This window comes from Ovis canadensis, chromosome 18 (assembly GCF_042477335.2).
Source record: "Ovis canadensis isolate MfBH-ARS-UI-01 breed Bighorn chromosome 18, ARS-UI_OviCan_v2, whole genome shotgun sequence".
Lineage (NCBI taxonomy): Eukaryota > Metazoa > Chordata > Mammalia > Artiodactyla > Bovidae > Ovis > Ovis canadensis.
Window position 1 is genome coordinate 82779761 of NC_091262.1, and position 136868 is coordinate 82916628.

Sequence of the window (136868 nt, forward strand, 5' to 3'; positions counted from 1 at the left end):
TCACTCAGTCGTGCCCGACTTTTTGTGACCCCATGGACACTGCACACCAGGCCTCCCTGTCTATCTCCAGCTCCTGGAACTTGCTCAGAGACATTTCCATCGAGTCAGTGATGCCATCCAACCATCTCGCCACGCCCTTCTCCTCCAGCCGTCAATCTTTCCCAGGATCAGGTCCTTTTCCAGTGAGCTGGCTCTTGGCATCAAGGGGCCAAAGTACTGGAGCTTCAGCTTCAGCATCAGTCCTTCCAATGAACATTCAGGACTGATTTCCATTAGATGGGCTGGTTTGATCCTTTTGCAGTCCAGGGGACACTCAAGAGTCTTCTCCAGGACCACAGTGCCAAAGCATCAGTTCTTTGGAGCTCAGCCTTCTTTGTGGTCCAACTCTCACATGACTACTAGAAATTAGTAAATGTAAGGAAACATCCCCCTCAGCTTCGTGAGCCAATCCACAAATTATTGACCCTGAAGAGAGCATCATGGGGCCCCTGACATAGAAGGCTCGGATTCAGAAGCGCCGGTGTCAAGCTGGACTTGCACTTGGTACACGGGGGATGGGGCTGTCTTGCAAGCTGAGCCCTCAACCTGTGGGATCGGTGCCATTTTGGGCAGACAGTATCGGGACCGAGTTGAATGGTAGGACACCCAGAGGGAGACCGCCGAGGCCCGGAGAGGACGCCTGGGGTCTGGAGTACTGAGAGAAGACCTGAGTCTCCCTAAAGTGGCTTCTCCACTCTCCTTCCTGAGGGCAGGAGCCCATCACTCCTGCGCGGTGTCTGCCTGAGCTCAGGAACCGGAGGAGTGACCGCGACCCACTGGCCTCACCCTGAAATGGACTCGGGCCAGACTCTTCCGTCACTTGAGCTCCCAAAGCCTCCCCTCTGACACGGCGGCACGTGGAGGCCCAAGGGGCCAGCACGTGGCCACCCCCAGGGAACGTGTCTGTTCTTCCCCGGCTCACATGGTTGGTGGCCCTGGTCCTCTGGGACAGGCCTGGGCAAAGGTCTGTGGTGGACACGTGAGGCCCCACAGCAGCAGCCTTCCTCGGGGGGACCCAGACCCTCCTCATCACGGAGCTTGGGGGTCTATGGCCTGACTCAGAGCCGGCAGCTGCGTGAAGCTCTGAAATCCCCAGCCTGGTTCTGCTTCGGCCAACAGCCAGCCAGCCGTCAAGGCTTCCCCTCGCGACTCGGCCTCAAGGGCCGACCCCAGCCCTGCCTGCGCGCACCCACCAGGGGGCACCCAGCTCACATCCTCACATCACCAGCCTCACATCCCGCCCTCCGCGGCCCCATCCCCTGGGTCTCTTCCTTCCACAGACAGACTGATTCCTGCCCGTGTCAGCAGGTGAGCTCTGGCGACTGGTTACAGGATCAGTCGGGAAGCCGTGTTCTTCCCAGGCATTCTGGATACAGACTCTTTACCAAAGGCACTATTTACGGAGAGGTGGAGCCGCCTTGGGGAGCAGAGGGGAGATGGAGGGGCACTGGAGGCTCGCGAACAGGACAGCCACTGTCTTTTGAGCTCGAAGGTCGAGGGTAGCAGCTAATGTTTCTGGAACCCACGAGGAGCTGGGCCCGCGGAGCAGGACTCCCCAGTGGCCGAGGTCACGGAGGGGCGTGGCCGCTGCCAGAGGCTGGGCACTAAAGCTGGGCGGGAGCTCAGAAAGATGACCTAAACCACCAGGGAGCCCCCTGCCCTGGGCACTTGTTCGTGTCTGCCTCAGGCTGATCCAGCCGGAAACTAGCTGGTGTGGGAGCCAGCCTCCCAGGGCACAGGGCAGGGTGGAGGCCTGTGAGGGTCAGGGGAGGCTGGGGAGGAGAGCCTCGGGGGGCAGGCTGTGACTAGGGGCTGCCACCGTGGAGAAGGGCCTGCAGCCAGGGACTGCTGCTGGGGGCTCAGCGGAGGAGGGGCCCAGCTGAGGCTGACCACTGCCCCAAGACAGCCACAGACGGCCTCCACTGCTGCAGGGCATCAGACTGCAGGGAGGATAAAGCCTGGCCAGAGCCCAGGAGCAGGAACGGGCCCCCGCTGCAGTGTTCCTTGCTTCCCCACCTCAGCTTCTTGCCCCCAAAACAAGAAGGCCGAGGCCCAGGAGAAGGAGGTCAGCGATCTTCTCGAGCCAGTGCTGGAGCGAGTGAGCAGCCCCGACCCTGCCGCAGTTCAGAGCCTGGGAGTCACAGGTGTGGCCAGCAGTGGGATTCCTGAGGGAAAGCGGAGGGTGAAACTGGCTATGAGATGGACATTTCAAACTGTCCGGGATGTCCTGATGCCTGAATGTTGTGGACCCTGCCTACGCCTGAGATATAATTATGGGAGAGAAAGGGGGATTGGACAGAGCGCAGGGACTGACAGACAGCTCATTACACCCTCACAAGCTGAGATGCCTCAACACAAACGGGCGGGTGCAGGTGGACGACTGGGTGGGTGGACGATAGATGGACGAGTGGCCTGGACAGGTGTCTGGATGGCAGAATGGGTCAGAATTGGATGGGGGGGGGATGGGCGGATGGATGTTTGGGATTGATGCATGGACAGGAAGATGAGCGGAGAGAAGGGTGAATGACTGTGGGGTGGGCGACTGGACAGCAAGATGGCTGGACGGATGGCGAATCAGCAGGGGTGCTTCCTGAGAACTCTGGGAGGCTCAGAAACCTGGACCATATCCTCCAGCGGATTACTCTGCTGCTGTGTCTGCTCCCCTCTGCTGCTGCTGCTGCTGCTGCTGCTAAGTCGCTTCAGTCGTGTCCAACTCTGTGCGACCCCATAGACGGCAGCCCACCAGGCTCCTCTGTCCCTGGGATTCTCCGGGCAAGAGTCCTGGAGTGCGATGCCATCGCCTTCTCCCCTGCTCCCTCTACCTTCTGCCTATGTTAGCGAAACCCTGACTAGGCGACCTGCTGTGCGGGTTGAGAAGGCAGGGGTGGGGCAGCTTTCTCCCAGCCAGGTCGGGGTCAAGGGGCGGCACAGATCAGAAAGAGGCGCAGGTAGGCGCTGGGGTTTGGTCTGGACTCTGCCGGGGAAGCTCACCTGGGCCCTCCAGATGATTAGTTAAGCCCCAGGGCCCTTCTGGATGGCGCTCATGAGAGCGGGTGGCAGTATTCCGTGGCCCTATCAGCAAATAAGAAAGTAAATACTGCGGATGCCAGATCCGCCTGTCAGTGGGCGGGGCGGGGCTTCTGGCCGACCGGGATCTGTGAGCAGAGGCCGATCCAGGCAGAGATTGCTGGTGTGCTGGGGGCGCAGAGTGTCTGGAGAGGAGAGAGGAGAGGAGGGCGGACGGGGCGGGGGTGGGGGCACACAGGCCTGGCGGCCACTGCAGGGCTTTCGAGTTTGAGTGGATTCCACCCCGAGGGACAGGATGGGACCTGGGTTCTGGCCCCTCTCTGGCTGCTGCGTGGACAGCACACAGCGCAGGGCAGGGGGGCCAGGGGTCAGCCAAGAGGGCACTGCACTAGCGCAGAGCAGAGCAGGGGCTGCCCAAGGGCGGGCTGGGCACCGGGGCTTCAGAGGCCGAGGACGGCGCTTAGGACGCTCGGGCCGGGGTGGGCACCGCCCCTGGGGTGGGCCGCAGCTCGCCCAACCTAGGTCTGCGGAGTAAACGGAGCGCCTTGGGGTCTCCACAGGAGGGCTCCTGATCTGGGAGGCTGCGGGCACTGGGACGGTTGGGCGGCGCGTCCCGGCTGCTCCTCTCGCTCCTCGCCCGGGAGCGCCGGCCTCGAGCCGGGGTCCGCGTGGAGAGCGCCCTTTCCTCCCGCACCCGCGCGCCCCCCGCCCGCCGCGCGCTTCGTGGCGCAGCCCAGCCCGCGACCAGCGCGCCCCCTGGCGGCAGCGAGCCGTAACGGCGCCGCGTGCGCGGCTCACCGGCTTCCGCTTGACAGTCACAGCCCTGCCCCGGGAAGGGGCTTGCGCACTCACTGAAGCTCTGAGCCGCGGCGTCCGGAAAAGACACCAAGGTGGACGGGTTGTAGTGAAGAATTCTGACAAAACGTGGTCCACTGGAAGAGGAAATGGCAACCCACTCCAGAGGTCTTGCCTGGAGAAGCCCATGGGCGGTGTGAAGTCAGGAAGACGTAACCCTGGAAGGGGAGCCCCCCAGGTCGGAAGGCGTCCAGGATGCTACTGGGGAAGGGCAGAGGGCAGTTGCTAACAGCTTCAGAAAGAATGAAGAGGCTGGGAAAAGCGGAGGTCCATCAGTTGTGCATGTGACTGGTGACGGAAGTAAAGTCAGATACTGTAAGGAGCAATATTGCACAGGAACCTGGAACGTTCGGTCCACGAATCAGCGTGATTGGATGTGGTCAAGCAGGAGATGGCAAGAGTGAACACCAACATCTTAGGAATCAGTGAACTAAAGTGGACTGGAGCGAGTGGATTTAACTCAGCTAACCATCATATCTACTGCTGGCAGGAATCCCTCAGAAGAAACAGAGTAGCCATCATGGTCAACAAAAGAGTCCGAAATGCAGTACTTGGATGCAGTCTCAAAAACGACAGAATGATCTCTCTTCATTTCCAAGGCAAACCATTCAACATTACAGTAATCCAAGTCCATGCCCCAACCACTGATGCCAAAGAAGCTGAAGTTGAATGGTTCTATGATGACCTACCTTCTAGAACTAACACCAAAAAAAGATGTCCCTTTCATCATAAGGGACTGGAACACAAAAGTCGGATGTCAAGAGATACCTGGAGTAACAGGCAAGTTTGGCCTTGGCGTACAAAATGAAGCAGGGCAAAGGCTAACAGAGCTTTGTCAAGAGAACACGCTGGTCATAGTGAACATCCTTTTCCAATAACACAAGAGACGACTCTACACATGGACATCATCAGATAGTCAGTACCGAAATCAGATTATATTTTTTGCAGCTGAAGATGGAGAAGCTCTATATAGTCAGAAACTGTGTGGAAACAACACGTGGAGCTAGCTGTGGCTTAGATCATGAGCTCCTTATTGCAAAATTCAGGCTTAAACTGAGAAAGTAGGGAAAATCACTAGGTCATTCAGGTATGACCTAAATCAAATCCCTTATGACTATACAGTGGAAGTGACAAATAGATTCAAGGGATTAGATCTGGTAGACAGAGTGCCTGAAGAACTATGGATGGAGGTTCAGAACATTGTACAGGAGGTGGTGACCAAAACCATACCAAAGGAAAAAAAACGCAAGAAGGCAAAGTGGTTGTCTGAAGAAGCTTTACAAATAGCTGAGGAAAGAAGAGACATGAAAGGCAAGGGAGAAATGGAAAGATATACCCAACTGAACGCAGAGTTCCAGAGAATAGCAAGGAGAGATAAGAAGGCCTTCTTCAATGAACAGTACAAAGAAGTAGAGGAAAGCAACAGAATGGGAAAGACTAGAGATCTCTTCAAGAAAATTGGAGATATCTAGGGAACACTTCAGAGATCAAATTGCCAACATCCGCTGGATCATTGAAAAAGCATGAGAGTTCCAGAAAAACATCTATTTCTGCTTTATTGACTATGCCAAAGCCTTTGACTGTGTGGATCACAATAAACTGTGGAAAATTCTGAAAGAGATTGGAATACCAGACCACCTGACCTGCCTCTTGAGAAACCTATATGCAGGTCAGGAAGCAACAGTTAGAACTGGACATGAAACAACAGACTGGTTCCCAATATGAAAAGGAGTACGTCAAGGCTGTATATTGTCCCCCTGCTTATTTAACTTATATGCAGAGTACATCATGAGAAACGCTGGACTGGAAGAAGCACAAGCTGGAATCAAGATTGCCGGGAGAAATATCAATAACTTCACTTATGCAGATGACACCACCCTTATGGCAGAAAGTGAAGAGGAAATAAAAAGCCTCTTGATAAAAGTTAAAGAGGAGAGTGAAAAAGTTGGCTTAAAGCTCAACATTCAGAAAACAAAGATCATGGCATCCGGTCCCATCACTTCATGGGAAATAGATGGGGAAACAGTGGAAACAGTGTCAGACTTTATTTTGGGGGCTCCAAAATCACTGCCGATGGTGACTGCAGCCATGAAATTAAAAGACGCTTACTCCTTGGAAGGAAAGTTATGACCAACCTAGATAGCGTATTAAAAAGCAGAGACATTGCTTTGCCAACAAAGGTCCGTCTAGTCAAGGCTATGGTTTTCCCTGTGGTCATGTATGGATGTGAGAGTTGGACTGTGAAGAAGGCTGAGTGCTGAAGAACTGATGCTTTTTTGTGCCATAAGGGTGGTCCGAATAGCCAAAGCTATGGTTTTCCCGGTGGTCACATATGGATGTGAGAGCTGGACCATAAAGAAAGCTGAGCGCCGAAGAATTGATGCTTTTGAACTGTGGTGTTAGAGAAGACTCTTGAGAGTCCCTTGGACTGCAAGGAGATCCAACCAGTCCATCCTAAAGGAGACCAGACCAGGGTGTTCATTGGAAGGACTGATGCTGAGGCTGAAACTCCAGTACTTTGGCCACCTCATGCGAAGAGTTGACTGATTGGAAAGTACCCTGATGCTGGGAGGGATGGGGGGTAGGAGGAGAAGGGGACAGCAGAGGATGAGATGGCTGGATGGCATCACTGACTCAATGCACATGAGTTTAGGTGAACTCCGGGAGTTGGTGCTGCGATTCATGTGGTTGCAAAGAGTCGAACACGACTGAGCGACTGAACTGAACTGAACTGAGGGAACATTTCATGCAAGGGTGGGCCCAATAGTGAATAGAAATGGTCAGGCCCTAAAAGAAGCAGAACAGACTAAGAAAAGGTGGCAAGAATACACAGAAGATCTTCATCATCCAGATAACCACGGTGCTGTGATCACTCACCTAGAGCCAGACATCCTGGAGTATGAAGTCAAATGGGCCTTAGGAAGCATCACTGTGAACAAAGCTAGTGAAGATAATGGAATTCCAGCTGTGCTGTTGCAAACCCTAAAAGATGATGCTGTGAAAGTGCTGCACTCAATATGCCAGCAAATTTGGAGAACTAAGCAGTAACCACAGGACTGGAAAAGGTCAGTTTCCATTCCAGCCCCGAGGAAAGGCAGTGCCAGAGAATGCTCAAACTACCGCACAACTGCACTCATCTCACATGCGAATAAAGTGACGCTCAAAATCCTTCAAGCCAGGCTTCAGTCGTACATGAGCTGGGAACTTCCAGATGTGCAATCTGAGTTTCAAAGAGGCAGAGACTCAGACGTCAAGTTGCTAACATTTTTTGGATCATGGAGAAAGCAAGGGAAAAACACTTATACTTCACTGAGTACACTAAAGCCTTTGACTGTGGGGATCCCAACAAACTGTGGAAAGTGCTTAAAGATACTGGAATACCAGACCATCTTACCTGCCTCCTGAGAAACCTGTATGCAGGTCAGGAGGCAACAGTTAGAACCAGACATGAAACAACTAACTGTTTCAAAACTGGGAAAGGAGTATGACAAGGCTGGATATTGTCTCCCTGCTTATTTAACTTACATGCAGAGTGCATCATGAGAAATGCCAGGCTGAATGAATCACAAGCTGGAATCAGGATTGCTGGGAGAACTATCAATAACCTCGGATATGCAGATGACACCACTCTACTGGCACAAAGTGAAGAGGAACCAAAGAAGCGCTTGATGACAGTGAAAGAAGAGAGTGGAAAAGCTGGCTTAAACTCAACATTCAAAAAACAGATCATGGCATCTGGTCCCATCACTTCATGGCAAATAGATGGGGAAACCATGGAAAATAGTGACTGAATTTATTTTCTCTGGCTCCCAAATGACTGTGGATGGTGGCTGCAGCCACGAAATTAAAAGATGCTTGCTCCTTGGAAGAAAAGTTATGACAAACCTAGACATGTATTGAAAAGCAGAGATACCGCTTTGTTGACAAAGGTCTGTCTAGTCAAAGCTATGGTTTTTCCAGTAGTCATATATGGATATGAGATTTGGACCATAAAAAAAGCTGAGCGCTAAAGAATTGATGCTTTTGAATTGCGGTGCTGACAATTCTCTTGAGACAGCAAAGAGATCAAAGGAGTCGATCCTAAAGAAAATCAACCCTGAATAGTCACTGGAAGAACTGATGCTGAAGCTCCAATATTTCGGCCACCTGATGCGAAGAGCTGACTCACTGGAAAAGAGCCTGATGCTGGGAAGTTAGTTAAAGTTAAGTTAGTTAAGTTAGTCCGACTCTTTGGAACCCTATGGACGGTAGCCTGCCAGGCTCCTCAGTCCTTGAAATTTCCCAGGAAGGATACTGGAGTGGGTTACCATTTCCTTCTCCAAATGCTGGGAAAGACTGAAGCAAAAGAAGGGGTCCCAGAGGATGGGATGGTTAAATGGCATCACCCACTTAGTGGACACGAGTTTGAGCAAACTTGGGAAGATGGTGAAGGACAGAGCAGCCTGGCTACAGCCTGTAGGGCTGCAAAGAGTTGGACACAACTTACCGACTGAACAAAAACCGTGGGCTTCTCCACAGAGACCCTCAGGGCCTCCAGAGTCGCGCACTGTGGGCAAATGCAGCCCTTCGAACACACCCGGCCCCGGTGGGACCAGAATCACCACCTGCCGGTGGGCGAGGGGTCCTCGCAGGATTAGGAGACGGACGCCTGGGGTCCACCCTCGCTGGGCCGTGAGGGGTCGCGGGGGTGGGGAGTGCTCAGAGGGGCATGGAAGGGCAGAGCTCAGCTCTCCGGGAAGGGCCAGGGTGGCCGGGGCCCTGGCCACACCCGCTGAGGCCTGGCACCCTGGATGCTCAGTCCCTCCTGACCCGCGGGCAGCAGCAGCCCAGGGGTGGCAGGAGGCAGAGAGGAGCGGGGTGAACGGGGGCTTAACTGGAGGGTCCCAGGAGAAACGGGGGAGCACGCGGGACTTTGCAAGCGGGAGGGCTGCTCAGCATGCTGGGGGGTCTGAGAGCTGGGGATGGGCTGCTGCCCAGATCCCCGTGAAGAGGCAGTCTGGACACCTCCCAGGTGGTGAGGGCCTCAACGGGGGTGGCGGGAGGGAAGGGGCGGTGAGGCAGGTCCTGGGGGTGCCGCTCCCCCTGGAGTCTCTGGACCCGCTTGCACCTCCCCTGCCCCAGGCCCTGTGTCAGGCGGCCCAGGTGCTGTTGGAATCCCTCGGGGGTCCCCTCTGCCCACCGCTTCTCCGGGGGTCAGTCATGGAGCAGGCGTGGGGACCGTGCTGATCACTTCCACCTGCAGCCATGGGCGGGTGGAGTGGGCAGCGAGCTGGGGCCCGAGCGGGCGAAGCAGAGCTCGGGGACCAGGGCCTGGGCAGGTGCTGGGCCGGGCCAGCGCGCGGAAAGCTGGTGGTCTCCCCCAGGGCACCTCTGGGGTCCCAGCGCCGCGCCTCCCACTGTTTAACTGAACCCCAACCCTCCGGCCTCAGCAGCCCCCAGGACAAAGGGTGCATGGTGGTTAACAAAGTGTTCAAGCTTAGTTCCCGTGCCTGTGTTTCAAACTTACAGGAGCAGCAGTATGCTAAAAAAAATGCCGTTTCTTCATGTTACCTATTTTCACTGAGGTATCCTGTACCCTAAGTACCCGCCCACACCTTAACTGGATAGTTACCGTAATTTTTACTTGTGTAGTAGTGAAGAATCTGTCTGCAATGAAGGAGATGCAGATTCGACCTTCGGTCGGGAGGATCCCCTGGAGGAGGAAGTGGCAACCCGCTCCAGGATCACACAGACATCCCTGTAAGCACCCACGGTCTCCACGTCCCTGCTGGCACAAAGCCCTAGGCCTCCAGAAGCCCACAGCCTAGCAGGCAGAACAGACAAGAGACAAGCAGCTGTCCTGACTTCCCAGGAGCTGGGAATGCAACCATGCCCCAGCTAAAAATGAAATCTGGTCTTCGTAAGGCTTGGGAAATAGACCGCACACAGGAGGCCGTCTGATAGCTAGGTGTGCAGCGCAAGGCTTCTGGACGGAGACACTGTCTTCCCGGTCACCTGAGTCATCTCCGTGAGCTCTTCATATTTGAAACCAAATTATATCTCTCCACCATAAGTCCCATGATTTCTGTATCGAGCTTCTTCACGTGCTTTGGGAAAAAACCTGCAGGCCTTTCACTTACAGCTGATTTGTAGGTCAGATAGACTTTTTTGTGCTTTGTACAGTTGAATTTCGGATATTAGGTGTTCATGGAAAGCCCATTTACAGTAGATATTTCTGTAACATTTCTTCTTTCTTTTTAATATTGATATTTATTTATTTGGTTGTATTGAACGACCAGGGAAGCCTCAAAATTTCTTCTTCACGACAGCCATCTCGCCACTTATTCTTAATGCTTGGAGACCCTCACACCTGGGGACCCTCCAGCCTCTAGCTCACCCGCCGTGTCTGTGTACCCCTCTAGCCCAGTGTTAAGAGCTCCCCATTCAAGGAGTAATCTCTTTCCTCAAATGTTAAATCTTTCAGTTTTCTGTTTAGTCCTCATCTGTTTTCCGTTTGAGACCTGGTCTTAATCTGGATACAGATTCTGCTGCTGCTGCTGCTGCTGCTGCTGCTAAGTTGCTTCAGTCGAGTCCGATTCTGTGCGATGCCATAGACGGCAGCCCGCCAGGCTCCCCCGTCCCTGGGATTCTCCAGGCAAGAACACTGGAGTGGGTTGCCATTTCCTTCTCCAATGCATGAAAGTGAAAAGTGAAAGTGAAGTCGCTCAGTCGTGTCCAACTCCTAGTGACCCCATGGACTGTAGCCCACCAGGCTCCTCCGTCCATGGGATTCTCCAGGCAAGAACACTGGAGTGGGGTGCCACTTCCTACTCCAGGGGATCTTCCCAACCCAGCAATCAAGCCCGACTCTCCAGCATTGCAGGCGGATTCTTCACAGTCTGAGCCCCAGGGAAGCCGTAAAGGAGAACTCCACCAAACTCCATTTTTCACCCCATCTTTATTTGGTTGAAGTTCTAATTTCCAGTGTTGATTGATCACAGGTTTTATTTAAATTGTTTTTTCCTTTCCTAGGTTACTATTATTCATTGGAAGGACCGATGCTGAAGCTGAAGCTCCAGTACTTTGGCCACGTGATGAGAAAAGCTGACTCACTGGAAAAGACCCTGATGCTGGGAAGGGTTGAAGGCGGGAGGAGAAGTGGGGGACAGAGGATGAGATGGTTGGATGGCATCACCGACTCAATGGACATGTGTTTGAGCAGATTCTGGGAGATACTGAAGGACAGGAAGGCCTGGCGTGCTGCAGTCCCTGGGGTCACAAAGAGTCGGCTTCGACTGAGCGACTGAAGAACAGAGGTTACTTTAATAGTGCAATCTTCTTGCATTTTGTTAGCGACTATCCCATACGCCTTTTGTTGTTATGTTTTCCCTTTACTTTTTGTTGAGGTGTAATTCAGTATAGTTTACGAAGAATGGTAGGCGCTGATCTCTGCTGCAAATGCCTGTGGAAGAGCGGCTATAACACAATGCCTCTGGTACCTCTCTTCATCCTCTTTCTTTTTAAGAGCTTTAAACTGAGACGTAATTCACATACCACAAAATCCTGCCATTTAAACCATATCATTCTGTGGTTTTCAGTCTGTGCAGAGTTGTGTCAGCATCACCCATCAGCAAGACCTAATTTCAGAACGTTCCATCACCTCTTGTACCTATGAAGCTTTGCTCACTGGCCATTTGTGTGTCTTCACTGGGCAAATGCCGATTCAGACCCTTTGCCCCTGTTTTAGTTAGGCTTTTTCTTATTATCGCCGGGTTGCAAGAGTTCTGGTGTATTCTGGTTATTAGACTTATCAGATACAAGACTTACAAATATGTTTCTCTCATATTGTGAGTTGTCTTTTAATTTTCTTGATAGTGTCCTCTGAAGGACAAACGTCCTAAATTTTCAGAAGTTGAATTGATGTTTTCTTTTGTGGCTTGCGCTTTTGGTGGCCTATTTAAGAAAGCTGTGGCTAACCTCAGGTCACGGGTGTCTACCTCCATGTTTTCTTAGAGCCCTAGCTCGTACACTGAGGTCTCTGATGCATTTTGAGTTAATTTTTGTATATGGTGTAAGGTAAGGGTCCAGCTTCATTCATTTGCATGTAGATACCCAATCTTCCTAGCACCATTTATTGAAAAGTCGGTCCTTTCCCCAGTTAAATGGTCTGGGCAGTTTTGTCAAAAGTCACTTGACCATACACGTGAGGGTTTGTTTCTGGGCTCTCCGTGCTTGTATTCATCTGCTCCTGTGCCAGCACCAAACTGTTTTAATTACCGTAGCTTTGTGGTAAGTTTTTTTTTTTTTAATAATTTTTCAAGTCTTTATTGAATTTGTTACAGTATGGCTTCTGTTTTCTGCTTTGGTTTTTGGCTGTGAAGTATGTGGAATCTTGGTGTCCCAACCGGGGACTGAACCTCCACCCCCTGCATCGGAAGGCAAAGTCCTGGCCACTGGACCACAAGGGAAGTCCCCTGTGGTATGTTTTGAAGTCGGGGAATGTGGATCCTCCAACTTATTCTTCTGCAGGGGTGTTTTGGCTATTTGGAGCCCTTTGCAATTCCATATCAATTTGATGAGTGGCTTTTCTACTGTGGGAAAGGGCTGTTGGACTTTTCAGAGATTGTGCTGAATTTGTAGACTGCTTTGGGCACTGCTGACATCTTGCCAATGTTGAGTCTTCCTGTCTGTGAATTCGGGATGTCTTCCCGTTTATTTCTTTTTAATTCTCTTCAGCAGTGTTTTGCAGTTTCCAGCGCACAAGGCTTTCACCAAGTAGGTGAATTTATTCCTAAGTATTTAATTCTTTTAGATGTTGTTTTAGATGGAATTGTTTTCTTAATTTCCGTTTTGAATTTATTTATCAATTATTATTTCTGACTGTGCTGGGTCTTGGCTGCTAAATGTGAGCTTTTCTCCAGGTGCGGCAGGTGGGGGCACTGGCCGGCTGTGCTGCGGGGGCTCCGCGCTGCAGGGACTTAGCTTGCTGCAGGGCACGGCTCCAGGCCGAGGGCTTCAGCGGCTGTGGCTCCTGGCCTCGCAGTCGCGGCTCCCGGGCTCTGGAGCACAGGCTCAGTGGCTGCAGACCATGGGCTTAGTTGCTTCTCGGCATGCGGGATGCTTCTGATGCTTTGGAACTGTGGTGCTGGAGAAGACACTTGAGAGTCCCTTGGACTGGAAGGAAATCAAACCAGTCCATCCTAAAGGAAATCAGTCCTGCATATTCACTGGAAGGACCAATGCTGAAGCTGAAGCTCCAATTCTTCAGTTACCTGGTGCAAAGAACTGACTCATTGGAAAAGACCCTGATGCTGGGAAAGATTGGGGGCAGGAGGAGAAGGGGACGACACAGGATGAGATGGCTGGATGGCATCACCGACTCTATGGACAGCAGTTTGAGCAAACTCTGGGAGTTGGTGATGGACAGGGAAGCCTGGTGTGCTGCAGTCTACGGGGTCACAAAGAGTCGGACACAACTGAGCAGCTGAAGTGAACTGGTGTGGGATCTTCCCCAACTGGGGATCAAACCCGTCTTTCTTGCGTTGGCAGCTGGATTCTTCACCGCGAGTCATTCTTCACCAGGGAAGCCCTGAATTTCCTTTTATCGCCTAAAGTATTTGTGATCTTCCTACTTCCTGACATTTTAATATATGTGTTTTCTTGTCCTCTGTCTCCTTTACAAGATTAAACTTCCATTAGGGCTACAGCTTGGGTCTCATTGTCATGGTGTCTTAACCCTGTCAGGCATGTAGTTCAGTGCATGACTCTTGGGAGCACAGTGAAGACAGAACCATTCACCTAGAATAGCATTCGCTTCATTTTCCGTAGCTTTTTTCTTGCGCCACAACAAAGAAAACTGCACAGGCGCTGTGAACATGAATTCCCTGCAATGAAGGTTTTATCTTTATGGCAAAAATTATTCCTCAGGGAATTGACATCCAGTTGTCTTTTTCATCATATCTGCAGTTTTCAGACTGCTTTCCAAGGTGATGAGATGATTCTCCTTTCTGCCATCAGCGTACAAAGGTCCCCCGCCCCTCATGCTCGCAGGCCCGCCAGGCTCATCTGTAGTGTCAGTGCCTGGGGGTGCAGCCCTGGGACAGCGGTGCCTGAATCTGCATTTCCCTCGCGGCTTCTGATGAAACATCTTCACGTGTTTGTCGATGAGTTGCTCTTCTGTGAATTGCTTATTTATGTCCAAATGTTGTCCATTTCCAGGAGCCTCTGTTCTATTACAGACACTCATCATTCATCTGTCGTCGGCTTTACAAATACTTATTTTTCCAAATTTATTATCTTCATATTGTTTGTTTATGGCTTCTTTTTCCACAGAACATTTACTATTCCTGCAGAGTCAAATAGATCTGCCCCTCTCGTATAGCCTCGGGGTATTCGGCTTGAGCAAGCCGTTTCTGACCGTGCACTGCCTGTGTGCTGACCGCATATGTGGGTCTTGCCACTCCTTTGGTTTCTGCATTTACTTACTCGATCCGTCTGGCTCTAACACTGACACACTGTGGGCACTCTTCTTACAGACGGCTGTCCATCGCACCAGCACCGCTTAGGAACTGACCCATCCTTTCTACCTCTTCCTTCATGAATGAAATTCTCCCCCGAATGGTGACTGCTCCTAGCATTTCTGTTCTGGGGCAGGGTCTGTTTGCTTACTCCTAACTCAATAGTGTGTCTATCAGATTAGCGTTTAGAGCGTGGCCTCACGTCTGGGATGGCATACCCTCCCCTGCTCCTTCTCAGTCTTCTCTTGCCCGATATTGGGTATTTATTCTTACATATCAGATTATGACTCCTTATTGCCAAAGTCAGACTTAAATTGAAGAAAGTAGGGAAAACCAGTAGACCATTCAGGTATGACCTAAATCAAATCCCTTACGATTATACAGTGGAAGTGAGAAATAGATTCAGGGGATTAGATGTGATAGACGGAGTGCCTGAAGAACTATGGATGGAGGTTCGTGACATTGTACAGGGGACAGTGTACCATCCCCAAGAAAAAGAAATGCAAAAAGGCAAAATGGTTGTCTGAGGAGGCCTTACAAATAGCTGAGAAAAGAAGAGAAGTAAAAGGAAAAGGAGAAAGGAAAGATATCAGCATCTGAATGCAGAGTTCCAAAGAATAGCAAGGAGAGATAAGAGAGCCTTCCCCAGTGACCAGTGCAAAGAAATAGAGGAAAACAATAGAATGGGAAAGACTACAAGAAAATCAGAGATGCCAGGGGAACATTTTATGCAAAGATGGGCTCAATAAAGGACAGAAATGGTAGGGACCTAACAGAAGCAGAAGATGTTAAGAAGAGGTGGCAAGAATACACAGAAGAACTGTACAGAAAAGATCTTCACAACCCAGATAATCATGATGGTGTGATCACACACCTAGAGCCAGACATCCTGGAATGGGAAGTCAAGTGGGCCTTAGGAAGTATCTCTATGAATAAAGCTAGTGGAGGTGATGGAACTCCAGTTGAGCTATTTCAAATCCTGAAAGATGATGCTGTGAAAGTGCTGCACTCACTATGCCAGCAAATTTGGAAAACTCAGCAGTGGCCACAGGACTGGAAAAGGTCAGTTTTCATTCCAATCTCATAGAAAGGCAATGCCAAAGAATGCTCAAACTACCACACAGTTGCACTCATCTCACACGCTAGTAAAGTGATGCTCAAAGTTCTCCAAGCCAGGCTTCAGCAATACGTGAACCGTGAACTTCCTGATGGTCAAGCTAGTTTAAGAAAAGGCAAAGGAACCAGAGATCTAATTGCCAACATCCGCTGGATCATGGGAAAAGCAAGAGAGTTCCAGAAAAGCATCTACTTCTGCTTTATTGACTATGCCAAAGCCTTTAACTCTGTTGATCATAACAAACTGTGGAAAATTCTTCAAGAGATGAGAATACCAGACCACCTGACCTGCCTGATGAGAAATCTGTATGGAGGTCAAGAGGCAACAGAACTTCTTCTAGAACTGGACATGAAACAACAGACTGGATCCAAATTGGGAAGGGAGCGCGTCAAGGCTGTGTGTTGTCACCCTGCTCATTTAACTTCTATGCAGAGTACATCATGAGAAACGCTGGGCTGGATAAAGCACAAGCTGGAATCAAGATTGTCGGTGAAATATCAATAACCTCAGATATGCAGACAACACCACACTTATGGCAGAAAGCGAAGAACTAAAGAGCCTCTTGATGAAAGTGAAAGAGGAAAGTGAAAAAGTTGGCTTAAAGCTCAACATTCAGAAAACGAAGATCATGGCATCTGGTCCCATCACTTCATGGCAAATAGATGGGGAAACAATGGAAACAGTGACAGACTATTTTTTTGGGCTCCAAAATCACTGCAGATGGTGACTGCAGCCATAAAATTAAAAGACTCTCGCTCCTTGAAAGAAAAGTTATGACCAACCTAGACAGCATATTCAAAAGCAGAGACATTGCTTTGCCGACAGAGGTTTGTGTAGTCAAGGCTGTGGTTTTTCCAGTGGTCATGTATGGGTGTGAGAGTTGGACTGAAGAAAGCTGAGTGCCGAAGAACTGATGCTTTTGAACTGTGGTGTTGGAGAAGACTCTTGAGAGTCCCTTGGACTGCAAGGAGATCCAACCAGTCCATCCTAAAGGAGACCAGTCCTGGGTGTTCATTGGAAGGACTGATGCTGAGGCTGAAACTCCAATACTTTGGCCACCTCATGTGAAGAGCTGACTCACTAGAAAAGACCCTGATGCTGGGAAAGACTGAAGGCAGGAGGAGAAGGGGACGACAGAGGATGAGATGGTTGGATGGCATCACTGACTCAATGGACATGAGAGTGAACAAGCTCCGGGAGTTGGTGATGGACAGGGAGGCCTGGTGTGCTGCAGTCCATGAGGTTGCAAAGAGTCGGACACGACTGAGCGACTGACCTGAACAGATTCTTACGTATAAGTTTTAAGGTTATTTTCGCCATTGGAAGACCTTCTGGGGCTCCACCTGGTCCTCATGTCTCTTGCTCAGATCGCGCTTTCTGTGGCTCCGTAAGAGTTTACAGCTTTCCTCACACGGGTCATGTGCCTTTCTTTGTGTACTTAAATTTTTTTGTTTTGTTTTGTTTTCCGTCACTGTAGGGAATGGAATAGATTCCCCACTTCTAGAAGCTCATTAGTGAAACAGAAAAAAAATGATGGATGACTCCATATTCTCTCTTCCTGCCTGTTCACCAGATTATTTTATTCACACCAGTGGTTTTTACTAGCTTTTCATTCTTCTTTCCAGCGTTTATGCTGATCCTCTCAGTCTCGTCTGTATTCATAAGTGGGACGGCTATCTTTCTGTACCATCTGTTATCAGCTGGTGGGGGGGCGTCCCGCCTTTCCTGTGGGAGGGAACAGAGCCGCACTCAAGACTGGTCTCTAGAGGCAGGCAGAGGTCTGCTCCTCCTGCAGGCCGCCCCTCAGCCTCCCCCCTCCTCGCCCCCACCATCCACAGCCGCCTTTGCTCGCCCCTGGCCGGGCACTCTGCAGGACGAACCAGCTGCTCCCCACCAGCCACCGCTGCCCTCCCGCTCATGGGGGAGGTTTGAGGAGCAGGGGCGGCCTTTGGCTGATGGTCCCTCTCAGCCTGGGGAGTAACTGCTCTGCCCCCAACTTGTAGGTCTGGGGGCGGAGGAGAAGCCCGGTGCCCGCCCACCAAGGAGGGCAGGGGGAGCCAGGCCGCCTGCTGCTGGGTGCCGGCACCACCGTCAGGGTCCCAGGGAGTTCCCAGCAGGGCCCACCTGGAAGAGACGGCAGCATGTGATGCTCTCGGGGTGAGGCGGGGCAGGCCTCCAGGGGCCTGCACTCAGCACAGAGGCGTCCAGTCCTCCGCTTCTCCACACCTCGGCCCCAGGCCCCCGGCCTCCCCGCCACCATCCTGCAGAGCCCGGGCTCCCGCTGTCAGGGAGCTCCCACTCTGGGCACCTGCGCCCTCCCCATGGATGCCCCTGACAGCTCCTCCATCCCCTAAGGGAAAGGGGGTTGACCCAAGTGTGCCCCACCCGGCCTCCTCCGTCCTCCCCTCCCCGCCTGCCTTGGTGCGCTGCGGGGCTCCTCCTCAGGCGGGGAGTCGGGCTGGGACGGAGGGGACGCTCATGTACTTGACACGGGGGTCCTCCCAGCACGCGGGCGAGCGCAGGTCCTGGGATCGGTCCGGCAGGGACACGGCAGCCAGCAGCCCAGCATGGAGCTTCCCAAGCCGCCTCCGGGGCCCCGCCCCTGCTCCCCCTGGTGACCCCAGGGCCTCTCGGGGCGGCGGACACGGACTGTCCACCGCGGGCTGCCCAGGCCCGGCCCCTGAAGCGCAGAGCCACGTGGCTCGATTCCAGAAGCCCCTTCCCTGTGGACGCGGCCGCAGGAAAGGAGAAGCGCGTGGGCCCTGAGACGCGGGTCTCTGCCCCGGCCCGTCAGGACCAGGAGAGGGGCCGTCTCTGCGGGGCCCCTCCGCCGAAGGCGGGGCTGGGTGGGCTGCGAGCCTCGCAGTCCGGTTCCCGCCTTCTCCTGGAGCGAGGCAGAGCCCACGCTGGAAAGCTCGTCTGTCCCCTTCCAGCTCAGAGGGGGAGTGTCTGCAGGTCCCACGCGGCTTAAAGCAGGCAGGGGCTGGCCCCACAGCTCTCCCAGGGGCCTCAGACGGCTGCTTGGCCTGAGGGCCCGCACAGTCTGTCTGAGCTGGGGGCGCCACCCTCTGTGGGGCAGAGCACAGGCCAAGGAGAAGGGCTGGAGAAGCCCAGGCCCCTGCCGCCTGCTTACCCAGGGCCCAGGATCTGGGAGCCGGAGGTGAGCTGCTCTCCTTGGAATGGCTTCAAGGGAGGCTGTGAGCTTGGACCTCAGAGAAGGGGAGGCAGTGGGGGGTTCTGGAGAAAACAGGAAACGGGGGCTGCTCCTCCACGCACTCCCCCTTCCCAGGAGGCCCCCCTCCTGCCACTCAGACCCTTCAGACCCTGGGGTTCTCATCCTGACCGCGTCCACCCTACACCGTGATGCTGGGGACGCTAAAGGGCTGTAGGGTGTCCCTGAAGCAGACCCAGTGAGGACCAGAGGGCAGACTGAGAAAGGGGGTGGTGAGGGGGCTGGGGGTGGGAGCCCATCCACAGGAGTCTGGGGAGGGAGCTTCCTGGAGGGAGCAAGGCTGCTGGGGAATACGGTCGGCCCTCTCCAGCCCACGGGTGAGAGCTCCCTGATGCGTCTCCTGAAGCTACTGGGCTAGTAGACTCATCTGTCATTGTCTTAATTTCAGCTATTTTTTTTTCTTTTCCAGTTATTTTTAAAAAGATTTATTTATTTATTTATCAGCTTCCCTGATGGCTCAGTTGGTAAAAAAAATCCTCCTGCATCGCAGGAGACCCAGGTTTGATTCCTGGGTCAGAAAGATCCCCTGGAGAAGGGATAGGCGAATCACTTCTGTATTCTTGGGCTTCCCTTATGACTCAGCTGGTAAAAAATCCATCTGCAATGCGGGAGACCCGGGTTCGATCCCTGGGTTGGGAAGATCCCCTGGAGAAGGGAAAGGCTCCCCACTCCAGTGTTGTAGCCTGGAGAATTCCACGGAATGTCCACGTCCATGGGGTTGCGGAGTCGGACATGACTGCTTGACTCTCACTTCGTTTATCCTATTTTCGGCTGTGGTGGGTCTTTGCTGCAGTGTGTGGGCTTCTGCCTGTGGTGGCTTCTCTCGGCTTCTCTTTGGATCTGGTGATGCTAGGCGCTAAGGCTTCAGGAGCGTCAGCCCATGGACTTCGTTGCACCACAGCATGTAGGATCTTCCTGGACCAGGGATCGAACCGCTGTCCCTGCATTGCAAGGCAGATTCTTAACCACTGGACAACCAGGGAAGCCCTTTCAGTTATTTTCAATTCTAGAATTTCCATCTGATTTTTTTTTTTCATGGACTCCAGGCCTCTGGTAAAATTCTCCATCTTGTCATTTGTTTCTTGAATGTTCTAATAATAATTATTTAAAAAGCCAAGATGATAGCCGCAATATCTGGATCGCCTGTGACTCTGTTTCTTTTCTTTTCCAGAAGCTGTGCCAGGCCTACGTTGCTGCATGCAAACTCTAATTTCTGGCATGTGGGATCTCGTTCCCTGGCTGGGATGGAACCCAGGCCCTCTGCATTGGAGCATGGGGTCTTAGCCTCTGGACCACCAGTGAGGTCCTGTTCCTTTTTTCTCTAGATTCTTTCATCCCTTCTTCCTTCCTTCTCTCTTGTCCCTGTGCCCTGTCATGCCCTGTAATTAGGGGATGAATGTTGGACCTGTACAGGATTGAGGTGACATACGTCTCACTGGCTGGAGAGTTACTTGCAGGGCCTCAGCTGAAGGCTTGGGTGTTCCCCACGGCTCCCTCTCCTCCATGCTGGGGCTCTGGCTTGTCTCTCCAATACCACCAGCCTGCTAAACATTCCGCCTAGCCTTCTAGGCTTTTAACTGCCATTTTCCACATGGCTTCTTAGTCTTTCTTCACCCCAAACAGCACGAAGTGAAGTGAAGTTGCTCAGTCGTGTCTGACTCTTTGCAACCCCAAGGACTGTAGCCTACCAGGCTCCTCTGTCCACGGGATTCGTCAGGCAAGAATACCGGAGTGGGTTGCCATTTCCTTCTCCACGGGAATCTTCCCCACCCAGGGATCGAACGCAGGTCTCCCGCATTGCAGGCAGACGCTTTACCCTCTGAGCCACCAGGGAAGCCCCTAAACAGCATAGAAATGGGCAAATACCTCAAGGGGGCAAGAGGCTCTCAGACGGGGCTTCCCGCCGGTGTTTCTCTCCCTGGGCCTGTGAGAATGTGGAGAGCTGAGGTGCTGCGTTCTCCTTGGCCTCCAGGCACAGCATCTTCCACAAATTAACAGGCTTCCAAGGGGGAGAGTGGCTGAGAATGTGGCTCCTCTCAAGGTGATCCCCTCTGGGTAAGGGCCTCAGCCCCTCAAGTCTTGGCTGCCTCTGTTGCTCACCAACGCCTTCGGATAGCTGTGTAATTGAAAAATCTTTTGGCCATACTGTGTATCATGTGGCAATCTTAGTTCGCTGACCAGGGATCAGACCTGTGCCCCCTGCACTGGCAGTGTGCAGTCGTCCTCACTAGGCTGCCAGGCAAATCCCCAGCTGTGTTTTTAATTGTGGCTTTTAAAGTTGCTTTGGATGCAGAGTTCTGTCTGATGTTTGCTATTCATCATAGTTGGAAGCATGATTAAAAATTAAATGGTCTTATAAACTGTAATGAGTGCTATGGATTTGCTTGGTATATGGTCAGAACAATCTACTGGATGACTTAACTGATGGAGAAATCATCGGGGCTTCCCAGGTGGCTCAGTGGTAAAGAGTCCGTCTGCCAGTGAAGGAGACACGGGTTCGATTCCTGGTCTGGTGAGATCCCATGTGCCAGGGAGCCGTTACGCCCACACACCGCAGCTACAGCGCCTATGCTCTAAAGCCTGGGAGCCGAACCCCCAGTAAGGGAGTTACGGAAGCCGCGCCCACGTGCCACACCTGCTGGGGCCTGAGGGCCCTGGAGCCTGTGCCCGGCAACAGAAGACGCCACAGAAACGAGAAGCCCTCACACCGCAGCTAGAGCAGAGCCCGAGCAGCAGCGAGGACCCCGTACAGCCGAAAATAAACAAACCAAAGTTGTCAAAATTGTCAAAATTCTGTGTGTGTTTTAAATTTTATAACAAAAATGAGAGAAATCAGGTTGCATTTATCTTAGTAAGAACCACAGTGAGAAAACATATCAAGACAGAGTAAGTATTTTTCTTTTCTTTTCCTGCCCATGAAATTTAACACTAGAAAGCGCAAGAAACTTAAGCCTGTGTGACTCCCCTGGTGAGTGGTTTCTGCGTGGGAATCGTACACCTAACTTAGCCAGTTCTTCTTTAGAAGAACTAAAGAGCCTCTGGATGAAGGTCAAAGAGGAGAGTGAAAAAGCTGGCTTAAAACTCAAGATTAAAAAAACTAAAATTATGGCATCTAGTCCCATCACTTCATGGCAAATAGATGGGGAAAATGTAGAAAGAGTCAGATTTTGTTTTCTTGAGTTCCAAAATCACTGTGGACAATGACTGCAGTCACAAAATTGCTCCTTGGAAGGGAAGCTATGATGAACATAGACAGTGTATTAAAAAGCAGAGGCATCACTTTGCTGACAAATGTCTGTATAGTCAAAGCTATGGCTTTTCCAGTAGTCATGTATGGATGTGAGATTTGGACCGTAAAGAAGTCTGAGCACTGAAGAATTGATGCTTTCCTACTGTAGTGCTGGAGAAGACTCTTGAGAGTCCCTTGGACTGCAAGATCAAACCAGTCAATCCTAAAGGAAATCAACCCTGCATGTTCATTGGAAGGACTGATGCTGAAGCTGAGGCTCCAATACTTTGGCCACCTGATGTGAAGAACTGACTCATTAGAAAACACCCTGATTCTGGGAAAGATTGAAGGCAGGAGGAGAAGGGGAGGACAGAGGATGAGACGGCTGCATGGCATCCCTGAGTCAGTGGACGTTTGGGCAAACTCAAGGAGATGGTGAAGAACAGGGGGGCCTGCAGTGTTGCAGTTCACGGGGTCACAAAGAGCTGAACATGACTTAGTAACTAAGCAACAACGACTCAGCCAGAGCCCCATTCTAGAGTGGTCGGAAAGCCCGTCACCTCCCGCAAGAGGAAACAGCCTGCTTTCTTGCTCCGACACCCGGGAGTTGGCTCATCTGGCCCCTCCCGCCCCAGGGAGGCTGCAGCCACTCTTCTCTACTTGAAGGAATTCTGGTTTCTGCTTCTGTGACTCGGGTCCAGTTTGAGACCACAAGGCCTTGGAACATTTGAATACTCTCTTGTCTGAGCCGTCAAATCAGAAGAAAGAGGTCTGCATAGTGCGTGTATTTGGGGTGTGACGGACACTGGAGCGCGTCGCGATGTGGGCTGAAGTTGTGCAGCAAGGGTCGGGGCTTGGAGGAGCAAGCAGGCGGGGCCGCGCGTGCTGCCAGGGACGGAGCAGCTTGCACACAGGTCTCCACGGTGGGCTGTGCTATGTGACAATGCCTGTAGACGCTGGTGTGATGCAGTTCAACAGTGCTGACTTTTAATTAAACTTTTACAACTGTTCAAAGAGTGCACGTGCATGAGTTAAAATACACAAATGAAGTAAGTGTCCAGAGTTAAAAAAAAAATTAAATCTTTGGTTAGGGCAAGGACTAAAAAAAAATTTTTTTTTTTAATTTATTTGGCTGTTCTGGGTCTTAGTTGCTGCTCGGGGGATCTTCAGTTGCGGCATGGAAACTCTTATTTGCAACACGTAGGTTGAATGATTAAGACTCTTCGCTCCCAATGCAGGGGGCCTGTGTTCCATCCCTGGTCAGGGAACTAAAATCCCACAAGCCGAGTGGGCAAAAAGAAAAGAATAACACGTTTATTCTGGGTCCAGTTCAGCAGCAGCGACAGGGATCGGGACTGGCCTTGCTGCTCAGCTCCTGGTCTTCTCCTCTTGGTCATATTACGGCTGCTGCAGCTCCAAGCATGACATCCTTCGCCAGCAAAGGCAGCGTGCAGATGGCAGCGTCTTGCCCCACCTCATCTCTTCCATGGGAGGTTCATCATTCCCAGAAGCACCCTTCCCCACCCTCTGATCGAAAGCAGAAGCCCCGTCACTTGTCAAATACTGGGCATGTGCCCACTCCCAGCACTGGCCCATCCTCTGGGAGATCAAGAACTCTGCACCGGGGCTGAGAGCACCTCTGTCTGCTGGCAGGAACCAGGGGGGAGGTTTCCAGCCAGTCACTGAGGCGGAGGGCTGAGGCAGCACTGCAGACCAGAGCGAAGCCCTTCCCGTCCCCTGGGGTTCCTGGGGTGACCCTAGGTGGGAGGAGGTCGTCCTGCAGCCCTTCCTTGCCTGCCTTGTCTGGAACGGATCTGCAGGGCTAGGTGGGGGCACATGAGAACCGGGACCCCGAGACGGAGCTACAGGATTATGGGGGCTGGGTGGGGGCGGCGCATGAGAGGCTGGACCCCAGCAGAGGTGGGCTCTGGCAGCCAGCCAGAGAGTGCAGGCGGACATCCAGGGCTCCCTGAGCTGGGCCCGCTCCTAGCTCCTGCCCTGTCCCAGAGCACAGGAGGGCCGCCCTCACGGCCCCTGGGGGCACGAATGGGGAGGGGGCGGGTGGCGGAGGGAGCACGCATCTGGTGGGGTGTGGCCGCCGCCCTGCCCACTCTTGGGTTCCCTTTGTAGGACTAACTTCTGCGGGGCGTGTAGGCAGACACCCCTTCAGCAGGGAGGCTCAGGGGTCATGGGGACCCAGCTGCCAGCAGCCCCTCCCACCTGCCCTCAGGGGCACCCCTTCAGCTGGGGTCTCAGCCGGGCTGAATAATTAACCAGGGACACCCTGGGGCCCAGGCTTTAGGACCAGCCTTCCTGCCGTCTTTGGGTAATTAGGATAATTACCACAGCTCAGACAGGGGGCCAGCAGACCTGGGAGAAAGGCCAGGGGCCTCCCCGCCTCTGACCCAGCTGCCCTGCTCGCTCTCAGCCCGTGTCCAGGCCTGCAGGCCCTCCCTGTTGGCTTTGGGCCAGGCAGGTCCACACAGGCCTGGGCAGACACTCAGGGAAACACAGAGGGGGGCGCCGGCCCCTCGGGAAGGTTCGGTTCCCGGCTGCAGCTGACCTTTGGCTCTGGTCTGAGGCAGCAAGGCCGGACAGACTACCAGAAGGGGCCTGGGGCTGGGGCTTCACTTCTGGGTCAGGAGTTACCACAGCCCTGAGGCTTCTTTCTCATTTCGTGGCAAATACCTGTGAAACCAGCGGCTGTGTGTGAACTTCCAAATGCGAAGGACGCCACTCCCCGACCCCTGAGGACAGGGCAGACCCTCGGGTTGTATGAGTTCTGCCAGAGACCCCGGGCCTACATCGCGGGGAGCAGGGTCTGGGGCTCAGGAGGGCCCCTGACCGGAGGGTGGCTCTAGGCCCAGCCCCGCCCAACGCTGCCGAGTCCAGGCTTCAGAGGGCAGCAGGCCCCCAGGGCCGGGAAGGGCAGGGAGGCCTCTGTCCCAGCATTCCTCTCTCCTCTGCGTCCCCAGGACCCACTCCCACCCCTGTCTGCAGGCTCCGCCTCAGGCCCCAGGGACCGCCTCAGACCCTACCTGGCCCTGGAGCCAGGGGTCCACGGGGTGTGCTGGCCTGCCACATCCTGCAGGGACCCACCCCCTCCTGACTATCGTGCCTGACTCTTCACGACCCCGCGGACCGTAGCCCGCCTGCCAGGCTCCTCTGTCCGTGGGACTCTCCAGGCAAGAGTACCGAACGGGTTGCCATGTCCTCCTCCAGGGGGTCTTCCCGCCCCAGGGAGCAAACCCAGGTCTCCTGCGCCCGGCTCTCCTGCGCCTTCTGCACTGCAGGCAGATTCTGTTCCGATGAGCCGCTCACTATCTTAGGGAAAGCAGCACGTCTTGTCATTGTTAATACCGCTTCCTGGTCTAAAAAATTCAGGCAGAACCCAGGGCAAATGGTGGGCAGCCAGTGACCCGACAGCGCAGGGGGACGAGAGGGCTGCGGGTTCGCTGTGGACGGTGAGAAGCTGGCTCAGCGCTTGCCCAGGAGCCGCTGCACGTGCCCACGGCTGCCCGATGCCCCTCACTGGTGCCCTTGGATGGACCGAGGCCAAGCTGCTTCTAGCCCTGCTTCGGACGCAAGGCAGCGACGGCTGTGCGCGCGCGCGTGAGCATCCCTGCAGGACGGGTCCTGGGGAGCAGAGGGGCTGGCTGCTCTGTGGGCTTTTGTTAGGTGAGGGACGCTGTCTCCCCGCCTCCAACCTCAGACTAGTCGGGGGTTCATCTCCCCGCCATGCCTGTCCTGTCCCACTTGAAAGCCTCCAGTGTTTGAAGGTCATATAGGCTTGCAATTCTCTGATTCTGGGCGAAGTTAAGCGTCTTCCAGCCAACAGCCACATGGGTATCCTCTGGCATGCATTGGGGCTGCTTGCCCAACTTACCAGCAAGATGCTCACGCACAGGACCCTCTGCTGGGGAGCCCGCCCCTGTTTGGGATATGAGTTACTACTACTAAGTCGCTTCAGTCGTGTCCGACTCTGTGCGACCCCATAGATGGCAGCCCACCAGGATCCGCCGTCCCTGGGATTTTCCAGGCAAGAGTACTGGAGTGGGGTGCCATTGCCTTCTTCAGGGATATGAGTTAGCAACAACCTTTTCCCAGTATGTGGCATATCCTTTGACTTAGAAGATTATATCTATGTAAAGCTTTCTAATTTGTAATTTAAATTTATAAAAAAAAAATTTAAGACTTCTGTTTTGTCGTGCTGGGCAAAGTCTTCCTCATCATGAGACTATTAAATGTCTCCTTTGTCTTCTTCAAACGTCTTGTGGGTTTGTTTTTGGTATTTATCTTTCTGGTCCGTACAGAATTTATTTTGGAGTGAGATAGGAGTCTAATGTCTTGTTTCTTTCTGATGGCCTCTCAGTTGTCCCAACACTCTTTATTAAAGAAGACCCTTTTCTTCGCAGACTTTAAATGCCAAATAATCCTGTGCTGGGGTTTCCCCGATGGTTCAGCGGGTGGAGAACCCGCCTGCAACGCAGGAGACACAGAAGACTCAGGTTCGACCCCTGGACCGGGAAGATCCCGTGGAGAAGGAAACGGCATCCACTCCAACATTCTTGCCTGGGAAATCCTATGGACAGAGGAGCCAGGTGGGCTCCAGTCCAATAGGCAGCGAAACGTCGGGCACGACTGAGTGAGCACACGATGGAATGCTAAATCAGAACTCTGACCTGTGTGTGTAGTCAACCATCTATGACAGAATGTTCTGGTCAGTTCTGTGACAGGTTCTACCCTCTGGCAGGACTGGAGTCTCTTTTTTTAGAATTATATAGGCTATTGTTTTGGGAAGTCTTTTTTTTTTTCTTTTTACAAATAGTGGTAAAACACATTAAAAAAACATGAAATTTATTATAAAAAATTTTTTTTTGGCTTCTGCAAACATTGTTAAGGGTACAGTTCAGGGGCATCAAGTACATCCGTGTTGTCATGCAACCATCGTCACCATCCACTTCCCGAACTTTTTCACCTTCCTCCCTGAATCTGAAACTGTCTCCCCTGAACATCCACACCTCATCCCACCCCTCCCCAGACCCAGCAATCACCATCCTACTTTCTGTCTCTAGGAATCTGATTACTCCAGGGACCTCGGAGAAGTGGAATCATAAAGAGTCTTTTTGTGACTGGCTTAATTCTGCAGCCATGAAATTAAAAGACGCTTACTCCTTGGAAGGAAAGTTATGAACAACCTAGATAGCATATTCAAAAGCAGAGACATTACTTTCCCAACAAAGGTCCGTCTAGTCAAGGCTATGGTTTTTCCTGCGTTCATGTATGGATGTGAGAGTTGGACTGTGAAGAAGGCTGAGCACTGAAGAATTGATGCTTTTGAACTGTGGTGTTGGAGAAGACTCTTGAGAGTCCCTTGGACTGCAAGGAGATCCAACCAGTCCATCCTAAAGGAGATTAGTCCTGGGTGTTCATTGGAAGGACTGATGCTGAAGCTGAAACTCCAATACTTTGGCCACCTGGTGCGAAGAACTGACTCATTTGAAAAGACCCTGATGCTGGGAAAGATTGAGGGCAGCCGGAGGAGATGGGGATGACAGAGGATGAGATGGCTGGATGGCATCACCGACTCGATGGACATGGGTTTGGGTGGACTCCGGGAGCTGGTGATGGACAGGGAGGCCTGGCGTGCTGTGGTTCATGGGGTCGCAAAGAGTTGGACAGGACTGAGTGACTGAGCTGAACTGAATGACTAATGGTATTGAGCATCTTTCTATGAGCTTGTTGGCCATTTAGGTATCTTTGGAGACATGTCAAGATTGGTTCACATAATTATTAGAAAAGAAAAAGTCCCGCAGCTGCGAAGGTTGCATCCCGCGTGTAAGCCTCCTTGGGGGGACGGTCGCCTCACCTTCCTAGGGTTTCCTCCCACTGCAGCTCCCTGGGGAGTCTACTTGCTTCTCCCACCCTCGCCCTATGGCTCCGGGTACTGCCCACACTTCAGGGTGCCTCCAGATGCCCCAGTTCTGTCCTGAATCCCAAACGCTCCGGGACAGCTCCCCTGAGTGTCCTTAGGCCTCTCCACCATTCCACATCAAACTCGGCAGCTGACCCGTGCACACATGCTCTCCTGGCCTGTTCACCTGGGGCCAGCGACAGCAGGGATCCAGGAGACCGCCGGGCATCCTCTTTGCCCCCCGTCTTCCTCCCCTTAGAGGAAATCAGGGTTCTGGCCAGAGAAAGATGCAAAGAGAGAAAAGGACTTCTATAAAGGTCCACTCACCAAGGTGTGGATAAGGGGGAGGTGAACCCAACAGGGTGAGGAAGACCCAGGGAGGGGCTGGTCCCAGAGCACTCAGTTCAGTTCAGTTGCTCAGTCAGGTCTGACTCTTTGCAACCCCATGGACTGCAGCACACCAGGCTTCCCTGTCCATCACCAACTCCCAGGGCTTGCTCAAACTCATGTCCCTCGAGCTGGTGATACCATCCAACCATCTCATCCTCTGTTGTTCCCTTTTCCTCCTGCCTTCAATCTTCCCCAGGATCAGGGTCTTTTCTAAAGAGTCAGCTCTTCACATCAGGTGGCCAGAGTATTGGAGCTTCAGCATCAGTCCTTCCAATACATATCGAGGACTGATTTCCTTTAGGATGGACTGGTTGGACCTCCTTGCAGTCTCCAAGGTACTCTCAAGTGTCTTCTCCAAGACCACAGCTCAAAAGCATCAGTTCTTCTTCTTTATTGGAGAAGGAAGTGGCACCCACTCCAGTGTTCTTGCCTGGAGAATCCCAGGGACGGGGGAGCCTGGCGGGCTGCCGTCTATGGGGTCGCACAGGGTCGGACACGCCTGAAGCGACTCAGCAGCAGCAGCCTTCCTTATGGTCCAACTCTCACGTCCATACATGACTGCCGGAAAAACCATAGCTTTGACTATACGGACCTTTGTTAGCAAAGCAATGTCTGCTTTTTAATATGCTCTCTAGGTTGGCCATAGCTTTTCTTCCAAGGAGCAAGAGTCTTTTAATTTCATGGCTGCAGTCACCATCTGCAGTGATTTTGGAGCCCCCCAAAATAAAGTCTGTCACTGTTTCCATTGTTTCCCCATCTATTTGCCATGAAGTGATGGGACCAACTGCCATGGTCTTATCTTGGTTTTTTGAATACTAAGTTTTAACATTTCCAGCCACTTTTTCACTCTCCTCTTTCACTTTATCAAGATGCTCTTTAGTTCCTCTTCACTTTCTGCCATTAGGGTGGTGTCGTCTGCAAATCTGGGCAATCTTGATCCCAGCTTGTGCTTCATGCAGCCCAGCGTTTCTCATGATGTACTCTGCATATAAGTTAAATAACCAGGGTGACAATATACAGCCTTGACATACTCCTTTCCTGATTTGGAACCAGTCTATTGCTCCATGTCCAATTCTAACTGTTGCTTCCTGACCTGCATACCTCCTGAGATTTCTTAGGAGGCAAGTCAGGTGGTCTGGTATTCCCATCTCTTTCAGAATTTTCCACAGTTTGTTGTGAGCCACACAGTCAAAGGCTTTGGCATAGTCAATAAAGCAGAAGTAGATGTTTTTCTGGAACTCTTGCTTTTTTGATGATCCAACGGATGTTGGCAATTTGATCTCTGGTTCCTCTGCCTTTTCTGAATCCAGCTTGAACTTCTGGAAGTTCATAGTTCATGTACTGTTGAAGCCTGCCTGGCTTGGCAAATTTTGAGCATTACTTTCCTGGCTTGTGAGATGAGTGCGGTTGTGTGGTAGTTTGAACATTGTTTGGCACTGCCTTTCTTTGGGATTGGAATAAAAACAACTGACCTTTCCCAGAGCCCTAAGAAGGTAGAAAGAGCCTCAGGGAAGGTCCTGGGGCCCCAGAGAAAAGACAGGTGTGTGCCCAGCCAGGAGGAAGCTGGGGAAATTCTCCAACTTCTGGGCTGGAGTCCAAACTCACCGGAAGCCAGGGGAGAGTGGGGGATGGGGTTGCCGATGCTGTCCCTGTGCAGGGAGAGGGGAGGAAGGAGGGTCTGGGGGCAAACCCAGAACGCCCAGCCCGGTCCTCTGCCCCACCTCTTCTCTTCCAGGGCTGGGACTGGACGCTTGACCGCTTCCCCCTCCCCCGACCTCCACTCTTCTTCTCTCAACCGCGCTCTTCGGGGCCGCAGCAGCTCTCGGAACCCTCATCTGATCAGGTCGCAGCCAGCATCAAGCACTCCCTGGGCGCCACTCTGTCCTTGGGATGAAGCCCAAGCTCCCCGATCACCTGGCCACAGGTCCTTCCCCTACCCCCTTGGACCCCTCGAGTCCCCTCGCAGTGCGAGCTCCCTTCTAGCGCTGAGCCGGGCACAGGTGGCGCCGCCCACCGCGGGCGCACTGCGGGGACCCTCCTCGCCCTTCCCTCTGCAGGGGCGTTTCCCCCAGAGCTGCCGTGGTGCTCCCTTCTGTACCGTAGGGACAGGTCAGGGCCTGGCTCTGTCCGCGGCCAGAGACCGTGGGGCGGGACGGCGTGGGCCCCGGAGCGCCGGGTGCCAAGCAGGGGGCCCCGGTCGCGCCCGTGAACCCTCCGTGGCTCCCGCCGCCCAGGCCCTGAAGCCCAGCTCCCAGGGCTTCCCGCGCTCTGGCCGCGCGCCTGCTCCCTCGGCGCAGGCCTGCCCTGGCCGTGAAGGCGAGAACGCCTACGGGCCGAACCCCACCGCGGCGTCAGCCCCGCCGTTAATCCCCCTCCGCCTGGAGGTCCTGGGACACCGGACACCTCCGTGGTAGCGCCCAGCGCGCGGCGAGTGGCCCGGGGGCACTCCCTCCCGGACCCCGCGCCCCGCCCCGGGGGGGACGGAGGAGGCCCCCGCGCCCCGCCGGCCCCCGGCCCTCCGAGAGAACGCCTGCGGTCGGGCGCGGGGGGGCCCGCGAGGGCGGGGCGCGCCCGGGGGCTCTCCGCCGCCCGCCGCCTCCTTCGCCCTCCAGCCCTCACTGGGGCGGGCGGGGCCGAAGGTGAGAGGCCGGGGGTGCAGCTCGAGCTTCGGGCTCCCGGAGCTGGGTTAAGCGTTAACCGGGCGCGGGCTCGGAGCCAGGACGCGGGGAGGCTGCGGGCACCGGGCTGCGCCCGGCACGCAGGGGCGGGTCCCTAAGGCGAGGCGGGGCGCAGAGCCGGAGGGGAGGGGTCTGCGAGCCCACGGGAGCCCGGGGCAGAGGCGGCCGGCCCGGGAGGCGCAGGCGGGGCGGGCGCGGGCGCGGGGGCCGCGCGCACCTGGCGCCCCGGGCCGCCCCGACCTGGATTTCCGGGGGGCGGAGGCGGGGCCGGGGGCGGGCCGGGGCGGGGCGCCCGCGGACGTCAGGCACCCGCCGCCGAGGCCCGGCGCCGCTCCGCCCGTGGGCTCGCCGGGCGGCCGCGAGCGTGCGGGCCGCGCCGGGCATGTCCTAGGCGGCGGCCCCGCCCAGCGCTCGGCCGGCCGGGCGGGCGGGAGGGCCGGGGCCGAGCCGGGACGGAGCCGGGGCTGAACCGCAGGTAAGACGCGCCGATCTGCGCCCGCGGCGGCCGGGCCTCCCCGCGCGCGCACCTGCGCGCCTCCGGAGCCGCGTGGGCGGCGGGCAGGGGGCCGAGGTGAGGGGTCCCGTGGGCCGGACAAAGGCGCGAGGGTGGGGGCTGCCGACGCACCTGGCCGGGCAGGTCCCCGCCGCCGCGGAGGCGGCCGGGGTCTGCGCCGGGCCGGGAGGGGCCGCCGAGCGCGCGTCTGCGCGGCCTGGAGAGAGGGGCCCCCGCCCAGGCACCGGCTGGGCCCCGGCCGTCCGCGGCGGGCGCTGATTCAGAGCCGGCGCCGCCCCCTCCCTCCCCCACCCCCGACCCGGGCCCGGCGCTCCCGCCGGCCGCCTCCCGGCCTGGCCTCCTCTCCGCGGTCCCTCCCTCCGTCTTCCTCCTCCTCCTCGCTGTCTCCTCATTTCTCTTCCCCGCCGCCGCCTCTCCGCCGTCCCTGCCTCCTCTCCTGGCCCGGCCCCGGCCTCGGTTCCGTCTGCGCCTTCCAGCCGCCCGCCGCCGCCGCTCCCAAGCCCTTCCCAGCCCCTGCTCCGGGCGACTCCTCCTCCCCGCACCCCTGGGCGGGTGGCCCTTCTGGCTGGGGCGGCCGAGGGGACAAGTTTGGGGTGTTTATTATTCTCCCTCCTAGCAACGATGGCCAACCCAGCTCCGAACCGGCCGCAGGCTGCTGGGGAGCGTCCACCGCTCCAGGCCTGGGCCTTTTTGGGATGGGCTGGCAGTGGCAGGGGCGGCCTGGCTCGGCCACAGCCGCATCACCGGGCTCTGGGGGTTTGGCCTCCCTTTGCCAGCAGAGGCTGTGGCCTTCTCTGGGTGGGGTCTCCGTTCCCAACTGCTGATGGGGACCTAGTAGCAGGTGACGGCAGAGGGCGGGAGCTGGGCGGGGTGGGGGCTGGGAAGCAGGGAGATGGGGCGGGCATGCCCCTGGAGAGAACCCGGAGAGAGCCCTCTCAGGGCTGCAGGGGCTTGGAGGTCCCCACCCCCTCAGCCTCCAGCGTTGGCCCCTCTGGCTGGACCTTTGAGGAAGGGCAGGGGTCCCAGGATGAGGCTGCTCTGGCCGGCTGGGGCCGTCTTCTGGGTGGATTTTGTGTGTCTTCCCATGTGCTTGCCTGAGATGGCACGGGGTATGGGGTATGACATGGATTACATGCTCACTTGGACCTTCACCGATGGGTGGGGCCTGGTGTTGAGACCCGGTTCTTAGCCTCAGGCAGAGCTCCTGGTGTGGGCGTTGCAGGGAGGAGGCCTGGGGGTGCTCCCCCAGGGTGCCAGCACCCTCCTCTCTCTTCCTGGTTAGTGTCTCACCTCTCACCTAGTCCCTGCTGCACACAGCGAGTCAGGTCAGGGACCTGGGACCTCCAGGGCTGGCCTCACAGGTGTGTGACGTGTGCTCAGACCCTGAGCTGGGTGTAGCTGCTCTTCCTGTCCTGAGCTCCTCCGTGACTTTGGAACAGGCCTGCTGCATTTCACCCTGGACTTAGCACCCAGGGTGACAGCAAGCCCTGGGCCCTCCAGGGCGTCTGCTCCGCTCCTGGGCCAGCCACTGGATTCCCAGGCATGCATGACCCAGCATCTGGGCCTTGGCCCGTCCCTCTGCCTGGAGCCCAGCCCCAGGGGCTCGCGTGCCCACTTCCCCACCCCCGGCCTTGGATGGACCACCCCCCACCAGTGCTGCCAGTGCCCTTGTTTCTCTGTGTCGCTGGGACCTTTGCACAAGCTGCTCCCCTCCTTGGCGCCTGCCGACCGGCTGGAAGGAAGCCCCACGATGCGGGGACAGTGTGCGGCCCCCAGAGCCCGGGATGGTGCCTGCGTGTGCGCACGCCAGCTCCAGGATCGTGGCTCGGGAGCTTGTGGGCGGTGCTCCGAGTGTGTTTGGAAGCTGTGTGCATGCGTGTGTGGTATGAGTGTGTCTGTGAACTTGTGCTGGTGGTGACACGTCTCTGGGCAGCAGGCAGGGGTCCCCCCCCCAACCCCCCGACCACATCTGCCCCCAGGACCTCAGGGACCACAGCACCACCTCCCTCCTGGGCTCTGGCACCCAGACAGAGAAGAGGGTACACATGGGCCCAGAGCATAAGGGGGGACCTTAGCCTGGGAGGGGGTCTGTGGAGGACAGGCATGGTCCGGGAGGGGCTGGCCTGGAGCCCAGCCTTTCTGAAAGCAGCCGCAGTGGTGGCACCGTGAAGGTGCTTGAGGCCCAGTAGGGCAGGCTCTGAGCGGGCCTTCAGGGTGCCCAGGGGCCGGGGCCTAGGCGGGGGGGGCCCCCTCTCTGATGACTCCTCCCACCCCCAGGGCCAGACGGGCCTCATGAGCGCCAAGATGAGCGTCACCTCGTGGTTCCTGGTGAGCAGCAGCGGCACCCGCCATCGGCTCCCGCGAGAGCTCATCTTCGTGGGGCGAGACGAGTGTGAGCTCATGCTGCAGGTGAGTGTGGGCACCCGCGCTGGCCGGGGCAGGGGGGGCTGCCCGAGGAGGAGGCCTGGGCCTCCCCATGGGCTCTGGACCCACAGCGGGCCCATGGGTCTTGGGTGGGCTCAAGAGCGGGGGGCCTGGGCCTCTTCTGATGGGAGGTCCTGATGCCGTTGGACTCTGAAGGCATCAAGCCTGCCTTTGGAAGGTGCCTGAGAGTGGATCTAAGCACATCCTCGTTGCCCAGGGGCCCCAGCTGGGCTGGGAATCGGGCTACAGGGCCAGCTCTGACCAGGGGAAGCCCAGTGCCCCCGGGGGGGGCGTGGCTGGAGAGGCTGGCAGGGCACTAAGTGCCAAGATGCCAGGCACTCGGCAATCAGGAATTTCTGTCTGGCCCTAGTTTGCGTTGCACTGACCTTGGCTCTCAAGTCTGGCTCCTAGGATCAGGGAGGGCAGGGCTGGGGGCCGGAGACCTGAGCCTGTAGGGTCCACAGGGTTCCCCATCCTGATGGTCGTCATCAAGTCGGGCTCCCTGCAGCCCCGAGCCCTCCCCGGCATGGCGCCTGGGCCCCTGTCCCCAGGGCTGCCAAGCTCCACAGGTCTCACCGTGGGACTCTCAGGAGGTGTCCTCGGTGGGCTGCACTGCCTGGTCCAACCAGGGGCCCACTCAGGGCCAGGTGAGACCCGTGTGCTGCCTCCGCACTCCCTGGGGTTCGTCAGGCTTCGGGCCGCAGCCGAGGATCCCAGCCAAGTGCGCGTCCACTCGGGCAGCACGTGCAAGGCCTGTGCGCGTCCAGACACCCTGGCTTCTCCAGCGATTTGCCTGCCTCCAGACCCAGCAGGACCCTGACTTGCTGCCTTTGCTTGTTTGGTCTTTTCAGTATCTCTGGTCTAGAGTGGCCTCTCCCTTTTTCTCTTTGCATCTTGCCTTTGGAAGTTGCCTTTGGAAGGCTCTATGCAGGCCTGGGCAGGTGTCTTCTGTGAAGGGCTGGGGACAAGGCTGAGGCCTTGCGGGTCACATGCCTCCATCACAGCCTCTCGCCTTTGCTGTTGTCCCGAAGCACTGTGCTCAGTCCAGCGGGCGCCGGTCAGACTTTGTCTGTGGATGTTGAAATGTCAGTTTCATATTATCTTCACCTGTCCTGGAAGAGTCTTTTTGTTTTGACCGTGGGAAATGGAAAGACTGTTTCTCAGGCCCACGTGAAACAAGCAGAGGCCGTAGGCTGTGCCTCTGGGGCGGCTGACGCGAGGCCTGGGTGCGGCTGGGGGCTCCCTGGCGGTGCCATGTGACAAGACCCCCGTTGTCTGTCAGTTGGTGAGAGATCTGAAGGGGTCGCTGCCTTTGGCCCTGATCCCTGGCAGGGGGTTGTGTGTTCCTTGCTGTGACTGAGTGTGTGGCCCCCCAGGGTGGCCAGGAGGGCCTCTGGTAGGGGGCCCTGCAGGGGCCTGGGGGTGCTGGGGCCGGCGCGCTTGCTCCTCCCCCTGCCCGGCCCTGTCCCCACACCAGGCCCTCACTGTTGGAGGAGACGCTCCTGGTGCAGCGGGGGGCAGGGTACTCAGAGCTAGTCGGGGGTCTGACTCCCTAGTTTCTGGGCCAGTTGATGGGGGAGCCCTGAGCAGGGTGGAGGGCCAGGCCAGCTTCATGCTGGGCCAGCTCCTGGCCTGGGGGCACCCTCGTTTCTGCCCTTGGCTGTCCTGGGTGCTGTGGCCGTACATCCATCACACAAGGAAACTGAGGCTCCAGGTGGTCGTGTAGCTGGAGAGTGAAGTGGGAACACCGCCCGCTCCACCCACTGGCCCCTCGCTTAGGACGCCCCACGCCCTTGTCTCCTGGGCTGTGCGGTCCTGCCGGCCCCCTTCACCCGCAAGCCCGGAGCCCCTGCTAGGGAGTTCCTCACCGCCACACCCCTGCCTGACCTCAGTCCCCCAGCCCCCGCTGCCCAGCCCGAGTCCCCCACCCAGATGGGATTCCCTTCGGCTTCTCCCGGGGGCAGCTCCAGGCTCCCTGGCCTCCTGGCTCCTGCCTGGCGGCCCCCGTGGCTCCTGCTCAGCCTGGGCGCTGGGTGCACGAGGCCTCTCCCTGGAGGCCCTGTCCACAACCACAGCCTCGGCCCCCGTCTCGTGACACACACGGTGACTCGCTGCCCTGTCCCCAGGCCCGTGTGTCCCCAGCTCTGGGCATCTCAGAGGCAGCCCCGGCCTGCTGCTGCTGAACAGACCCCTTGTCCTCCGACCTGCCCGGTGTCCAGGGCAAACCCCAACCTTCCCTCTCCCCACCTTGCGCCTCAGGCATCCCTGAGTGCCGCTCCCCCCCGCACCCCCCGGCCTCCGTGAGGGCCCGCCTGACCCCGCCTGCCCCAGCTCTCTGGCACCCCCGTGCCTGTCCCAGCCCCTCATCTCAGCTGCCCTCTCCCGTCCCATCCTCACCCTCTTCCAGCTGCTTGTTCCTGGAGCGCCCAGGCCTGCCCTCTGCGTCCATTCCTACATTGGTGATGCTCACTGACCCCACGCTGGAGCCTGGGGTCCCCATGGCAGGGCTGGGCCGGCCACAGACACGTGGGAGGAGCCAGATGACCCCCCCAGGAGACAGACAGAAGGGGGCACTGGGGTTGGGACAGGGGTTGTGACATGCTGAGAGTCGAGGAGGAGGAGCCTGGGGGTGCTGCTGGACATGGGGGGTCCTCTCGGGGGACGGAGGAGGCTGTGCGATGAGGGGAAGGCTGGGGAGCAGGGGGCTGCCTGGAGGCTGTGCTGCCATCCAGGCAGGGGCCTCAGAGTGGGGGCCCAGGCGGGGGCGCTGTGTCCCGGGGGTGGTGCTGCCTGCCTGGCCTCGGTGCCCCCAGACTCTTCAACCGGCCCCGCACGCACCTTAGGGCATGGCTCCCGGGCTGAGCCTGGCTCCCCCGGGCCTGAGCAGGGATGCCTGTGGGGACCGGGGCCCAGGCCTCCAGCTGTGGCTCCTGCACCCGTGGCCCAGGCTCTGGTGCAGGGCGGGTGTCATTACGTGTGCACACACGTGCATGTTGGGCGTGCCTGGGTGTGAGAGAGCGCCTGTGTGTGTCTGTGGCGAGAGGTCCTCTCCGCTTCCCCGTTCGCCCCTTGGGAGGGCGTCAGCCGGGCTCCGTCCGCCCCCGTCCTTACCCAGAGGCCCGGCCAGGGAGCCCCTGCACACCCTCCCCCCCACGGGCAGGCCGCAGGCGCTGTGGCCCAGCTGGGTGGTGCTGGGTGTGCGCTGGCAGGAGGGTGTGCCCAGAGCCCCGGGCTTGGCTGCTGCTGGGTTCCGGGCAGGGCTTCCACCCGTGGAGGGCGTCAGGCCTGAGTTTTGGAAGCCCGTCTTTACTCCGATTTAAAGGGAGCACAGTTAGGTCCTCTCCCGAAGGCCCGTGTGTCTGGAACTTCTCTAGTCTATTTCGCAGGCCTGTGACCCACCCGCTCCACTTGCCACGCCCCCTGCTTTGGGTCCTCTTAAGTCTGAAGGCCCAGGCCCCCTCCCCACCTCCTGGGTTGGCCTCCAGCCTCTGAGCTGGCCTTGGTGGGGTGGGTTTGCCTCTGGCCTGGGGCTTCAGCCCAGAGGGGGAGGGGTTCTGGATGTGCGGCCCCTCCCTGCCTGGGCCCAGGGGGTCCTGGAGGTCCCTGCAGTCTGGGGAGGGGCTGTGGCCGGGGCTGTGCCTGGAGTTGAGGGGCCCTGGGAACTGGAAGGGGCAGCCCAGGCTCTGGGTGCAAATGAGGGGGGCTGTGCCAAGTCCCAGGAGCCAGGAGGTGGGCAGGGCGGGCCATCTTGCTGGGAGAAGGAAGTAGACCGAGGGAGGGGTGGTCCTGGGCAGAGGACCCAGGCCCAGAGCGGGCAGGGCACCTCCAGAGCCTGCACGTCGATCTGGCCAGCAGGCTGGTGGGGGCACAGTGGGGAGGGGAACGTTCAGGGAGGGCTGCAGCTTCCGAGGAGCCTGGAAAGTTCAACGGAAGAGTCAAGGTAAGGCCAGGTGGGGGGCTGTGGGGATGGACAGGGGTGGGCTGACTGGGGTGCTGACTGGGAAGGCAGGGGCCTGTGGGTGTGGCCGGAGCAGCTGGGGGCCTTGGTTGGCGGCCCTCCCGAGGGAGGCTGAAGGGCCAGGTGGGCGAGGAGGAGAAATTGGGTTTGGCCAGGCTGGGCTTGACCCACCCGGAAGGCAGCCGGGGGAGGGTCCAGGAGGGGGGCGTCTGAGGCTCAGAGATGAGGAGAGGTGTTCAGGTCAGAAAGGCGGGTCTAGAAGCCCCTCTGGGGCCACCCCTCGGCAAAGGTGGCAGCCGAGCCTGAGGGGCAGAGTGCGCTCCTGCTGCTCACCCCTTGGGCCTCGGGCCGGGCGCAGCGCCCTGGTCCCATCACGCCCCAGTGTGCAGCCTCTAGCAGCCTCTCCCCAGGCCCATGGTGCTGGGAGGCCTGACACCCGGCTAGCAGCTGGAGGGCACAGTCCAGCCCCGGTGGCATCCAGGTGTTGGACAGCTGGCTGGACATAGAGAGGGCATGGGAGGAGGTGAGTCCCGGTCCTCCCGGCTGCCCTCTGGACTCCAAGGAGTGCCTGACCCACGGGGCCTCCCACGGGAGCAGTGATCTGATGGGAGAGGTCAGGCGAGCCTGAGCACACTGCCAGGGAAGCTGCTGGTTCTTGTCTAGGCCACTTGGAGGAGGGGGTGGGGTCCCTTGTGTGCCCGCCCCGGCCCCTGCCCCCCGCCCCCACCAGGCCAGGCCATGGCAGGGCCTACCTCGGGGCCCAGCGGGGAGTCCAGTGGGGGAGCTGGTGCCTGTGTCCGGGCACAGGCCGTGGCCAGGGTGGCCAGGAGCTGTCTAGCTGTGGGTGCCAACTTTGGCTGAGAAAGTTAGGGCCAGGGCAGAGACCAGGCCTGGGGTGCGGGGCAGTAGGTCTCAAGGACAGACTTGGCTCACCTGAGCCAGAGACTCCTGCCCCAGCGCCGTCCATGTGAGCCCGGGGAAGCTCAGTGGTCCTCCCTGGGAAGCCCCCAGGTGGGGACTGGGGTGCTGTGGCAGGTGGCTCTGTGTCAGGGAGGCCCTGGCTGGCCCCGTGGACTCTGCACCGCCCTTGAAACCCCTGCACCCCCACTCCCTCCAGGGGCCCAAGGGTCTGTGGCAGGATGAGATGGGGGCCCAGCAACCTACTCGGGGGCCGTCACATAGCAGTGTCGTCATGCCCCGACCGGCCAGCGCCTGCCTCGGCATCCAGGACAGGCCCAGGGCTGTGGCCCCCGCGAGCCTGCCCACTGCAGTCTCCTTTCCAGGTCCTGCCTTGGTGCCTCTGCCAAGCTGCGTGACCTTGGGTGCAGGCAGGGCTGGGCCAGAGCCCACGTCCACCTCTCCCTCATGTGCTCTTGGGTAGGGAGGAGGCCCGGCCCTGGGAGCTCCCGTCCTGGGGGCGGGTGCTGGGGCTTCTTCTGGAAACTGGTCGTTTCTGGATGATGCTGGAGGGGATGGGTGGGCAGAGCCTCAGAGAAATGGCTCCCAGTGGTGGTCACTGGTGGGGGAGGGCTCTGGGCCCTCACCTGTGTGAGATGAGAAGCCTGGGGGTGGCGACGTGGAGGCTCAGGTGCTGGGCCACCCTCCCCAGGGCCTGGGTGGCAGGGAGCACGTGGGCCCCGTGGGCCCTACGGCTGTGCTCTGGACGCGGGTTGTCTCGTGGGCACTCCTGGAGGGCTGAGCGGCATTGCCCCTTGGCGGCTGGTCCTGCCAGTCTCACCTGGGGCTGGACCTCAGCCAGGGCTCACCCGGTGCAAGGAGGGTTGCAGCTGCCCCTGTTCCCGAGGGGACTCTGGCCCTGAGGTGTGGCCGCAGGGTGGGCGGTGATGCTGTGCTCAGACCCCCAGCCCCTTGGCCGGGCAGGGCGGCCTGTGCGGGCGCTTCCTGATGGAGCAGAACGTGACCCCGTGCCCTCGTCCCTGCCTCTGTCGCCCAGAGTGGAGGGACTGCAGCTTGACCATGTGAGGGAGCTGGGCGGGACCCTGGTGAGCTGGTGGCCAGGGCGGAGGCACTATGTACACACGCTTACGTGGCACCTGGGCGGCCGGATGTACACGCAGGGTGTGCGAGCCTGGTGCACGCCAGCGGAAGTGCGTGTGCATGCGTGTGCGTGTCCACCACTTGGAGAGGCGTGCACGGTGGGACTGGCTGGGTGGGGTGGGGGCTGGGGCTCCCCGACCCCCCAGCCGTCCCTTTGATCCTCCCTTTGGGCTTCAGTCCTCCCCCGGCCCCCAGCCCCTTGGGAGTGAACAGCCTGTCCCCGAGCATCCGAGGGTGTCCAGCCCTTCCCACACTCCCCCGGGAGCAGTGGCGGGGAGGGCCAGCTGGTGCCCGCTGGTCACAGAGGGAGGGCCCAGAGCGGCAGGCTGGGGCGGGAGGAACCCGAGGCTCCTTGGTGCTGGGCGGGCCCGCATGGGCTTTCTGGGGGGGTGCACACTGAGGTGTGGAGACGTGACTGAGAGGCATGTGCTGCGAGGCGGGCGGCCTGGTCGGGGTGTGACCTGGGCCGGGTGGGTGGATGCGGGGCCACCTGTGGGGTCCCTTCCCCTGGGTCCCCTTCCGGGAGGCCACCTGAGGGCCTCCGTGTCTCTCCAGTCCCGCAGCGTGGACAAGCAGCATGCTGTCATTAACTACGACCAGGACAGGGACGAGCACTGGGTGAAGGACCTGGGCAGCCTCAATGGGGTGAGTGCGGGGCTTCTGTGCTGGTCACGCCCCTTCCCACAGGCCCTGCCCGCCCCTGGCCCCGCCCCTGGCCCCGCCCCCACCTTGGCCCCGCCCATCGCCTTGGCCCAGAGCCCTGCCCCCCTATCGTCCTCCAGGCTCCAGGACCTCCCGCTCTGGTGGCCTCCTTGGGAAGGCTCCCTCTGGGCAGGGCCCCCAGGAGGAGGGGCTGCCTTCTGGGAGGAGGGGAGTCAGGCCCTCAGGAGGGCAGGGGAGGTTTGGGGATCTCCTGCAGGCTGGAAAATGGGCTCCTAAGATGAATGGATGCTGGGTGTCCCATCCTAGGGGCATATGTGAGCTCTTTTGCGAGTTGGGAGTGGCAGGTTCAGAGAGGTGACCAACAGGAAGTTCCTGGCTGCAGGAGCAAGTGAGTGGGTGGGCAGAGACTGGCAGGGAGGACAGGAGGGGCCCTCCGCAGGGTTCAGCGTCTGTCTGGGCGTCTTGTTCCTTCTGTGTTTGGTTCCCTGCCCTGGAGGCTGTTTCAGTAAAAAAGCAAACCACCAGCCTCCCTCCAGCCAAGGAGGACCCTGCCCCCGACCCCCTGCCCTGAGCTGGGGGTCCCGCAGCACGCTCAGGCCCACCCTGACTCCACCAGTTGCTGAGTGCCCCAGCTGGGGGTCTCGGTCACTGCTGGAGTCTGTCCCCGAGACCCCTTCTCCCTCGGCCCCCCGGTCAGATGAACCATCCCTGCCCCAAGGGGGCTGCACAACCTGGCCAGCCTTGCCCAGGGCCCCCCTGCAGGTCTGGGGACTGCCATCCAAGGGCCTCGGGCGCTGGGGCTGGCAGGGGCCCTATGTGTCCGTTTCACAGGGTGTCATGGCTCTGTGCGCGGGGGCTGTGCCAGGGTCCCTGGGTGCTGGGTGGGCCCCACGCCTTGGCCTCCCTTCCAGCCATCTGTCCTGTGGTCCCTTTGGGGCGTGACGCTGGTGTGCCCGTGCTGGAGGTCAGTGCCTGGCGCCGAGCAGCGCAGGCGGGCTGGATGGCTCACGGCCCCACGTGCCCTGGCTGAGCACCCTGCGGCCTCCCCACAGACGTTCGTGAATGACGTGCGCATCCCAGACCAGAGGTACGTCACGCTGAAGCTCAATGACGTCATCCGGTTTGGCTACGATATCCTTCCGGGTCCTCACCCTCCTCCCCGCCCCCTCCATCCCCACGGCCACCGTCACCCTGTTATCCTGGAAGCAGGTGGGGGCCCCTTGGTCCCAGCCAGGGCCCAGGGGGTTAGAGGCAGCAGGATGAACCTGGGGCAGGGCTCCGGCCTGGCCGTGGGAACCTCCTTCCACTCGCCAGCCCACCGGTGTGTGCCCACACAGGCCTGAAGAATGAGCTTTCCTGGGACCCAGGGTCCCGTGTTGCTGGGGGACCCTAGGAGTGACTTCTGTGCTCAGAATGGGGGGGTGGGGCCACCCTTACGCGTGGCAGGAGTGCAGCCCGTCCCCTGCCCCCCCAATCCTTGATGCCCCCACTGAGCCCTCCGAACCTGTGGAGCCTCGGGAGGCCAGGGCCTCCCAGGGTGGTCTGGGATGGGAGCTGGAGCAAGAGGCGTGTGGCCTGTCTTCCGGGGCCCCCTGGGGTCCTGGGCTGTGCGTGGGGAGGAGGGGGTTCCCTGCAGCCCTCAGGCACGTGGGTGCTATGACCCGGGCCAGCACGGCCCGCAGGCGGCCCCTGCAGTGTGGACACATGCCCGGGACAGGATGGGTGTTCGGGGGCGAGCCTGCTGGCCTCCACCCTCATGCCTGCGTGCCCTCCTCGTCCACCGTGCTGGCAGCGGAGGGTGCCGCCCGCGGGCCCGGCCCGCCCTTGCTGATGCCCGTGCTCCTTAACGCGCTGCCACATCCCAACATGTACGTGCTGGAGCGTGTGCAGCACCGAGTCCCGGAGGAGGCGCTGAGGGTCAGTGCTGCGCGGCCGGGCCCCGCCCCCAGCCCCCCCTTCCCGCTGCTCGTCCCCCAGGCCTCTTGGCTGCCTGGCCCGGCTGCGGTGCTGTGAGTCAGCCTGGTCTGGCCTGCTCCACCGGATGGCCTGGTCTGGCCAGAGGGGAGATAGCCACCCCCTGGGTGACGCAGCCACAGAGGAGGGTGTGGCTGGAGCCTGAGAGGAGATTTCTGGGCCCAGCCGGAGAGGGGGTCGGGAAGAGGACCCACCCTCCTGGCATCTGGGGCACCAGGAGGACCCTCCTCCTGGGTGGGGGCAGGCAGGGAAGGGTAGCCAGGGGCCGGCAGGGGGCAGCCTTGGGGAACGTTCTGGGTGGGGGCGCCCTCAGGCACACTTCCGTCAGCTGGGGCTGGGGTATGGGGGTCACAGCAGGTGGAGCCCCCACTTTCCCCTTGCTCAGCTGTGTGGGTGTCAAGGAGTGGACTCTGGACTCTGTGCACAGCCCCACCCAGGAGCCCCAAGACAGGAGTCGGGGGAGGCTCACTCCCATTTTCCGAAGGAACTGTGGGCAGTGCAGGGAGGGTGGGTGGCCTGCCCAGAGGCCCACGGCCAGTGAGGGGCAGGGGGCCCAGTGAGCCCGGCACATGTGTACCCATGCACACACACCCACACGCACACACACGGGCACCAGCAGGCACTGCTCTCCACCTCCCACGGCTCTTGGGAGTTGACCCCACCCATCTCTCGAGGGGTCTGTGGGTGGTGGTCCCCCTCTGACGGCTGCTGCCCACTCCCTCCCGGAAGCTCGTGGACCCCCAGCGTCGAGCAGTGTGGCCCGGGCAGGTCTTAGGCGCCTGCCCGTTGCGGGGTGGTGAGGGAGACCTTCTCTGTGGGGCCGGGCGAGGCGGGGCTGTCCTGGGAAGGGGTGGTCTGGGGGCGGGGCTGACCTCGGGGGCGGGGCTGTCCTCGGGCGGGCTGGGGCGAGCCCGCCCCTCACCCCTCACCCCAGCTGCTTCCCACAGCACGAGAAGTACACCAGCCAACTGCAGGTGAGCGTCAAGACCCCCGTGCCTAAGAGGGCTGAGGCTGTGCCCGAACAGGTGCCCTACTGCGAGGCCTCGACCCCCAGGCCAGAGCGGGGGGACCGGAGACCAGGACCAGGTAGGACGGCGGTGCTGCGGGGCAGGGGCGGGGCAGGGCGCAGCACCCGGGCCCTGAGCCCTCACCAGGAGCTGGCCTTTGACCCCCACCCCTGACGACCCCGCCCGTGTGTGCCTGCCTTCCCGCGCCCCCATAGGCATGCCTGTCCACTCACCCCGTCAACACTTGCTCTGCCCCCCGTGTGCCCCAGCACCCATGTGGTCCAGTCAGACTGCAGGGGACCTCAGCTCCCGGCTCACTCATTTGTGGCCAGAACCAGAGCAGGGCCTGGGAGAGGCCAGCCCTGGGCAGGCCTGATGGATGGCCCATCAGGCAGAGGGCCGGGGCTGGGGACAGGCCTCCCCGAACAGCTGCTCTGCGGACAGGCTCTCACCGCCACCGCGGGTGCAGAAACGGGGCTCAGGATGGTTCGTGGCTGGCGAGGGTCTGGGCGACTGCAGGTCCGAGCTGGGAGGCAATGCCAGGGCCCCCCGCAGACCCCAGCATCTTCCCCAGCTACAGGTCTCCCCTCCTGTTGGCGATGGGGCCATGTGACCCAGGGTCAAACTCTCTCCCTCTGCAGAGGCGGCCACCTACCGCACCCCCCTGTATGGGCAGCCCTCCTGGTGGGGGGAAGATGATGGGGGCAGCCTGCCTGAGGACCGGCGCCAGGACGAGCCGTGCCCTGGTGAGCCCTGGGGGGCAGTCTGGGCCAAGGGTGCTTTCTCGGCCATGGGGGAGGGCCGGTGGGGTGGCAGTGGAGCTGTTGGTGCCGCCTGTGGTCCTGAGCCCACGTCCCTCCCGTCCCAGAGCGGCCCAAGGACCTGGCTCAGCAGGACGGCGATCTCACGGGGACACCGGCCGGCTTCCGGGCCCCCTCGGAGCCTCAGATTTACTCCTTCCGGCGGGAGCCCAGCTACTTCGAGATCCCCACCAAGGAGGCGCCCCCCCCGCGGCCTCCAGAGGTGCCGGTGCATGAGGCGCCCACCAGGGATGCGGAGCCCAGCGGGGGCGGGGCGGCCCCCGTGCAGAGCCACGCCTGCTTCACCATCGAGTTTGATGACTGCAGCCCCGGCAAGCTGAAGATCAAGGACCACGTCACCAAGTTCCTGCGCCAGCGGCGGCCCCCAGGCAAGGAGGCCACGCCTGTGGAGGTGGTCTCCGCCGAGACCAAGGTGGCCGACTGGCTGGTGCAGAATGACCCAAGTCTGCTGCCCCGGGCCGGCCCCGGCGATGACCGGCACAGCACCAAGAGTGACCTGCCGGTGCACACGCGCACCCTGAAGGGTGAGCGCACGGCCACCAGCCCGGGCCACCGGGCCTTGTCCCCCCTGATGCGTCTGCCTGTCCTGGGAGCTGCCCGCCCGTGCGGGGCTGTCCCGCGTGTTCTTGCTGCCCCTCTGGACTGTGTGTACAGGGCTCCCCGGGGTGGGTAGGGGGGCGCCGTGTTCCTCCTCTGGGACCGCAGGGGTCCTGTGTGCCTTTCCCTCCGTCCCACCTGGTGGGTCCCCCCTCCACAGGTCACAAGCACGAGGATGGTACCCAGAGCGACTCGGAGGACCCCCTAGCCAAGGTGGCTGGGGCCCCCGGGGTCCCAGCGGAGCCCAGTGGGGAGCAGGCGCGGCTGCAGAGGCAGATCAAGCGGGACCCCCAGGAGCTGCTGCACAACCAGCAGGCCTTTGTCATTGAGTTCTTTGATGAGGACACGCCCCGAAAGAAGCGGTCCCAGTCCTTCACGCACACGCCCCCTGGGGACCCCCGGCCCGACCGGCGCCGTGGCCCTGGGCCGGCCGACAGGGACCGCCCGGCTGCCCCCGCCCCGGCCCGTGGGACCGGCAGCAGTTCGGGGCCGCAGCGGGCCGGCTCGCTCAAGCGGGAGAAGACGGAGGAGCGGCTGGGCAGCCCCTCACCAGCCGCCCGGGCCCCCGCCCGCCCCTTTGGCAGCGTGGGGCGTCGTTCCCGCTTGGCCCAGGACTTCGCGGCCCAGTGTCTGCGGGACAGCTCCCCGGCAGCCCGGCCGGGCCCCGAGAAAGCGCCCCCCACGCTGCCCGCGCCCCTGACGCCCCGTGGGGCCAGCCCCGCAGCCCCCTCACCTCCACCGCCCCTGCCCGCCGACCCCCAGGTGACTAAGGCCCGCAAGCACGAGGAGGACGACAGCCTCAGCGACGCAGGGACCTACACCATCGAGACGGAAGCGCAGGACCAGGAGGTGGAGGAGGCCCGCAAGATGATTGACCAGGTGCCGTGCGGGGAGCGGGGTTGCAGGGCCCGGCCTGGGCACAGGCTCTGACTGCGGCCCGCCTGTCCCTCCCTGCAGGTCTTTGGGGTCCTCGAGTCTCCCGAACTCTCCAGAGCGTCCTCGGCCGCCTTCCGCCCAGTCATTAGAGGGGACGGAGAGGAGCTTGGAGATGGGGCGGCCCAGAGAATGGCCCTGCTGCAGGAGTTTGCCTCCCGGCCCGCGGGCATGACCCCCCAGGTGGAGCTGCAGGTGTGGGGCTGAGCCCAGACGCTGCCCGGGGAGGAACTGGGCAGGGAGAGGGCAGCACCTGGCGGAGGTCCCGGGCACTGGGTCCCTGGTCCTGGTCCTGCCCAAGCTGCGGGCTCCAGGCTCCAGTGCCCACCAGGGCTGAGAGGTCCAGGCCTGGGGCCCTGAGTCAAGTTGGGTGCCTGGGTGCACGTGTCCCCGGGGCAGGGCTTGGCTGAGTCTAAGGGACACAGCAGAGCCTGCCTGCTGACCTCTGGGCCACTGGGCCAGGTTGAGATGTGGGCGGTCGGGTCAGGGTCCTGCGAGGACCACAGGGGGCCTCCCAGCTGCTTCTCTGGGGGAACGGGGGGCAGGCACGGGGAAGGTGTGGGACCCGGATGTCACGCTGGGATGCTTCACCCTCCACCGCCTCTGGACCTCCCCATGTTGCTCCAGCCTCTCCCCGCCTCATGCCCTTCTGCCTTCCCCTCCTAGGGCCTCGCGGTACCAGGCTCCCCCGGGGGTCAGAAGTGGGTGTCCCGCTGGGCCAGCCTGGCCGACAGCTACTCAGACCCAGGCCTGTCAGGTAAGTGGCTCCAGCATTGCAGCGGCAAGAGGGTGGCCTCAGGCCACCGACTGGACGGGTGGGCGCACGTTGCCGCCGGAGGAGGGCCGGCCCCCTGTGTGCTCGGGGGCCTGTGGGCAGCATCCGCTCCAGCTGGCCCCCTTGTCTCTGCAGAGGACGGCCCCGGGCGCAGAGCCGCGGAGCTGGAGGGGATCCCGCCGCTGCGGCCACGGCGGCTGCTCCCGCAGCTGCCTAGCGACAGAGCGGACAGCCCCGCTGGCCCTGAGGTGGCCAGGAGGAGTGGTCCCGGGCCCCCGGAGGTGGGCGGCGAACAGGCCGGCCTCCTCTTGAGCCAGGAGGACCTGGAGCCTGACAGCCTCAGTGATGCCAGCGGCTCAGACGGTGGGCGGGGCCCCGAGCCGGGCAGGGGCCCCCAGGAGGAAAGACGCAGGAGTCCCCAGGAAGGGCCGGTGTGGACAAGGGGCCGGCGCTCGCCGAGGGGCCCTGGGGAGCCAGCCCCCACCTCTTTCTTCATCAGCGACCCGAGTGCAGAGGCAGCCCTCCCCAGGAAGGCCCCTGCGGCTCTGGGGCAGGTGGAGGGCCCGGGGCGGGCCCAGCCCAGCGCCCCTGCCCCCGACCACGACGGCGCGTACGTCAGTACCAGCGGGAGGATGGTCATCCAGCTGCAGACGACGGGGAAGCCCCCAGAGCACCAGGGCCCTGCCCCAGCACCCCCCAAGGAGGCCTTGGCATTCGTCCGGCAGGAAAGCTTCACCAAGGAGCCGGCCAGCGGCCCCGTGGCGCCTGGCCAGCTGCCCCAGATCCCCAGCCACCCCCTCCTGCAGGACCTGGCTGCGGCCCGGGCCGCACGCATGGACCTTCACTCTCAGGACACCCACCTGATCTTAAAGGAGACTGAGACAGCGCTGGCCGCCTTGGAGGCCCGACTGCTCTCCAAGTCCCTGGAGGAGCCAGAGGGGGAGGTGGGCAGCGCCCCTGGGCCGCCAGAGGACTCCTTGTCCGGGGACTCTGACGTGGACACAGCCAGCACTGTCAGCCTGCTCAGTGGCAAGAACGGGCCCAGCCCAACCGGCTCCCAGCCCACGGGGCTGCAGAAGGAGAAGCCGCCATCCCCGTCAGCAGCACAGGACCTGGGGGGCGTCAGCCTGAGCAGCGCCCGCGAGCGGCTCTCGGAGAAGCAGCGTCGCCCTCTGGGACCAGTGGATGCAGGCCCCGGAGAGCTGGCAAGACGCCTGGCCGCACGGCGTGGCCACGGCCCCCGGGGGTCCCCAGACTGGCCTGCCGAGGACCGCGGCTCCAGCCTCGCACACCCGCCCAGCGCTGACACAGTCACTTCTGACCACGAAACCCCTGGGGCCACGGGGGCAGCTCGGCCCGGGACGCGCCGGAAACCCATGGCCCCACCGCCGCCGACTGCCGCTGCCCGGGAGGAGCAAGGCCGAGGCTCGGCCGGCATCCAGAAGGCGCAGCAGACACTGACCCGCTCCAACAGCCTGTCCACCCCGCGGGCCACACGGGCCTCCCGGCTGAGGCGGGCCCGGCTGGGGGATGCCTCGGACACAGAGGCGGCAGATGGCGAACGGGCCCCCCCGGCCACCCCGGAGCCCGCGGGGCGGCCGGCAGCCGAGCAGGCCAAGAAGCTGTCCCGCCTGGACATCCTGGCCATGCCCCGGAAGCGGGCCGGCTCCTTCACAGGGCCCAGTGACTCAGAGGCGGCCCCCGCCCGCGCCGGCTTCTCGGGCCGCAGCGTCGAGCTATACTGCCCCGGACGCAAGCCCACCATGATGGCCGAGGCTCGGCCCGCTGCCAGGAAGGCTGCCAACACTGCTGCTGTCCCCCGCCAGCCCTTCAGCAGGGCCCGCCCAGGAAGCGCCCGATACTCATCACCCAGTGAGTGCCAGGAGTGGGCGGGCGGTCCCGGGCTCGGTCGGGGCTGACGGTCCCGGGCTCGGTCGGCATGGGCGGTCCCAGGCTCGGTCGGCGCGGGCGGTGTGTCTGCAGCTTCCTGTGCAGCAGCCTGGCCACAGGTGTCGGGCCCAGTGAGGCCCTGGAGGAGCCGCCTTCCCCTCAGCAGATGCTTGGGCCCCCAGCTGGGTGTGCAGGGCGATGGGCCCCCCGCCGACCCGGCCGTCCTGAGCACGCAGGAAGCCCTGGCCATCTCCTGAGTGGCGGGGCCCGCAGGGGGAGGGCCGGGTCCACCCGCTCCCTCCTGGGGTGTGGACCCCACGGCTGGAGCTGGCCTCCTGCCAGCATGGACCCCCGCCTGCAGGGCCTGACCGTCCTGAGCGAACTGGTTGGAGGCGTCGGGTCTGCTGTTTCTTCACTGCCCAGCCCTGGCCCCGCCAGCACCCGCCTGCCAACTTAGAGCCCCTCCTGCCTGCGGGTCTGCAGGGGGCCGAGGCGGCGGTGGCTGGCCGGGGGTGAGGGACTGGGTGGGGCCAGGATGGCTGCGGGCTGGGGGCCACGCCTGCTTGGCCCCCGCCCTCCTGGTTCTGTGCTTGTATGCGGCTGCCTTGGGGGCTCAGCGCTGGGGTGGCGAAGGATGGGGGCCTACGATGGATGGATGGGCTGGCAGGTGTAAGGGGGCCTGCAGCAGCTGAGCTTGGGATCCGACCAGAGGCTGTGTACGGCCACCCGCGCGGTCCAGCCCAGGGCCACGGCTCATCTATGTGGAGAGGTTCACCCTCACCTAGGGTGTCTGTGGGCACCTCTTCTCTGCTGCCAAGGGCACTGGTTCCGATCTGGTGGGCACAGACCCACCCCCCAGACAGAATATGGCCTGTGCCCACTGCTCACCAGCCGCCACCCTGGGCTGCTTCGCGAGGGCCCTTGGACGCACCCGGCTGCCCATCCAGGCATGTGCCTCTGAGCCGGCGGGGGTCTGCTGGCGCTTCAGCCGAAGGGCTTCCGGGTGCAGGGGCGCCAGCTGCAGCTCGGCTCGCCCTGCCGCCCCGGGCCCTCGCCCGGAGGCCTGGGGGCAGCTGCGGTGCTGAATGCTGCTCTGTTCTGGTCTTGCTTCTGGAACCAACTCGCTCACCCGAGACGCGCGCCGCCGGCAGCAGGGCTCCGACTGCACGTCCACCTCCGAGGAGGAGTGCGGCTCCCGCCACGGCTCCCCTAAGCACGTTCGCCCCCACGCCTCAGCAGCCACGCAGACTCCGCGGGCTGGCGGCTCCAGCCGGGCGCGGCCCAGGGCCCCTGGCCTTCGGGACACGGATGACGAGGATGAAGAGCCTGATGCCTACGGTTTCATTGTGCAGACGGCCGAGATTGCGGAGATTGCCAGGTGAGGGGTGCCTCTCCTTGGGACTGGCTGGGGGTTCAGAAATGCCAGTCAAGTGGGTGGGCAGCTGGGAGTCAGGTGGGTGGATGATGGGTAGATGGGTGACGGATGTTTGGAAGGATGGATGGATGGATGATAAATCGTTGTGTGGGTCATTGGATGATGGATGGTTAGATGGGTGGTGGATGGTGGATAAATGAATTGATGGAGGGTGGACGGTTGGGGGGATGGGTGAACAGATGAATGACGGATGTTTAGGTGGATGGATGATGGTTGGGTGGACAGGTGAATTGACGGAGGGTGGACAGTTGGGTGGAGGGATGGAGGGATGGGTGGTGGGTGGTTGGATGGATGGGTGCAGATCTGCCCATAAGGGTGTGGGGAGGAACCTTGGGCACAAGGAAGGTCTTCACAAGCGTTTTATTGAAGATGGGTCCCTGCGTGCAGTCGCTCAGTGGAGGGTGTCTCCCAGTCAGGCGCTGAGAGGACAGTGCAGAGGTGCCAGAGAGACAGAGTGGCCTTTGACTGGGCAGCAGTCACTGCTGTGCCGGCCACTGAGAGTGGACGGATCTGGAGGTCTGCTGGGGGCGCCCTGGGCAGAGCCGGTCCTCAGTGGGTAGACCTGGCCTCTGGGGTGACCTTGATGTTGAGGGGCTGTGGGGGCCAGAGGCCAGAGCCCCTGCGCTGGGAGAGACGGGAGCGATGGTGGACAGCGGCTTGGCTGGGGGCTTGAGCAGCGCCAGGCGCAGTGTCCAGGGCAGAGGTGCGGCTCCAGCCTGGGGTCTTCGCGGGCAGCCAGGGGCAGGGAGCTGGTCCCCAGCGGGGCTCTAGCCGTTCCCTCCTCGGGGCAGAGGGATGAGGGGTTCGGCTTGTGCCAGGGGCTGTGACTTGGCCCGCTGTCCTGTGGGGAGGTCCCTGGCCTCTCTGGGCCGGCCTGACCCTGACCCTTATTGGCGACCCCACCTCTGTGTCCCTTGGAGCAGGACCCGTGTGGTCCTGGTGGCCACAGGAGAGGGGGACGTGGCCGGGGCCTGGAGGTGTCTCTGCCCGCCTCTCCCCGAGGCGCCCAGCGGGGCCCTGTCTCTCTGCCGATGCTAGCTCCAGAGGTTCTGTGCCCCGCCCCTCACCCGGCGGCCACCTCCTGGTGGGGCCTCCTGCCCCCGCCTGGGGGACCGAGTCCCCCCCGCCCCCCCGGCTCCTGTCCCCAGCGGCCCCCCCATGGGGCCGGACTGGGAGGAGCCCGCAGGGACCCGCCTTCCCTCCCGCCGGCTGCAGGCTGAGCCAGACGCTGGTGAAGGACGTGGCCTCCCTGGCCCGTGAGATCCACGACGTGGCTGGCGATGGCGACTCTCCAGGCTCCCCGGGGCCCGCCCGCAGCCCCTCCCTCAACAACGTGCCCAGCACCCCTGCCTCCACCATCTCTGCCCGCGAGGAGGTGAGCCTGGCCCTTGGCGGCCCCTTCCACGCCCCTCGTAGGCAGGGCTTAGGGGTCGTGGCTGGGAGCCCTCAACAGGGACCCTCACCGCCCTGAGATGGCCAGGTCCAGAACCGGCCTTCCTGGGGGAGGGGAGGCGGGAACCCTGAGTGAGTGGCGCTGTGGTCTGTTCTGCCCGCGGCGCGGTGGGCACGGGCCACTCCCCTGCTCCCCTCCTCTGCAGCTGGTGCAGCGCATTCCTGAGGCCAGCCTCAACTTCCAGAAGGTGCCGCCCGGCTCCCTGGGCCCTCGGGACCTGGACCAGAACATGAATGACCGCTGCGAGGATGCCCTGGCCAATAAGATCCGGCCCCGGAACCGCGAGGAGGCAGGAGCCCGCACCCAGGGGAGCCCCTCGGGGCGTGGAGGGGCGGGACCCTGGGGGCGCGGGCCCGCTGACGCCCGGGTCCCCACAGGTGATCTGTGATAACCTCATGCTGAACCCGGTGTCCCAGCTGTCCCAGGCCATCCGCGAGAACACGGAGCACCTCGCTGAGAAGATGAAGTGAGTCATCCCACGGTCCCACCCCCCCGCAGGAGAGGGGCCAGGGAGCCACCGCTGCTTGGTGGATGCCCAGCCTGGGCCCCGGACATGGGTTCAGACACGCGCCTGTGACCTACGACCGAGCTGGGCGTCTGCAGACACAGGCCCCCAAGCAGCACGAGGAGAGGACGTTGCTGCCACCAGCCCGGGTCCTGCTCCGGGCCTGTTTCCCCTCATGGCCGGTGGGGGATGGCATGGGCCTCCCTGTGGCTGGCGGGGTGGCCTGGGAGGGCCTGTGCAGGGCCCCGTGGTCACCATCCTCTGCTTGCTCCCGCCCCCACCCCTCCGGGGACAGGATCCTCTTCCAGAATTCAGGGCGAGCATGGGAGGACTTGGAGGCCAGGATCAATGCCGAGAATGAGGTGCCCATCCTGAAGACGTCCAACAAGGTGAGGCCCCCCCGCCCCCCAGCCCACTTGGCTCCAGAGAGACCAGGGGAAGTCACTGAAGCCCGGGACCCCAGCTCCTCCCCAGCCCCTGTCCCTGGGGAAGGGTGAGGCTGGGCAGTTCGGCTCCACCTCCTCTTTGCTCTCCCGCTTCTAGGAGATCAGCTCCATCCTCAAGGAGCTGAGGCGCGTGCAGAAGCAGCTGGAAGGTGGGTGAAGCCCCGACCTGGGGGGGGTGGGAGGGCTGCCAGGGGCCTTGGTGGGGCCTGACCCACACCCATGGCCAACTGGTTGGAAGGACCTCCAAAGGGTGGGCCCGGTGGCAGGGCAGGGCCTCTGAGCGGCCTGGCGCTCCACACCCCCCCAGTTATCAATGCCATCGTGGACCCCAGCGGGAACCTGGACCTGTTGACCGGGAGCCGCGGCCCTGTGGGCTCGGCCCAGCTCGGGAGAGCCCGGCCCGCCGCCCCGGGCCTGTGTTCGCCCTCCTCGGCCCTGCCGCCCCGGAGCTTCCCACAGCGGACGAGCTGCGGGACCCCTGGCCTCCCCGACACCCCGTTCCGCCCTGACTTCCTCCCGGACGCCGAGAGGTTCCTGATCTAGGCGGCGGGGCCTCCCCTCCATTCCACCCACCGCTGTGGCCTCCTCCGGCTCGGACAGGTCACCACGAAGACCCCTACACGTGCCATAACCCCGTGAGTGGGTGCCCAGGCCCCCTCCTCAGCTCCCCCTGCCCCCCCTCACCCACCCTGCTGGCCTCCTGGCCCAGCCCCTGCTGCGGCCGCTGCCAAGGGCCAGCATCCTGCTGTGTCTCAGCGCCCCTCCATCCCTGTCGTCGTGTCTTTAGCTTCAAGGAAGGAGCCGTTGAGCCATCGCAGCCGCGGCCCTCCCCGGCCTGGAAGGGCCCCGTCCCCCTCGTGGGCTGGGGGACGCCCGATTCCTGCCGGGCCCTCCGTGCTGGCCGGGACCAGCTGGGGGAGGAGGGGCTGGGCAGTGCGGGCTCTCAGTGCCAAACACAGGGCCAGGGGCCGGGCATGCCCCGTGATGCCCTCGCTCTCGGAGTGGGCAGAGTGCGGGCTGGACTGGGCAGACGCCAGTGGCCCAGGCAGGGGTGCAGCCCACGGGGACATCTGGGGCAGGGACCCCGCTGCTGCGAGCCTTTGGTGCCAACACAACTGCCAGACTCAGTGTGCAGGCCAGGCGGCCACGCACAGACACGCACACGCCAGGAGCACATCCACGCTCACGGCAGGCCCAGGCTCGCCCAGGGAGGGTGGCCGGCCCTGCCCCGGGCTCCCGGGGTTCAGGCGGACCACCCGGTGAGGCAAACAGTTGACCAAAGTGGCCAGAACCCCGGGCTTCCAGAGGCTCCCTGGACTGCACACCCCCCCCCCGTCCTCTGGACGCTGTGGGCATTAACTGGGTGCCCCTCAGGCCTCCGTGCGCTGTGGGGTGGGGGGTGGGTGGGTGGGGGCAGCCCCCCCCACCCCCCCCAGGAACCGTTCATTTCTCAGGATCCTCTCAGCTGGGAACGAGCCAGGCAGCAGAGCGCGGCCCCTCCTTCCTGGGGGGCTGGTGTGTCTGGAGCCTCTAAGCCAAAGAGCCCATTGGCTGTGGCGGGTGGGCATGTGGCCGCCCCGCCAGGACCATCCTGGAGTGGGGGTGCGCCCGCCCCGCCTGGCGTGTGCACTAATGTTGATGGCGAGCAGGGGTGGGGGTGCTGGGGGCGGGACCCCAGGCCAGCGCGTGCAGGTCTGGGCCGCAGGGGGTGATGCGTGTCTGTGTTTCCGTCTCGCTGACGTGGCGCCCAGTGCCCAGGCCCTGTGCCCTTCCCCGACGTGCACGTGTGTGAGTGCAGTGGGGCCCCCGCCCGGCCCCGCCGCGAGCCTGCTGTGTCCGCACGGAGGAGGTGCCAGTCCTGGTGCCCCCCGCCCCGCATGCCCACACGGCTGTCCCCCGGAAGCGAGCAGTGGCCGTCTGCCCCCCGCCCCCCGTGGTGACCACAGTGTTTCTGTCGCGGCCCATGCTCCTCTCCCCCTTCACCCTGGGATCAGTAACTTATTTGTCTGGCTTCTTGGAGGCATCTCTGTGCGTTTGTCCTCAGGTGGTCTTATGGATGTCTTTCAGAAAATGGTTATTTTATAAGTCTTGTCATGGAACATGTTCTAATAAACCATTCTCCTGTCGTGCGGCAGCATGCTGGTGTCCGGCACCGCGGCCTCGTTTCTCTGGCGGTGGTGTTTGGGGAGGGAGGGGGCCCCCTGCAACCCGGGAGGTTCATGCCAGGGTCTCCCTTTCTGGCCTGCTGCTGTTGCTGCTGCTGCGCCGCTTCAGTCGTGTCCGACTCTGTGCGACCCCGCCAGGCTCCTCCGTCCCTGGGCTTCTCCAGGCAAGAACACTGGAGTGGGTTGCCATTGCCTTCTCCCTTCATGGTCTGGAAAATCCGTTTCGACGCGCAGGTCAGGCGCACTGCAGTGCAGAGACGCTGCCACCAGAGGGCGACCTAGGCGAGAAAGCAAAGCTGGGGAATGGCTGAAGTTTGCTTTGGAAAAAACGCTATTCAAGCCATTCAGCGACGCAGCGTCCAAGGGCGCCCTCCACACGGGCGCTGCCTGTAGACAGAGCCCAGGAGGGACGCAGGCCCTGGGTGCTGGGCGTCTGCTGCTCCCAATCCGTCCCCCTTTTATGGCTCAGGTGGCTATCTGACCTTTCTTGCTGACCCTCCCGCCCAGGAGCGATATGTGCCCACCTACAGGGAGGACACAGGCAAAAGGGATAAGGTGACTAGAGCAAGCATCCTCGAGGCCGCTCGGGGCAGTGGCCATCCTCCAGGAGGCACTTGACCTCAGCAGGTCCCCAGCCTGCTCCGTCCCCGCGAGGCAGCCCCAGTGTCGGCTCTTGGTCTTGCAGCCCCTGCGTCATTGGCACAGGAGCCTCTGGTGTGTGTCCCCTCCTAGACTGCCTTGTTTGTGTCTGTGGCCACTTTCCAGAAGACCTCCATTTTGTTTGTTCTCAATGGCGTTTTCCTCTGACGAGATCTCTCCAGTCCTTAGATTTGGGGTCAGGGGTAAAAATGTTTTTCTTTTGTCTCTCCCTTCCCCCCGAGCTTTAAGGGTCTCCGTAGGCAGCTGCTGTCTTCTGGCACTTAGGAAACATCCTTCCATCGTCTTCTGGGTTTCGTTGCTTTCGTGCAGGAATCAAGCATCCCTTTCGCCCCTTTGTGGTGGCGTCTTTCTTACTATTTCAGATTTTCCTTTGTCATTCATTTTCCAGTGGTTTGACAGTGTGCTCAGGAGTTGATTGTACTTATCTGTGCCGGGAGTTATGAAACTTCTGAGAAGGTCTCAGCTTGTCTGTCTTCCATCACTTTCGGGAAAGCCTCGTCCGTTCTTCAGAGCTTGGTCTGCCCCGTTTCCAGTCTTCGTTTCCTGGACTCTGTCTGTGAATCCCTAAGACCTTTACACCGTGTTCTGTGTCTCTCACGCGCTTTTGTATATCTCCTGTGCGCTTCAGTCTCTTATTTCTTCTGCCCTAAGTCACAGTTCAGATGCCCCAGGTGGCGCCAGCGGTAACGAACCCACCCGGCAGTGCAGGAGACAAGAGACGTGGGTTCTGCCCCTGAGTCGGGAAGATCCCCTGGAGGAGGGAATGGCAGTGTTCTGGCCTGGAGAACCCCATGGACAGAGCAGCCGGGTGGGCTACAGTCCATGGGGTCGCAAAGCGTCGGACGCGCCTGAAGTGGCTGATCCCAGATTGCAGTTCCGTCCTGTCTTCATCTCTGTCCAGCTGCCCAGTGGCCCGTCTCTTACACGATTTAGGTGTTTTATTTTTAGCTCTATAATTTCTGTTTGATTTATTAAAAAAAATTATTTCACATCTCTAGGTAAAAATTCCTGACTTGTCATTTATTGTTCTGAACATATGAGTCGTATTGAACACAGAGGTTGTATCCAGTAGCTTCAGAACCTGGATCCCCTGCTTTTGTGCTTGGTTCTGTTTCTCAATGTGCCTGGTGACTCTTGACTTTGAAAAGTGAACAGTGGAATCAGGTGACAGATACTGTGAGTGGAAACAGTGCAGGCTTCCCTTGTGGTCAAGTGGCTCCATGGCCCTCATGCAGGTTGGATCCCTGGCTGGGGAACTACAGCCCACACCCGCGACTGAGGGTTCACATGTCACCGCTCAACCAAGAATCAGTTCAGCCAGGCAAATGTATAGATAAAAGTAAACAGGGACTTCCCTGGCGGTCCAGTGCTGAGAATCCGCCTGCCAATGCGGGGCACACTGATTTGACCCCCGGTCATCTTCCCGGTCCGGGAAGATGCCACGTGCAGCGGGGACACGGACCCCGGGGAGCGCAGCTACTGCCGCCCATGCGCCCTGGGGCCTGCGCTCCGCGGCCGAGAACCCGCCGCCGCGAGAAGCCCGCGCAGCGCCCCTGGCGGGAGGCCCCCGCTCCGCAGCTGGAGAGCGCCCTCGTGCGGCCGCAAAGAACCCGTGCCCCACAACAAAGACCCAGCGCGGGCGAACTCTTCGTTAACTTCAAGATTTTTCTTGAGGAAAGTGCAGTCTCGGCTGCTACGGCTGCTACTGCTGCTGCTGCTACGTTGCTTCAGTCGTGTCCGACTCTGCGCAACCCCATAGACGGCAGCTCACCAGGCTCCCCCGTCCCTGGGATTCTCCAGGCAAGAACACTGGAGCGGGCTGCCACTTCCTTCTTGCAGTCTCTAGGCGACGCTGTGTGTCTTCGGTGAGGGTCCCCCGTCCTCCGCCGGAGGGACTGAACTGGCCTGAAGCTGGCTTGAGACGCGCTCAGGCTGCTCCACCTCCCGATTGCCTGGTTCTGGGCTCAGCCCTCCTGGGGTCCCGGTGGACAGTCAGAGGAGCGGACCAGCTTTCTCCTCCTCTGACAAAGATCCTGAACGCAGTTTTGTCTTCCTGGAACCATAATACAGTTGTGCTTGGTTCAACGTTTCATCCACGCCATGCTCAGCCTCTGAGCCCTGTGCAGCATGAGAGTCAACAAACACCCCAGGAGGGAAGCACAGAGTGCCGGGGCTCTCCAGCTCCCCCTGCTCCTGTGGATCTTGACCCTACAAGCCCTGGTGTCCCGGGCAGGCCTGAAGGCTGGTGCCCCTCCCCCTGCTAGCTTTGTGAGTCTGCCCAGACCCAGCCTGTCCACGCTGGATCTTTGCAGCCACCCTCGCCCAACTGCTCCGCCTCTGCCTCACAGCTCCATCTCTACCTACTGGGAAGCCCACGAGTGCTGCTGAAAATAAAATGAAAATTAGACACAATGCTGAGATAAGACAGAAAGGGAAGCCCCAGTGCACCAGAAGGTATGTGGGAAACGAGGTGCAGGATGGATAAAGAAACGGGTAGAGCACCACTTCCGCGGGCCGTTAAGGTCCATAAAAACCCCTAATGTCGAGGCAGGTGATGTTTTCTGTCCGTACAGCGTCAGAAGATAAGGCTTGTGCCTGGCAAGAGGAGAGTTGATATTAAGAATCCTGTTCAGAGCTGGGTCTTCAAAAGTTTGTACATAGAGAGAAAGGGGCCAGAAAAACTCCCCATAGCCCCAGTGGCAGGGCAGGGAAGCCTGTCTGTTCCCAGGTTCTGGGTGAGAGGGGGATAAAGTCTGCAGTAAGAAACAGACCTTAGGGAAAGCTGACCAGCAGATGAACAGAGCTGTAGAAACAAACAGTAGTGGGAAGGTTGATGCCTGGAAATCGGCCAGACACAGAAAAGGAAAAGCTTCCATGTAGACGGAGCAGGAGATTGTGAGGCATGGAAGCTACAGAGCAAAGGCTCTGTACTCAGTTAGTCTGAGTTTCAATGTGAGGATAAAGAAAATGCATAGCAGGGATATTCAAAGAGACAGTAGCTGAGAACTTTCAAGAAATAATCAGAGGCATAAATTCTCACCAGTCCCAGGAGCGATGTATACGAGTAAACTTTGGTGACTTTCCTGGTGGTCTAGTGGCTAAGAGTCTGCCTTCCAGTGCAGGGGACACAGGTCTGACTCCTGGTCAGGGAAGCTTCCACATTCCATGGGGCAACTAAGCCTGTGGGCCACAAATACTGAAGCCACATGCGGCAATGGCTGACGCTCATGGGCCTAGAGCCTGTGCCCCATGGGAAAAGTCATGAGAAGTCCGAGCACCACAGCTGGAGAGAAGCCCCCTGCTCTCCATGACTAGAGAAAGCCCTTGAAGCAATGGGGGCCCAGTTAGTAGACGATATATGTATATATTACAAAAAAATTAAAGTCAACATATTCAAACTATTGAAAGAAAAGAATTGTCAGCCAACAGTTTTGTACCCAGAGAAAGTATCCTTTGAGAGTGAGAGGGAAAGCGATGATTTCTGAGAATAAAGCTTGAGGATTTACCACTGTTACAGCCACCGTGCAAGGATCATTCAAGGATAATTTCAGGAAGAAAAAACAGTTGAGAAGGAAGCCACGGCATACGAGAAAAAATAGTAAATAAATGGACAAACACGCACTAAATCTGAGTGATTGTCGAGAGCTAAAGGATTCTAGTGACTGTGAAGGATTACCCTCAGAAAGGTGAAACTAAGATACTACAGAATAAGTAAAATGGAATCCTTGAAGAAATAGTTGGAAGAAAAAAACCCCAGTCTCATTTTCTTGTTCAAAAAGGTGGAGGGATCGATGAATTATAGACTGAAGTCAAGTACTGGGTGAAGTATTTAGGGTAGCCGCAGAAGCCTAGGGGGCTGCCCAGGTGGCGCGAGTGGCGAAGAGCCTGCCTGCGATGCAGGAGATGCGAGAGACGTAGGTGTGATCTCTGGGCCAGGAAGGTGCCCTGGAGGAGGGCACGGCAGCCCACTCCAGCATTCTTGCCTGGAGACTGTCATGGACAGAGGTGCCTGGCCGGCTAAGTCCATGGGGCTGCAAAGAGTCAGACACGACTGAGGCGACTGGGCATGCACAGAAGGATAGGACGATACGGGAGCGTTTCTTTCAGCTACTTGGTGGATTAAGAAAGTGGAAGCCAAGAGGTTGGATCAAGGACAACGGAAATGCTTTGCTGAACGCCAAGGAACAGACTCAGCTGGACTTGGCCCAAGGTTTGATGGCCTCTGGCAGAGGCCCTGGCCCACCCAAGGGGGGGGGGTGCGCAAAGCTGGGCCCTCTGTAGGGGCTACATGCTATGTGTCAGGCTACAAAGGCAGAAATCCATCTGTCTTAAAGTTGAAGAAACCTGTCTGTCTCTGCCCCAGCTTCGGATGGAAAAAAAAAGAAACCTCAAACTCTCTTGTGCAAAGGGAGTCAGACAGAAAGTCTCAGGCCCTGCCTGGTATATGTGGATGCTGGAGGAAAATGGGACAGACACGCATAAGGAGGAACTCGGCACCCCGTCCTGCAGGCACCCACAGACCCGCGGAGAGGCGAGCTCAGGCGAGCACTGCTGGGCCGGTGTGCTGGAGAACAGGGTCTCACAGCCTGCGGAGGGTGTTAGCCACGCTTTGCTGTCTGTGAGTTGATGCTTTATCACCCCCCTGAGGGCCTATCAGCCATCTCTGAGCAAAGGTACTCACCTGTGGGTACGTGGGACCCTCACATGGCTTCAAAGGACACACTCATCTCGCTCACATGACCCGCTTCTGGGGCTGGGCCCTTGCAGACACGACTGGCCTGAACCTGCTGGCTCTACCTTGCCCCTCCTTCCTGCAGAGCCGCCGCCACGGCTCTTCCTCACAGTTCACTCCCTGCCTGTGACTGGCTGGGTACCTCCTGTGTGCCCTCTGGGGCACGCCTTCCTCGCCCCAGGGAGCTGCGAACTGCTAGGTATAGAATGATTCAGTTATGAGACTGCCTGGTGGCCCAGCAGTTCAGACTCGGCGCTCCCAGCACAGGGGGCCCAGGTTGAGTCCCTGGTCAGAGACCTGGATCCCACAAGCTGCAACCAGACGCTCACGTGCGGCAACTAAGACCCGGCGCAGCCAAAGGAATAAATATTTTAATAGAAATATAATAAAATGAATAAGTTATAGGGATGTTATATACTGCACAGAGAATTATGTTACATTGTAACAACTTTATATGAGTGTAATCTATAAACTTGTTGAATCACTATGTCTTACACCTAAAATTAATGCAACATTGAAAGTCAACCACACTTCAACTGAAAGGTGACTGCAGCCATAAAATTAAAAGGCGCTTGCTTCTTGGAAGAAAACCTATGACAAACCTAGACAATGTATTAAAAAGCAGAGACATTACTTTGCTGACAAAGGTCAGAATAACCAAAGCTATGGTTTTCCCAGTGGTCACGTATGGATGTGAGAGCTGGACCATAAAGAAAGCTGAACGCCGAAGAATTGATGCTTCTGAACTGTGGTGTTAGAGAAGACTCTTGAGAGTCCCTTGGACTGCAAGGAGATCCAACCAGTCCATCCTAAAGGAAATCAATCCTGAATATTCACTGGAAGGACTGGTGCTGAAGCTGAAGCCTCTAATACTTTGGCCACCTGATGCGAAGAGCTGACTCATTGGAAAAGACCCTGATGCTGGGAAAGATTGAAGAGAGGAGAAGGGGACGACAGAGGATGAGACGGCTGGATGGCATCACCGACTCGATGGACATGAGTTTGAGCAAGCTCCGGGAGACAGTGAAGCCTGGAGGGCTGTCGCACACGGGGTTGCAAAGAGTCAGACGTGACTGAGTGCCTGAAAAAAACAACAAAAGTGGGAGAAAACAATAAAAGGAAAAGAAGACGGCCTTGTAATGTTACATATGGGGTGGGAATGATCGATAGGAACTTCCTTCCTGAAGGCTGGCAGGGATGACGTAGAGGATGATAGAATCAGAAGGCTGAAGGGGCTGGAGCATTCGCCACGAGCTGAAGCATGGGGAGGTTGCGGGGCACCCAAGTGTCCATTTCCCCTCAGGTTGCCCACCAAGTGCGAGGGAGGAAGTCGGCTGAGAACCACCAGGCTTGTGTCTGAGAGTGTGGGAGCTGGACCCCACGGGGGCCCCGAGCTCGGGGGCGTGCGTGACACAGTGCCTCCGGCAGGCACCCTCCCCGGGGCTCCATCCGTCTGAGACTGGATGTGGTAGGTGAGAAGTAAGTTACTGAGTAGGACGCTTCTGCGGCTGATGAGCAGCAGGGCGAGAAGTGCCGGCCAGAGCGCTGACGGCTACAGTTTTACAATCGGAGGAAGAGTGGGGAGGGGAGAAGACGCCACGCTTGCATTATCGGCTCTGCCTCCAGGTTGAGCAGGGGAATTTCCTGTCCCTACATGGTCAAGCTAGGCCCACAAATTACCAGTTTTCATGGGTGGAGAGAGCACATCCTAGGGCTCATTAACTTACTGAGCTCCCTGGCAGGATGTGGGCCTCATGCCACCTTGTCTTATTGTGTGAGGGCAGGTCCCGGGCTTCTGCTGAATGGTTTTGTTGCTAAGCCAGCCTGCTTGGTTTTGTGGTTAAGCAACCCGGCTTTCTCAGTTATCATTAACTTCCAGGGGTCTCTCAAATTTTCTGTTAACACTTCCCCAGTGGGAGTAACTGTTTAATCACCCATGTTGTCCCTTCATTCTACCCCTGTCGTAACCAGGTTTTACAGCTCACTTCTCAATCCAGGAGCCCGGGCAAGAGGAACAGACACTCCATGAGCGGAAGGGGAGGCGGTGGGAAGCTTGTCTCGGGGGGTGAGCATGAGGAAGTGATTTAAGAGACATAAAAACCAAACTCAACGTGGGGACCTCAACTGGAAGCAATAACAAATCAGCTATGAATGAAAACTTGGTGGCAATTAGTGAAAGTTGGTGGAAGTTTTAACATCACTATAGACTGATGTCTAGTGACCCCCAAATTCCTACTTTTAAACCCCACCCCCCAGTGTGATGCTAGTAGGGAGTGAGGCCGTGGGGAGGTGATTAGGTCATGAGGCTGGAGCCCCTGGGAATGAGATTAGTGCCCTCACAAAGAAACCCCAGGGAGCTCCCTGGCCCCCCCACCAGGAGGGAGGAAGGCAATGAGAAGGTCCAGCCGTGCAGCACGAAGCAGCGGAACCAGACACCCAAGCAGCCGGCACCTTGACATTGGACTTTCAGCCCCAGATCTGTCTAAGCCCCTCAGTATGTCACAGCAGCCGGGACGGATGAAGATAAGAATGAACCGTGACGTTGATAAGGAGTTGTTGCCTTTGTTAGGAGTGATCCTGTAGGAAATTTGTTTATTTAGAAAGGCACACTGAAGTATTCAGAAGTGAAATGTTCCCCATGTCCTCTGTTCATTTATTTTATTTTTATTGAAGTATAGTTGATTTATAATACATTATTATATAAGTTTTGGGCTTCCCTGATAGCTCAGCTGGTAAAGAATCTGCCTGCAATGCGGGAGACCTGGGTTCAATCCCTGGGTTGGGAAGATCCCCTGGAGAAGGGAAAGGCTCCCCACTCCAGTATTCTGGCCTGGAGAATTCCATGGACTGTATAGAGTCGGACTCAGCTGAACGACTTTCACTTCATTATATAAGTTGCAGGTGAACAATAGAATGAGTCACAGCATTTGATGGTTAGACTCCATTTGTCGTTTTTATAAAAAATTTGGCCATAGCCCCTGTGTTGTATAATTCCTCTTCAATTTAAAATTCCTTTCTGGGGGCTTCCCTGGTGGCGCAGTGGTAAAGAATCTGCCTGCCAATGCAGGAGACATGAGTTTGATCCCTGGGAGGATCCCGCGTGCCATGGGGCAACTCAGCCCATGCGCCACAGCTCCTGAGACTGTGCTCCAGAGCCCAGGCTGCGACTGCCAAAGTCCGCGCACCTTAGAGCCCCTGCTCCACAAGAAGACAGGCCACGGTGAGGTGGAGCCACGCGCTGCAGCGAGAGGGGGGCCCCACTTGCTGCAGCTGGAGAAAGACCCTGCGCAGCCTCAAATAAAAAATAAAATAAGTAAATGAAATGAAAATTCCTTCCTGAAGCAGAGGCGGTGCGTGTCGGCAGCTGTGGAGTCTAAGCTGCCTGTAGTGGCTGTTCGTTATGCTCTCCCCTCCGGTCTGCGTGTCTGAGACTTTCTGCAGAGAAAAAGTCTAATGAAGCAGCGGAGTAAGAGAAGATGCTGCTACACTTAGAAAACTGATGACTTCAAACCTATGAGAAAAAGTCAACAAATCTCCACTAAAAGCAGCAAAAATACGAGCAGGGCTTCACAGAAGAGGAGAGCCCGTGACCTGCCAGCACGCTCCGTGGTCAGGGGCCGGCGGGCTGCAGCCACGCCGGACGCTGCTCCGTGTCTCCAGATGCAAAGACCACAGAGTATGGTGGGACACTCTTCTGAAAATACCCAGCACCGTCTTGGAAAGTGAGGATATTAATGAAGGAAAACGGGCCAGTAGACTCAGGTATCCAGTGACCCTACCCGGGAGCAGAGGCCACCTCGGCTGTGGTCAGGAGAGGAGGGCAGACCCCCAGGCTGAACTGGGACAGGGTGTCTGGAAGAAGGCGCAGGGGTCTGGGGGTAGCCACTGGCATCTTCCCCTTTCACCTCTCAGCGCACTCACGCCGGCCCCAGGACTCTGCCGGGGAACTGATACCCTGTCCATGGCCACACGAAGGTCAGCACCCTGGACAGGGCCCCTGCAGCCCTGTCCTGCTGGGGTCTCACAGGCAGGGCCTGGGCATACACCCAGACCTCATCCAAAGAGGACTTTGAATGAAGGAGTGGGAAAGGGTCCTGTCCTCAGAGAGTCCCAGGCAGACGGGAGAGGGGGTGGGGCTAGGGAGGCAGAGACCCGCGCTGGAAACCCAGGCTGAACAAACTATAGCCAGCCTGCCTTTTCAGACAGCCCAGTGAGGGGCCGACCTGCATTCTCCAGGATGGAGGTCCCAGCTGCCTCCATTTCCCAGACTCCCTTGCAGCTCGATGCAGCCGTGTGACTAAGTTCTGAATCATGAGACGTGAGTGGAAGTGCCCTGTGAGACTCTCAGGATGTCTTCCAGGATGTCTGCCCTTATATCCTGCTCTGCTAGGAACAGGAGGCAATGACTGAGCTCTGGCAGTCATTGTGAGGCCATGAGGCGGCCAGTTAAGCCCAGGGATTGGGAACTGAGAGTTGGAGGGGCCTGGTTCCCCATGGCTGCAGAGCCAATGCCATCCCTAGGCTGCCAGTATTACGGAGAAATAAACAACGTTGCTCAAGACCTGGTTCTTCGAGTCGTGATGCTTGTGTACAAGCTAAGTCATAGCTTCAGTCATGCCCAAGTCTGTGCAGCCCGTGGGTTGTAGCCTGCCAGACTCCTCTGTCCATAGGATTCTCCAGGCAAGAATACTGGAGTGGGTTGCCATTCCCTTCTCCAGGAGATCTTCCCGACTTGGGGATCGAACCCACGTCTCTTAAGTCTCCAGCATTAGCCGGCGAAACACTAGTGCCACATGGTTGGCACCAAACCTAACTCGGATGCACCGGCCTGTGACTTGGGGATGGGGGTGGGGAGGGATTTTCTCTGGCTGTGAAAGTTCTCAGCCCCACCCTCTAGCCAGCTCACCCGGCTCCAGATGTCTGTCAAGGGTGCAGAGGGAGGTACGGAGGATGAAGAGGAAGTGGCCAGAAGGGGAAACAGCAGGCTGCAGAGAGGAGGCAGGTGGGAGGTGATCGCGGTAATAGCCTGCAAGCTGAGGGCCTGCGTCTGTGGCAAAGCCAAGATGAACACCAAGGCGGGACCCTCGGAGGTAAGGGCCAGCGAGGCCGGATGGGAGGGCCGGACCGAGAGCCCTGAGAAGGGGGCTTCGGTCCACTGCCTCCTGACCGGTGCTGCCAGCTGTCCTGGGCCCAAAGGGCCATGAAGCTCCAGTGGGTCGTCCTTTCCTCCACTGGTTTCTGCAGCCAGGACCACAGGGCCTGGGGTCTCCCGGGGAGCTCAGCCTGGGGTGGGCAGCTGCCCCCCAGGCCCTGCAGGGCAACCAGTCCCACCCTTTCAGCTGGGACCTGCCCACCACAGGGCGGGGGGAGCACAGAGCTGCCCCCTGGGGTCTCGCAGCCCAACACAGGCTTGCGATGCCAGCGCTGCTAGGCCACCCTCTCCCAACAGCCAGTCCCACCCCTGGACACACGGGGTCCTCATGGTCGAGCTGCCCAGAGCCCCCTGGATGGCAGGTCTCCCCAGGCCCTTATAGTTCACAAGGGGGTGGGTGACCTGGAAGGTGTCTCAGCTGGGCGGCCCCCCAGGTGGGGCTGTGGGGGCAGGGCACTCCCACCTTTTCGTGAGCCTGGCTCAGGAACTCGCGCAGGGCTGCACCCTGATAGCCTCTCTTGAGCATCAGTGAAGGGTCTGGGGAGCCCTCCCTGGGGTGAGGAGGGGAGTGGCAGGCCCCCCCACGCTTCCCTCTTCAGGGTGTAGGGACTCCTGGTGGGGAGTGCCAGGCCTCGGGCTCTGAGCCCCTTCTCTCATTCCAGGGCCCCCCACCCCCCAGGCCCAGCTCCCATGGCTGCCCCTCCCCCATGGAGGCGGGCTGGGGGCCCAGCGGGAGGACACCCCCAGAGCCTGGGGCCTGTGCAACAGCCTGGCTCCCTGGGCCCCAGTGCCCAGCTGAGCTGTGCTCACAGGCGGGCAGCGTGACCCCAGCCCCAGGCCCCAGGCGTCAGTGGCCACTCGCCGTCAAGGCCAGGAGAGAGGGCTACACCCGCCCCTCATGGAAGCCTCAGAAGTTGGCTGGTGGTGGGTGCGGGGGAGCGGGGTTGGGGCGAACACGTCTCTGTGCATGGACCACGCCCCGCACACAGGGAGGGCAGCCTCAGCTCAGAGCTGGGGAGCATCCCACTCAGGGTGGCATTTGAGGCTGCTCTGAGGAGGGGAACAACTCCAACTGGGATCCAGTCTGCCTGGCTTCCAGCTCCTTGTGGGAGTGTCCACTCTGAGGGGACAAGACCTGCGTCCCCAGCTGGCTGCAGAGTTCTGGGGCGGAGACAGACCCCCGCCAGCATCAAGGGGTCCTGACTCAGCCCCCAGCCCCCGGCCCCCAGAAAAACAGCCGTCTCTTCTGTGCCCGGCCCCCATCCAGGACCAGGGTCACTGCCCGGCTCCCAGGAGGGGCCAGCACAGGGCCAGGATGGGGGCCCAGCCCGGGAAGGGAAGCAGCTATTTATGAACCAGCATCGAGAGGACCCAGCCTGAAAGCAGAAATGGCAGCAGACGCGCTGTGGTTGAAACGAGGAACTGAGATTCAGACGCCCACATGGCCGTGGGGGGTGCCGAAAGGGAAACCGGCAGGTCATATGCGGCCCAGGCACACTCAGGACACACACGCACATGCACACAGACACGCACACACAGAGAGACATGCACACACACAGACACAGACACACACAGGACACACACGCACACATAGACATGCACACACACAGGACACACACGTACACACAGGACACACACACAGGCACACAGACATGCACACACAGGACACACACACACAGGCACACAGACATGCACACACAGGACACACACGCACACAGACACACAGAGAGACATGCACACACACAGACACACACAGGACACACACGCACACACACAGACATGCACACGCGCACACACACACAAGTGCTGGGTGACGGACTCAACAGCTTCAGGCCAGGCCAGGGTGAGGGTCCACCTGGGCCAGGAATGGGGTCTGCAGGGTCCCAGCGAGGTGGCCTCCCCGGTGCCCAGCTGCCCAGGAGCGTGGGGTCACCGTGCCCGGGCCCGGAGCTGCGGGTAATGCCGGTCTCCCCGCCCCGGGGCTGAGGCCTCTGCTGAGCACACGGGTGGTCCCAGCACGGCCCCGCTTCACATCGCCTTGCGGCCCACAGGACAGGGGAGTCAGCACTGTGAGACTGGGGGCCTGCAGGAAGGGCTGAGCCGCCACACAGGCCCCTCGGGCCAGAGCGGCAGGGGCAGAAGAAGCCACAAGGGGCCAGGACTCCCCACCCAGGGGCTGCTGGCACCTGTCTGGAGGACCCAGGAACACGGCCAGCCCCCAGGCTGTGGCCTCAGGCTTGCCCTGGCCAGCCCCGCCTGGCAGCAGGGGTGGGCTGTCTCAGGAGAGCGTGGCCCCTGGGAACCCGGGGGTGTCTTCCTCCAGCTGCAGGTACGGGGGACGCTCGTGCTGCTGTGCCTGGGTGCTGTGACCCTCACCTGCCTCTTGGGGCTGGGGTCCTCCCCTTCCGCCTGGAGCCAGGGCTGCCTTGAGGAAGGGCCCGCCAGGCCTGGGGGCCTTGGCTCCCGTGTGCACTGGGATCCTCCAGGAGGGGAGGTCCGGCGGCAGCATCAGCAAAAGGACTCCTGCCGGTGAGCAAGCCATGGGCTCCGCGGGGCAGCAGCGGGCGGGCAAGTCCAGGAGGCTCTGCCCCGGACGCCCCTGCCATCCCAGCCTGGGCCTCCCCAGAGGGACAAGCACCGCCCTTCTTCCCCTCCCCTGGGAAGAGGCGGTGGTTTCCGGGAGGGTGGGCTGGAGGCAGGGGGAGTGGTCTGGGAGGGGGAGGCCCTGATTGTAAGGGTGGGGTGCGGAGTGCTCTTGGCAGGAAACACAGGCTGTCACCCAGGACTCCGTGGCCATTGCAGCCCTCCCGCCTGGGGTAGAGTCACAGGGCCCGCCCCTCCCGCCCCTCAGGGTCCTCGAACCTCAGAACCCCCCAGCACACCCCCTGACTGAGCCCCTCCCTCTGGGTCAGCCTTGGTGACTCCAAGGGCCTCCACACCCACAGGAGCCCAGACCCAACAGCTCTGAGGGGAGCACGCTGGGCTTGGGTGGGGGTGGGGCCTGGCACCCACTCCCCACTTGGGCAGGCCCCCCCGGGGCCCTCCTGGAGTCAGGCCCGCCCTGCCCTGTCCAGCCTGCGACCCAGCCCGGCCCCCTCGGCCTGGGCTCTGTCTCCCGCTTGCTGACCAGGACGGAGCAGGTGACGCGAGGCTGGCGGCCGCTCCTACGCTCACACCTGGCGCCCCCTCTGCAGGCTCGTCCTCGTGGAGAGCATCCCCCAGGACCTGCAGTCTGCAGCAGGCAGCCCGGCCGCCCAGCCCCTGGCCCAGGCCTGGACGCAGCTGCTGGATGCCGCCCGAGAGAGCGTCCACGTGGCCTCCTTCTACTGGTCCCTCACGGGGCCCGACATCGGGGTCAACGACTCATCTTCCCAGCCGGTGTGTGGCCCTCGCCCTTGACCCGGAGCCCGTGGGCTGTGCCAGGGCCAGGCACACAGCAAGGCCAGCAGGCTGCCCGTCTGTCTGACTGAGCTGTGGGCGGTTGGGGCCGCCTTGGGGGAGACCTGGGCCCTCCTACTGGGACGGGGTGGTCTCTCTCTCACCCTGGCCTGCTCTCACAGGGCGAGGCCCTCCTGCAAAAGCTGCAGCAGCTGCTGGACAGAAACGTGTCCCTGGCCGTGGCCACCAGCAACCCGACTCCGGCCAAGAACTCCACTGACCTGCAGGTCCTGGAAAGCCGAGGTGGGAGCCTGCCGTCCTGGGCCCAGGGGCCAGCGAGAGCTCTGGTGCTGCCTGGGGGCGCTGGGGGCCCGGGGCTGCAAGCGCCTCCGAGGGGGCTTCCCCAGAGGCCGGCTCCAGGGGCCGGACCTGTTGTTTCCCATGGGGCAGAGCAGGGTGGCCTCTGTGGCCAACTGAGTCCAGCTGCTCTGAGCTGTAGGTGGAGGCTCAAGTGGGAGCCAGGGGCCACAGGGACAAACCCCACAGAGCCAGGCCCCCTGGGGGGATCCCGGGCCAACCAACGCCTCCCTCTCCCACCTGTAAAGTGGGGGTGAGGACAGCATCCATGAGGAGGACTGCTGTGAGGAGGAAGGAACTGGGCTCAGCACAAAGTGGGCTCACCCACCGCCCTGCACCCTTGTCAGGCGCCCAGGTGCGACGTGTGCCCATGGGAAGGCTCACTGGCGGTGTTTTGCACTCCAAGTTCTGGGTGGTGGACGGGCAGCATGTCTACGTGGGCAGTGCCAACATGGACTGGCGGTCCCTAACACAGGTGAGTCCCCAAGCCCCAGGAGGGGAGGCCCTCTGGAGCTCGTCCGCCCTGGCACCCCGACATCCCCGTGTGGGCAGTCATCCTGGGGGACGCAGGCAGATCTGTGACGCCTCTGTGGTAGAAACACCCGGAGGCTGATTGCTGCTGCTAAGTCGCTTCAGTCGTGTCCGACTCTGTGCGACCCCATAGCTGGCAGCCCACCAGGCTCCCCTGTCCCTGGGATTCTCCAGGCAAGAACACTGGAGTGGGTTGCCATTTCCTTCTCCAATGCATGAAAGTGAAAAGTGAAAGTGAAGTCGCTCAGTCGTGTCCGACCCTCAGCGACCCCATGGACTGCAGCCCACCAGGCTCCTCCATCCATGGAATTTTCCAGGCGAGAGTACTGGAGGGTTACAGGATTCTAAAGGCATTGCTGTAGAAGGTCACTTACCTGCCTGGAAACACGGTCAGGTCACCTTGTCCAAGGGGCCATGTGGACCAAGCAGGAACCCTTTCAGGAAAAGCAGCGCTTTAGCCATCAGTCAAAAGGCTGGCAGCGCTAGCCGATTAGCAGTGAAGAACGAGCTGGTTTTCTTGGGGCACTGATGCTTTCTGTTGTTTTCTGGCAATGAACAGGTATTGCCCTCGGGTCATAATGTCTAAGAAGAGCAGGGACCCGCTGGGCTCCCCTCCCTGTAGCTCCCCTGCACACGTGGGTTCCACGATGCTGCTGCAGACTGGCCGCCCAGTGGGGGCACGCACCTGCCGGGCAGCCTTGGCCCGTCTGGGGGGGTCTGCCCAGCCCCACAGAGGGCCCCCCGCCCCCGCAGCACTGGCCGGCTGCCCACAGGTAAAGGAGCTCGGTGCCGTCATCTACAACTGCAGCCGCCTGGCCCAGGACCTGGAGAAGACCTTCCAGACCTACTGGGCGCTAGGGACGCCCAGGGCCGTCCTCCCCAAGCCCTGGCCTCGGAACTTCTCCTCTCACATCAACCGCTTCCAGCCGCTCCGGGACCACTTTGACGGGGTGCCCACCACCGCCTACTTCTCGGTAAGGGCGGACAGGCCTGGAGACCCTTCTGAGTCCCTGCTCTCTGGCCGGCCACACCCACCAGAAGTCCCGCCCACCCCAGGCCTGCCCTGCAGGCCGCGGCATCTGCGAGGTCCGAGGTCCAGGGCTGTGGTCCTGGGGTGACCCCATCAGAGGATGCGGCCGTCGTCACCCATGGGGGACAGGAGGCCTGGGTGGTGGGGGAGGCTCTGTGGCCCTGGGAACCTCCACACACAGTGATGGGTGGGGTCTGACTCAAGGAGCAGGAAGGGTGGGGGTGGGTAGGGCCAGAGCCCCAGTGACGCTGTCCCTCCGCTGGAGAGGGGACGGAACTGGGGGGCAGGAGGCCACAGCTACCAGCCAGGAACTTCCCTGGGGTACGGGCAGCTACCCCAGTGCTCAGCTGCAGTGGAGACATGGCCTCAGAGGCAGGTATGCATCCCCAGATGTGGGAGTCCGGCCGAGCCCCCCAGGGAGCTTCCTCCAGGGTCAGGCCAGCCCAGGGCCCCAGCCCTGCGGGGCACGCCTCCTGCCTTCTTCCCAGTTCCCAGGGCTGGAGGGTGGGTGTGTGGTAGGGTGCGGCTCAGAACCAGGCCCCTCAGGGACCCCCTGCCCCACAGGCGTCGCCGCCCGCTCTCTGCCCCCACGGCCGCACCCGCGACCTGGACGCGCTGCTGGCGGTCATGGGGGCTGCCCGGGAGTTCCTCTACGCCTCGGTGATGGAGTACTTCCCCACCACACGCTTCAGACACCCCGCCAGGTGGGCCGGCTGGGGGCCGGGCTGCCCTGTCCTCTCACCTGTACGGACCCCCTCGGGGCAGGCCGGCAGGGCCCCGCCGGCCCGAGGACCCTGACCCTGCCATGCCCCTCCCCCAGCTACTGGCCGGTGCTGGACACGGCGCTGCGGGTGGCAGCCTTCAGCAGGGGGGTGCACGTGCGCCTGCTGGTCAGCTGCTGGCTCAACACGGACCCCAGGATGTTCCCCTTCCTGCGGTCCCTGCAGGCACTCAGCAACCCAGTGGCCAACGTGTCCTTGGATGTGGTAAGAATGCACCCCTGGGCCGGGCCAGGCAGTGGCCTCTCCGCCCCCAACACATCCTCTCTGTTCCCCCAAGAAAGTCTTCATCGTGCCCGTGGGGAACCACTCCAACATCCCCTTCAGCAGGGTCAACCACAGCAAGTTCATGGTAACAGAGAAGGCGGCCTACATAGGTGAGCCGGGCGGCGGCCCGTGCCCTCCAGGGCTCCACGCGAGGCCATCCCAGTCTGCACAGGGCTCGTGTCCCCAGGCAGGGGGCCTGCATGTGGAAGGGTTCAGGGCTCTCCATGGAGGCGGCCAGCCCAGTGGTCAGCTGGGCCCACAGGGCAGGTGGGGAATCCCCGCACGGAGCTCCCCAAGCCCTGAGTTTTCAGGGGGCAGGGGTGGGACCCCTCCGGTGAAGAGCTGGCCGCACTCCTCAGCGGCCACAGGGGCCACCAGGCTGGGCGGGGAAGCAGAGGGACCCGTGCGGCCCCATCCCCAGCCTCCTGCGCCCGCTGCCCGCAGGCACGTCCAACTGGTCAGAAGATTACTTCAGCAGCACCTCGGGTGTGGGCCTGGTGGTCAGCCAGAGGGCCTCCGACGCCCAGCCAGGGGGGAGCACCGTGCAGGAGGAGCTGCGGCAGCTCTTCGAGCGAGACTGGAGCTCCCGCTACGCCGTGGGCCTGGACGGACAGGCCCAAGGCCAGGACTGTGTTTGGCAGGGCTGAGGTTCAGCCCTTCCTGGCAGCAGGGTGGGGCCTCCTTGCCTTGCCTGGCCCCCAGCCTGGACTCCAAGCAGCTTCACTCGCACAAGCCCTGGTTGGGGGCGGGACTGTCCACCGCAGGGTGGACACAAACCACTTGCTTTCCAAATCTAGCCCCTTGGAAGCCCCCGCCCGCCTCCTCCAGGGAGCCCTCCGGGATGCCCCTCCCTGACTCCCACAGAGCCGCCATTCCTGTCCACAAGTGGGGCCTCTAGAAAACGCGTGTGCCTCTGTGTCTCTTGTGTGTGTCCGCTGTGGGGCCGCGCCCGCTTCTGCTCAGCCTCGTCTATGAGGCCACACCGAGGCAAGGCCAGGCGTCTACCATGGGAGCCCCTAACTCTCGCCGGTGTCCAGTCCCGGGCCCACAGGAACCCAGGGACACATCAGGGGATGGGTTCAGCAAGGAGAGGGGGTCAGAGGCCTGTCTCAGCCCGGCTCACCGTCTCCTGGTTTCTGACCTTGGCTTCAGAGCCCACCTTCCCAGGCAGAGGCCCCCAGACTGCCTGAGGCTAGAGCTGTGGACTGGTTCAATGTCCAGGAGAGCCGGGCAGCTGAGGGGGCCATCGAGTGGACACCAGGTCCACCCTGAGCCACCACCCCTGGGCCCCAAGTCCTCACAACCTCAGAGAGAGCCAGCGGGGAGGCTATCGGACAGCTCGGATTTGAACGTCCTTGCCTGCCAGGATGGTCCCCAATCCCCGCCAGACCCGCTGGGGTTGGGAGAGGACACCACGGCTCCATGCGGGCCTCCCAGGCGTCCAGCGGGTCTGGGAGCTGGTCTATGCGTGAGCTGCTGCCCGCTGGGACCCCCGCCGCCCCACCCCAGCTGTTCCCCAGAAGCAGCGGAACCCCAGACCACTCTGCTCCCCTGACCGCTGGGCCACGGTCCAGGCTGTGATGGGGAGACAGTGAGGGCCCACAGCCAGGGCAAGGCCTGCCCCACGTGTGGTAGGTCTGGTGGCCAGCCACGGGGGCCTGTGCCAAAGCAGAATCCCCCAGCCCCCTGGGAGACCCAGCGTTATGAGGCTCGAGAGGCCTGGGGGCTCCTTCTGGGGTGTGGGGGACAGAGCCTGCCCCCGAGGACCCTGGACCCAGGCCCTCATGTGGACGGCTCCGCTGCCTGGATGGGGGGCACCGGCCGCCTCACTTGGGAAAGGTCGGATGAACAGGTGGTTAGTGGCACGGGGGGCTCACAGCTCTCGCCAGGGGCCGACCCTCACTGTGGGACGCAGGAAGGTGCTGTGAGCTGTCCGTCAGCCAAGCCCGAGGCAAGGCCCCGAGAGCGGCCTCCAGCTGGCAAGGAACAGGGCCCTGGGCCACCCAGCCGGCAAGGAACTGACTGCCACCGGCAGCTCCGTTGAGTTTGGGAGGCGGCTCCTTCCCAGGTTGTATCTGGGGATGAGACGGGGGCCTCATGGGACGCGGCTGAGGGCTCCGCAGGGCCTCCAGCACCACGGCCCGAGTAAGACAGACGTGACTCTGTGTGCAGAGAGGCGTGGCATCCACGAGCCGGCTGCCCCCCACTACGGTATTCCCAGGGGGCTGGGCTCCCCCTCATCTTCTCTCCCAGGGTGGAGAGGCTCCTGTAGCCTCCTGGACTGCAGGACCAAGTCCCCACCGAGCCCCCTCCCCAGCTTCCAGAGGGTCCCACATCCCTGACTGGGGGCCCCTTCCCCACCGGCCCCCACGGGAGATATGACATCCCTCAGGAAGGAGGGTTGGGGAGGGGAGTGGGCTGCCCTCTGAGCCCAGAGGCTCCCAGCTTCCCCGCCCCGCCCTCAGTGCTGAGAGCAGCTGCCCCTCTCCGAGCAGAAGGAGGCAGCTCCAGGAACCTTCCCCGGGCAGCAGGGAGGGGCCCAGGCTCCAGGAACCTTCCCTGGGCAGCAGGGAGGGGGCCAGGCTCCAGATACCCCCATGGAGCGCTGCACGCCCACAGGCCTAGAAAGGGCGTCTGAAGGCCACAGGGAGGAGCTGTGACTCTGAAGGGCTGTAGGGTGCTCCCTGACCTTGCTCTGAGTCTGCTCCCGTGGGTGGCTGGCAAGGACGGCCACCGGGGCACAGGGAGCCCTGAGCCGGGCCACGATAGCGGCCGAGGACCCAGCGAAGCCTCCGGGTCGGGGCCCTCCGCCCCCTGGGCAGCCCCTGTGCTGCCTACGGCCCTCGCCTGGAGAGGCCTCCCAGCTCAGGGCAGCCTGTCCCCGGCCTCGCAGTGGAGCCCTGGGCCGGCACCTTTCTCCTCGGTCTCTCACAGCTGCGGGCGGGGAGGAGGGCCGGAGCAGACAGACGGGTCGGGAGCCGCCTTGACTCAGCTGGCAGGCCAGCCAGCAGCACTCAGGGGGATGTGTGCGGGAGGAGAGATGGGTTCCATCCAGAACAAAACGCCTCGCAGCCGAAACGGGAGGGGTGCAGCACTTTATTTATCGCCTGTTCGGCATCCAGGGAAGAGCCAAGTGGGTCCCATCTTCAGGCACACTGAGGGGCTGGGGCCACGGACGCCGGAGTGGGCACCAGCGAGCAAGTGGACGCCCACGGATGTCTGGTGGGAGCTCATGGACGGATGCCTGGACCACCTTGGCAGCCAGCTGCGCCCAGCCCGGCACGGGCAGTATCACTCAAAGCATCCCAGGGCTTGCCTCAGCGAGACGGCCCGTGAAGAGTGGGCTGGTTCTAAGCAGGCAGGGAGAGGGTCTCTTGGACTCTGCCAGACTCTGCCGGAAACAGGGAAACAGCCTTCACCAGGAAGCAGCAACCATGTCTTCGAGGGGCTCGTGGGCAAGGGTCTTGAGTAACACATGTCTAATAAAGCCCCTCAGGAGACCGGGACACTCCTGAAGCTTTGGGAGGCAGCTTTGGGAGGGCTGGGGGCAGGGGCCCCTCTGCTCACAGCCGGCTCTGCTTCGTCCTCCACTCTGGGGGTCACGGCGGACACTCATGTCCACATGCGGGTGTGAGGCACAGCCTCCACTTCCTTCCGTCCTCACTGGGCAGCGGGCCCGGGTGCAGGCTCGTCCAGGGTCCCCGGGTCTGGCTCCAGCAGGATGAGCTCTGTCCTGGCCCTGGATGTGACCATTGCCCCGGCGCCTGGCACCGTCTCCTCCCTGTCCTCAGGGGAGAAGTTCTCGCGGGCATCAAAGAAGGTGGCAGCTTCTTCCTGGAGCTTTTGCTCTGCCGGAGCCGCCTCATCCTCCAAGCTCTTGCCTTTCTTGGTGGGGGAGGAGGAGAACCCTAATTTGGGAAATCGGAACCAGCTGGCCTTCTCGGATTTCTTGGGCGGCTCTGCCTCAGGCTGCAAACCCGGCGGGGTCTGGACGGGGGCCGGCCCGTGGGCTTCATCTTTGGAGTCAGCACGTGCCTCTTCGGAGGAAGAAGAGAAACCGATGCTGGGAAGCCAAAACCGGAGCAGACCGGAAGACCTCTTACCTTCCGGCTTCTCTTTTGGAGCCTGGTCTCCTTTGGAGAGGCCCGCGGCTGCCTCCTCGCCGTCCTCTTCTGGGGGAAATTCGAGGATCTCTGCGGGCTCCTCGTCGGAGCAGCTCTCCGTACCCGGGGGGCCAGAGTGCAGGTCGGCAGTGAGTGCTGGCCCTCTGGGTACGCTGACGCTGGACGAGATCACTTCAAATGGTTCTCCGGTGTCTGGCTGCAGGTCTCCAGAAACAGGGTCTGCTCCAGGGGCAGCGTCTTCAGAAGCCTCCTGCAAGCCCCCTGTCAGTCGGGAGTCTTGGACCCTCCCCTGCGTGGGGGGCTCAGGGATCTTCACTTTCAGCAACGAAAATCCGTAGGAAGCCGTTTGGATCTCAGACGCGGGGATCTCTGATTCCCGCACAATCTGAGTGGAAACGGCCTCGGGTCCCGGGCGACCAGCTGGCTCTGGAGTCACTCCGGCGTGTATGCCGACCCCAGCACCCTCTCCCAGAGCACTGTGAATGTGCACTCGGACCCTGGAAGCTTCCGGGGAGAGGTCAAAGGCCACAGGCTGCTCCCCAGGGGTCCTAGCGCCGGCCTTCAGGATGCTGGCACCCCAGGCTCCCACGCTCTCTGCACACCAGGCGTCGTCCAGGCTGCTCCCGGCGCATTGCACCTCCTGCACGGCAGGGATGAATACATCGGCCTCCGATCCGGGGTCAGGGAAGGCGAACCTCGGCATGCTCAGCCTTGGCAGCTTGACAGTTACCACAGAGCCCTCCCAGGGCTGACCCACGCTGACCACAGAAATCTGGGATGGCCCGTCGGTCCTGGACACCTTCAGTTTAACGGGGCCTTCAGGCTGGGAGGACCATTTCTCCGCCCTCCCCTCTCCCCTGGCGAGGTCCAGGCCTGCAGGCCCAGCAGGAGGAGTTTCTGTTTCCAAAAGTGCCCCGCTGGGCATCCGAAGCGGAAGGGAGCCTTCGCCTGGGCGGACCCTGATCTCAGAAGTGGACAGGCCCACAGGGGGTGCCCCCGGAGGAGGTGGGAGCGGCGTTGAGCCTCTGCCGTCTAGGTTTATCTTTAGCATGCCCGCATGCGATGCGATCTTCTCAGCTGGCTCCAGGGTTTCAGGCGCCTCCACCTCTGACCCCAGAGGCCCCTGAGCCGAGACGGGAGCTGGCTCTTCTTCCCCCAATGCACAGGCAGCAGGCATGGGACTCGGTGCCCCGGGTACCCCCTTCTCCCTGGCAGGGTGCCGGATGATGGGCAGGTGGAGGGCGGGCATCCTGAACCAGCCCCCCAGAGCGGCTGTGCTCCCCTCCACTGGGGCATCCACACCTGCAGCTCTGCACAGCGGCTGGAGGCGTTCTCCTGGTGACGGGGCTGTCCCGTCGCCATGAGGCTGGCCGGCTGACACATCCCCAGACCCATGCCCTTGGCTGCCATCTGCCAGGGGCAGGCCGCGTGCAGAGTCCAGCCCCTGAGCATCGCTGAGGGGGCACGGGGCCGGGGCGCGTTCTGCAGCCTGACCATCAACCGCAGGATCTGCTGCTTCTGGGCTAGAAAACCAGAACTTAGGTCGATGAAACTTAGGAAAAGTCACCCGACCATAAGATGCAGGTAATAGGGGGTCCACAGGGCTGGCAGGAGTATCAGGTGGGCATGGAACGCTCTCTTCGGGGCGCAGAGTGGTAGGACTTTTTCTATCCTCCTGGGAACACGAGAGGATTTCCGGAGGGAAATGTGGGGCGTCGGGAACAGTCACCTGGTACTTGATGAGAGTGACCGCCTCTGGAGAGACGGACGACGACTCAGCGTGAGAACGGCTGACATCAAGTCTGCCTGAGGAAACACCAGGCCAACCCATGTGGGGAAACGGCAGAGAAGGTTTATGGCTAGAAATATCTGACAAGGCAGGATCCACATCAGAAACACTTGGGGCCAAAGAAAGGTGAGGATCGCTTTCAATAAGGGTAGAACTTTTGGAAGATTTCCCTGATGAAGAAAACAGTCTAGGAAACTTAAAATGGGGTTTCTTGACATGGATTTTACCATCATCTTCAGTTTTCAATGTGCAGATTCTGGTGGCACCCTCCTTGTCCGCCAGGGACACGTCGGCCTCCAGCTTGGCGCCCGGGGCCTGGCTGTCCACCTCCACGCTGGGCAGCGACACCTCCACGTCGGGGGCGGCCACCTCGGCCTTGGCGCCCTTCAGGTCCAGCTTGGGCCCCTTGATGTCCACCTGCGGGGCCGTGATGTCCACCTTGGGCAGCTTGACGCTGGGCATCTGCACCTTGGGCAGGTGCGCCTTGATTCCGACTCCCGCCGCCCCTTCCTTGAGCTCGGCTTCAGGCAGGGGCCCCTCCGGCAGCTTGACGGCCACCTCGGCGCCCTTGACGTCCAGCTCGGCCGCGGGCAGCTCCACGCGGACCTCACTGGTCTTGACGTCGGCCTGCACCGAGGGCAGAGTCACCTCGGCCTGGGCCTTGGGCAGGGACACGTCCACGGCGGCCTCGATGGCCTTGCTGGGCGCCGACACGCCGAAGGACGGCATCTTGAACTTGGGCATTTTGAACTTGCTGTCTCTGGCGGCCACCTCCTTGTCCCCCAGGGACACGTCGGCCTCCAGCTTGGCGCCCGGGGCCTGGCTGTCCACCTCCACGCTGGGCAGCGACACCTCCACGTCGGGGGCGGCCACCTCGGCCTTGGCGCCCTTCAGGTCCACCTTGGGCCCCTTGATGTCCACCTGCGGGGCCTTGATGTCCACCTTGGGCAGCTTGACGCTGGGCATCTGCACCTTGGGCAGGTGCGCCTTGATTCCGACTCCCGCCGCCCCTTCCTTGAGCTCGGCTTCGGGCAGGGGCCCCTCCGGCAGCTTGACGGCCACCTCGGCGCCCTTGACGTCCAGCTCGGCCGCGGGCAGCTCCACGCGGACCTCACTGGTCTTGACGTCGGCCTGCACCGAGGGCAGGGTCACCTCGGCCTGGGCCTTGGGCAGGGACACGTCCACGGCGGCCTCGATGGCCTTGCTGGGCGCCGACACGCCGAAGGACGGCATCTTGAACTTGGGCATTTTGAACTTGCTGTCTCTGGCGGCCACCTCCTTGTCCCCCAGGGACACGTCGGCCTCCAGCTTGGCGCCCGGGGCCTGGCTGTCCACCTCCACGCTGGGCAGCGACACCTCCACGTCGGGGGCGGCCACCTCGGCCTTGGCGCCCTTCAGGTCCAGCTTGGGCCCCTTGATGTCCACCTGCGGGGCCTTGATGTCCACCTTGGGCAGCTTGACGCTGGGCATCTGCACCTTGGGCAGGTGCGCCTTGATTCCGACTCCCGCCGCCCCTTCCTTGAGCTCGGCTTCGGGCAGGGGCCCCTCCGGCAGCTTGACGGCCACCTCGGCGCCCTTGACGTCCAGCTCGGCCGAGGGCAGCTCCACGCGGACCTCACTGGTCTTGACGTCAGCCTGCACCGAGGGCAGGGTCACCTCGGCCTGGGCCTTGGGCAGGGACACGTCCACGGCGGCCTCGATGGCCTTGCTGGGCGCCGACACGCCGAAGGACGGCATCTTGAACTTGGGCATTTTGAACTTGCTGTCTCTGGCGGCCACCTCCTTGTCCCCCAGGGACACGTCGGCCTCCAGCTTGGCGCCTGGGGCCTGGCTGTCCACCTCCACGCTGGGCAGCGACACCTCCACGTCGGGGGCGGCCACCTCGGCCTTGGCGCCCTTCAGGTCCAGCTTGGGCCCCTTGATGTCCACCTGCGGGGCCTTGATGTCCACCTTGGGCAGCTTGACGCTGGGCATCTGCACCTTGGGCAGGTGCGCCTTGATTCCGACTCCCGCCGCCCCTTCCTTGAGCTCGGCTTCGGGCAGGGGCCCCTCCGGCAGCTTGACGGCCACCTCGGCGCCCTTGACGTCCAGCTCGGCCGAGGGCAGCTCCACGCGGACCTCACTGGTCTTGACGTCGGCCTGCACCGAGGGCAGCGTCACCTCGGCCTGGGCCTTGGGCAGGGACACGTCCACGGCGGCCTCGATGGCCTTGCTGGGCGCCGACACGCCGAAGGACGGCATCTTGAACTTGGGCATTTTGAACTTGCTGTCTCTGGCGGCCACCTCCTTGTCCCCCAGGGACACGTCGGCCTCCAGCTTGGCGCCCGGGGCCTGGCTGTCCACCTCCACGCTGGGCAGCGACACCTCCACGTCGGGGGCGGCCACCTCGGCCTTGGCGCCCTTCAGGTCCAGCTTGGGCCCCTTGATGTCCACCTGCGGGGCCTTGATGTCCACCTTGGGCAGCTTGACGCTGGGCATCTGCACCTTGGGCAGGTGCGCCTTGATTCCAACTCCCGCCGCCCCTTCCTTGAGCTCGGCTTCGGGCAGGGGCCCCTCCGGCAGCTTGACGGCCACCTCGGCGCCCTTGACGTCCAGCTCGGCCGCGGGCAGCTCCACGCGGACCTCACTGGTCTTGACGTCGGCCTGCACCGAGGGCAGGGTCACCTCGGCCTGGGCCTTGGGCAGGGACACGTCCACGGCGGCCTCGATGGCCTTGCTGGGCGCCAACACGCCGAAGGACGGCATCTTGAACTTGGGCATTTTGAACTTGCTGTCTCTGGCGGCCACCTCCTTGTCCCCCAGGGACACGTCGGCCTCCAGCTTGGCGCCCGGGGCCTGGCTGTCCACCTCCACGCTGGGCAGCGACACCTCCACGTCGGGGGCGGCCACCTCGGCCTTGGCGCCCTTCAGGTCCACCTTGGGCCCCTTGATGTCCACCTGCGGGGCCTTGATGTCCACCTTGGGCAGCTTGACGCTGGGCATCTGCACCTTGGGCAGGTGCGCCTTGATTCCGACTCCCGCCGCCCCTTCCTTGAGCTCGGCTTCGGGCAGGGGCCCCTCCGGCAGCTTGACGGCCACCTCGGCGCCCTTGACGTCCAGCTCGGCCGAGGGCAGCTCCACGCGGACCTCACTGGTCTTGACGTCGGCCTGCACCGAGGGCAGCGTCACCTCGGCCTGGGCCTTGGGCAGGGACACGTCCACGGCGGCCTCGATGGCCTTGCTGGGCGCCGACACGCCGAAGGATGGCATCTTGAACTTGGGCATTTTGAACTTGCTGTCTCTGGCGGCCACCTCCTTGTCCCCCAGGGACACGTCGGCCTCCAGCTTGGCGCCCGGGGCCTGGCTGTCCACCTCCACGCTGGGCAGCGACACCTCCACGTCGGGGGCGGCCACCTCGGCCTTGGCGCCCTTCAGGTCCAGCTTGGGCCCCTTGATGTCCACCTGCGGGGCCTTGATGTCCAGCTTCGGCAGCTTGACGCTGGGCATCTGCACCTTGGGCAGGTGCGCCTTGATTCCGACTCCCGCCGCCCCTTCCTTGAGCTCGGCTTCGGGCAGGGGCCCCTCCGGCAGCTTGACGGCCACCTCGGCGCCCTTGACGTCCAGCTCGGCCGCGGGCAGCTCCACGCGGACCTCACTGGTCTTGACGTCGGCCTGCACCGAGGGCAGGGTCACCTCGGCCTGGGCCTTGGGCAGGGACACGTCCACGGCGGCCTCGATGGCCTTGCTGGGCGCCGACACGCCGAAGGACGGCATCTTGAACTTGGGCATTTTGAACTTGCTGTCTCTGGCGGCCACCTCCTTGTCCCCCAGGGACACGTCGGCCTCCAGCTTGGCGCCCGGGGCCTGGCTGTCCACCTCCACGCTGGGCAGCGACACCTCCACGTCGGGGGCGGCCACCTCGGCCTTGGCACCCTTCAGGTCCAGCTTGGGCCCCTTGATGTCCACCTGCGGGGCCTTGATGTCCACCTTGGGCAGCTTGACGCTGGGCATCTGCACCTTGGGCAGGTGCGCCTTGATTCCGACTCCCGCCGCCCCTTCCTTGAGCTCGGCTTCGGGCAGGGGCCCCTCCGGCAGCTTGACGGCCACCTCGGCGCCCTTGACGTCCAGCTCGGCCGAGGGCAGCTCCACGCGGACCTCACTGGTCTTGACGTCGGCCTGCACCGAGGGCAGGGTCACCTCGGCCTGGGCCTTGGGCAGGGACACGTCCACGGCGGCCTCGATGGCCTTGCTGGGCGCCGACACGCCGAAGGACGGCATCTTGAACTTGGGCATTTTGAACTTGCTGTCTCTGGCGGCCACCTCCTTGTCCCCCAGGGACACGTCGGCCTCCAGCTTGGCGCCCGGGGCCTGGCTGTCCACCTCCACGCTGGGCAGCGACACCTCCACGTCGGGGGCGGCCACCTCGGCCTTGGCGCCCTTCAGGTCCAGCTTGGGCCCCTTGATGTCCACCTGCGGGGCCTTGATGTCCACCTTGGGCAGCTTGGCGCTGGGCATCTGCACCTTGGGCAGGTGCGCCTTGATTCCGACTCCCGCCGCCCCTTCCTTGAGCTCGGCTTCGGGCAGGGGCCCCTCCGGCAGCTTGACGGCCACCTCGGCGCCCTTGACGTCCAGCTCGGCCGAGGGCAGCTCCACGCGGACCTCACTGGTCTTGACGTCGGCCTGCACCGAGGGCAGGGTCACCTCGGCCTGGGCCTTGGGCAGGGACACGTCCACGGCGGCCTCGATGGCCTTGCTGGGCGCCGACACGCCGAAGGACGGCATCTTGAACTTGGGCATTTTGAACTTGCTGTCTCTGGCGGCCACCTCCTTGTCCCCCAGGGACACGTCGGCCTCCAGCTTGGCGCCCGGGGCCTGGCTGTCCACCTCCACGCTGGGCAGCGACACCTCCACGTCGGGGGCGGCCACCTCGGCCTTGGCGCCCTTCAGGTCCAGCTTGGGCCCCTTGATGTCCACCTGCGGGGCCTTGAAGTCCAGCTTCGGCAGCTTGACGCTGGGCATCTGCACCTTGGGCAGGTGCGCCTTGATTCCGACTCCCGCCGCCCCTTCCTTGAGCTCGGCTTTGGGCAGGGGCCCCTCCGGCAGCTTGACGGCCACCTCGGCGCCCTTGACGTCCAGCTCGGCCGAGGGCAGCTCCACGCGGACCTCACTGGTCTTGACGTCGGCCTGCACCGAGGGCAGGGTCACCTCGGCCTGGGCCTTGGGCAGGGACACGTCCACGGCGGCCTCGATGGCCTTGCTGGGCGCCGACACGCCGAAGGACGGCATCTTGAACTTGGGCATTTTGAACTTGCTGTCTCTGGCGGCCACCTCCTTGTCCCCCAGGGACACGTCGGCCTCCAGCTTGGCGCCCGGGGCCTGGCTGTCCACCTCCACGCTGGGCAGCGACACCTCCACGTCGGGGGCGGCCACCTCGGCCTTGGCGCCCTTCAGGTCCAGCTTGGGCCCCTTGATGTCCACCTGCGGGGCCTTGATGTCCACCTTGGGCAGCTTGACGCTGGGCATCTGCACCTTGGGCAGGTGTGCCTTGATTCCGACTCCCGCCGCCCCTTCCTTGAGCTCGGCTTCGGGCAGGGGCCCCTCCGGCAGCTTGACGGCCACCTCGGCGCCCTTGACGTCCAGCTCGGCCGCGGGCAGCTCCACGCGGACCTCACTGGTCTTGACGTCGGCCTGCACCGAGGGCAGGGTCACCTCGGCCTGGGCCTTGGGCAGGGACACGTCCACGGCGGCCTCGATGGCCTTGCTGGGCGCCGACACGCCGAAGGACGGCATCTTGAACTTGGGCATTTTGAACTTGCTGTCTCTGGCGGCCACCTCCTTGTCCCCCAGGGACACGTCGGCCTCCAGCTTGGCGCCCGGGGCCTGGCTGTCCACCTCCACGCTGGGCAGCGACACCTCCACGTCGGGGGCGGCCACCTCGGCCTTGGCGCCCTTCAGGTCCAGCTTGGGCCCCTTGATGTCCACCTGCGGGGCCTTGATGTCCACCTTGGGCAGCTTGACGCTGGGCATCTGCACCTTGGGCAGGTGCGCCTTGATTCCGACTCCCGCCGCCCCTTCCTTGAGCTCGGCTTCGGGCAGGGGCCCCTCCGGCAGCTTGACGGCCACCTCGGCGCCCTTGACGTCCAGCTCGGCCGAGGGCAGCTCCACGCGGACCTCACTGGTCTTGACGTCGGCCTGCACCGAGGGCAGGGTCACCTCGGCCTGGGCCTTGGGCAGGGACACGTCCACGGCGGCCTCGATGGCCTTGCTGGGCGCCGACACGCCGAAGGACGGCATCTTGAACTTGGGCATTTTGAACTTGCTGTCTCTGGCGGCCACCTCCTTGTCCCCCAGGGACACGTCGGCCTCCAGCTTGGCGCCCGGGGCCTGGCTGTCCACCTCCACGCTGGGCAGCGACACCTCCACGTCGGGGGCGGCCACCTCGGCCTTGGCGCCCTTCAGGTCCAGCTTGGGCCCCTTGATGTCCACCTGCGGGGCCTTGATGTCCACCTTGGGCAGCTTGGCGCTGGGCATCTGCACCTTGGGCAGGTGTGCCTTGATTCCGACTCCCGCCGCCCCTTCCTTGAGCTCGGCTTCGGGCAGGGGCCCCTCCGGCAGCTTGACGGCCACCTCGGCGCCCTTGACGTCCAGCTCAGCCGCGGGCAGCTCCACGCGGACCTCACTGGTCTTGACGTCGGCCTGCACCGAGGGCAGGGTCACCTCGGCCTGGGCCTTGGGCAGGGACACGTCCACGGCGGCCTCGATGGCCTTGCTGGGCGCCGACACGCCGAAGGACGGCATCTTGAACTTAGGCATTTTGAACTTGCTGTCTCTGGCGGCCACCTCCTTGTCCCCCAGGGACACGTCGGCCTCCAGCTTGGCGCCCGGGGCCTGGCTGTCCACCTCCACGCTGGGCAGCGACACCTCCACGTCGGGGGCGGCCACCTCGGCCTTGGCGCCCTTCAGGTCCAGCTTGGGCCCCTTGATGTCCACCTGCGGGGCCTTGATGTCCACCTTGGGCAGCTTGACGCTGGGCATCTGCACCTTGGGCAGGTGCGCCTTGATTCCGACTCCCGCCGCCCCTTCCTTGAGCTCGGCTTCGGGCAGGGGCCCCTCCGGCAGCTTGACGGCCACCTCGGCGCCCTTGACGTCCAGCTCGGCCGAGGGCAGCTCCACGCGGACCTCACTGGTCTTGACGTCGGCCTGCACCGAGGGCAGCGTCACCTCGGCCTGGGACTTGGGCAGGGACACGTCCACGGCGGCCTCGATGGCCTTGCTGGGCGCCGACACGCCGAAGGACGGCATCTTGAACTTGGGCATTTTGAACTTGCTGTCTCTGGCGGCCACCTCCTTGTCCCCCAGGGACACGTCGGCCTCCAGCTTGGCGCCCGGGGCCTGGCTGTCCACCTCCACGCTGGGCAGCGACACCTCCACGTCGGGGGCGGCCACCTCGGCCTTGGCGCCCTTCAGGTCCAGCTTGGGCCCCTTGATGTCCACCTGCGGGGCCTTGATGTCCAGCTTCGGCAGCTTGACGCTGGGCATCTGCACCTTGGGTAGGTGCGCCTTGATTCCGACTCCCGCCGCCCCTTCCTTGAGCTCGGCTTCGGGCAGGGGCCCCTCCGGCAGCTTGACGGCCACCTCGGCGCCCTTGACGTCCAGCTCGGCCGCGGGCAGCTCCACGCGGACCTCACTGGTCTTGACGTCGGCCTGCACCAAGGGCAGGGTCACCTCGGCCTGGGCCTTGGGCAGGGACACGTCCACGGCGGCCTCGATGGCCTTGCTGGGTGCCGACACGCCGAAGGACGGCATCTTGAACTTGGGCATTTTGAACTTGCTGTCTCTGGCGGCCACCTCCTTGTCCCCCAGGGACACGTCGGCCTCCAGCTTGGCGCCCGGGGCCTGGCTGTCCACCTCCACGCTGGGCAGCGACACCTCCACGTCGGGGGCGGCCACCTCGGCCTTGGCGCCCTTCAGGTCCAGCTTGGGCCCCTTGATGTCCACCTGCGGGGCCTTGATGTCCACCTTGGGCAGCTTGACGCTGGGCATCTGCACCTTGGGCAGGTGCGCCTTGATTCCGACTCCCGCCACCCCTTCCTTGAGCTCGGCTTCGGGCAGGGGCCCCTCCGGCAGCTTGACGGCCACCTCGGCGCCCTTGACGTCCAGCTCGGCCGAGGGCAGCTCCACGCGGACCTCACTGGTCTTGACGTCGGCCTGCACCGAGGGCAGGGTCACCTCGGCCTGGGCCTTGGGCAGGGACACGTCCACGGCGGCCTCGATGGCCTTGCTGGGCGCCGACACGCCGAAGGACGGCATCTTGAACTTGGGCATTTTGAACTTGCTGTCTCTGGCGGCCACCTCCTTGTCCCCCAGGGACACGTCGGCCTCCAGCTTGGCGCCCGGGGCCTGGCTGTCCACCTCCACGCTGGGCAGCGACACCTCCACGTCGGGGGCGGCCACCTCGGCCTTGGCGCCCTTCAGGTCCAGCTTGGGCCCCTTGATGTCCACCTGCGGGGCCTTGATGTCCACCTTGGGCAGCTTGACGCTGGGCATCTGCACCTTGGGCAGGTGTGCCTTGATTCCGACTCCCGCCGCCCCTTCCTTGAGCTCGGCTTCGGGCAGGGGCCCCTCCGGCAGCTTGACGGCCACCTCGGCGCCCTTGACGTCCAGCTCAGCCGCGGGCAGCTCCACGCGGACCTCACTGGTCTTGACGTCGGCCTGCACCGAGGGCAGGGTCACCTCGGCCTGGGCCTTGGGCAGGGACACGTCCACGGCGGCCTCGATGGCCTTGCTGGGCGCCGACACGCCGAAGGACGGCATCTTGAACTTAGGCATTTTGAACTTGCTGTCTCTGGCGGCCACCTCCTTGTCCCCCAGGGACACGTCGGCCTCCAGCTTGGCGCCCGGGGCCTGGCTGTCCACCTCCACGCTGGGCAGCGACACCTCCACGTCGGGGGCGACCACCTCGGCCTTGGCGCCCTTCAGGTCCAGCTTGGGCCCCTTGATGTCCACCTGCGGGGCCTTGATGTCCACCCTGGGCAGCTTGACGCTGGGCATCTGCACCTTGGGTAGGTGCGCCTTGATTCCGACTCCCGCCGCCCCTTCCTTGAGCTCGGCTTCGGGCAGGGGCCCCTCCGGCAGCTTGACGGCCACCTCGGCGCCCTTGACGTCCAGCTCGGCCGAGGGCAGCTCCACGCGGACCTCACTGGTCTTGACGTCGGCCTGCACCGAGGGCAGGGTCACCTCGGCCTGGGCCTTGGGCAGGGACACGTCCACGGCGGTCTCGATGGCCTTGCTGGGCGCCGACACGCCGAAGGACGGCATCTTGAACTTGGGCGTTTTGAACTTGCTGTCTCTGCCGTGTCCGTCTTTCCCCTTTCCCTCAGTGTCTGTAGCCCCTGCTATTACGCTATCTTGTTTATCTGTTTCCTGAATTTGTGTCGTTCTGTGTCCTTTTCCTTCCTTGGCTGGTGACCACCCGAACGACGGCAGCTTGAACTTGAGGACTCTTGTCTTTACCTCCGTCTCCTCCGTTTCTTGGTCCCCTTCCTTGCTGGCCTCTGCCGACTTCTCCACCGCGTCCTCCTCTCCTCCTCCCTCTCCTTTTGTCCGCTGTGTTACTTGTGGTCTTTTCGTCGTTTGTGACTCTGTGTCCCCTTCGTCGTCCCCCGTGGCCCTGGAGTCGTCGGCCGAGACCTGTGTCCACCAGGGTCCCCAGCGCACCGGGGCGGTGCCTTCTGCATCCTCTGGTACTGTTTCTCTGGCAACCCTGAACTTGGGCGTCTTTAAGCTGGGTATGCGGATGCGGACTTCTGGCTGGCCGTTCTGGTAGGTGCCCTGGTCTATGGAGCCGTGCCGAGTCAGCCTGGCAGTGCCCAGCTGTGGCCCCTGAGTGTCCTCTGTGGTTCCCTCCCTGGTCTGGCCCCGGACTGTGCCCACCTCTGCGTGTTCCTCCGCCAGGGTCTCCTCCAGGCCCCTGGCCTGTGCTTTCTTCCTTCGCAGTCTGGGTGCGGGTCCCTCGCCGGGCAGAGCAGGCTCCGTGGGGGCCTCGGCCTCCTCGGGCTGTCCCGCTTTCACGTCCCCTGTCTCGGCACGTCCAGCCGCTGTGATGGCCTCTTGTTCGGCCTCTGACAGCCCTGACTCCTCCAGCAGCTCAGCTGGGCCTGCCCCGCCGCGGTCTCCCCTGCTGGACGTGCCCTTCCCTGAGACCACTCTGAACCTCAGGCTGGGGAACCGTCTCCTCCGCTGGCTTCCCAGCTCGTCCTCCCGGGCCTGCTCCTCCGCCGGGAGCTGGGCCTCCGTGTCTGTGCTTGTAGGCGACAGGTCGGGCCCCTGCCCCTGCTCATAGGCCTCTGAGGAGCTGTGGGACCTCCGGGGCCCTCGCTTGCCCTTCAAGGCTTGGAACTTGGGCCAGGAAAGCCGCTCCCGCTGGGCGCGCCGGCCCCTGCCCTCCCTGGGTGTGGGGAGGAGCCTCTGCTGTTCTCCGTCCCCCTGCGGTGTCTTCGTGGGGGTCTCTGTGCACCTGTCAGCAACATCCTGGTCCTGGAACAGGGAGAGCGAACCTGTTGGCCCTGAACAGGGAGGAGGAGGCCCTGGGCTCCGGGGACTGGAAGGGGCGGGGAGAAGCCAGCAGGGGCTGAGCCCTGCGGCCTGGGGCACTCACCTGGTCCTCGCCGACCCTCGGGCCAGGCTCAGCACTGCCAGCCACATCATCCTCGGCTGCTCCAGCAGGAAGCTTCCGTCTGATTTTGAACTGAACCTTGTAGGGCTCTGAGTACTGAAGGATTTTGAGAGCATCTTCATATTTAATGTTGTCGAAGAATATCGTTGTACTGAGTAGTTGATCCCCTGGACAAGGACAGAGTGGCCCGGTGCCTTAGTGCCCCCGCCCTCTGGAGCCTCACAGGAGGGGCCCACAGTGGGTGTGAGCGGAAGGCTGCCCACCCCTTCCGTTTACTAAGCCCCAGGTGGATAGGAACCCCTCATTTTCAGGCAGAGAGCTCAGCACAGAGAGTGGCCCCAGCCTGGACACGGCTGAGAGGTCTCCAGGGGCCATCCTGTGTCCACTGGGGCCCGTCCCCCGATGGGACCGTAGGGACACTCCCAGGGGTCACCCTGCATCCACTGGGGCCCATCCGCCAATGGGATCGTGGGGTCACTCCCAAGGGCCACCCTACGTCCACTGGGGCGTCTCCCTCCCCTGGTGAGACCATGGGGACACTCCCAGGGGTACCCTGTGTCCACTGGGGCCCACACCCTGATGGGACTGTGGGGTCACTCCCAGGGGTCACCCTGTGTCCACTGGGGCCCATCCCCCTGATAGGCTCGTGGGGTCACTCCCAGGGGCCACCCTGCGTCCACTGGGGCCTGTCCCCCTCCCCCGATGGGACTGTGGGGAACTGGGGATGGGCCCGTGGCACCTTCTCTCAGGCTGAAGAGCTTGGCCGCTGACGAGTCCTTCAGCACCTGCTTGACAAAGATGCCCTGGTCCCCACCGCCCGCGACACTGTAGCCGCTGGCCCCAGCCTCCACCTCCGTCTCCAGTGTCACTCCTGTCCCATCCTGTGTGGACTGAGAGAAAGCACAGCAGGGCCTTAGTGAGCACGTAGCTGTCCCACCACGGGTGTAGGTGCTGGGGGCTGCCTCCCCTGAAGCCCGGGGACCCCAGAGCACACCTGGGCCACGGTGTCCGGCTCTGGGGGAGGCCGGCGGCTGCCGCCTCTGCTGACAGCAGCCTCCCCTGGTCCCTGTCGCTGCTCGCCAGGGCTCAGGGGGACCCTGCCCGGCCGTCCAGGCCCAGCCGCGCTTGCTGAGCAGAGGAAGAGGCTTTGCTGGCACATGGCCAAGCCTTCCTCCACGGGCTCCCAGTTCATCGTCACCCTCATCCCCGGTGCCGCTCACTTACAAGGTGACACTCAGACCAAGGAGGGCCATTTGTTGCTGCTGCTCATCGCTCCGTCGTGTCCGACTCTTTCGACTCCATGGACTGCAGCACGCCAGGCCTCCCTGTCCGTCACCATCTCCCAGAGCCTGCTCAAACTCTTGTCCACTGGGTCGGTGATGCCATCCAGCCATCGCATCCTCTGTCGTCCCCTTCTCCTCCCGCCTTTTATCGCTTCCAGCATCAGGGTCTTTTCCAATGAGTCAATTCTTTGCATCAGCTGGCCGAAGTATTGGAGTTTCAAGTTCAGCATCCCTCCTTCCAAAGAATATTCAGGACTGATTTCCTTTAGGATGGACTGGCTTGATCTCCTTGCAGTCCAAGGGACTCTCAAGAGTCTTCTCCAACACCACAGTTCAAAGGCATCAATTCTTCAGTGGTCAGCCTTTTTTATTGTCCAGCTTGCACATCCGTACATGACTATTGGAAAAACCATAGCTTTGACTATACAGACTTTGTCGGCAAAGTAATGCCTCTGCTTTTTAATATGCTGTCTAGGTTGGTCATAGCTTTTCTTCCAAGGAGCAAGCGTCTTTTAATTTCACTGCTGCGGTCACCATCTGCAGTGATTTTAGAGCCCAAAAAATAAAGTTTCTCACTGTTTCCATTGTTTCCCCATCTATTTATCATGAAGTGATGGGACTGGATGCCATGATCTTTGTTTTTAGAACGTTGAGTTTTAAGCCAGCTTTTTCACTCTCCTCTTTCACTTTCGTCAGGAGGCTCTTCAGTTCTTCACTTTCTGCCATTAGGGTGGCATCATCTTCATATCTGAGATTATCAATATTTCTCCCCACAATCTAGATTCCAGCTTGTGCTTCTTCCAGCCCGGCGTTTCTCATGATGTGCTCTGCATATAAGTAAAATTAGCAGGGCGACAATATACAGTCTTGACATCCTCCTTTCCCAATTTGAAACCAGTTCATGATTCCATACCTGGTTCTAACTGTTGCTTCTTGACCTGCTTACAGGTTTCTCGGGAGGCACACAGATGATCGGGTGTTCCCATCTCTTTAAAAATTTTCCACAGTTTGTTGCTGATCCACATGGTCAAAGGCTTTGGCAAAGTCAGTAAAGCAGAAGTAGATGGTTTTCTGGAACTCTCTTGCTTTTTCAATGATCCAGTGGATGTTGACAATTTGAACCCTGGTTCCTCTGCCTTTTCTAAATCCAGCTTGAACACCTGGAAGTTCTCAGTTCACATACTGCTGAAGCCTGGCTTGGAGGATTTTGATCGTCACTTTGCTAGCATGTGAGATGGGTGCGATCGTCACTTTGCTAGCGCATGAGATGGGTGTGATTGTGCGGTAGTGTGAGCATTCTTTTGCATTGCCCTTGTTTGGGACTGGAATGAAAACTGACCTTTCCCACGCCTATGGCCACTGCCGAGTTTTCTGAATTTGCTAGCATATTGAGTGCTAGCATCATCTTTTAGGATTTGAAATAACTCAGCTGGAATACCATCACCTCCACTAGTTTGCTCATAGTAATGCTTCCTAAGGCCCACTTGACTTCACACTCCAGAATGTCTGGCTCTAGGTGAGTGATCACACCACAGTCATTATCTGGGTCTTTAAGATCTTTTTTGTACAGTTCTTCTGTGTATTCTTGCCACCTCTTCCTAACATCCTCTGCTTCTGTTAGGTCCCTACTGGTTTGTCCTTCATTGTGCCTAACTTAGCATGAAATGCTCCCTTGGCATCTCTAATTTTCTCGAAGAGATCTCTAGTCTTTCCCATTCTTTTGCTTTCCTCTCTTTTGTGTGTTGTTCGCTTAAAAAGGCTTTCTTATCTCTCCTTGCTATTCTTGGAACTCTGCAACTCTGCATGGGAATATCTTTCCTTTTCTCCTTTGCCTTTAGCTTCTCTTCTTTTCTCAGCTATTTGTAAGGCCTCCTCAGACAGCCATTTTGCCTTTTTGCGTTTCTTTTTGGGGGATGGTTTTGATCACCACCTCCTGTACAATGCCCGGGAGAACGCCAAAAACAGCATGACAGGCCTGAGCTCAGACATGACGGATCCTCGGGGTCTGGGAGAGCCCTGGAATTGCTGGCCTTGGGGAAGGCACTGTCAGTGACAGAACAGGCTGCCAGGCGGTGGTTTGCCTGGCTCCCCAGGAGCCCACAGAACCCAGCCCTTCCTGTGGTCTTGGATGCAACAGGCAGTGGCCAGACCCACGGCACAGGTGGGAACACTGAAGTCTGGGCCCCTGGGTCCACGTGGCCAGTGGTCTGGACCCTTCCTCCTGAGTCTTGGGAGGCCTGGACCAGCGTCCCGGAGCCCCGCCCCCTGGCCTGATGAAGGAGGTGGCACACCCTTTCCCAAGGCACAGGGGCGCCCCGCCAGCATTCCTGCTCCTCGACATCTCACTCTGGCCCTGGACTCCCTGGCTGGAGCCCCTGTCAGGGGCTGTCCCATGCCCACCCCAATGTCCACTCGCCGCATGCCCACCTCCAGGTGGCTCATCCTGGAAAGTGTCCGCGTGTCCCCTGAGTCCCGCTTCCACCAGGACCTCCGCCTCCTCGGCGCGTCTTCCTGCAGCAGCAACAAACAGCGGGGTGACCGACCCTGCCCCAGCCCAGGGGACAGGAGGCACTCGGGGAGGCCCAGACGCCCGAACCTGCCTAGAGCCTGCAGGGTGCAGCTGCGTGCAAGCGGAGCCAGGCTCCTCCGGGGGAAGGCGGCTCTGGGCCTCGACGCTTCCCACGGGGCCCGGCCCCCACGTCCACAGGTAGAGGGGACAGAAAAGGAGCAGTGCCAGAGCGAGTCCTTTCGGGGAACCCACCGTTGCTGGCTTTCTGCAGTCACGTCCAGAGGTGGCCGCACAGACCCTGTCTGTGTCTCCTCGCCAGAGCCGCGTGTGTGCACACGTCCTGGGCCCCATCGCACACGGGGGCGTGAGATCTGTTCCCTACTGCACACGTGTGCCATCTCTACCGTGTCTTGGCTGGCTGCAGGGAGGGCCCCAGGGCCAGGGCAGAGGAGTCAGAGGAGATGGCTGAGCAGGCACAGCTGCTCACGCAGGGCGAGCCAGAGGCGGTGTGGCTGCCTGCGCCTCTCCCAGCTGAGCCCTCCCTCCGCCTGTGCCTGTCCGTCTGGGGGGCTTACCGGGAGTCTGAAGCCGGCACCCTCAGTCACGCACTCGTAGACGGGCGAGGAGCCCTGTGGCCGGGGACGGATGAGCTCGGGCCCTGGCCCTTCAGTCACCTGGCGGGAGGAGAGAAGCTCAGGCTACCCTCAGCCACTCGGCTCTGCTCAAGTCCAGGAAGGGACCGGGGTAGGGGATGGGGCAGGAGCACGCACGCGCCCTCCCGGACCTCACTTACCGAGCGCTCCTCCTCGGATTCTGCATCTGGATGTCCAGGCTGCAGCTGCCGACCAGTCACTGCAAAGGGAGGGCTGAGTCAGTGGGGCCTTGCCGGTGGGTGGAGCGGATGGTGGAGCTGGGGGCAGGGGCCCAGGACAGGCCGTGGACACCTGGGTGGGGTAGCCCTGGACCCTGGGCCTGGGAGCACAGGCAAAGGTCAGGGGGGACCCACAGTCACTGAGCTGGGGAGGCCGCGAGACTGGGTCTGAAAGCAGAGAGCTGGGATGGGAGTGCACGCATCAGGTAGGCAGACTTCACAGATTTAGTCAAAGCAAGTTACTAAACAAACACACAAATAAAACAGTGATTACAATCCTGACAGGGAACCAGAATCCAGAGTCACTATAATATGGAAAGCGTAACGTCCAGCATCCAAGACGAAAGTGCATGGCATGCAACGAAACAGGAAAGTATGGTCTTTAGTGAGGAGCAGAAGCATTTGGCACAGACTCCAAAGCGAGATTCATAAATTTGCTCAAAAAAGTAAAGCAGAACATGTTTGAAGAATTAATGGAAAATATGCTGACCACGGCTTGATGAAGAATGTCATAAAGAAACAGAATTTTTTTTTAAAATTGGAAATTCTGGAGTTGAAAATTTACTGGAGAGACTCCATAGCAGAGCTGAGATGATAGAGGAAGTGAAAAACTGGTAGGTCAGGGGAATCCCCTGGTGGTCCAGTGATCAGGACTCGGCACTTTCACTGCTAGGGCCCAGGTTCAATCCCTGGTCAGGGAACTAAGATCCTGCAAGCTCTGTGGTGCAGTCAGCAAAAACACTTGCATATTAATAGAAATTGGTCAATTTAATCACCCTAATGGCAGAAAGGGAAGAAGAACTAAAGAGCTCATGATATGGGTGAAAGAGGAGAGTCAAAGCTGGCTCAAAACTCAACATTAAAAAAACTAAGATCATGGCATCTGGTACCACCACTTCATGGCAGATAAAAGGGGAAAAAGTACAAGCAGTGGCAAATTTTATTTTCTTGGACTTCAAGATCACTGGAGACGGTGACCACATCCATGAAATAAAAGACGCTTGCTCCTTGAAAGAAGAACTATGACAACCCTAAATAGTGTATGGAAAAGCAGACACACCACTTTGCTGACAAAGGTCCGTACAGTCAAAGCTATGGTTTTTTCAGTAGTCAGGTACAGATGTGAGAGTTGGACCATAAAGAAGGCTGAGCACCAAAGAATCGATGCTTTTGAATTGCAATGCAGGAGACAGCTGTTAAGAGTCCCTTGGACAGCAAAGAGATCAAACCAGTCCACCCTAAAGAAAATCAACCCTGAATATTCGTTGGAAGGATTAATGCCAAGGCTGAAGTGCCAATACTTTGGCCACCTGATGTGAAGAGCCAGCTCATTGGAAAAGACCCCGATGCTGGGAAAGACTGAAGACAAGAAGGAGAAGGGGGCAACAGAGGATGAGATGGTCAGATAGCATCAACGATTCAACGGACATGATTTTGAACGAACTCCGAGGAACAGCGGGGGACGGATTAAGGCCTATGCACTAAATCTGCCCTGTTGCTTGTTTTGTAAGTGAAGCTTTGTTGGGTCACAGCTACGCTCATTCATTTGCATGCTGTCTACAACTTCCGCTGCGCTACAGCCAGGGAGCTGCGAGAAAGAGCGCACGGTCTGCAAAGCCGGTATGCCGCTGCCCACGGGATCACAAGGTGTTGGACACGAGCTGGCGACTGACCAACAAAAACCAGTGTAAATAGCAAGGGGGGAAGACTGAAGGAAAGTGAACAGAGCCTCAGAGGCCCATGGGCGACATCAAGAATGCCAATTATGTGTAGCTGGAGTCTCAGAAGGAAAAAGAGAGAGGCAGAAAAATATTTTTGAGAGAATATTGGCTGAAAACAACCTGCAGATCTCAGAAGCTCAACAAACCCGAGCAGGATAAACACAAAGGGACCCAGACCTAGACAATCACATCAGAATGTTCACAAGAAAGGGACAATTGGAAAGCAACAAGGAAAAGTGGCCCATCGTATTAAACGGGACAACGACGCAATTACTGTCCAAGGTCATGGAAGCCAGGAAACAGTGGAACAATAGACTCAAATTGCTAAAAGAGAAATGTTTTCAAACGTGAATTGTATATCTAGTAAAGTATCCTTCAAAAATAAAGACAAAATAAAGACATCCGCAAGAGGACAAAGACAAAGAGAATTCACTGCCAGCAAGTCTTCCTGGAAGAAATGCTAAAGGAGCCAGTACCAGATACTAACCCATTTCTACAGAAAGAAGCGGAGAATGCAGAAAACGGCCACACGTGGGCAAATACAGAAGACACAGCAAACATGTCTTTCCAATGAGAACCTAAAAATATATCTCATTCCATCTTTTAACTTCTTTAAAAGATACAAGATCATATAAAGCCAGGGTTTGCACACTTCTGTTGTGACAGGTCAGACAGCACGTATTTCAGGCTTTGCAGGCCATGGAATCTTTCCTGCAGCTCCCTGGTTGTAGCTCAGCAGTAGCTGTAGACAACATGTCCATGGATGAGCGTGACTGTGATCCAGCGAAACTCCGCCTGCAAAACGAGCAGCCTGACGGATCTGGTGCTCAGGCCGCAGCCCGGCAGCAGCCCATATAGGGTGACGGTTACACAGTCATATTGCTGGCATTATAACAGACAGGCCACAGCACGGCAACAGCCCATACAGGGTGGTGATTACACAGTCATAAAGCTGGGATTATAACACACAAAGATGTGATATATGTGGCAATAATGCCGAGAAAGAAGGGGCAGGATATATGTTGGATCAGTGTCCATAGTTTAGCAGAATTAGGTAACTGCTAGGGACTACCAGTGGGAGTAGGCTTGGGCTACAAACAGGCTCCAGAGAATGGGGGGTGGCAGGAATGTTCTAAAACAGGACAGGGTGATGGCTGCAGAGCTCTGTAAAGTTACTGAAACGACTGAATCATGCATTTACGATGGCTGAGGTTTATGGTATGCAGATACACCTTAGTAGACCTGTAAAAGGAAAAGGTAATTAACTGCATAAAACAAAACAAAACATAGAATTTAACACCTGTAGGGGCAGCGCATACGACAGCTCTAATAGGAAGGAAGGAGCTGGGTAACGGAAGGTCCCACTGCAAAGTTATCACATTATACCTGAGGGAGCGAAACGCGATTGGAAGACACACTGCGATAATAGAAAATACGTGGTATACACCATGAAGTAGCCGTTAAGATGAAAAAGATGTGTAGCTAAAAAGCCAACAGCAGAAATAAAATACAATACTAAAAATGTATGTTTGTAAAGTATACATTAATATAAATGACAAAATAATAAAATATACATATATGTATATATACAATACATATGAGTGTATTATTGTATATATACATATAGAATAATTTGTATACACAAAAATGTATATAATTTGGATATATACAAATTATATGTATAATTATATGTATAATGTTTATAATTTACATTAATACAATTATACATGTATGTGTACAATTTACATTAATATCTGTCTAGTATATAATTATATACATTTAATGTATAAATACATATCAATTTATAAATATAAACTTTATACTTATATATGTAACGTATGTTATTAAGCAGTTATATACATGTGTATGTGTGTGTGCTAAGTTGCTTCAGTCGTGTGTGACTCTGTGAAACCCTATGGACTGCAGCCCACCAGGCTCCTCTGTCCATGGGATTCTCCAGGCAAGAATACTGGAGTGGGTTGTTGCGCCCTCCTCCAGGGGATCTTCCCGACTCCAGGATCAAGCCCACGTCTCTTTTGTTAGCCTGGCAGGTGGGTTCTTTACCACTAGTGCCACCTGGGAAGCTATGTATATATATTTAAGTAACTCTAAAACATGGTAACGGAGAAGGCAATGGCACCCCACTCCAGTGCTCTTGCCTGGAGAATCCCATGGGCGGAGGAGCCTGGTAGGCTGCAGTCCATGGGGTCACGAAGAGTTGGACACAACTGAGCGACTTCATTTTCACTTTCCTGCATTGGAGAAGGAAATGGCAGCCCACTCCAGTGTTCTTTCCTGGAGAATCCCAGGGATGGGGGAGCCTGGTGCGTTGCCATGTATGGGGTCACACAGAGTCGGACACGACTGAAGCGACTTAGCAGCAGCAGCAGCAGCAGCAAAACATGGTAAGGAATGAGGGGAAGAGGAGAAAGGATGGATTGAGTAAAATTAGAAAGCAACTAGCAAGATGGTAGGGTTTAAGCCACCCATATTGACAATATATTAAATATAAAAGGACTTAAAATTCCAATCAAAAAGGTAGAGATTGTCAGATGAACTTTAAAAACCAGCCCTGATTACATGCTATCTAGGCAAAATGGACTCTAAATAAAAAGAAGTGATGTGATAGTCGCTCAGTCGTGGCTGGCCCTTTGCAACCCCATGGACTGTCCATGGGATTCTCCAGGCCAGAATACTGGAGTGGGGAGCCTTTCCCTTCTCCAGGAGATCTTCCCAACCCAGGGATCAACCCAGGGTCTCCTGCATCGCAGGCGGATGCTTCACCAGCTGAGCCACCGGGGGAGCCCTTGAATGGGGAAGACGACATGACACGGGGCGTGCGGCAAGCGCTCAGCCGCGCAGGCGTCTCTGGCTCTCTGAGACCCCATGGACTGTGGCCCGCCAGGCTTCGCTATCCATGGGGACCCTCCAGCCAAGAACACTGGAGTGAGTTACCATTTCCTTCTCCAGGGGATCTTCCCAACCCAGGGATCGAACACGTGTCTCCTGCATTGGCAGGCAGGTTCTTTACCACTACTGCCACAAGGCAAGAAAAGAAAAATATCTAATCGTTTCAAAATAACAATCATTTTTAAAACTAATCATTTCATAATAATAATAAAGGGCACAATTCATAAAAAAAAACGACACCTGTATACACCTAATAATAGGGGCAAAACACTGAAGTGCAGACTGGAAAAGCTGAAAGGAGAAATAAACAAATCCACACTGAAGACAGAGACTAGCACTCCGCTCAGTGCCCGGTAATCTTCCAAAACAAGACAGGGAAGGAGAGGACTGGCCCACCCGTCAGCCAACAGGCCACACCAACACACCTGGAGATCACGCCATCTGACGGGGGCAGAGCACATGCTCCTCTTCACTGAGATGGCCCATTTAAATATCTCGACAAATTTAAAATAACTTAAACCATTTACCGTCAGCGAGGTATTCACTCTGACCCCCGACATGACCAAGTCAGTATGACATAAACACAAATATCAAAGGAAAAGAATAGAAAGTCTACAATAGTCCCACACTTTGTAAGATCAATTGACTGTTTACAAAGCAGCCAAAATATTCCAATAGAAAATTAATGGTCTTTTCAACAGCAGTGCTGGGACAAGTGGATACGTATTTGGGGGGAAAATACCTGGACGCTTACTTCATAGCATGTGGAAAAATTAAGTCAAAATGAATCAGAGCTAAATGTAAAACTTACAACTGCCAGGCACTAGTGATGGAATTCCTTTGGTAGGGGGCAGGCCAGCTGGGGAGAGGCCTCAGGAGGGGGCTAGGGGTGCCGGTTACACCAGTGTGTCCACTTGGGCAGAAGGCACTGAGCTACACTCCAATCACTTGTACCTTTTCCCCAAAAATGTTTCAATTCTACATAAAATTGAAATGAGGAAATTTTAAACTGAATGCCAATAAACTTGAAAATACAGAGGAATTGGACATATTCCTAGAGACACACGGGCCAGCATCGCTCAGGAGAAACCAGCTATGCAAATAATCCTGTGATGATTCAGCGATCAAAACCCCTCCTTAAAACCGGTCCACCAGCGTCTGCAGGCCCAGCGCCCCCTGAATTGCACTCAAGATTCCAGGAGAAGCGCCCAGGATCTTAGAGACTCCAGCCGGGCTCAGAGAACCCTCCCTGGTTGAACACGCGCTGGTGAGGAGGCGACACCTGCCAACCGCGGAGTTCCCACCGACCCCTGCTTGCAGGGCTTGGAGCAGGCGGGGACCCCTGGCCCACGGGCTGGTCCCCAGTGTGCCCCTGTCCCCATGGAGCCCGCGGGGGAAGCCCAGGCCTAGGGGGACTGCAGCTACGGCGGCTCCTCTCTGGCCAAGTTGCCCGTGTGACCCGAGCAAGCCCGTCCACCTCTGAGCCTTGACTTCCCCGGATGTTAGAGAGCTGCTATGCCCACGGAGAACCAGAGGGGTGCAGAGGCCGCGGCGCGGCGGGGAGCTGGGAGCCAGTCCCGGTGGATTCCGGGCCGCCCGCTGGAAGGGGAGACCCAGGTCTGCTCCACGCCGAGCCCGCTGCCCTGCGGAAGCCACGGGCGAGGGCGGCGGACCCCGCACCGTCCAGCCGCAGTCTCCCCGTCCTGCCCATCCCCCAAGTGGGCGCGCTGGGTGAGCGCCTGGGAATCGGAGGCCGGAGGAGGAGCCACTGGCCGAGGTGCTCAGCTCGCGGGGCCGCGCGGGGGCTGGACGCGGCAGGGGAAGGCCAAGGGTGGCCGAGCCCCGGCCCCGGGGCCCCCGCCTGGCCCGTACGGGTGGCTCCCCGCTCCCTGTGCCCCGCGCTCCGGGCTGGGGCACCGGCCGAGGGGCGGAGAGCTGCGCGGACCCGCCCAGGAAAGCAGCCCGGCCGCCCCCAGCCCGCATCCTTCTCTGAGTCACAGCAAAACAAGGCCGGGACCGCCCTCCGAGCCGGGCTGGCAGGCGTGTCCCTGCGGGCGCGGGCTGCGGCCTGCCCAGAGCCGGATCGCGGCTGCGGGAGGCGGGGACCCCAGGCGGTGTGCAGCCGGACCTTGGCCTGGGTGCTGCGGTGCAAGGCCCCGAAGTCAGGCGGGGATACCCCAGGCCCCAAGAAGCTGTACCCCCAGACCTGCTCCCGGGGAGGTTGGAGGCTGAAAGGAAAGGCCGGGGGAAACCTGAGGGCCCGGGAACCTGGGGGCCAGGAGGCCCAGCCCGCCCAGCTTGGGCTGGACCAGCACCGCTCCCGCTGCTGAGGTCCCAGTTGGCCTAGTTCTGCCCTCACAATACCACCCCCCACCACCACCCCCCGCCCCCTGGGCGCCAGAGCCCTACAGCTAAGGTAGGAACCACAAGTGTGGGCTCAGGGAGGCAAGTACAGGCCGACCCCAAGGTCAGGCCGGCGGGAAGGTGCAGGGCTGTGGCTGTAAGTTCTGGGTCCCTCTGCACCCCTTAGGGCAGAACCCCAGGCTGGCTGGAGCCCAGCCCAGAGACGCACAAACAGGAAGGAGGAAATCCTGCCTGCCCCAGGGCCAGGCGGCCAGCAGCCCTGCCAGCCTCGGACCTGCCCCCACGGAGGGGAGAGGAGACCTCCTTGCAGCCCCGAGCTCTGTCCTGCCAGTCCCCACGTCCTGTGGGGCCCCCCGCACCCTGAGTGCATGGGAGGAGTCCCAGCAGCTGGCCTGACCCGGCCCTGGCCCTGCAGAGAGCCCAGACCCAGCAGGCGCCTGGAATAATGACCGGTAACATAAGGTCCACTCTGCAGAGGAGGAGGTGGAGGCGACTCGCTGAGCCAGGCCCAGCCGGTCCGGCTGCTGGCACCTGCTGCCTCGCCCAATGCTTGTCCCCTCCTCCTCAGGGCTCAGGCCTGGCCCCGGCCCCAGCACCCCAGTTGGGCTACATATGCACCCTAACTAGTCCACGGCCTCAAACGCTACCTACTGGGGGGCTTGGGGGGTAGGGGTGGGCAACACATTATCAGAAAAGCTTCACTCCCAAGAATGGCAGTCCTCTCGGGTGGGGCCTCCAGGAAGCATCTGCGGAGCGGGCGGGGCCAAGGAGCAGCCCGACGCTGGCTGGGGGACAGCTGCAGAAAGGGGGCGTTCACCTGGATGACTTCCCTACACTCACCTTGTCCTTGGGGCCCCGGACTGACCTGGCGACTCTCCCGCCAGCCCCAGCCAGGGGGCAGTTCTTAGGGGGCCCAGCGTAGGGCCATTCATGGGTGCAGCAGGTTTGCCTAAACAGAACCCAGGTGTGCACCTGACTGACCGCCCCAGGAGCCGGGCTCCAGCCTCCAGGTGGGCCAGGTGTGGGGCGAGTTTACTCCGGCAACGGTAGGACCCGGGGCTGTCAGTGCAAGGAGAGCGGCCAGCAGCAGGGCCCTCGAGAGTGGCCTGAGTGTCCGCCCCGGGGTGCGTGTGTGTTCACAAGCCTGGAGGCCTGAGTGTCCGCCCCTGGGGTGCGTGTGTGTGTGTGTGTTCACAAGCCTGGAGGCGTGTGTCCGCCCCTGGGGTGCGTGTGTGTTCACAAGCCTGGAGGCGTGTGTGTCCGCCCCTGGGGTGCGTGTGTGTGTTCACAAGCCTGGAGGCGTGTGTGTCCGCCCCTGGGGTGTGTGTGTGTGTTCACAAGCCTGGAGGCGTGTGTGTCCACCCCTGGGGTGCGTGTGTGTGTGTGTGTGTTCACAAGCCTGGAGGCCTGAGTGTCCGCCCCTGGGGTGCGTGTGTGTGTGTGTTCACAAGCCTGGAGGCCTGAGTGTCCGCCCCTGGGGTGCGTGTGTGTTCACAAACCTGGAGGCGTGTGTTCACGGGGTCTTCATGCCCATGTCGGGTGTGTGTGTGGACAATGTGCACAGCCCCAGGTGAGCCCCTGGCCGGCCCAGGCTCCCTCCACAGGGGACACTGCCCTTGGGCTGGGAGCCCAGTGTCCACAGGGGCGCCCGGGACACCCTGCCTCACCCCACCCTGGAACGTCAGGAGGAAAGGGCTGAGCGCAGCTGACTTGTCATGAGACCTCCAGACTTTCTGAAGCAAAGCCCGCAGGCGGTCGAGGGCCCGCCCTGCCTCCCTGATATTTCTCAAGAGAGGTCTGCTGCTTGGGATGGCAGCCTGGGCTTCGGCTCTGCTTGCAGGAAGGCCTCGGTGCCCCCGGCCCACAGCCACCTCCACGGCAGCCCTGGTGGCTTTCAGGCCACCCTCTCCAGCCTCGCTGGCTGCCTGGCCCACCAACACCGGTGCCCTCCCCGGACCTTCGGAGCTGCGCTCCAGACCAGCCCTCTCTCCCGACCTCTGCCCTTTTCATATGCGGCTTCCTCTGCCATCTCACCGTCCAGCTTGGCCACCTTGTCATCATCTCTGGCCACTCCCTGGTCCCTGGTCCCTGGAACATTCTCCCCAACACTGGCATGCAGTAGGTGCATAATAAACGCAGAGCCAGGAGTAGGTGGGTAGAGGAAGGGACAGTGAGCCCCGCCCAGCCTGAGGGTGCGGCGGGGTCTCAAGGGCTAGGAGGGAAAGCAGGTGAGCCCAGCGCATCGCCTTCTGCAGCTGGACACTCGGAGGCCTGAAGGCGGCTCCCAGACCGCCAGCTGCATGGGCCTGGCAGCAGAGAGCAGGAAGGCCCCCCGGGAACCTGGGGGCCAGGAGGCCCAGCCCGCCCAGCTTGGGCTGGACCAGCGCCGCTCCCGCTGCTGAGGTCCCAGTTGGCCTAGTTCTGCCCTCACAATACCACCCCCCACCACCACCCGGCTGGAGCCCGGCTCCTGGGGCGGTCAGTCAGGTGCACACCGGGGTTCTGTTTAGGCAAACCTGCTGCACCCATGAATGGCCCTACGCTGGGCCCCCTAAGAACTGCCCCCTGGCTGGGGCTGGCGGGAGAGTCGCCAGGTCAGTCCGGGGCCCCAAGGACAAGGTGAGTGTAGGGAAGTCATCCAGGTGAACGCCCCCTTTCTGCAGCTGTCCCCCAGCCAGCGTCGGGCTGCTCCTTGGCCCCGCCCGCTCCGCAGATGCTTCCTGGAGTGCGTGTGTGTTCACAAGCCTGGAGGCCTGAGTGTCCGCCCCTGGGGTGCGTGTGTGTGTGTGTGTCCTGATCCTCCCGCCCACCCCAGCAGGCCCAGCAGGCCCGAGTCTGTCTGTGTCCAGGTGAAAGGCCAGCACCCAGATGCCCAGCGCCATGGGACCCTGGGACACCACCGCAGGCCCCCACGGCCCGCCCGGCACCTGCAGATAAGCGTGGCTGAAGCGCCTTCCCCTCCCTCAGGCCCTCAGCGCATCAGAGCGTCACCTGAAGGACCCACCCTCGGCCACACAGCCTGGCTGGGGGTCTGCCTTTTCTGGGACTGAAACGGCCATGCTGACCACAGTGACCCTTGGCCACCAGGACCTGACCAGCCTGCCCCTCCAGCATCAGCTGGGCTGGAGGAGGGCAGACTCAGGGAGATGGCGATGGAGATGCCCAGCCCAGCTCTGCCACCACCCCCCACCCCCCGAGTCGCCCCCTCCACCCTGCAGGGGTGGCTGGGCACCCCAGGGCTGGGCCCAGGAAGGGGGCAGGGGGCAGGGGGCAGAGGGTGGGTACCGAAGACCGCTCAGCTGCTTACCGAGGCAGACGTCCTCCCAACTTGCCCCGAAGTGAAGATCCAGACTCCCAGCTCCCTGGGTCTGTCCTCCCGGCTCCGCCCCTCCAAGCCCCGCCCTCAGGCCCCCTTCCCAGGCTGGCCCAGAGTCAGCCAAGACCTCTCCCCGACCGGAGGGACCGGGCGGGCCCCCTCACAGGCCCCCACAGCTGGGCTAGGCTCCTCCCGCTCAGTTTCAGGAGCAGGGGGGGCCCCGCCTCTCCCCCAGAGTGCCCCCCCAGTCAGAGCAGCTGACTGGGGGAGGAAACACCAGCATGCTCAGGGATGCGGTGAGTCATTGCCACCGCCCTGCCCTGGCCTGGCCCAGCCCAGTCTTGCTGTGTGGACAGACTCGCTGTCACACAGGACCATCCAGGCAGGCTGGGCACCAGCCTGGGCCAGAGGCTGGGGGGCTGGCAGGCCGGGGTGCCGGGGAGGGATGGAGGCCCTTCCCGGACGGACTAAGATGGCTCCCTCTGCGGGGGCAGTGCCTCACAGCCCCTCAGGCTCTGCGGAGACCCCCGCCCAGGGCACAGCCAGCCTCTTCCACGGCCAAGACCACAAAGGCCAGAGCAGGGCCAGATGGAGCCTGTCCATGGCCTGGGCCAGCGGCCTCGGGGAAGGCAGCCTTGGCCACTGCCCCCTGGCCAAGCCCCTCGAGGGCAGCCTGACCCTGGCCACCCTCTAGCCCCTTCAGCCAAAACCCAGCGCCCAAAGTTCCAGGGCACCTGATGAGCTAGCTGGGCGTGGTGGTCCCTGGAACCAGCGATCATCCCCAGCCCCCCATAGTCATTGGGTGTAAGCGGCTGAGCAGCACCTGCGGAAGCCCCCTGCTCCCCGGAGCCCGCCTGCCCAGCCTGCCAGCCCCTGTTGCCTCACCTTCCGCCCCCCAGAACTCCCTGCCCCTGGGGACCCCTGAGGGGGCGGGAGGACGGGGGCTCTGGCTGCCAAGCCCCGCCCTGAGCCAGGGCAGGCCCAGCAGGCCCCGGCAGGCCCACAGACTGTACTATCTGCTGGGTCCCAGGGCTGCCCCGCCCTGCCCCCCACGGTCCCGGGGGCGGGGCCCCGTGGGCACCTGCACCCCACAAGCAGGCTGGAGCAGGCCGGCCCGCTGAGGGGCCCAGCGGGGGTGCAAGGGCAGCGAGAGGTCAGGCCCAGCCCTAGGAGGGGTCAGCCTGCACCCGCGCCCCCACCAGACACACCCGCCAGCACCAGCAGCCACAGGGCTGGGGCTGCCTCGAGGAACCGAGGGCAACAGTCACCAAAAGAAGCCACTGGAGGCTAGGCTGCCCTGGAACAGGGGAGCTGAGAGCAGCCTTAAGAGCGGGGGACAGCAGGGACGGCCCCCGGCCGCTCAGAAGGCTCCGGCTAGCCTGAGGCAGCTGGCACTGCCCGGGACACGGGTGAGAGGCTGCAAGGGAGACCGGCACTTAGGCCACTCCTGGCGGCCCCCTACCCACCCCACAAAAACCTAGCGGTTGTAAACGACTCTGGTTGCGCGAGAGGAAAAGCAGCTCGGCCTGCTGGCCCGCGAGCACACCTGGCCCACCGGCCCACACAGTTCTCACCTGTGGACTCTGTTTCCGGCCTGGCGCCCCACCAGGCTGCCGCCTCCGGGCGGGCTGACTCAGCTGGAAGGAGGGCCAGGTGCTGGCGCAGAACAGCGAGCCCCAGTGCCTCCCCACCAGAGCTGGGGTGCCCCACGCCAGTCAAGCTGCCCCCACCACCTGCCCTCCCTGGACGTTCGCCTAAGCGTGGCCAGCCTCCCCGCCCGAGCAGCCTGGGCCCCTCTGCGGTGCCGTCTGAGGGCTGGGCCTCCTCCAGCCTCATTGTCCCCACCCCCAGGACAGGCCCTCCCCGGACTCCAGCGTGGATGCTCGCTGCTTGCTCAGCCCCAGCCCCCTCCCGGCATGGACCCTGGTTTGTTCCCCAGCGGCCAGCGCCAGCCACCCCTGGGAGGTGGGCGCCAGCTGGAGTGCTGGGAGGGAAGCGAGGGAGCCAGCTGAAGGGGCAGGGCCCTGGGTCAGCACCGCTGTGAGCCAGTCGGGGCGAGGGTCCAGGGCCTGCCCCGCACCCCCCCTCTGGGCTGGCATCTGTTCCGAGGGGTGTGCCTGGCCCCCCATTGGACAAGCACGCTGAGTGAGGGCCTGCCATTGCCTCGGCGCCCAGGGACCCCACCTGCCGGTCCCCTGGCTCCAGGTGGCCAGGCAGGTGCAGGGCCAGCGGAAGGGCCCGTGGGCACCTCCAGGCCTGCATGCAGGCTGCCAGGCACGTGCCCGCCGGCCCCTGACACCCAGACTCCTAGCTTCTCCTCAGAGGCCCCGTGGGAAGGGGTGGGGCAGGGCCGGGGTCAGCTGAGAGTGAGTCAGCTAGTGAGGAGGTTGGGGGCGAGAGTGCCCTTCCGGTGGGTGTGTCACAGAGGAGCCCGCGGGTGCGTCTGCCTCCCAGGAGCAAGGACTGCCCTGGGGGTGGCCACCCCAGGGGTCCTGAAGCCAAGCGCCCAGTGGAGGCCACCTCCTTCCCGCCTGAGCTGGGCCCGGCAAGACTGGTGGTTCCTGGGGACAAGGGCAACAGCCAGGGTCAAGGGCGGTGTGGAGGAGGCAGTGCGGGCGGCCCACCATCAGCGTGGGGTGGGAGGCCACTCAGGGCTCGAGCCCCAAACGCAGAAGTCTTGCCCTGGCCCAGCGGGGCCCGATCTGCAGGGCCCCCACCCGCACTGAGAGTGGACAGTGGGGCTGAGCCGCCGAGAAGGGGCCCAAACACATACGCCCGCTGCTGGAGTCCCGGCCCTAGCCCTCCCCGCTCTGCGCCCGGCCGTCCTCTCAGTGGTGGGCACCCATATCCGGTGCTGTGTCCAGGCAGGAGCCCAACTGGGATCCTTCCCAGAGCTCCTGGTGGTTCACCAGCTAAGGCGGTGGGGAGCCAGCCTCTGCCGGCGGCAGTGGGGGGCCTGCCCTGGGCCTGATGTACCGGCTCCCACAGGGCTCTCGGGGGAGGGGGCCCAGCGCGGCCCCTCACCCTCCTGTGCCCACACGGGGGCCCCTCCAGCCCCCCAGGCAAGCAGTGGGCTCGGGCATGCCACTGCCCACCCCGCCCTGGCCCTCAGGCCTCCTGGGCCCGGCTCCATCTTTCCATTTTAGAAAGTGCTTCTGACTATTAAATATTTACCCCTGTGAGGTGGACCTTTAGCTCAGGCAGCCTGTGCCCCAAAAAAAGAAACACCAGGGAAACCTGCAGGGAGGGGAGCCTGGCGATGCCCCTGAGGCTCCTGGAGCAACAGGCCCGGCCAAGAGTGGGGAGGGGCTGTGGGGAGGGGCTCGGGGAGGGCGGCTGACTCCTCGAGGCCGTCCCGCGCTGCGCTTAGCCTCTCTTCTGCCCTCAGCTCCTCCATCACCCCTCCTGCACCCTGCTGGGCCTCATCCCTTCCCATGGGACCTGCCCTGAAACACTCTGGGGCTCCCAGCAGTCCTGGGAACACAGCCCTTCCTCCTAACAGCATTAATCCCTGCCCCACCCCGGACCGACCCATTAAGCTGCTTGCTGCTCCCCATCAACACGCTCTCCAGGCTCTCCCCATCAGGCGGCCCTTCCTTCTGGAAGCCCCCCCTGGCTCCCATGTGGGCTGAGGGTGCCCTGGTGGCAGAAGTCCTACCTGTCTCATTTCTGCTCAGTAAACACCCCTGCCTCCCAGCCTGTGGACACCTGAGGCCCAGGGCCCCGGGACGCACAGATGGACGGATGGATGGGCAGACAGGAAACCCCTCTTCACAGGAGTCCTAACAACAGGGTCTGCTTCCTCCTGCCCCTGCAGTGCAGGCGACCCGGGCTCCATCCCTGGGTCGGGAAGACCCCCTGGAGGAGGAAATGGCAACCCACTCCAGTAGGCTTGCCTGGAGAATCTCACGGACAGAGGAGGCTGGGCAGCTACAGTCCACGAAGTTGCAAAAGTCGGGCACGATTCAGTGACTAAATCACCACCTCCTGCTCCCATCCCAGAGGACCGAGTCAGGGGAATTTGGGCTTTCCACCCCTGAAGTGGGTGGTGGGGGCCCCGGATGGCCCAGGCCCACTCCCCTGTCTGGGGCTCTCCTCCCTGGCACCTCCACTTCCCCAGCCCCAGGCTAACCAGCCCCAGGCTGGACCTGAAAGACAGCACATCTGCAAAGGCAGTCACAGAAGATACAGAGCCGGTCAAAGTCTGAAGGAGAACAATCCAGGGGGCTTCCAGGAAGAGGCAGCTCCTGGCTGGGCCCAGATAGAAGCACTTAGCCAGAGGGAAGAAGGGCATCACGGCATTCCTGCCACAGGCCCAGCCACGGTGAGCCCCAGGTGGAGCGGGCGCAAGGCGGGAGGCAGGTAGTTTGGGGGCACTGGACCCTCCTGTCCACGCCTGGGCCCTGCCCCACTTCCTAAGAGGCCTTGGGGCAGGAGCCAGGCTGTCCAGCTTGTCTCCCCAGAAGAAGACGGGGTGTCGTCAGGGACACACACACATGCCATCACCAGGGGTGGCTTTCAGAATCTCATTAAAGTGCCGGGAAGGTCCAGACCCCCACCCAGGATGACTGCCCCCGTCTCCTTCTCGGTGCCTGTCCCTGTGTGCCCCTGCCTGGCGGTGCAGGGCAGCGCCAGAGCCTGGGCACGGCTGCTCTGGCCCCGTAGAGGCCACAGAGGCTCCCCGTTGGCTCCAGGCTCTGCCTCGCTGCGCTGAGACTCCGTGGCCCCGTCTCCACCAGTGCAGAGGACCAGGCAAAGCCGCCAGGCAAAGGACCGCTCACGGGGGCAGCCCTAGGCCTCCTTGGCCACAGCTCTCTACCCCGCCTGGGCCTAAGCAGCCGTGGTCACTCCCATTCACAGATCTGAGACCCAGCCCAGAGCTCAGAGCCCAGGGCTGTGCAGGGGCCATCAGAGGGGACGCCTGACACTGCACGGCACTCCCAAAGGCCCTGGGGTTGCCGTGGCCCCTGCCAGGGAAAGACCACCCAGACCCCCTCGTGGTGTCACCAGCCCCTGGGGCTCTCTGGCTCTTGTGGGGGCTTCTGAGGGGGGGTGCGGGAGGGGCCACAAACCAAGCCAGAGGTTGGAGGGCAGAGGCCCAGCCTGGGAGCTGGGGCTTCCCAGGTGGCTCAGTGGTAAAGGACCCACCCGACAGCGCAGGAGCTGTAGGAGACCCGGGTTCGATCCCTGGGTCGGGAAGACCCCCTGGAGGAGGAAATGGCAATCCACTCCAGTACTCTTGCCTGGAGAATCCCATGGACAGAGGAGCCTGGTGGGCTACAGTCCACGGGGTGGTAAAGAGTGGGACACAGCTGAGTGACTCAGCAAGCATGCGTGTCCGTGGTCTAGCTGCCCAGGACCCAGCTCTGCCTCAGGAAGGACCCAGCTGTCCCTGGAAGAGGAAGGCGGGGAGGGGGGGGGACACCCCGGGTGACGTGGTTGGTGCCTGCAGAAGGGCGGTGCGCCCGGGAGGAGCAGGGGGAGGCCCCAGGAAGATGGCAGTGGGGCAGGGGTGTGCGAGTGAGTGAGAGGTACTCAGCCACGCCCAACTCTGTGCCACCCTGTGGACTGCAGCCCGCCAGGCTCCTCTGTCCATGGACTCCTCCAGGAAAGGATACTGGAGTGGGTGAGTGGGTGAGTGCTACTCAGACTGGCCTGCTGCTGCTGCTGCTAAGTCGCTTCAGTCGTGTCCAACTCTGTGCGACCCCATAGACGGCAGCCCATTAGGCTCCCCCGTCCCTGGGATTCTCCAGGCAAGAACACTGGAGTGGGTTGCCATTTCCTTCTCCAATGCAGGAAAGTGAAAAGTGAAAGTGAAGTCGCTCAGTCGTGTCAGACTCTGTGTGACCCCATGGACTGCAGCCCACCAGGCTCCTCCGCCCATGGGATTTTCCAGGCAAGAGTACTGGAGTAGGTTGCCATTGCCTAGCCCACAGTAAAGCTGGGCGGATCCCTGCGCTGGTGTGTTCCAAACACAGCCACCAGAGGGCAGCCTCCGCGTGCAGGTTGGACCTGACACAGCTCCCATCCCCGGGCTGGGGCACAGGCTCTGAGACAGGCCTTCAGAGAACCTGGAGCGGCTGGTCCAGGAGGGAAGCTTTGTGCTGGGCTGAAAGACAAGGGACGAGGAGGGTCTGCCCGCCGCTGGCCTGCCAGGAGGGAACTGCACAGGATGATGCCTGCACTGAAGCCCTAAGCATGTGTGTGCTCTGGCCTCCTCCGAAGGGTGGAGAGGGTCTGAGAATCTGCATGTTGGACACAACTCACAGGGCCCCTGACCCAGCAAGTCTTGTTCCCTAAGCGGGGTTGGTTTTTCCGGCTGGACACAAGGAGGAACTTCCCCAGAGGCCAAAGAAGCACAGGTCAAAGTGAGAATGAGGCCTCAGCTGGGGGGGGGCTCTCAGCACAAGCCTCTGTGAGACAGGAGGGTGGATGAGATGGCCGGAGACCCTGCAGATTAGGCGCCTCCAGGCAGCCCGTAAGCGAGGAGGAGGCCAGCATGGGAGGCAGAGCAATGGTCCCACGTCCTTTGGGCCCTTCTGTCCCTGCGATGCAGTGGAGTCCCAGAGGCGTGGGCCGGGCCCACCGCAGCCAGGAGGAGGGGGCTGGGAGCCCGTCATCCTCCCGTTGGCCATCCAGGGAGAACTGGGGTGGGATTCTCACCTGGGCAAGGGATGCCCACACAAGAGGTGAGCTGGGCTTCAGGGCCAGCCAGACAAACGGACAATAGGAGGGACCACGGCGGCTCCTGTTGCAGCTGGAGGGGTTCCCCACCCTCTCCACATCAGCACTGCCGTCAAGCCAGGGAGTGGGGTTCCGCCTGTGCCGATGCAGTGTGGCCCCAGCCGCCCTTGCCGCAGTTGGCCAGGTGTCCTGGGTGTGGCCAGGCTGCGGCATGACTGACCCTGAGCTGGAAGGACTGTCCCTGCCCCACCCCACCCTGCCCTCCATGCTGCTGAGACACCCAGGCCCCGAAACTGGGCCCAGTGCAGGGACAGACAGATGACAGACACACTGAGCCCCCGGTTCTCATCCTGTGGCCAGAGGCCCAGAGGGAGGCCCTTTCCCTTGCCCAGCACTGGGGGACCCTGTGCCTGAGCTCTGATCCCACTCAGGCCCCTCACCAAGTCCCAGACCTCAGCCAACCTAGCGACCCAGCACACAACAGCCACACGCTGGACCCGGCCCAGCTTGGCCCCACAGTTCTGGACCAAAGCCAGGAACCTTAACTCCTGGTCAACCTAGGCTGGTCGCCCCAAAACAGATCAGAGGGCCGTCCTGGAGACCATTCCCCACCATCTGGTGACTCATGGTAGTCTCACTCCACGCACACGTGCAGCCCTCCCCAGGCGGCTGCCTCCAGGGACAGCACGATGTCCCAGAGGGCTACAGCAGGGGCGCAGCGGCAGAGAGGGAGGTGCAGACAGGACAGTGAGGTTCAGAGAGGCGAGGAGCGACACAAGAGTGGGGAAGAGTTGGCGACCCGGGGAACAAAGTGAGCAGCAGAGATAGAGGGGAGGCCGACGGACAGGGACAGGTAAGAAAGGAAGCGAGGGAGCAGAGAAGCAGAGGTCCGAGCAGCCCCGAGGCGCAGAGACGCGCTCGAGACCGCAGGCCGGTCCCAGAGGCGCCCCCACCCCGGCCGGCGCCGCAGCCCGCCCGCACTGAGCTCCCCAGGACCCGCCCGGCGCGCGCCCGGCGGGGAGCCCACCCGCCCCGAGGGGAGCGGGCTGCAGGCGGGGAGGAGGCGCACCGCTGCCGGGGGCTCCGGGCCAGGTAGGCAGCATCACGTGGAAGCAGTCGCACATCTTGGCGGCCGGGCGGTGCGGGCCCGCGGCGGCCCGTCGCGTCCAGGCGCAGGTCCCGGCTCCGGCGCGCGGGCCGCCCGGGGGCCGGGCGAGAGCCGCACTCTGCCTCCGCAGCCCTGCACTGCAGCTGGCGGCCGGCAGCAGACTGCGGGCTGTGCAGGCGACCCCCAGCCCCGCCACCGCCCGGACCCCGCCCCGGCCCGCCCAGCCCGCGCCGAGCCGCAGCGGAGCGAGCGCGGGTGGGGCCGCCGTCCTCATTCAGCCCATTGGCTGCGGCCCTCAAGGCCCCGCCCTCTTGGCGGCCACGCCCCGCCCCCGTCCGGCGGGGAACCAGTCCGAGACAGGCCCCGCCCCCTAAGGTCCCGCCCCTCCCCGCCCCCCAGGTCCGGCCCTGCGGGTTTCCCACCTCCAGGCCGACACCCCGCGCCAGCCGCGCTACGGCCTAGCCCCGCCCTTAGCCTGGCCCCGCCCCGCGCCCTCAAAGGACCTTTCAAGCGTGTTGACTTTGGGCGTCTGCCAGCGAGGGGTCCCGGGACGCTGCGCCAGACTCCTGGACTTGACCTGCTCACCGCAGTCTTGTCTCCCAGTCTGGGAACTGACATGGCAGTCACACGCTGGGGAGCGGGGCACCCTGGACGAGGGCCTAGGGGTAGTCGGGGTCCAGGGAGGCCATGGCCTGCGACCTGACCCCACTAACCCTGCCCTGGGGGCTCCCGATCTGGAGGTGTGCGCTGCCAGAGGTAGCATGGTGCAACGGTGGAAGTGGGCGGGGAGCGGGCCTGGAAGGCTCCGCGTGGACAGCCTAAGCTCGGACTTCAGGAGCAGGGCAGAGGGTTCTGGACCGAAGCGACCCTGGAGTGTGTGCGGAGTATGGGAGTAAGAGGGCAGATGCTGGCTTACGCTGCCCAAGCCTAGGCTCAGCGCGGCTGGGGGCAGGGGCAGCAGGACTGGGCCCCGGGGTCTGCAGGAAGATTACCAGGTGGCCGGGCGTTGCCCCGTGGGGTGCACTGCTGGAAGGCAGGAGCCCTGCAGGAGGGTGGGGGCTGGACCAGGACGGCGGTGTGATGAGTGAGAAGAACCCTTAAGTGGGCAGAGGGGACTCGGTGAAGATGAGTGGGGAGGGCTGGCCCACCCTGGGCCCTCGCTTGAGTGGCACGTCTTGGGGCGAGGGCAGAGGGTGGGGAAGCCCAGGAAAGACGTTTCCATAGAAGTAGGGATTGGCTGAGGTTCAGCCTTGTGCAGACTGAGAAAAGGCCCTTTGGGGCATGCGGGTCTCCAGGGCTGGGGGGGAGAACCTGGGCCTGAGCAGACCCAGGAGAGCACGGCCACGTTCTCAGGGGCTGCCCTGGCCTGGGGTCAGCGGGGGCAACTTTTCCTGGGGCAGAAAAAGGCCAGGCTGAAACGGAAGACCCAACCACACAGACACACAGACTTGATACAGACACACAAACACACATAGACACACACACGCCACAGACACACAGACCCTCGTAGGTGAGATAACACACACTCACAGCAGTACCCAGACGCAGGTCCGCTTGGATCTGTCCTCATGCACTCCGAGACAGGCACCACCCCCCGACCCCACCCCACACACACACAGATGCTTGAGAGTGCGCTCAAAGGCATGCACGCACTCGGGACCCCGTGCCCAGATGAGCACAACAGGAGCAGACACACGCAGGGGCACGCACACACAGACCGCACGATGCATTCCTGGGCACACTTGGGGGGCACACAGCCCGCCAGGCCCAGGTGAGATGCCTCGTGGGATGACTCATGCCTGGTGTTCCCGTTAGCCAGGCCGCAGCCAGGCAGCCTTCCAGCAGTGGGTCAGATGGACGCACTCATCATTGCTGGGAAGAGGCCTTGGCAGCTTCCAGCCTCTAGAGCCTGTGGCACGATGGGGCACTGCTGTGTCCTTCAGGTGGGGTCACTGGGGCTTGGGCCTCACCCCTCCTGCCCTGATGTCTTCTCTCGGGCCAGCAGCACTCCCCAGGGGCCAGAGACCCTGCCCTGCTGTGTTCAGATGGGAGTCAGTCACTCGCGGGGACAGGGAGAGAGCTGTCTGTGTTCCTGGGTGTGCTTGGCACCTGCTTGGGCCTGTTAGGGGTCTCAGCCTACCTGTCTTCTGTGTGTTTGACTCTGGCCTCAGGGGCCTGGGAACAAGCAGCCATCTGCAATCAGCGCAAGCTCTCTGTCGCCCTGCCCCTCGGATAAGTCATGATCCTGGGACCCCGTCCAGCTGCAGTGGCCTCACCCCGTGTGACACAGCCTGCTGGTCCAGCATGCTGCACGCAGGTTTGTGGGAGAGGGGGAGGTTGGAGCCTTGGGTGGGGCAGCCAGGGGACTCCCCATGTCAGCAGAGGCCAGGAGGAGGGGATCTCATGTGGCCACTGAAGGAGAGCAGAGGTGGGCACCGCTGGCCCCTGCCAGATCAGTCCCTGTGCAATTTGGTGCCCCTTGGGAATCCTGAATATTCATTGGAAGGACTGATGCTGAAGCTGAAACTCCAATACTTCGGCCACCTGATGTGAAGAACCGACTCATTGGAAAAGACCCTGATGCTGGGAAAGAGTGAAGGCAGGAGGAGAAGGGGATGACAGAGGATGAGATGGTTGGATGGCATCACCGATTTGACGGACACGAGTTTGAGCAAGCTCTGGGAATTGGTGATGGACAGGTAAGCCTGGTGTGCTGCAGCCCATGGGGTTGCAAAAAGTCGGACACAGCTGAGTGACTGAACTGACCGGGAATCCTGGCTGGCCAGGGCCTGGGGGAAGCTGGAGCAGGGACCCTCCCTGGGACCACTTCTGCCCTTGGCCTTGGTGAGGGCTGAGCAGGTTTACATTGTCCTGCTGGGGCCTGGCTGGCTCTGCAGCCAGGGAGGTGGCTGAGCACTGGCTCAGGGCCCCAGATTCAGGATGAGGGTAGGCAGGGGCCCCAGCCCGAGGGGCTGCCCCCGCTCTGCTGCCTGCTCTGAGGCAGAGGGCTGGCATCACCTGCTGCGCTCATCCCCATGTACCACCACGGTCCCTGCACGCCCATTTCATGTCTGGAAGGGTGTGGCCCCTTGGGCAGTGGGCCCCACAGGTGGCAGCCTGCAGCTGCATGGAGGGAGATGGCCCCCCAAGTTGGCCCCGGGGCAGGCAGGCTGGGTCCTGCCTCCCGCCATCCATCCCTCCTCCCACCTGCGGAGGCCGTGGATGCCCCAGCCTCGCCGCTGGGCCACAGAGCTGGACAGGCAGGACCTATGAGGCCTAGGCGAGCCCCACTCCCACCCTCCCTACAGCCCGGCTAGGCCCCTGCCGTGGAGCCCTGGCAGCCAGGAACTCCCGCCATCAGGCTCCGCTCCAGCCCCGTCCTGCGGTGCCCCTCTGGGCACAGATGCCCCCCCCCCCCCCCCCCCCGGGGAAGGCCACAGCAGCTAGGCATGGCTCAGGAATAGCTGCCCCGCCCCCGCCCCCAGGGCATGGAGATATGGCTGACCCACAGCTGTGCTGGCATTCACAAGGCCCCGCACCACTTCTGAGGGTTGCCCTACGGGGGCTGGCAGTGGCTGTCATGAGGCTCTCACAGGCTCACCTCCTCCCTGGGACCACCGCACCAGAGAGCTGGGGCTACACCCCAGCCTTGGGCCGCCGGTCAGGGGTCTCAGACTGGGTCCCAAGGCACTGGGGCTGGCAAGACAGGGCACTGCTGGGGCCGAGGGTGAGGAGCCAGGGCTGCTGACTAGAGCCCCCTAGGCCCCAGGTCCTCAGCAGAGCCCGCAGCCTGCCCCACCCACCTGGCTGGCGGTTCTCTGTGCCTTTCCAGGCAGGCAGGGATGTCCAGAGCATCAATGATTGATGCCTTCTTGCAGCCGCCGCAGCAGCATAATCAAAAATAGCTCAGCTGGTGTCCCTGTCCTAGCCCAGCTGGAGGGGCATAACTGCACGGTGTGAGCCCTGGGACTCCCTCCGCCGCCATCTGCCCTCCCACCCAGTCCTCGCACAGAGGAGGTCGAGGAGGGCTCCAGGCCTCTCATTGCAGGCTGAGTGCCCGCTCCAGGCTTGGGGAGGGGTGTCCTCCTCGACTCACCCCAAGGACTCAGGGTGCTTCCTGAAGCAAGAGACCCTTCCCCGTGGCTCATCAGGTGATGCTCAGAGATGCTAGGATCCTACCGGGTTCCAGGCGGAGTAGAGTTTGGCCCCTTCTTCCTGGGGTTGGGTCAGGGGAGGCTTGGCTGGGCAATGGCAGAAGAGAAGCCCCCCTGCCCCAGTCTGCACCATTCAACAGGGCTGGGGCTCAGGGACAGACCCAGGAGCCCGTGTGGGCTTTCTCCCGCACACTGTACCTGGCCTCCACAGCACCGTGAGGTGTCCTGGCCTGTGCCCCCATTTCTCCCGTTTTCATGGGGACTGGCCCCTCTGACCAGCGTCCTCCAGCATATGAAGCCATTTAAACTTCAACAGCTGCCTGCCCTGCCCTGCCTGCTCATCTGGAGAGCTGGCCCTCAGCTCCTGTCCCAGGTCGTGCCCAGAGCCCCAGATGCTGGCCTGAGGAGTCGGGGGCCACCTGTCAGCTACTTGGGCTTCCCCCACCCACTCCTGCATCCAGGGCCAGGCACCAATGTCAAGGTTATGCCTGCTGCCTCTCTGAGTCTTGGCTCCCCCAACCCAGCACCTCCTGAGCAGGGTAGCCAGCGGTCAGCCAGGTGTATTAGCTTCCTATGGCTGCTGTAACAAATACACACACGTAGTTCAGTTCAGTTCATTCGCTCAGTTGTGTCCGACTCTTTGCGACCCCATGAACCACAGCACGCCAGGCCTCCCTGTCCATCACCAGCTCCCAGAGTTTACCCAAACCCATGTCCATCGAGTTGGTGATGCCATCCAACCATCTCATCCTCTGTTATCCCCTTCTCCTGCCCTCAATCTTTCCCAGCATCAGGGTCTTTTCAAATGAGTCAGCTCTTCACATGAGGTGGCCAAAGTATTGGAGTTTCAGCTTCAACATCAGTCCTTCCAATGAACACCCAGGACTGATCTCCTTTAGGATGGACTGGTTGGATCTCCTTGCAGTCCAAGGCACTCTCAAGAGTCTTCTCCAAAACCACAGTTCAAAAGCATCAGTTCTAGTGGCTTACACCAACTCTCATTTATTCCTTACAGTTCCAAGTGTTGGCAGACTTGCGTTCCTTCCAGAGGTCTGTTTTGGGGAAGATCCATGTCCTGGCTTTTCTCAGCTCCAAAGGCCATCTGCATTCCTTGGTTCATAGCCCTGCATCACTCCGATCTGTGCTTCCATCTTGCCACCTTCTCTTTCAGACTCTGACCCTCCTCCCTCCCTCCGGTAAGGACCCTTGTCCATTACAACGATGTAACCTAGGACCATCTCCCCATCACGAGAGGTGTAACATAATCATGTCTGTAAAATCCCTTCTGGGGCTTCCCTGGTGACTCAACAGTCAAGAACCTACCTGCCAATGCAGGAGATTCGGGTTCGATCCCTGGGTCGGGAGGATCCCCTGGAGAAGGAAATGGCAACCCACCCCAGTGTTCTTGCCTGGGGATATCCCATAGACAGAGGAGCCTGGCGGGCAACAGTCCTTGGGGTCACAGAGTCAGACACGACTTAGCAACTTAAGAACAAAAGTTCCTTCTGCTTTGTAACCGGTCATATTCACAGGTTCTGGGGACCAGGAGGGGCTCCTCCTGGAGGCATCATTCACCTACCGTGCCACATAATGTAGGACAACCCACCCTTGGCTCTGTGTCGTGCCTGGGTCATCTCCTTCTGTCCCCTGAGGGTCACGGCCATCCCCACTCTTCACTTGGGGAATTGCTGAGGGTCAGAAGAGCTGGTTCCGCCCCAACAAAACTTCCTACTCGGGCTTTTGCGCCTGAGCGTCGGGGGCCACGCCCCCTGCCCCTCTCCAGCTCCTGGACTGTGCCGGTGGCACGCACAGTGGATGAGCGGGTCCAAGCAGCGGGTGGACAACAGGGGACAGGTCGCTCTGGGTGCTGTCGGGGCAGGAAGGGCTGGTGTCCGGCCACCTTCCTGCAGGTCACCCCGGTGACTGCCCAGCACTGGGCAGGCTGCCTGCATCGCTCCAACACTGCATCTCTGGCTGCTGTGCCCCTCAGGAGGCAGGGGAGGGACAGCTAGGCAAGGTCCAGGGTTCAGAGAATGATCTCATCTAGTCATTTTTAAAATTGAAATTTTCTGTAGGTTGGGTCAGAAGGACCAGGGAGAGAACCGGCGATTCATGCAAACTGGACAGGGCCCAGGGAGAACCTTAGGTCACAGGGTGGAGAAATCTGAGCATGGAAGTGGGCCGGGAGACCCCGCGTGGACCAGGGCTTCCGCGGGGGCATGATGGTCGAGTCTGCGGAGGGCTGACTTCGTGAGACTGGGTAAGATGGAGAAAGGCCCAGAATGCCTGGGAGGGGAGCTGGCAGGAGGGTGAGCCTGGCCGTCAATGCCCACCTTGCCCTTTGATGGCCCATGGCCCAGGCTGGCCCTGCTCTGCGGTGATGTTGACCACCAGCTCTGCTCAGCTGGTGACCAAGCTGAGAATCAGGGCATTCCATGGGACCCTGGGGTTCCGGATTGGGCATCACACAGCTAGACACGCCCGCTGCGGCGGGGCCGCGGAGCGAGGGTCAGCGGCGGGCAGCCTGCTTGGGAGGACTGCTGGTGCGGGCAGCGGGCGCCTGCTCCTCCCGGCCGCGCTGCAAGGGGGTGGTTGAGCGAGGGGCGCATCTAACAAAAGGAGATCCCCTTCACGCGGCGGCCCAGGGGCGCAAGGTGACAGCGCCCACCCAGACCCGGCCCGCCCCACCGCCCACGAGGCTTGGTCGGCGGAGGGGCGGGGCCTGGGGTTGCCACGCCCCGCGCGGCGCCGGCGCGCTGACGTCAGGGCGGCAGACGCCGGAAGCGGGACTGGCGCGCGTCGTTGCCGGGCAACGGGCCGGCGCCGGCCTAGGGACACCAGGCATCCCTGCTGCGCCGGCTGGCCGAGGCGACGAGGCAGCCGAGGTGGGTGCAGGCCGGGGCCGATAGCCGCCGATACCCAGCGCGCCCTGAGTCCGCCCCTCAGGAGCCCTATGCCAGGCCCGATCGGTGTCCTCAGCGGCCGCCTCGGATCCCCCCCGCCCCCCGAAGAGGGAACTACCCGAGCCCCCGGCCCAACTCTCGGGGCTTCCTGGGCACTGCCCTCCCGCGGGCGCCCCAACTCTCCTCTACTCTGCCGGACTGGGCCTCGGAGACCCTTGTCCACGGCGACCGAGGCAGGACCCCGCAGCTCGCCCACCCTACCAGGCTGTGCTGACCCCCGGGACCTGTCTGGCCTCTAGGACACGCCCCCGTGCTGGACCGGTCGCCCAGGCGCGCGGAGGAGGAAAGCGGGCAGCGGCTCCGGTCACTCTTCCTGGATGACCAGGCAGTCTGTGTCCCTTCCACAGCGACAGTGGACTCACACCAGGCCATCTGTACTCCTGAGGAAGCCGTGGGCAGCTGCTGGGCCGTGGGCGAGCAGGTGACCCCCTCCGGCGCTGTCCACCCCCACAGCAGTATGGATGTCTCCTGAGCGTCTTCCCATCGCGTCTGTGCGGGCCCGGGGCACCGACATGCAAGACCAGCTGGAGCTGGGGGGCGCACCTGGCCGGGGGCTCCCTCTCTGCGCCTTTCTGAGTGACCTCCCAGAGCAAGCAGGCGGGGTTTCCCTCCTCCAGGTTTCTAAAGACAGCGGTGCCCCTGGCCGGCAGAGTGGTGACGCTGAGGAGCGGGCAAGGCGCCGCTCCGCCCTTCCCCCGCCGGACCGGGAAGCCAGGATCTCTGGGGTCAGCTGCGAGGGCTTGTCTACCAGCACCGCCAGGGGTCCAGAGCCAGGGGAACACAGCGGCGCCTGGGGGGAGTTTGAAGTCTTTCAAGAATCCTCAGCCAGCTCTGAACAATTCTGTCAGTCTTTTGAGCTCCAGGAGAGGCCCGCAGCCTCTCAGCCACGGAGAACTGCTTCTGCCCAAAAGGAGCGCGGTTCCAGCCAGCCTCACCAGGGTGGAGGGACAGAAACCGGCGCCACCGCCACTCCTGAGGTATTCCTAAAGTCTTGGCCATGTTGCAAGGAAGTGTCCCCTACCCTGTGATGGGCTGGTCAGGGAGGGGTCCGCTTGTCTTTGGGCCCTCATCCTGGCAACTCGCACTCTCTGTCCCCTCCACCTTCCCGTCTGCCCACTCTCCATCAGCTTGGCTGTGTTTTCTTGGGCCCACTTCTGGGCATGTGGGGGAGGAGCATTTTGTTTGAGTCTGTAATCTCCTTACTTAGAAAACCCTGCCGGATCGCATGTCAGTGTGTGTTAGTGATGGGGCACTGGAGGCGGCCAGGAGAGCCCAGCACATGTCCCTCATCCCTCCAGTCCTGCCCTGACCACCAGCGTTTCCCTTCACTGTGACTGCCTCTCACCCTCCTCTCCCTGCCCTCTTGTCCCTCGTGGTTTAGCCCTAACACCAAAAGTGAAACGGAGAAGGGAGGAGAGGAAAAGGTCTGCTGGTTCCAGGGTGGACCGTTTGCTCTCTGAACCTGGCAGTGTTTCTCTAGACCTCTGACGAGATCAACTCCCCGTTCAGTTGGCTCTGCTCGAACGCTTGTTTTGAAGACAGGACTGTCTTCCAGTGCAGTTACTGTATCGGGGAACAATTTGAGCGTAATGTGAACTTTGCCGGAAACACAGGGTAAACGCAGAGAACCACACCTGCTGAGCTGAGGCCCACGTGAACACACACCACACACATGCCCACCTCTCCCAGCCACCTTGGTCTGCCACACCCATCCCCCACCCCTGGGGGCTCCCCCACCCAATGCCCCTGACCTCGGACAGCTCACCTTCCAGCGCTTCAGACTTCTCACAACCCACACACCTCTCTTCCAGGAAGGGCCATTTTACTGCCGTCGGGACGGATTTCTCACCTGTTCCCACGTGGGGAACAGCACTCACATTCCCACTGGGTGCCTGTCTTTTTCCTGTATGTCACTGACGAAGTTTATGACTTTGCTGTGGTCACACTCTCCCACACACCGCAGTCTCCACAGCATGACTCAGGGCAGCGACTTTTAGGAACAAACGCCATGTTTCAGTAGCGGCAGCGATCGCTTACAAATTTCACTTGTGCCACAGTCCCGTGTCTGGAACGGGGCGCCGTGATGCGCGTGTCTCCTCACGCTGGTGTCTCTCTCTCCTCTTCCAGCCCGTGATCAGCTGTGACCATGTTCTCAGGTCTGCTTTTCAGGAAGTACCGGTCCCACAGGCCGCCGAGGGCATTGCCACCTTAGACCACTTCTTAGAAACAAGGGATGGAGAAAACTCTGGCCTGGAATCCACGCATAAGCTGTGGTAATGAACTTAAACCAGCGCTCGCGTGCCGCCGCCGGCTGAGCTGGTGGCCCCGGGGTCCTCAGGTTTTGTGCCTCTCCCGCGTGGAGAGCACTGACCCTCCCGAGTTCCCGGCACCTGAGGTCACGGGGTCGCAGGGCGGCCTCCTCTAAAGAGCCCTGTCCAGCCCCGCCTGGGGCCCCTCCAGCCGGTCCAGAGCAGAGTAGGTCTGGGTGGGAGCGCTGCAGGTTCCAGAGGGCCCAGGGGGCCGGCATGGCGGGTTCAGGGGCTCCTGGGGGACGGGAGCAGTGACCCCCCCAGATCCTGGAGAGGTGCTCAGTCCACCGCAGGGCTGCCACCCCCAGGGCCAAGTCCCTGGGATCACACGTCACAGAGGCACTTGTCTGCTGATGGCCATCTTGTCAGATGGCCTTAGTGGAAAACCATACTAGCTCAAGTGAACGGTGAGGTGGGGCCAGGCCCCAGAGGGCGGTCCAGGTGGCCGGGAGCCAGCTCCTCTGGGGCCTAAGCCCGCCTCACAGGCTGGCACTGCAGACAGCGCAGCGGGCGGGCCCTCCTAGGCCCTGGCAGGGGTTTGAGCCAGCCTGCGCGGGGCCCTCTCCACCACCAGCAGAGGTCCCGGGGACGCGGGCTGAAGTGCGCCAGGCACACTGCTTCCCCGGCTTGTGGTCCAGACCCACAGGTGGGGGGCTTGAGCCTGGAGCACCTGTATGCACAGGTGGGCCTGGGGGTCGGGACTGGCCCGGCTCGGCGCTGTGGTGACATGGAGGGGTGGCCCGGAAGCACTTCAGCACTGGGCATGTCTGTCGCCCTGGAGCTGTTTGGGGACCAGCCACGCCCTTGTTCCCGGAGGCCTGCGCTCCCAGAGGCCCTTGCTCCCAGAGGCCTTCACTCCTGGAGGCCCTTGCTCCCAGAGGCCTTCACCCCTGGAGGCCCTCACTCCCGGAGGCCCTCGCTCCCAGAGGCCCTCGCTCCCGGAGGCCCTCGCTCCCGGAGGCCTTCGCTCCCGAAGGCCGGGCCAGTCTGCCAGGTGGGGCCCCAGCACCCCCTCTGGCATCTGCTTCTCAGCCTGTGGGCACCTCTCTGGCACCTGGCATGGTTCCAGACACCTGAGATCATCAGGGAGCAAGATGGCAGAGTATATCTAGCCCTCTGGAGCTTCTGCCCTAGGAGGAGACGCACGGTGGTGAAATCGTCATTCAGGCCAGGGCTGAGCTCTGCGGAGACAAAGCTGGGAGGAGGGAGGGGTGTTGGGCGAGTAGACGCTTGAGCAAATGAACAAAGAAACAGAAGCCGCTGCTCTGCCTTCAGAATGCTGGAGGGCCAGATGCCCTCCGTGCCCCGCTTCCGAAGGCCTTGCAGGTCGCCCTGTGGTTAAGGCAGCTCTCTTGCAGCTCTGAATCAAGGAAACTCTGGAGGGCTCTTCACAACACTGGGGCCACAGCAACCTCCCGATGCATCTGGAACGAGTCCCACAGCCGGGAAAACTTCCTTCCTGTTCTCGGAGTAGACGCTGCTCAGAAGGTGGGCTGACCTGAGTAGAGGGGCTCCCGGAGGCTGGCCGCACCGCACGACGTCTTTGCCAGCCATGCTGTGCAGCACACCACAGGGCCTGCGTGGGGCTGGGGAGGGGGCGGGTGCACTAGCAGCTGGGCACGGCCTCCTCAGGCCGCCTGGGTGGTGTGGCTCCTCAGGAGGGGCACTTCGGGGCTTGGGGGGATACCACTGGGCCGGGGTGTGCAGAGGGCAGCCCCCCCACGAAGCCCAGATCAGAGCCTGTTGCCATTTTACAGGGAGATGTACCAGGGGCCCAGGTGGAAAGGGAAGCCGGGAGAAGCCCCTCTAACCTTCTGTCCCTCTGGCTGACTCTGGTTTGCTTTCTCAGAGCCTCTCGGGGAGCCCTGGCCGCACTCTGGGAGAGCCCGGCTTCCACGAGCCCGAAGAGCTCGGCTTCCGCCTGCAGCACTGCAGAGCCCTGATCCAGACCAGGGTGAGCGCGAGTCGCTTCGCTGCTTCGCCTGCGGCTCTGAGAGTCCGGGGGCGCTGCGGGGTCAGGGCGGCAGCTCCTCCCCACGGCACGGTGGGGCCCAGGCAGGCAGAAGGGGCTCCGTACCGCAGCCCCTTGCACGGAAAAGCCTCTCCAGGCACGGGGTCTCTGCCCACCCTTGGAGCAGGTGCTGGGCATCCAGCCCTCAGGGACCAGGCCTGACACACAGCGGGTGAGGGGGGTCATGTGGGAGGGGCCTGAGTGGAGCTGGGGAGGAGGAGGGTGTGGAGTGAGCCCACAGGCGGAGGAGGGCGGGACAGTCCAGCCCGTGGGCCAGCCCTCTGCTCTGCAGGGCAGGAGGTAGAACCTTCCAGAGGCACATGGCTGGGCTTAAGAGCAGCAAGACCTAAGTGTCTCCAACAGCCTCTCTCCCGTGGCAGCCTGGACAGGGATTGGAGCATGGCGGTGGCCCGACAGGAATGTCCAGGGGCCGCAGCTGGGCTGGAGGAAGACCAGGAGGCCAACCTGTCCAGGCCAGAGCTGCCCTCGGGCGCCATCCTGGGCCGTCAGCTCAGGGAGAGGCTGTGGCTTTGTCCCCAGAGCTCCTTCGTGTTGACAGCGCGTGTGAGGGCCGCAAGACGAGCTGGCCAGGTGCCAGCGGCCGGGGAGTCCTGGAGGGGACGCGTGCTTGCCCTGACTGGTTTCTCCTCTCTTGGCAGCTCTCGGGGACACCGGCTGGTGGACAGGGCAGCTTGATCACCTACAGCCTCTTCCTGAAGACCCCTGTACATGGAAATGGGCAGTATATCACAACTCCAAGGAAAAAGATTTTCAGTCCTCGTAACCTGAAACTGACATTGTTTAATAGTGAGATTTGCTAGAGTGGGACAGCTTTTGTGTCTTGATGGGAGATTCCACCATTTCCTCAGTCTGGTTTGGTACTGGAAACCAGAACTGTTTTGTGGAGGTGGTCCACATCAGGGTGGACACTCTGATGAGGGGGTGTGTCCCTCAGCAGGGCCAGCGCCAGGAAGGGTGCACCCGGGTCCCCGGGAGCCCTGCCCCAGGCTGGTGGGGCAGAAGGAAGGTGGCTCTGGGGGCGCCTGTGAGACCCCAGGCCCTGTGCCTGAACCATGCTGCCCAGGACCCCAGGCTGGCCTGGCACACGGCTGGGACTGTCACTGGGAGCAGCCATCAGGGCCCTTGGAAGGTCCTGCACTGGCCCCCAGCCCAGGTGTCCACGTGGCTGGGCGCGAGGTGGGGGTGGGAGTGCCATCTCCCCAGAGCAAGCGTGCTCCCTGAAGCAGCCACACCTGCCTGCCTGCCAGCGGGTGGGCGGCCTGCCATCAGCTAAGGAAGAGATCCCTCCAACGAAAGAGCCCAGCAGGCGGCACTGACTTTTGTAAAATTTTATTAAATGTAACAGCCCAGACAAGCTGTGTTCTTGCTAAATTGCCCGCTGTGTGAGGACCCGTGCTGGACCCTGAGCAGCAGCCCCGCCTGCCCTCAGGGAGGCCTGGGGAGGGAAGGCCAGTGGGGCCCGCAGGCACAGGGACCCCAGCATCACTGTTTCCTCAAGGCCACTCTCGAGGAGGGGAGACCACAGCCGGGGAGGCCTCAGACACCAGCTCCATGGACGCAGGTGTCAGACCCCAACAGAGGCCCAGCGGGGACAGTGGCCAGCAGCTGTCACTTGTCACATCACACAGGAGACCGGGGGGGGGGGTCACCCGCACCCCAGCGCCCTCAGCCACTCCACAGACCACCTTATTTAGGGGTGACTGATTCTGGGGGGCTGTGTGTTTGAGAAATCTGCCTCTCCTTTCTAGCCGGAAGGTGGGAATCTTCCATCACAGGGAGGGGACTGTCCACGTGGGGTCTCCCAGGGCCCCGCCAGCAGAGATGGCCTGGGCTATGCCATGTCATCCCGACCTTCAGTTAGACTCGACGACCCAACACGTGCCATCCTGCGCCCACCTCTAATCTCGCTGTCTGCGGCCTGCAGCGGGGCCTGGGCTCCCAGAGATGGAGGCTGGGTCCCACTGGTGAGAACACCAGATCCTGGTCACTAGACGGGTGGTCAGCAACGAGGGGCCCAGCCCCCGGCTCTACAGAAGAGTTCCCACAAAGATGGAAGCTGTGAAACATCTCCTGAGAGGGAAGAGACTGCCGGACGTGTGTAGGCAGGTGCAGGGCAGCTCAGAGGGACAGCCCCTGGTCGCCCCCTGTAGCACCTCCAGTCACTCCTGTGGGGCGTTTCTTCCTTCAGCCAGTCACCTTGGCATGCCTGGCTCCCAGCCCCCTTCCCCCGTATCTCAGGATCCTCCCATGTACACGCACACATCTCAGCCAAGGTGGATTTTACTGAAAGGGCGTCTGGGTAGAACATCCTTGACGTGACTCCCCTTTGGCCTCCAAGGAGCCTTTTCTGCGCGTGGTCAGGGAGGTCTGGACACGAGAATGCAGTATGCGGTCTGGGTGGGGCCCCGCCTCCTCTTGGTGTTCCCACCCACAGGGAACGTGTCCGATCACTTTACCCTAGGGGGCCCATCTGCCTCCTGCCTCCCACCCAGATTGAAACTCAGACGCTGCCATGTTCCTGTCCCAACAGCGGCCCTCCCTGCCCCACTGGCCCAGGGTCCAGCCGAGGCTCGGGCAGCTCCTCACTGGAGTCCCGACTCTGAACTGTGTCCCCCACCCCTGCCTTCTCTGCTCCTTCACCAGAGCCTGGGCCCCCCTCACTCCCCATCTAATCGGACATCCAGTCTGGCCCTGATTCTGCACCCTCATGAGGAGGGGGCTTCCTGAGCTGGGAGAGACTGGCACGGGGAAGTGCCGCCTGGCCACCCGATTCAGAGGTCAGGGTGTGGGCGGCCAGCGCTCTCACCCAGACCAGAACAAGCCCAACCAGCTACCAAACCAGGGCTTAAATAAAGCCGCTATAAAAACTTTAAAAATGAAAGGGGAAGTATTACTCACTCAGTCGTGTCTGATTCTTTGTGACCCCATGGACTATGTAGCTCACCAGACTCTGTCCATGGAATTTTCCAGGCAAGAATACTGGAGCAGGTTGCCATTTCTTTCCCCAAATTTGAAATGAATAGAAATAAACAAGGTTGAGGTTATAAAGAATACCTAGGCAGTGGAAGAGGCCACAGCCACTCTCCTCACCCCAGTGGCAAGTGAAGGGACTTCCAGCTCCACACGAGCCCAGCAAGCCCAGGGCCAAGCAGCCCCAGCGGGGGGCAGGCCTGGACCCTGCCTCCAGCCCAGGTGGGAAGACTAAAACTGAGAAGACTGCTGTGACCAGCACTCTGGGGTTTCTGCCAAGACTCTATCAGCCTCACAGAGCTGGGTTCGGACACAAAGCCCTGCAGAGACACTGGCCATCGAGTGAGGAGGAGCCTGGCTTCCTTGATGCCTCCAGGCTGGAGAAAGTGTGCACAGTGACCCCACAGGCAGAGGCCAAGAGGTGCCCGAGGACCCGGTGCTGGAGTCTGCCAGCCTGGGAGCCAGCCAGGCGCGGGGGGAGCAACAGCCAGGATGACACTCGGTAACTTTTATTCCAAAACCAGATGACAATGAAAACACAGCATCCAAAGCCGAGGGAGGCAAGGAAACCGGTGCTCGCTGTGAAATTCACACACACAAGGAAGGAAAGGGGCTGAGATGAATCACTGCCTGACACACCTCAACACTTGACCTTGCGCTCCCTATGAACGGTTGAGCCACCCTCTCATGTGATGACCGTCTCGTATCACTTACTGTCCTTAAAGAGGACAGTGTATGCTGACTATGGACGGTTCAGAAGCTTCTTTCAACGTTAAAGACTAGCCATCGGTCAAGACGTGCGAACCACCCTCAGGGCTGGGCCCCTCCGGAATCTCCCCTCTCCACAGCTGGCCACTGTATCCGTCCTCCATCCACAAAACCCCACTGCCTCCCGCCACACACTCCCTGGACCTTGGGCACCTGGGCAGCAGCAGGTGAATTCCACGTCCTTCTCGTCGAGGAGCTGATGGAGCTCAGCTGTGCTCAGAAGCAGCTGCAAACACGCACTGGGAACCTCTCCCCAAAAACCCAGCTTCCTTATCTGGAGCCCAGAGCCAGCCTGGCCTGGGGGGAGAGGGTCATGAGGTGGTGGGGTGAAGGCAGAAGCCTTAGGACTGCAGCCAACACACCTTTTCTGCAAAGTTTACAAACAGGTGATCACGCGCACACAGGAACTCAAAGCTTCCTCCGCCCCCTCCCTAGTCCTGCTGCTGCTGCTAAGTCACTTCAGTCGTGTCCAACTCTGTGCGACCCCACGGACAGCAGCCCAACAGGGTCCCCCATCCCTGGGACTCTCCAGGCAAGAACACTGGAGTGGGTTGTCATTTCCTTCTCCAATGCATGAAAGTGAAAAGTGAAAGTGATGTCGCTCAGTCCTGTCCGACTCTTAGCAACCCCATGGACTGCAGCCCACCAGGCTCCTCCGCCCATGGGATTTTCCAGGCAAGAGTACTGGAGTGGGCTGCCACTGCCTTCTCCTCCCTAGTCCTGCACCTCCATTGAAATCCATCGCCAGCAACTGACCACTGTATCTCCCTGGGGAACCTGACACTTCCAGGGGAATCGGTGTTCAGACGGGCCCCATCTCACCCTGCCCAGGATGACTGGGCCATCAGCAGGCCCCCGAAATGCAAGTGGGCCGCTGGCAGGAGCAGGAGGGGACTGGGGCTCCGCTGCATCTGCAGACAGGGACCTGGAGCCAAAGCCCAAGGCACCGCGGAGGCTGCCGGACAAACACTGCAGCTGCCCCCACACGGAGCCCGTGTTCCGAAGACAGAGCCGCCACAGAGACGCACAGCGCCACGTGGGGCGTGCTGCTCACAGACATCCACTTCAGCTGCTTTCCACGAGAAGACTTTCAGTATCTGGGAGCACCCCTCAGCCATCGAGAGCCACAGCCCACGTCTCACCCATAGCTTCCCGGCCCGAACCCCGGGGTGCTGTCCCCACCTGCCGCCTGCCGCAGAAGCCGGACAGGAGAGCTGCCTCTGAGCCCCACGGGCCCGCGCAGGAGACAGCCCACTGCCCACCCGCCAACACACCCATGTGATGCCCGCGCCTGCCCCACGGGCCCCGCAGCGAGGACCAAGCTGAGTGAGGCAGGAGGTCCGCCCAAGGACACCGTCCGGCAGGTAGCTGACAACACACTCCACTCCATTAGGTGACTTTTTAATAGAATGAGGTGCAACCGCTGCTACTAAGAAAACAACCCTTCTTGGCTAAGGGCTGGGGAAGGAAGAAAAAGCACGAGAAGTGGGAAACCAGGGGTGGGGTGGGCAGTGAGTAGGCTTAGTTGTGAACAAGTGATGAAGACCTAAACGCTGTGGGCGGTCTGGGTAGCCCGGGCACAGGACGCACAGCCCAGCCCACGGTCAACAACCCTCGAGAGGGAGCAGCTCCTTCAGTCCCAGACTGAAGCTCAAGCTCAAGATCCCGTCCCAGCACTGGCTTAATGGGAGCGCACGCGGACACCCTCCGACCCAGTGGCGCACAGACACCCTCCCCAAACGCGGCGGCCCACAGACGCCCTCCCCGAACACGGCGGCGCACAGCAGCCTCCGAGAACGCGGGCCGAGCGTGTGGGGGCCCAGCAGCTGGCCAGGCGGGGGTGTTGGAGGATGTCAACTGTAGGAGGAAGCTTGGCTGTGCTGGGAAACCTGTGCAGGAAGGGTCCCTAGACGCAGACCCTGGGAGGCACCACCCAAGACCTTGTTACGAGTGGTCTCCAGGCAGAGCGCACCCGACCTTCAGCCCTGAAGACACTTAGACATCAACAGGCATAAAGAAAACCCTTCAGAACCCACGCTGCAGTCCCACAGACACGTGGCCACACAGCAGATCTGGTAAAGGTATCACGTGCAAGGCCTCTGACCCTGACCTTGTTCGGACCGCAGCAGGGCCTACGGGCAAGGCTCACACCTGAGTCCAGAGTGGAAATCCCGGTGCGAGGACGCTGCAAATTCAGGGCAGTGATGCTCACTGTGCAAAGAGCAGTGTTCCTTAGACCTAAAAAAACGGAACGCACCAACTGCAACTGCTTAGGCTGTAGAAGTTTCTCATGCAGCAGCAGCCATGCTTATAGAAAAATATACTTTTAAGAAAATAGCTAAAAAATCTAAAGTGATCCAAGTATAAAAAGTTAAAACATGTACCTTAAGACAAAATATTGCCTCAAACATATAAAAGTTAATTTTAGAAAATTCACCCATCTAAATTTGGGCGAGGCTGGATGCGGCTGGCATCCTCCGGTGGGGCTGTCGCAGGACAGGAGTCAGGGCTGAGGGTGGCACGACAGGCCCACGGGAAAGCCGCCGGCCCTGGGAGGGTGGGGCCGCCAGACGCTGCTCCGGGGGGCACTCCCGATCACAGAGAGCTGGCCACCGGCACCCACAGCCTCGCACGCCGCCTGTTTCCGTGAGCCTCACAGACGCACCGCGATGCTGCGGCTCAGGTCTCCACCAGAATCTCCACCACGTGGTCCAGCTCGCCCAGGTCCGCCTTGCAGCCGGTACCGCGGGGCGGGGCGGCCACGGAGGCAAAGGTCTCCAGCCCCTCCGGGCCTGACTTGGCGCCGCCCACCACGCCCGTCAGCACGGCATCCAGGTCACAGTAGGAGCCGCCCACGTCGGAAAGCAGCTCCTCCACCGCGCCAGGGCCATGGCTCTCCAGTGTTCCAAACACCTGATCCAGCGACCTGGGGAAGCCCCCTTGGCTCTCTCCGGGGACGGCCCTGTCCCAGGGGCCTCCCGGCACGGCCCTGGGAACCTGTGTTGCCGGGACCGCCTGCAGTGCAGAGGCCAGGTCTGCCGGGTCGGGGGCTGGGGCCGGCCCGGCCCAAGCCGAGCGGCACAGAACCTCCGTGGACACCAGGCAGTCACGCGGCAACCGGCCCGCGGTCTGGGGCCCGGGCAGGCTCCAGCTCCCGTCCTGGGTCATCTCCTCCTGGATCTGCCGGACCGTGTTGGCGATGAGGACCGAGCGGCACAGGTTGGGCTCCGCCAGCCTGTGGCACAGCTGCAGCTTGGCCAGCGACATGTCCAGGAGCGACTGGCGCTGCAGGGGGCCGGCGGGCGCCTCGTCCTCCGAGCACTTCCTCTTCAGCCCCCGGGTGAGCATCGTGCCCTGCAGGGACGAGAGAGACGCTGCTGAGCCTGCTGCAGGGGCCCCGGGGATTCTGCCGCACCTCGGCCCGAATTCCAGGGTGACGCATGTTGGGGGGCGGTGGCTGGGGTGCAGACAGAGCGGACACACTGCGCTGCACCCGCCCCTCCTCAGCGTCCAGAAGGCCCAGGGCTGGGGCAGGGTCCCCACTGGGGGCTGGAGCGGTCTACGGCCACCTGGGAGAGCACCGCTCTGAGTGGATGCACATGCCAGCACCACTGGACGAAAAACGCTGGTTCTTGGGCCTCACCTGGACTGAGGTGGTCGGAAACAGCCAACCTGCTGCGCCTCTGCTCTCACAGGCAGAAATACAAGGGAGCTGCCCTTCTGAACAGGCTCTAAGTTAGGAGACCCCAGGGGACATGAAAGGTGGAGCAGAAAGGGCCGGGGCCCCTGTTTCCCCACAAGCCCCCTGTGGGTGTTCCCTCCTTCCAAGAACAAAGCGAAGCTGTAATGGCCTTCTCTCAAGTTCATAAGGTAATTCAACATTTTTATTTCAAGGAATCCACTCGAGCTATCCATTTAGAGAGTTAAAGCGGCCCGTGCCGCCAGCCCTACCCCTAAGCAGAAAGGTTCCCTGCCCTCCGATTCTCCTTTCAATACCACAGCTCTCACCTCCTGTGTATTTTAACATTTAAAGAACTCTTTTAAAGGCACGTGACTGCTTGGGTGCTTATCCCAGAGAAATGAAAGCCAATGTTCATGTGGAAACACGCACAAGAATGCCCACAGCAGCTCCACTCACGACAGCCCCAGGCTGGGAAGCAGGCCCCTCAGGGAGCGGGGCTGCTGCTCAGATGCCACCACGCAGGGGAGGACTGCCCCGCAGCGGGGGCTCGGACAGGCACCGAGGGGGTCAGGCAGCATGAGAAAATCCATCTCAGGTGGCCCAGGGCCGGCCTCCTCACGTAGGGACCTCGGAGGTGCTGCATGAGCCCCGACTGCTCAGAACCACACGCGGGCACACGCCACGCGGGCACACGCCACGCGGGCACACGCACACACGACCCCACCAACGCCAAGGCTGCTCAGAAGCCAGGCTCCCGCAGGGGCTACTGGGCCAGGCACTGCGCGCGAATGCGGACACGGGGAGGCAGGGGGGCAGGGACACCCCTCCAGGATACTTCTCTACAACTCCCTGTGGACCTGCAACCACTCCAAAACAAAAAGGGCAGAGAGAGCTGATATAAACTACGCCACACTATAAAGAAACACCCTGTGTTCTGGAGAAACACTCGAGCTTCAAGGGCTCCTCTCTGTGGGAGATGAATCACCTCGAGCATCTTTCCACCTAATCTCAAATCCTGACTCTGCACGACCCCTGACTTAACCTGGGGCCCAGGGGACCTCCTGGTGTGTGTCCAGGGCTCAGGACTCAGCTCTCACTGCTGAGGGCCCAGGTCCCATCCCTGGTTGGGGAACTAACATCCCACAAGCTGCACGGCATGGATAGGAAAAAAAAAAAAGGCAATTCAGAGCCTAAACAAAATTCCCTCAAGTAACATGATTAAGCTCAACTTCACCAACAGAGGAAGTCAGGCCACCCTCCCTCGGGCCCCTCGCAGCTCGGGTCTAGGGCAGGCCAGCAGCCACTTGGGCCAGCAGGGATGCGCTGAAGACCACAGCTGGGAGGCCTCACAGGGCACCTCAGATACCACCTCGCTTTCCTTGAGGGGTCCTCAGAATGGCCAGCCCTTGAATTTACAACCCAGGGGGAGCCCTCCACTCCAGGCACCGAATTCAGGGCAGCTGCAGCTTGGTGTGCTCAGCACTTGGGGTGGCAGCCGCAGTCAAGCAGCCCAGAGGGCGGCCTTCCCGCTGTTTGCCCGGACTGAACACATAGCGAGGACACCCAGCCACCACCACGGGAAACAGCCTGGATGCAGCCTGCTCCCACCACCCCAGACACGCAGACAGCAGACTTCTATCAGACAGCCCAGGACGCCCCACGGCCACCCGCCCGTGGCATCGCCCTCCCCAGCCCAGGCTCTGTCAGTAACCCACGCTTCCTGGTTTTTGGTCTTACTCCCCATGGAGGACCAGCTGGAGAAACTGCGCAGGACGTGCCCCCGGCCAGCATGCTGGTCCGTCATCCGGCCCCCAGTCCCGCTCAGGACCCCAAGGGCCCCCAACTGGGAAGTACTCCCACGCCTCCGCTGCCCTCGCCCCTGCCCAGCCTGGTGATGCTCGTGGCAGCGCGGTGGCAGCTTAGAAGACAGCGCTGCGCTTGCCACGTGGGGCCCGGTTCACGTCTGCGGTCCCCGTGGGGAACAGGGAGAAGCCAGAGCACAGGGCACAGATGCTTGGTGACCAGCCGTCAGGCCGTCTCCCTGGCGCTGCTGGAGCACGTTCTCCAGGGCGCATCCCCATCTCAGGACGCCCTCCTTTCAACGCTCATCACGCCTTCCCTGTTACTCGGCACTTTACTGCCACCTCTGACAGCCACGTGTTTGTCACAACATACAACACCCCGATGGTCCCGCTGGTCTCTCCAGGGCTCCCTGTCCCCAGCCTTCCGAGGGGCAGATGAGGCGCCATCAGCTCCACCAATGACTCAGTGCATCGCAGGGGGAGCAGCTGGGATCCTGCAAAGCTACCCTCAGGAAGGAGAGCCCCTGCCCCCTCCGCCCTCTCCTCTGTGCTGCCATCGCAGCGGCTGCTATTATACCCAAGTCACGAAATCTCCCAATGACCACCAGGGAGCCGACGTCCAATGCAAAAGCAAGAGAGTCTTTATTACCAAGCTCGAGCTGGGGCTCCCACCGTTACCGGCGCAGCAGCTATGGGAAGGAGCCCCAAGTTTTGGGTTACATGTTTATATAGGGTATATTTGTGTAAAGGGATTTGCAGGCTGGAGGACGTCTGATTGGTCACCCGCTTTCGAAGGGTTGTGTGTTGATTTCTGATTGGTTCTTATTACCTAGGCAAACCACAAATTCCTGAACGTAAGGTCAGGAGATTTTGGTCCAAGGTCTGATTGGCTCGTGGGGGTGAGGTCAGGGGATTTCCAAAGTCTCTTTCCTGGAACTTTACAAAATGGAGTTCTCCTACTAGGCAAGATGGAGCAGCTCAGGCTCTTCATCCCCGCTTCTCAAGGATCCAGGACAGACCTAGTCATGGGTCTGCGGTTGATCTATATTGTCTCCCACTAAGGGTAGGGCTGCATATTGGGATCTGAGCACCACGAGCTGCACCGCATGGATGTGGTTTTTAATGAAGGTCACTAATTTATTTAATAAAATGGTCCGAAGGTGAGTAGCAGGAGCAGAATAATCAGGGGCCCTGCCAAGAAAGATATAAGGGTTGTGAACCAGGGGGATGAGTTGAACCAGGATTCAAACCAACTCTGAGACATTTCTCTTTCTCTTTTTCTCTGATTTAGCCCTTCTCTTATCTTGGCCATGCACTCTTTGACTACCCCTGAGTGATCTACATAAAAGCAGCACTCTTCTCCTAACGCAGCGCATAGGCCCCCTTGTTGGAGAAAAACCCAATCCAGTCCCCTTTTATTCTGCAGCACCACTTCCACCAGAGAACTCAAGTGGCTCTTGGAGGTGGCTGATTGAGCTTTCTAGTCTTTCAATATCAAGATCAATGGCTGCCCTTAGGCTGGAATAGTGTCGATTCTGCACTATCAAGGAGGATATCCCAGTTCCTGCCCCGGCCGCCCCCAACCTCAACAAAACTGTAAGGGTTAAGGCCGAGACTGGCTCTCTCTTGGACCAGGGCGAGGCTTTTTCTAGTTTTAGTTCATCATTGGAGTGACAGAACAGTCGGGGGACTAATAGTACCAATACACAAGAATCTTTGGAGTCATTTAGTACCTGCCCGTGAATACAAGGTGCTAAGCCCGTGGAGCATGCCCACCAATTTTCTTGGGGAGGCACCAGGTACTCGGTTGTTTTTATAGAGTCTGTGGAATTGCAGAGGTGCTGAAAGGTTTGGGGAACATTTCCTATGCAAAGGCCCTGTCCGGTTACTCACTGAAGAGTTAATCTGGCGTCTACTTTTTGCTGCCATCGGCAGGCACTGTGGTCTCGTTTGAATGTAATTTCCCAGGGCAGCCATGCCCTCATAATAGGGGGGTTTGATGCCATAACATAACCAGCAACTGCTAGTCAGGTCCGGGTGAGTAGAATTTAGGCCCCGATAGGTACTAACTACCATATCAAATATCGGGTCTTGATCGTCTTTAATATTAGGTCTCTTAAGGCTAAGCCGAGGGGAGCTGCTCATGCTAGTAACATAGGGCCCAGGAGGCGTTCAGGGAGGCTTTTGAACAGGGGTGTGAGTAGGTTCTCGTGGCACCAGGACAGAATTGGGCCGATCTGTATGGGTTCTACTTTCAGCCTAACAGGAAATAGCAATCCATTATCATATCCTGACTGATATAGCCGGAGGCCCCAAGGTTGTCCGGCTTCCCAACTGGGGAACTTTTCCCCTTCAGTTGAGAATCTGAGCCTTAACCGGGTTAGAGTCATTAAAGTTATTTTTACAAAGTATGTCTTGTCTAGTGGTGGGCCCTGGGGCGTGACTCAAAGTAATCAAGTCTCCTCGGGTAGGAGGTTCCCAGTCGACAGTCCCCGTTGATTCGCATCGCCAGGCGGCGCAGTAAAATTTGTCAGCACACCCCCCCCCTCCCCCCCCCCCCCGCAGTTACTGACAGTTACCTGATTCTGTCTCCCCCTGGGGCATACATAGAAGGTAGTGTCCCGCAAAGCTGCCCTTTGGCAGGGATTGCTACACCCAGGGTTATTAGGTGATCTTACATCATCTTCTTCTCTGTCTTCATACCAAGATCCCTTGGCTAGAAGACAGAGGTCCAATTCCAAGTCCGGCCACCAGGTGTTTTGGGGATGGATGGCTAAAGTGGAGTTAATTACCTCTCCTGTAGTATCACTGATAATCACCCAAGTCAGGTTCATGGGTTGATGAGGGTTAGAGGCAGCACTAGGCCATAGGGACAACAGCATAAGCAGTATTTTTCTTGCCTTCGTAGCTTGAGCTTGAGGGGATTTGTCTTGTCCAGCTTTGCCTTCCATTGGGGAAGGAACTCTTCTCTCAAGGCAAACAGGCCTGCAGGCCATACGTGAGTGTAATGAACCCAAGTGGATATGCCGTCAACCTTGAGTGCGGTGGGCGTTGTCAAGACAACTAGGAAGGGTCCTTTCCATCTGGGTTCTAGGGTCTCTTGGCGATGGCAGCGCACGAACGCCCCGTCTCCTGGCCGGCAGCGGTGGGGTTCAGGTGGCGGGCTGACTCATGTAGAGCCTTGAGTCTCCTCCATGTGCCCCTGTGGGAGCACTGCAAGGACCAGAGACAAGAGTGGCTTTTGATCATCTACCTCTTTGAGCACCTCTGTTTTTAGGTTAGGAATTACTGGGGGAGCTACTCCATACGTAATCTCGAAGGGGGTAAGTCCCAGTTGGTAGGGGGAGTGCCGCACCCGGTAGAGGGCAAAGGGGAGGAGAGCCACCCAGTCCCCGCCAGTCTCAGCAACTAGTTTTGTTAATGTTTCTTTGAGTGTCCTATTCATCCTTTCTACCTGTCCTGAGCTCCGGGGCCTATAAGCACAACGCAACTTCCATCTAGCCCCCAAAGCCTTAGCTACTCCCTGGCTTACCTGAGATACAAAGGCTGGCCCACTGTCCGACCCTACATGTGCAGGAAACCCAAACCGCGGCAAGATGTCTTCAATCAACTTTTTGGCCACCACCTGTGCTGTTTCTCTTTTGGTGGGGAAAGCTTCTACCCACCATGAGAAGCTGTCTATGAATACCAGTAGATATTTGTATCCGAATCTACCCGGTTTCACCTCCGTGAAGTCCACCTCCCAGTCGGCTCCTGGTCGACTTCTGTGCTCTGTAGGTCCGGGGTTGGTTGGGTGGCGGGTAGCGTGGGTGAGCTGGCAGGCCTTGCATGTTGACACGATGTTTTCTATTGTTGTTCTGACGTCTCTCGTAGTAATCTTGACATGTCTAATCAAGTTCTGCATCTGGCGGGTCCCCAGGTGAGTGGCGTGGTGCATCTTCAATAATACTTGTTTTCCCAGCTCTTCCGGGAGGATCAGGGAGCTATCTGCTGCCCGCCACCACCAGGTCAATTGTTGGGTCACGGGCAAACTTTTTATCCAATCTAAGTCTCTGGGTGAGTAGTCGGGCAGAGCTGGCAAAACAGGGCTTCCAGGGTCAGGCAGCTGTAGGGTGGCTTCGATTACTGTGCCCTGGGCAACATCTCGGGCTGCCTTATCTGCCAAGTTGCTTCCCTTTGAGGTCAGAGTGTCCGACCTCTGGTGTCCCAGGCAATGTATTATGGCTAGTTTTTTAGGAAGCCATAATGCCGAGAGGAGGGCCTTTATTTCTTCATTTTTGATTATTTTACCCTCGGCCGTGAGGAGGCCCCTCTCTCTGTAAATGGCTCCGTGAATATGGGCGGTAGCAAAGGCATATTGGCTACCAGTGACGATGTTAAGTTTCTTGTTCTCTCCCAACTGGAGAGCTTTGGTTAGGGTGATTAGTTCAGCCTTTTGAGCCGAGGTGCCCGGGGGTAATGCTTCTGCCCAGATGATTGGGGTCTCAGCGGTTACGGTGGCCCCTGCATACCTGAGTCCATTTTGGACAAAACTGCTCCCATCCCTTTACCAGGTGACTTCAGCATCCGCTAGAGGGCGATCTTGCATGTCCTCTCGCGTCCCATGTACCTGGGCTAGTATGTCGCTGCAGTCGTGGACTGGGGCTTCCAAATCCGGGTTAGGAGGCAGTGTAGCCGGATTGAGAGCAGTAGGCTGCAGAAAGATGATTCTGGAGGGGTTTAGCAGCAGTCCCTGGTAGTGGGTCAGCCGAGCGTTGCTGACCCACTATCTGGGGGTTGTTTCAGGACGCCCTCCATGGCGTGGGGGGCGGTGACCTGCAGCTCTTGCCCCACGGTCAGTTTATCTGCATCCTTAACCGTTAGGCCCCTGCTGCAATCTCGCGGAGGCATGGGGGCCAGCCTGGCGCCGCGGGGTCTAGGCGTGTAGACAAGTAAGCCACCGGCGCGTCCAAGGCCCCAGGTGCGGCATCAGCATCCCTTTTGCCACTCCCTGTTTTTCATCCACGTACAGGAGAAAGGGTTTTGTAACGTCAGGCAACCCTAGGGCGGGGGCTGACAGCAGGGCCATTTTAACAGTCTTGAAAGCCGTCTCCATCTGTTACGTCCAGCTGAAAGGGGTGGTACCCTTTGTGGCTTCATATAAAGGTTTACCCAGTTCCGCATAATTAGGGATCCAAAGGCGGCAGAAGCTAGCAGACCCCCAAAATTGTCTCACCTTTCGAGGTGAATCTGGGGCAGGGGTATTGAGTACTGTCTCCTTTCGTGCCCCCGACAGCCACCTCTGCCCCTCTTTTAGTACACAGCCCAGGTAGGTGACCTCCGGTTGGCGTATCTGAGCCTCTCTGGCTAGGCTCGGCATCCTAATTCTCCACGG

General features: G+C 60.8%; 4 protein-coding genes across 7 annotated transcripts; 3 read left to right on the forward strand and 1 right to left on the reverse strand.

Annotated features, from left to right (window-relative positions):
- Positions 1–30143: 30143 nt before the first annotated feature.
- On the forward strand, positions 30144–54567 carry CEP170B (centrosomal protein 170B). 3 transcript variants are annotated; one of them, XM_069560059.1, is made up of 19 exons: positions 30144–30223; positions 33769–33900; positions 40487–40576; positions 41647–41725; positions 42453–42511; positions 43516–43654; positions 44217–44321; positions 44444–44920; positions 45154–45872; positions 45951–46121; positions 46593–46683; positions 46837–48573; positions 49726–49969; positions 51242–51401; positions 51625–51768; positions 51857–51945; positions 52280–52373; positions 52528–52579; positions 52738–54567. In XM_069560059.1, exons 2-19 carry the CDS (start codon positions 33784–33786, stop codon positions 52971–52973), a joined length of 4803 nt encoding a protein of 1600 aa, XP_069416160.1. In that variant the 5' UTR covers positions 30144–30223; positions 33769–33783; the 3' UTR covers positions 52974–54567. The 3 variants fall into 3 exon arrangements, with proteins under 3 accessions (XP_069416160.1, XP_069416159.1, XP_069416161.1); XM_069560058.1 differs by lacking the exon at positions 30144–30223 and adding an exon at positions 31299–31452; XM_069560060.1 differs by lacking the exon at positions 30144–30223 and adding an exon at positions 31299–31452 and having other exon boundaries at positions 51664–51768.
- Positions 54568–64888: 10321 nt separating this feature from the next.
- PLD4 (phospholipase D family member 4) lies at positions 64889–72383 on the forward strand. Of its 2 annotated transcripts, none has more exons than XM_069559930.1 (10): positions 64889–65077; positions 67463–67668; positions 68334–68517; positions 68700–68820; positions 69222–69349; positions 70179–70379; positions 71000–71139; positions 71256–71421; positions 71495–71591; positions 71926–72383. In XM_069559930.1, the coding sequence occupies exons 1-10, from the start codon at positions 64904–64906 to the stop codon at positions 72126–72128; spliced, it is 1620 nt and encodes a 539-aa protein (XP_069416031.1). In that variant the 5' UTR covers positions 64889–64903; the 3' UTR covers positions 72129–72383. The 2 variants fall into 2 exon arrangements, with proteins under 2 accessions (XP_069416031.1, XP_069416033.1); XM_069559932.1 differs by having other exon boundaries at positions 67469–67668.
- Positions 72384–74557: 2174 nt separating this feature from the next.
- AHNAK2 (AHNAK nucleoprotein 2) lies at positions 74558–103226 on the reverse strand. The gene is made up of 9 exons (XM_069559929.1): positions 103014–103226; positions 92634–92692; positions 92416–92514; positions 91759–91842; positions 88788–88938; positions 88031–88215; positions 86440–87909; positions 81313–85935; positions 74558–80808 (listed from the first exon to the last, which is right to left on the reverse strand). The coding sequence occupies exons 4-9, from the start codon at positions 91771–91773 to the stop codon at positions 75142–75144; spliced, it is 12111 nt and encodes a 4036-aa protein (XP_069416030.1). The 5' UTR covers positions 91774–91842; positions 92416–92514; positions 92634–92692; positions 103014–103226; the 3' UTR covers positions 74558–75141.
- A 14122-nt stretch (positions 103227–117348) lies between these two features.
- Positions 117349–123623, forward strand: CLBA1 (clathrin binding box of aftiphilin containing 1). Its single transcript, XM_069559317.1, has 8 exons — positions 117349–117511; positions 117623–117853; positions 118171–118352; positions 118549–118908; positions 120059–120204; positions 121599–121728; positions 122090–122194; positions 122911–123623. The coding sequence occupies exons 1-8, from the start codon at positions 117349–117351 to the stop codon at positions 123070–123072; spliced, it is 1479 nt and encodes a 492-aa protein (XP_069415418.1). The 3' UTR covers positions 123073–123623.
- The last annotated feature ends 13245 nt before the right edge of the window (positions 123624–136868 follow it).

What these genes read in the sequence shown, in the direction of transcription:
- CEP170B (XM_069560059.1), top strand. Translation starts at nt 33,784, where the DNA reads ATGAGCGCCAAGATGAGCGTCACCTCGTGGTTCCTGGTGAGCAGCAGC. An exon ending in TCCCGGAGGAGGCGCTGAGG is followed by an intron (nt 42,512 to 43,515) that starts GTCAGTGCTGCG and finishes TGCTTCCCACAG; the next exon opens with CACGAGAAGTACACCAGCCA. An exon ending in CCAGGACGAGCCGTGCCCTG is followed by an intron (nt 44,322 to 44,443) that starts GTGAGCCCTGGG and finishes CTCCCGTCCCAG; the next exon opens with AGCGGCCCAAGGACCTGGCT.
- PLD4 (XM_069559930.1), top strand. Translation starts at nt 64,904, where the DNA reads ATGTCTGTCAAGGGTGCAGAGGGAGGTACGGAGGATGAAGAGGAAGTG. An exon ending in CAGCAAAAGGACTCCTGCCG is followed by an intron (nt 67,669 to 68,333) that starts GTGAGCAAGCCA and finishes CCCCCTCTGCAG; the next exon opens with GCTCGTCCTCGTGGAGAGCA. An exon ending in ACTGGCGGTCCCTAACACAG is followed by an intron (nt 69,350 to 70,178) that starts GTGAGTCCCCAA and finishes GGCTGCCCACAG; the next exon opens with GTAAAGGAGCTCGGTGCCGT.
- AHNAK2 (XM_069559929.1), bottom strand. An exon ending in CGAGGGTCGGCGAGGACCAG is followed by an intron (nt 87,910 to 88,030) that starts GTGAGTGCCCCA and finishes TCCCTGTTCCAG; the next exon opens with GACCAGGATGTTGCTGACAG. An exon ending in TCAAGGGGCCCAAGCTGGAC is followed by an intron (nt 80,809 to 81,312) that starts CTGAAGGGTGCC and finishes CCCAAGCTGGAC; the next exon opens with CTGAAGGGCGCCAAGGCCGA.
- CLBA1 (XM_069559317.1), top strand. Translation starts at nt 117,349, where the DNA reads ATGTTGACCACCAGCTCTGCTCAGCTGGTGACCAAGCTGAGAATCAGG. An exon ending in CCTGCTTGGGAGGACTGCTG is followed by an intron (nt 117,512 to 117,622) that starts GTGCGGGCAGCG and finishes CAGGGGCGCAAG; the next exon opens with GTGACAGCGCCCACCCAGAC. An exon ending in GCTGGGCCGTGGGCGAGCAG is followed by an intron (nt 118,353 to 118,548) that starts GTGACCCCCTCC and finishes TCCCTCCTCCAG; the next exon opens with GTTTCTAAAGACAGCGGTGC.